The sequence below is a fragment of the Hyla sarda genome, chromosome 2 (assembly GCF_029499605.1).
Source record: "Hyla sarda isolate aHylSar1 chromosome 2, aHylSar1.hap1, whole genome shotgun sequence".
NCBI classification, from domain to species: domain Eukaryota; kingdom Metazoa; phylum Chordata; class Amphibia; order Anura; family Hylidae; genus Hyla; species Hyla sarda.
The window spans coordinates 269,337,347-269,481,525 of record NC_079190.1 but is presented as its reverse complement, the minus strand read 5'-3'; the positions used below and the strand labels follow the sequence as shown (position 1 = coordinate 269,481,525).

Here is a 144,179-nt window from a genome sequence, read left to right as displayed (position 1 = left end):
AAAAAAATATTATTAACATATTGTAGAGAGATACAGGTGGATTATCAAGTAGATGTATGTGGATTAACAAGACTTTAGAATGCACTGAATAGGGATAAGGGACTTCTTATAAAAATGAGAGTATTTTAGTGTACTTATTATCTAACCTAAGAACAGCTGCCATCCTATGTTGGTGCCACAGAATAACGTGTAAAGACCACATACAATTATCACTGTAAATTATACTGTAAAAGGTTAAGGACCACAACCTCCCAGGTCGGTATTTTACTTACACAATTACTGAAAAATATACTCTAATAAAACAAATTAGGAAAATTGTCTAAAGAAAAAAAAAAAACTGGTTAAGGATCAGGATAAAGGGCATTTGTTAACCAAACAGATGTTCACTATTCTTATTCCATCACGGTTTGGTAATGAGGAAGTCAGTTTTAAATGGGCACTGTCAGATACAAAAACTTTTGATATGGTGTAAAGCATGTAAAACCAATAGTTTTTGCATTTGCCTTCATTAGAAAATTTTCAGTATTTCATACTGAAAAAGCCAGTCAAAGAACTGCCCCCCTGCCTGCTTGGACACATACTAGTCCTGCTGTGTCCATGCATCATCACCTATGTCATGGACACATTTCCTTGATTGACAGCTGAGAGTGCAGGGCTCATAGCTGGAGGAAAAATCCTCCCATTGTCAGCCTGTGTCGAGCTACTGTCAGTGAGGACAAGCTGGGAGTTGTAGTTCTGCTAATGCTAGGGTAGATGTGAGCAGACAGCATACTGATGGAGGGGGAGGAAACCTGCACAGTGAGGCCACGCCCCCTCCCTTTGAGAGGAATTCAGACTAGTGAGCTAAATTAAAAGTGTAATAAAAAAAAAGAAATAAAGGTGCTAGACACATAAAAATGTGATGTACATGGTCAGGATTAGGTACTGAGTGATATAAACGTTTGGAATTTTTCTCTTTTGACTCAATTATATATATTTTTTGTTTTATTTCGATTTTTCTTACTATTTTTCTTTTAGCAAAGCTATAGTTACATAGTTAGTATGGTTGAAAAAAGACATAGGTCCATCAAGTCCAATCAGGGAATTGAAGGGAAGGGTGTAAGGGGATAAGGGAAAGGGATGCAGTTTTATAATTCTGCATAAGCATTAATGTTATTTTGTTCCAGGAATGTATCTAACCCTGTTTTAAAGCTGTTAATTGTTCCTGCTGTGACCAGTTCCTGAGGTAGACCGTTCCATAAATTCACAGTCCTCACGGTAAAGAAGGCGTGTCGCCCCTTTAGACTAAACCTTTTCTTCTCCAGACGGAGGGAGTGCCCCCTTGTCCTTTGGGGGGGTTTAACCTGGAACAGTTTTTCTCCATATTTTTTGTATGGGCCATTTATATACTTATATACATTTATCATATCCCCCCTTAAACGTCTCTTCTCAAGACTAAACAATTGTAACTCCTTTAATTGCTCCTCATAGCTAAGATGTTCCATGCCCCATATTAGTTTAGTCGCGCGTCTCTGCACCCTTTCCAGCTCCACAGTGTCCCTTTTATGTACAGGCGACCAAAACTGAACAGCATATTCCAGGTGAGGCCGTACCAATGCTTTATAAAGGGGGACTATTATGTCCCTGCCCCTCGAGTCCATGCCTCTTTTTATACATGACAATATCCTGCCGGCTTTGGAAGCAGCAGCCTGACATTGCATGCTATTCTGTAGTCTGTGATCTACAAGTACACCCAGATCCTTCTCTACCAGTGACTCTGCCACTCTAATCCCCCCTAAGACATACGACGCATGCAGGTTATTAGTACCCAGATGCATAACTTTACATTTATCCACATTGAACTTCATTTGCAAAGTGGATGCTATGGTCCCTAAAAACTGTTTTTTTGCTAAAGAGACATATTTTGACATGTGAAGAGTCCTTTAAACTTCATTTTACATCCATGACACATTACTGAAATGAAATAAAACTGAATGTGAACTAAGGGATGTTTTATTATTGAATTCCATTGTGAAAAAATACAATTATATTTTGGAAAATGTTTTGAGCTGTTTGCTTGTTTAACGTTTAAAAAATGTCCCAAAGACTGTTTGGGAAAAAAGCCATAATGCTTTTTTAGTTAAGGCATGTTAGCTCAATAACATGGCCAGCAAACAGTCAGGAATTAAAAAAACAAGAAAAAAAAATATTGGTCCATAACAATGCTTCCATACGAGTTGTTGATCTGCCACTGCTCTTCAAAAATGTTGGAATGTGGAGTATTTATTTATTTCTTTTCATTTGTGTAAATGCTTTACACAATCATAAAAGGATGAGCAACAAAATAATAATTGCTTTAATTGTCTTTTTCTTTGTTAATGATTCCATAGTTTTTTCCTCTACTTGATCTAGAAAAACATATGTATAATAATATAAATAATTTACTTTCATCTGTGAATGAGGCATGTTCAATGAAACAATTACTTAAAGGGGTACTGCGGTCGAAAACATTTTTTTTTAAAAATCAACTGGTGCCAGAAAGTTAAACAGATTTGTAAATTACTTCTGTTAAAAAATCTTTACCCTTCCAGTACTTTTTAGCAGCTGTATGCTACAGAGGAAATTCTTTTCTTTTTAAATTTCTTTTTTTGTCTTGTCCACAGTGCTCTCTGCTGACACCTGATACCTGTTAGAGGAACTGTCCTGAGCAGCAGAAAACCTATGCTGATGTGGACAGTTCCAGACATGGATAGAGGTGTCAGCAGAGAGCACTGTGGACAAGACAAAAAAGAAATGCTCTTGTGTATGCCTTATGCTTACCTGTTTTGGGTGATGTGGCAGGCATGTGGTGCAGCCATATTGGTTTGCAATTCCATTACTGAAATTAATTCTTAATGCTGCCTACATTTCCCACAAATCCATAAATCCTCTAAAAGGGCGTGGAATTCTATCATTGCTCCTGATTCTTATTTAGGTTGCTGGTTCTGAAGTTCAGCCCGGTAAACTCATTAGACTCAAAAGTGGGTTATGGTCAGTTTACACAATCTGCAGTTTTAATGCCTTCTATTTTTCATAATGTTTTTTATTTTTTTAGGGAAATATTGCCATGAGGCAAAAGTGGGAGCTAGCAGGATTGATCTAATAGGTGATAATGCCATCCTGTAGATCACAGGAAATCAACTGACTCAGGACTGATAATTTCCTCTGACACATTAACCACACCCAGGGCGTACCTGTACACCTGTGGGAATTCCGGTCCCCGCCGCTTCCCGAGCAAGGACCGGGATGCCTGCTGAAATCATTCTGCAGGCAACCCATGACAATGCGACAATGCCTGGGGGGGGGGGGGGGTGAGACCCCATGTCAGCAATTGTCGGTCAATTCAGACCAGCGATCTGCAGCGATTCCGGGTCATACGGGTCTCCGGTGACCCAGAAATTAAGGGGGATTATACAGCAGCTGATAAGTACTGGAAGGATTATGATTTTCTTTATAGAAGTAATTTACAAATCTGTTTAACTTTCTGGCACCAGTTGATAAAAAAAAAAAAAAAAAAAGAATTCCAGTGGAGTACCCTTGCTGCAGTGGTTTTCTATGTATCAGAATGGTAATGACATGACCTTGTTACAGTCATGAAATGCATTGATGCTGCTGTGCTGGAGGAGTAAAGCAAATGGTGCAGTAGGACTAGTATTAGGGTGCGTTCACACGCTATTACTAGTTATGCTACCATTGATTTAAATGGACCCACAGACAGTCTGCAATAGTGTCAGATTTGCAGACTGTCAGCAGACCCATTCAAATGAATGCACCCTTAGTGAGTATTTATAATATGGGGGGAAAAAAACAAAAAACCCGGAGTGCTTATTTAATTAATCTCACATGCTTGAAGATAATTAATTGTAGGTCAGTAAGTATTATGCTTCCTAAACCTCTAATCAAAGCTGAAATACTCTAGCAAAAAATTTGAAGAAATAGCATTTAATTAGATAAACAAATATCCATCATGTATAAGTGCACCTGGTATTCCCCCATGATTTCCAGATACCTTCATTGGCCTATGAACAACTGCTCTATCTTCTGGACTGTTCGTCTGGCATGTAAAATGAAGCAGTCTGGTTTACTGATGGGGGAGATTAACCACGGCCCTGCTACTTTTTGATTGCCAGAATTGTTTATGAAGCTGTTTGTCAAAATAAACTTGAATAACTGCAGGCGAGCAAAATTTTCTCATGTGAACGGTCCTAAAAATTTGTCTGGGAAAAAATAAAAATGTAAAGTTAATTATTCTTATTACAAATAATTAGAAACATAAGAGATCATAGTATATATTTGGATTTTATCAGGGGCGGACACAGACAACAGAGGGCCCCTGTGCAAAGAATATGCCTGCCCCACCCCCCCCCCCCCCCACCCAGGTAATATGTTTGCTAGGTAAGCAGGTAGTACGTTTGCAAGTAGTAAATTAGGTAAGTAGAACTTTCTCTAAGTAGGTAGGCAAGTAGTAAGTTTGCAAGTTATTTAGGCAGGTAGTAAGTTCAGTTGGTAGGAAGGCAAGTAAAAGGTTTGCCGCTAGGTAGGTAGGTTACCGTATATACTCAAGTATAAGCCGACCCGAATATAAGCCGAGGCCCCTAATTTCACCCCAAAATCCCAGGAAAAGTTATTGACTCGAGTATAAGCCTAGGGTGGGAAATACATCATCCCCCCCTGTCATCATCCAGACCCCCGTCATTAACACGCTCATCATCATCACCACCCTGTCATCATCCCCCCTTCATCATCCCCCCTTCATTATCACCGCCTGTCATCATCCCCCCTTCATCATCCCACACCCCCCCTTCATCATCCCCTTGTCATCATCCCCTTGTCATCATCCCACACCCCCCTTCATCATCCCCTTGTCATCATCCCCACCCCCCTTCATCATCCCCTTGTCATCATCCCACACCCCCCCTTCATCATCCCCTTGTCATCATCCCCACCCCCCTTCATCATCCCCTTGTCATCATCCCCACCCCCCTTCATCATCCCCTTGTCATCATCCTCTTGTCATCATCCCACACCCCCCCTTCATCATCCCCCTGTCATCATCCCACACCCCCCCTTCATCATTCCCTTGTCATAATCCCACCCCCCCCCTTCATCATCACCACATGTCATCATCATCACCACTTGTCAATGTCTGATACAGTGGTCTTCAACCTGCGGACCTCCAGATGTTTCAAAACTACAACTCCCAGCAAGGAGTTGGGAGTTGTAGTTTTGAAATCTCTGGAGGTCCGCAGGTTGAAGACCACAGCGGCCTTCGACATCATCCAGCCCCCTCTCACCCCCTTTAGTTCTGTACTCACCTCCGCTCGGCGCTGGTCCGGTGCTGCAGGACTGTCTGGTGGGGAGGTCGTCTGGTAGGAGATTGGTTCCGGGCTGCCATCTTCACCGGGGGGCCTCTTCTCCGCGCTTCGGGTCCGGAATAGAGGCGTTGCCTTGACGATGACGCAGAGGGACATTGGTAATGAACGTACCTCTGCGTTGTCGTCAAGGCAACGTGACTATTCCGGGCCCGAAGCGCGGAGAAGAGGCCCCCCCCCCCGATGAAGATGGCAGCCCGGAACCACTATCCCACCGGACGACCTCACCACCGGACAGTCCTGCAGCACCGGACCAGCGCCGAGTGGAGGTGAGTACTGTACAGAACTAAAGGGGGTGAGAGGGGGCTGGATGATGTCGAAGGCCGCAGTGGTCTTCAACCTGCGGACCTCCAGAGGTTTCAAGACTACAACTCCCAGCAAGCCCGGACAGCCGATGGCTGCCCGGGCTTGCTGGGAGTTGTAGTTTTGAAACCTCTGGAGGTCCGCAGGTTGAAGACCACTGAGGGCGGAGTGTTCACTCGAGTATAAGCATCGTGCTGAAAAACGTGAGAAAAATCGTGCTGAAAAACTCGGCTTGTACTCGAGTATATACGGTATACGTTTGTTAGGTAGGCAGGAAAAGCATTTGCTAGGTAGGTAATATGTTTGGTTGGTAGGTAGGCAGGTATATGTTTGGTTGGTAGGTGGGTGGCCACGTTACATTTGGTAGGTAGGCCCTTAGTCCAGTGTTTTCCAAACAGGCTTTGGCTGTTTGGGCATGCTGGGAGTTGTAGTTTTGCAACAGCTGGAGGCACTCAGGTTGGGAAACACTGGACTAAGGGCCCAACTACCCACCAAAATGCCACCTTCTGCTGCAAAACTCTAACTTCCAGCTTAAGACTGTCCGAGCATGCTGGGAGTTGTAGTTTTGCAACAGATGGAGAGACAATGTTTCGAAAACACTGCTGTAGTTAGTGTTTCCCAACCTGGGGGCCTCCAGCTGTTGCAAAACTACAACTCCCAGCATGCCCGGACAGTCTTAAGCTGGGAGTTAGAGTTTTTCAACAGCTGGAGGCACCCATGTTGGAAAACAATGGACTAAGGACCTACCTACCAAACCTGAGTGTCTCCAGCTGTTGCAGAACTATAACTCCCAGCATGCCTGGACAGCTAAAGACTGTCAGGGGAATGCTGGGAGTTGTAGTTTTGCAACAGCTGGAAGTCCCCAGGTTGGAAAATACTGACTAAGGCAGTGTTTTCAAAACAATGTCTCTCCAGGTGGTCCAAAACTACAACTCCCAGAATTCCCGGACAGTCTCTAGCTGTCAAGGCATGCTGGAAGTTATAGTTTTGCAACAGCTGGAGGCACACTTATTTGTAAACACTGGTGTAACACTGGAGGCACACTGATTTGTAAAACTGGTGCTGAAACAATGATGACACTGAGCGCACCATGATTCACTGACCTGCAGGAAAAGCAGAAGGCGGCGAACAGAGAACGGGACACCAATATTGGAGCAACGGGGGAGCATAGACAGTTGAGTTAGTTTCTTTTGGAATAATTTTCATCCCTGGCACAGTGGATAAAACTAAAATAAAATACTAAAAAAGCCAGCAAGTAGAAGTAAAACGTCCGTCTTTATTCAGGGTTCTTCCTTAAAAGCCTTCACGGTGGCAGACAAACCGTGAACATATCAAAAATATGAAATAGTGCACAAACAGAGGGGGGCCCCAAGCATGGCTGACGCGTTTCTGATCTATCGATCCTTACTCATAGCCTGTAGATCCTCAAATGAGGCACCCTTATATACTCCAGGGCATTTTCCCCATTCCCACAGGAAGGGGAGGGACAGGTCCACATCACATGCGCGTGATTAAAACAAAAACATGGGACCAAACACAGATAAATTATTCGGAGACATATCAGTAATATAATATTAAATCTGTTTTGCTATTTAGACCGTGGGGTTGAATGCAATTAAACAGATAAATCCACATGATTTCCCTATTGTGGAGGGATCGAATATGGTCACCTCCCCTTTTATTTAGCTTCACCTTCTCAATGCCTGAGAACCTGAGGGAAGTGGTGTCTGAATTATGACATATTAGAAAATGTTTAGATATGTTAGAAATGTTCGAGCTTAAAGGGCCAGCAGCATGTCTAATGTGCTCTTGCATGCGTTTTTTAAGGGACCTTTTGGTGGAACCCACATATGTTAAGTGACATTGTGTGCACATGATTTTATATACAACAAAAGTGCTATCACAGTTTATAAAGTTGTGAATGACATGGCATTTGCCATCCACCGTACCTTCTATTTTCTGGCATTTTTCGGTAAAGGGACATACCACACACCGCGATTTACCGCACTTGTGGAAGCCCTTGGTGCTAATTCACTGGGTGGTAACACTAGCCGTGTCCACCATACTGGGAACAAGGAGATTGGATAGAGTAGGTGCCCGCCTCGCTGCAAATCTCACACCTGACTTTATAATCTCCCCTACCATGGGATCTGTTGATAGCAAAGGTAAGTGTTTAATTACAATGCGTTTGATGTCATTAAATTCTGGACTGTACGTGGTGACAAATGTAGGATAATCTTGTGATTCAGTTGGTTGCTTACTTGTAAAAAGGGATTTTCGATCCATAGGATCCACTCTCGACCGAGCTTTTTTCAAGAGCCATCCAGGGTAACCTCGAGCCGCCAGGCGTGTGCATGCTGCATCAGCTTCCCTGCGGTACACCTCGGCGGAAGAACTGTTCCGCTTAATGGCTCTTACTGCTTGTTTGGAATGGCATGAATTCGCCCTTAGGATGGTATTGCCTGATATCTTTTTTCTGTAAGGATCAACCTCAATTTTATTTGTATCAGGGTTGCCACGTAATATGACATCCAAAAAGGGGGTTTCACTTTTACACCATGTGTGGGTAAACGTAAGATTGAACCAATTATTATTGATATATGTCATGAATGCATCAACGGTCAGATGGTCAGACGACCAAATGATGACCACATCGTCTACATACCTCCCATACCATCCGAGGCATATGGAAAATGGATTGTTGTCAGAAAAACTGCTCCTCCCACCAAAAAACAAAAAGGTTAGCCCGAGCTGGTGATGACTTTGCTCCCATTGAAGCACCCGTGCGCTGCAAATAAAAATTGTTACCAAACATAAAATAATTGTGTTTTAACACAAAATCTACCACCTCAATAATGTAATGTCTCAAATCCACAGAATATTTAGAAAATCTCATCAGTATATCCGAGATAGCTGATAATGCCAGGTTTTTCGGAATACTGGAATAGAGCGATTCAATGTCGCAAGTAAGCCACGACAGAGAATCGCTCCATGTGAATTCATCCATGATTTTTAGCAAGTGCTTAGTGTCCTTGATATAACTTGGGCATTGCATAACCAGAGGTTGCAGTACTGAGTCCAACCACTCGCATAGGTGCTCGTTATGGTATCCGATCCCCGCCACGATCGGACGCATCGGCGGCGGGAATAGGTCCTTATGCAGCTTGGGTAGCGAGTGGAAGATAGGAATAATTGGAGCAGGCACAAAAATATAATCCACTTCTTTTTGGGTCAAAATAGATCGGGCTTTCCCCTCTTCCAACAGAGTCAACAGTTCTTTTTTAAAAGGTTCAGTGGGATCCCCACAAAGTTTAAGGTAAATTTTATCATCAGATAGTAGATTTTCATTTAAATTGATATATAGTCCCGTGTCCATACATACTACCGAGCCGCCTTTATCGGCGGATCGGATCATCAAATTTTTGTTTTTCTTTACATTCATTATGGCAGCAGCCTCCTTTTTATTCAAATTAGGACATTACTTTTGATTGCAGATTAATCAAATCTTTCATGATAAGGTCCTGGAACCAATCAAAAATTGCTGGTCTGGTCTGTATGGGGTAAAAATGTTGGTTTTTAGTGGAGAAGGTATGTGCAGTATTCACTTCATCACAAATTGATATCCCACTATTTTCAAGGAGACAGAGATCTCTAAAAGCAATTTGTTCTGCTAACATATGCATTAGTGGTAAATCAGGGTTTATAGAAAGTTGAGGTGGGTCCGATGGTTCATCAGCATTTTCCACAAAAAAATGTTCTTAACTGTTAAAGTTCTCACAAATTTATTTATATCCAAAATTGTCCGATAAACATCAAAATGATGTGTAGGAGAGAAACCCAGTCCTTTCCACAGGACCGAGGTTTCTTCATCTGTAATGATTTGTGCAGAAATGTTGATGACTTGAAAATCCTCTTTTATTACTTTTTCCGTTTGTCCTTGTTACGCTCCGAAGCTCTTCTTCCTATGTGTTCTGCCACCGCGCCTTCCTCGTTTTTTGACTGTCTTCTCGCATTGCGATTCTTGTGAGTGTTCACATATTGTGGTTCTGAGTCCCTGCTAGTGTCCGTGGTATCTGAACAATCTGAATTTTCAGTAAACTCCTGGTCAGAAGAATTAAATTCACATGGAGCGATTCTCTGTCGTGGTTTACTTGCGACATTGAATCGCTCTATTCCAGTATTCCCAAAAACCTGGCATTATCAGCTATCTCGGATATACTCATGAGATTTTCTAAATATTCTGTGGATTTGAGACATTACATTATTGAGGTGGTAGATTTTGTGTTAAAACACAATTATTTTATGTTTGGTAACAATTTTTATTTGCAGCGCACGGGTGCTTCAATGGGAGCAAAGTCATCACCAGCACGGGCTAAGCTTTTTGTTTTTTGGTGGGAGGAGCAGTTAATTCTTTCTGACACCACTCCATTTTCCACATGCCTCGCATGGTATGGGAGGTATGTAGACGATGTGGTCATCATTTGGTCGTCCGACCATCTGACCGTTGATGCATTCATGACATATATCAATAATAATCGGTTCAATCTTAAAGGGGTATTCCAGGCAAAAACTTTTTTATAGATATCGACTGGCTCCAGAAAGTTAAACAGATTTGTAAATTACTTCTATTAAAAAATCTTAACCCTTTCAGTACTTATGAGCTTCTGAAGATAAGGTTGTTATTTGATGACAACTTGCTCTCTGATGACACCTGTCTCGGGAAACGCCCAGTTTAGAAGAGGTTTGCTATGGGGATTTGCTTCTAAACTGGGCGTTGCCCGAGACAGGTGTCATCAGAGAGGACTTAGACAGAAAAAAACAACCTTAATTTCAGAAGGTCATAAGTACTGAAAGGATTAAGATTTTTTAATAGAAGTAATTTACAAATCTGTTTAACTTTCTGGAGCCAGTTGATATATATAAAAAAAGTTTTGGCCTGGAATACCCCTTTAAGTCCCAGGATGCCCTTGGTCCTAGTGGGGTTAAAAGGTCAAAAGATTAAAATATATAAACTAAGAAGACACTGTGAAGTACGGGGATATACTCGGCAGGCCTGGAGAAATATTTTTCTAAAAGATGTTTTTATGTACTTGATGTATTTCTAGGTGTATATTAATATATATATATATATATATATATATATATGTATATATATATATATATATATATATATATATATGTCAAAGAAGAAAGCAGCACTCCTAAAGCGTGAGTAGCGGCCTCCAGCTAGGGTCCGGGTCCAGGATTCTGCATACGTAGTTCCAAGGAAAATGCTGTGGCACTCAAGGTATGGTGAAAAAATTTAAACTATTTATTCATCCCAAATGTGCAAAGAGCAACGATTCAATGGTCTCACACCATCATTATCAAGTGGCTTGATAATGATGGTGTGAGACCATTGAAACGTTGCTCTTTGCACATTTGGGATGAATAAATAGTTTTCATTTTTTCACCATACCTTGAGTGCCACAGCATTTTCCTTGGAACTACGTATGCAGAATCCTGGACACGGACCCTAGCTGGAGGCACCTACTCACGCTTGGAACTATATATATATATATATATACACAAATCAAAAAATATGTTGCAGTCTCTTGTAATACCTTTTTTATTGGACTAACAGGATTTTGTAGAGACAAGCTTTCAGGATTCCTCCCTTTATCAAGTCCAATAGTCAAGGACTAATGATCAAAGGACTTGATAAATTATCAGGGAGGAATCCCGAAAGTTTGTCTCTACAAAATTCTGTTAGTCCAATAAAAAAGGTATTACAATCTGCATCACTGGACTAATATGGCTACTCACATTTACTATACAGATATACACATACCTGAAGATGGTTTAGAACCCTGTGATGTCACACATGCTTGTGATGATGTCACCGTAAGCTGTACAAGGAGGTGCGCGCCGGCTGCAGTCTCTTCAGTGTGTTTTGCATTCACAACCTGTGGTGCAAAGTGTTTGTTAGAGAGTTTCTATTTGCGATAGAGAATTCAAGATTTTGACCGTTCCTTGTCTGAAGAGAGAACCACAAGGTAAGTCTCAGCCTCTTCTATTCATACATACACAGGGCTTTTTGTTTGACAGTTTTTTTTATTGTTGTTGCTTTTTTTTTTAGCAAAAAAACCAAGACATTAATTTCCAAAAGAAATAACAAAAGTTATATTTCTCATAGCATTGTGACAATACTTGACTTAGGCATTAAACATAATAAAACGCACAGATAGTATCATGACCAGAGCTTTTTCTTGCAAAACTGCTAAAATGCAATTATGCCCAAAAAATCCCCCAAGAAAAAGAGTCCTAATTCATGAAGTTCTACAAGATATAAGTCTATGAGAAAGATTTGGTGGTGTAGTAAAAGAATAACAGAAAGATTAGGGCAGAAATATAATATTATATAATAGAATTCTGTGTGTACTAACAATAGAAATACTCCGGGTGCTCCGAAAGGGAAAATTTTCAAATCAACTAGTGGCAGAAAGTCATATAGGGGACGGATAGATCCCAATGAGGTGGGGTAGGTTCATTATTAGCAAATGTATATAGCAGGATAGCCCAATTGTATCTACAGTATGAAGTTCACATGGCCCAGTGACCATATAGCCAAGCCCTTATAATCCGCCATTACTAGGACAGATTCAGGGTTGTCAGATATTACTAGGACCGGACAGGTTTAGGGTTATCAGATATTACTAGGACCGGACAGGTTCAGGGTTATCAGATATTACTAGGACCAGACAGAATCAGGGTTGTCAGATATTACTAGGACCGGACAGGTTCAGGGTTATCAGATATTACTAGGACCGGACAGGTTCAGGGTTATCAGATATTACTAGGACTGGACAGGTTCAGGGTTATCAGATATTACTAGGACCGGACAGGTTCGGGGTATCAGATATTACTAGGACCGGACAGGTTCAGGGTTATCAGATATTACTATGACCGGACAGGTTCAGGGTTATCAGATATTACTAGGACCGGACAGGTTCAGGGTTATCAGATATTACTAGGACCGGACAGGTTCAGGGTTATCAGATATTACTAGGACCGGACAGGTTCAGGGTTATCAGATATTACTAGGACCGGACAGGTTCAGGGTTATCAGATATTACTAGGACCGGACAGGTTCAGGGTTATCAGATATTACTAGGACCGGACAGGTTCAGGGTTATCAGATATTACTAGGACCGGACAGGTTCAGAGTTATCAGACATTGATAACCTCAGGGAAGACGTCTCCATATAAAACACTCATAGAGAAGCGTCTTCTTCTGAGGCTGCGATGGTCTTAGTGTTATCTTGTGGTTCTGTGCTGGACATTTCTGCTCTGTATGAAGGATCTATTGTATAATGACAGGAATGATGACATGTTGTCTAATGTGTTCACTTATCTCTCTCTCTAGTGTTTTCAGGCTCTGACCTGTGACCATGGCCTCTCCACAAGACCCATTGCTGAAGGAGGAGGAAGAAGCAATGGAGGACCATAGTGATATGGATGTAGAAAAGGGCGATATCCCTGAGAGACAGAACCTGCCATCTCTAAGCGTGATGTCCACCGCACGTTCCATCATCACCGTAGTGATCCTCGCCTTTGTTAATTTGCTCATCTATGCAAATCGCTCCAGCGTGGCGGGGGTGCTGCCTTATATACAGAAAGCATATGACACCAATGCTAGTCTGTCCGGCTTATTGAATACATTGTTCATTGGAAGCTACGTGCTGGTCGCACCAATTGCCGGATATTTGGGCGACCACTGTAATAAGAAATATACTGTTTGCGCAGGAGTCATCGTTTGGCTGAGCATGACACTTACCCTGTCATTCATCCCTGACGGGTACTTCCTGCTCTTCCTGCTGACGAGTGGACTGGTTGGAGCCGGAGAGGCGACTTTCTGCACCATCGCCTCCTCCATCATTGCAGACCTTTTTACAAGTGACCAGCGGACCCGCATGCTGAACGTGTTTTACTCCGTCATACCTGTAGGCTGCGGACTAGGATACATCATCGGGCCCAAGGTGACTGATGCAGCAAGGGGCGATTGGCACTGGGCATTTCGGGTCACCCCTGGCCTGGGCCTCATAGCTGTGGCTTTGATGATTTTGGTCACAAAGGAGCTTCCAAGAACGACTACAAACGGGAAGAAGAACAACAAATCCCAGAAGTTTGCCAAATGGGCGACAGATCTGAACAAACTATTTAAAAATCGAAGCTTCATGTTAACCACCATGGGATCGACGGCTGTATCCTTCATAGTGGGAGCCATAGGTGTATGGGGTCCGTCATACCTGACCCACGCACGAACACTCCTACAAGAGAAGGACCCTTGCCGTGCTGAACCGTGTGACTATCACGACATCCTAATATTTGGTGTGGTTACAGTCGTTTCCGGCATTCTGGGAGTTGTAGCAGGGACGGAGATAAGTAAAAGATATCGCAAATCCAACCCACGGGCGGACCCGCTTGTGTGTGGATGCGCGATGATGCTCTCCGCCCCTTTTCTTCTGTTGGCATTGACTTTTGGCAACATCAGCCTCGTTGCCACCAACATCTTCATCTTCATCGGAGAGACGCTTCTGTCAGTAAATTTCACCCTCATATCTGACATTATACTAAAAGTAGTAACTCCGTGGAGGAGATCTTCAGCCCTGGCCGTGCAGATGACAATCTATCACCTCCTAGGTGACGCCGGCAGCCCGTACCTCATCGGCCTGATATCTGACACCTACGAACGAGGATATGCCAAATCCCCTCTTCTGAAATACCGCAGCCTGGAGTATGCCCTCATGACCTGCACCATAATGGCAGTCATCGGAGGGGCCTTCTTCATGGCCACAGCCCTATATATAGAGAGGGACGAAAAAGAAGCAGAGATGGAATCAGAACCTCCGTCATCCTCCTCCTCCCCACTGCTTCCTGCCGATGAGGACCGCGCTTCAGACTGAGGAAAAGTCATTGCTTGCCTTTATCTCGTTTACTTCATTAAAAAAAAATAAAGAAAAAAATAACTGCATTTGTTCTATGTTCCACTTTACCCCTTATTCTCTACCCAGAGGCGGACACGGACAGCAGAGGGCCCTTGTGCAAAGAATGTGCCTGTGCCCCCCCCCTCCAAAACATCAATTGTTCAGCACCCCCCCTCCATGTGTCACTTACTCAGGTGGACCCCCATATGTCACTTGCTGTATAAGTTTCTAATTATTTATTAAGGCCTCCCATATGCCGCAGCTCATTCAAGCCCGCCACATTAGGTAGCATAGATTCCCAACATTAGGTAGCATAGATTCCCCACATTAGGTAGCATAGTTTCCTCACATTAGGTAGCATAGTTTCCCCACATTGGGTAGCATAGATTCCCTACATTAGGGAGCAGTTTCCCCACATTAGGTAGCATAGTTTGCCCACATTAGGTAACATAGTTTCCCCACATTAGGTAGCATAGATTCCTCACATTAGGTAGCCATAGCCCCCCAAACACACAGACAGACACAGACACACACAGAGACACACTTACCTGCCCTGCACAGCGCTTCTCCTCTCCGGCAGCGGCCTGACGAGTGACGTCACTGAGGTCCTCCTGAGCGGGTCTGCAGAAGTACGTCACTAGGCACAAAAAAAAAAAGGTATTATCCCTGTACTGTGACCTCACTGTGTATTATCCCTGTACTGTGACGTCACTGTGTACTATAGCTGTACTATGACATCACTGTGTATATTATCCCTCCCTGTACTGTGACATCACTGTGTGTATTATCTCTGTACTGTGACATCACTGTGTATTATCCCTGTACTGTGACATCGCCTTGTGTATTATCTCTGTACTGTGACATCACTGTGTATTATCCCTGTACTGTGACATCCCTGTGTGTATTATCTCTGTACTGTGACATCACTGTGTATTATTCCTGTACTGTGACATCACTGTGTATTATTCCTGTACTGTGACATCACTGTGTGTATTATCTCTGTACTGTCACATCATTGTGTATTATCCCTGTACTGTGACATCACTGTGTATTATCCCTGTACTGTGATGTCACTGTGTATTATCCCTGTACTATGACATCACTGTGTATATTATCCCTCCCTGTACTGTGACATCACTGTGTGTATTATCTCTGTACTGTGACATCACTGTGTATTATCCCTGTACTGTGACATCACTGTGTGTATTTTCTCTGTACTGGGACATCACTGTGTGTATTATCTCTGTACTGTGGCATCACTGTGTGTATTATCCATGTACTGTGACATCACTGTGTATTATCCCTGTACTGTGACATCACTGTGTATTATCCCTGTACTGTGACATCACTGTGTATATTCTGTGACATCACTGTGTATATTATCCCTGTACTGTGACATCACTGTGTGTATTATCCCTGTACTGTGACATCACTGTGTGTATTATCCCTGTACTGTGACATCACTGTGTATATTATCTCTGAACTATAACATCACTGTGTGTTATCTCTATACTGCAACATCACTGTTGATACTTACACTGCACTGTGACATCACTGTATATATTAAGCCTGTATACCCTAATGCCACTGTACATATTTACCTTGCACTGCGAGTGACAATACAGGGTAAATATGCACAGTGACATCACAGTTCAGAGTTAATATAAACAGTAATGTCTCTGTACAGGGACAATAAACAGTTTTGCTACTACAGGGTTAATAAACGCAGTGTTGTCACAGTAGAGGGTAACTATACAGTGATGTCATTGTACCGGGAAAATATACACAGTGAAGTCAGCATTCAAGAATAATAAACTGTGATGTCACTACAGGGTTGTTATACACAGTGACATCAACAGGATGAAGCACAGTGATGTCACAGTTTATTATGAAGCACAGTGATGTCACAGTTTATTATGAAGCACAGTGATGTCAGTTTATTATGAAGCACAGTGATGTCACAGTTTATTATGAAGCACAGTGATGTCAGTTTATTATGAAGCACAGTGATGTCACAGTTTATTATGAAGCACAGTAATGTCACAGTTTATTATGAAGCCCAGTGATGTCACAGTTTATTATGAAGCCCAGTGATGTCACAGTTTATTATGAAGCACAGTGATGTCACACTTTATTATGAAGCACAGTGATGTCACAGTTTATTATGAAGCACAGTGATGTCCCCGTTTATTATGAAGCACAGTGATGTCACAGTTTACTATGAAGCACAGTGATGTCACAGTTTATTGTGAAGCACAGTAATGTCACAGTTTATTATGAAGCACAGTGATGTCACAGTTTATTATGAAGCACAGTGATGTCACAGTTTATTATGAAGCACAGTGATGTCACAGTTTATGATGAAGCACAGTGATGTCACAGTTTATTATGAAGCACAGTGATGTCACAGTTTATTATGAAGCACAGTGATGTCACAGTTTATTATGAAGCACCGTGATGTCACAGTTTATTATGAAGCACAGTGATGTCACAGTTTATTATGAAGCACAGTGATGTCACAGTTTATTATGAAGCACAGTGATGTCAGTTTATTATGAAGCACAGTGATGTCACAGTTTATTATGAAGCACAGTGATGTCACAGTTTATTATGAAGCACAGTGATGTCACAGTTTATTATGAAGCACAGTGATGTCACAGTTTATTGTGAAGCACAGTGATGTCACAGTTTATTATGAAGCACAGAGATGTCACAGTTTATTATGAAGCACAGTGATGTCACAGTTTATTATGAAGCATAGTGATGACACAGTTTATTATGAAGCACAGTGATGTCACAGTTTATTATGAAGCACAGTGATGTCACAATTTATTATGAAGTACAGTGATGTCACAGTTTATTATGAAGCACAGTGATGTCACAGTTTATTATGAAGCACAGTGATGTCAGTTTATTATGAAGCACAGTGATGTCACAGTTTATTATGAAGCACAGTGATGTCACAGTTTATTATGAAGCACAGTGATGTCACAGTTTATGATGAAGCACAGTGATGTCACAGTTTATGATGAAGCACAGTGATGTCACAGTTTATGAGGAAGCACAGTGATGTCACAACAGTTTATGATGAAGCACAGTGATGTCACAGTTTATGATGAAGCACAGTGATGTCACAGTTTATGAGGAAGCACAGTGATGTCACAACAGTTTATGATGAAGCACAGTGATGTCACAACAGTTTATTATGAAGCACAGTGATGTCACAATTTATTATGAAGTACAGTGATGTCACAGTTTATTATGAAGCACAGTGATGTCACAGTTTATTATGAAGCACAGTGATGTCACAGTTTATTATGAAGCACAGTGATGTCACAGTTTATTATGAAGCACAGTGATGTCACAGTTTATTATTAAGCACAGTGATGCCACAGTTTATTATGAAGCACAGTGATGTCACAGTTTATTGTGAAGCACAGTGATGTCACAGTTTATTGTGAAGCACAGTGATGTCACAGTTTATTATGAAGCACAGTGATGTCACAGTTTATTATGAAGCACAGTGATGTCACAGTTTATTATGAAGCACAGTGATGTCACAGTTTATTATGAAGCACAGTGATGTCAGTTTATTATGAAGCACAGTGATGTCACAGTTTATTATGAAGCACAGTGATGTCACAGTTTATTATGAAGCACAGTGATGTCCCAGTTTATTATGAAGCACAGTGATGTCACAGTTTATTATGAAGCACAGTGATGTCCCAGTTTATTATGAAGCACAGTGATGTCACAGTTTATTATGAAGCACCGTGATGTCACAGTTTATTATGAAGCACAGTGATGTCACAGTTTATTATGAAGCACAGTGATGTCACAGTTTATTATGAAGCACAGTGATGTCACAGTTTATGATGAAGCACAGTGATGTCACAGTTTATGATGAAGCACAGTGATGTCACAGTTTATTATGAAGCACAGTGATGTCACAGTTTATTATGAAGCACAGTGATGTCACAGTTTATTATGAAGCACAGTGATGTCACAGTTTATTATGAAGCACAGTGATGTCACAGTTTATTATGAAGCACAGTGATGTCACAGTTTATTATTAAGCACAGTGATGTCACAGTTTATTATGAAGCACAGTGATGTCACAGTTTATTGTGAAGCACAGTGATGTCACAGTTTATTGTGAAGCACAGTGATGTCACAGTTTATTATGAAGCACAGTGATGTCACAGTTTATTATGAAGCACAGTGATGTCACAGTTTATTATGAAGCACAGTGATGTCACAGTTTATTATGAAGCACAGTGATGTCAGTTTATTATGAAGCACAGTGATGTCACAGTTTATTATGAAGCACAGTGATGTCACAGTTTATTATGAAGCACAGTGATGTCCCAGTTTATTATGAAGCACAGTGATGTCACAGTTTATTATGAAGCACAGTGATGTCCCAGTTTATTATGAAGCACAGTGATGTCACAGTTTATTATGAAGCACCGTGATGTCACAGTTTATTATGAAGCACAGTGATGTCACAGTTTATTATGAAGCACAGTGATGTCACAGTTTATTATGAAGCACAGTGATGTCACAGTTTATGATGAAGCACAGTGATGTCACAGTTTATGATGAAGCACAGTGATGTCACAGTTTATTATGAAGCACAGTGATGTCACAGTTTATTATGAAGCACAGTGATGTCACAGTTTATTATGAAGCACAGTGATGTCACAGTTTATTATGAAGCACAGTGATGTCACAGTTTATTATGAAGCACAGTGATGTCACAGTTTATTGTGAAGCACAGTGATGTCACAGTTTATTGTGAAGCACAGTGATGTCACAGTTTATTATGAAGCACAGTGATGTCACAGTTTATTATGAAGCACAGTGATGTCACAGTTTATTATGAAGCACAGTGATGTCAGTTTATTAAGAAGCACAGTGATGTCACAGTTTATTATGAAGCGCAGTGATGTCACAGTTTATTATGAAGCACAGTGATGTCACAGTTTATTATGAAGCACAGTGATGTCACAGTTTATTATGAAGCACAGTGATGTCCCAGTTTATTATGAAGCACCGTGATGTCACAGTTTATTATGAAGCACAGTGATGTCACAGTTTATTATGAAGCACGGTGATGTCACAGTTTATGATGAAGCACAGTAATGTCACAGTTTATTATTAAGCACAGTGATGTCACAGTTTATTATGAAGCACAGTGATGTCACAGTGTATTATGAAGCACAGTGATGTCACAGTTTATTATGAAGCACAGTGATGTCACAGTTTATTGTGAAGCACAGTGATGTCACAGTTTATTATGAAGCACAGTGATGTCACAGTTTATTATGAAGCACAGTGATGTCACAGTTTATTATGAAGCACAGTGATGTCACAGTTTATTATGAAGCACAGTGATGTCACAGTTTATTATGAAGCACAGTGATGTCACAGTTTATTATGAAGCACAGTGATGTCACAGTTTATTATGAAGCACAGTGATGTCACAGTTTATTATGAAGCACAGTGATGTCACAGTTTATGATGAAGCACGGTGATGTCACAGTTTATTATGAAGCACGGTGATGTCACAGTTTATTATGAAGCACGGTGATGTCACAGTTTATGATGAAGCAAAGTGATGTCACAGTTTATTATGAAGCACAGTGATGTCACAGTTTATTATGAAGCACAGTGATGTCACAGTTTATTATGAAGCACAGTGATGTCACAATTTATTATGAAGCACAGTGATGTCACAGTTTATTATGAAGCACAGTGATGTCACAGTTTATTATGAAGCACAGTGATGTCACAGTTTATTATGAAGCACGGTGATGTCACAGTTTATGATGAAGCACGGTGATGTCACAGTTTATGATGAAGCACGTTGATGTCACAGTTTATTATGAAGCACAGTGATGTCACAGTTTATGATGAAGCACAGTGATGTCACAGTTTATTATGAAGCACAATGATGTCACAGTTTATTATGAAGCACAGTGATGTCACAGTTTATTATGAAGCACAGTGATGTCAGTTTATTATGAAGCACAGTGATGTCACAGTTTATTATGAAGCACAGTGATGTCACAGTTTATTATGAAGCACAGCGATGTCACAGTTTATTATGAAGCACAGCGATGTCACAGTTTATCATGAAGCACAGTGATGTCACAGTTTATTATGAAGCACAGTGATGTCAGTTTATTATGAAGCACAGTGATGTCACAGTTTATTATGAAGCACAGTGATGTCACAGTTTATTATGAAGCACAGTGATGTCACAGTTTATTATGAAGCACAGTGATGTCACAGTTTATTATGAAGCACAGTGATGTCACAGTTTATTATGAAGCACAGTGATGTCACAGTTTATGATGAAGCACGGTGATGTCACAGTTTATTATGAAGCACGGTGATGTCACAGTTTATTATGAAGCACGGTGATGTCACAGTTTATTATGAAGCACAGTGATGTCACAGTTTATGATGAAGCAAAGTGATGTCACAGTTTATTATGAAGCACAGTGATGTCACAGTTTATTATGAAGCACAGTGATGTCACAGTTTATTATGAAGCACAGTGATGTCACAGTTTATTATGAAGCACAGTGATGTCACAGTTTATTATGAAGCACGGTGATGTCACAGTTTATTATGAAGCACGGTGATGTCACAGTTTATGATGAAGCACGGTGATGTCACAGTTTATGATGAAGCACGTTGATGTCACAGTTTATTATGAAGCACAGTGATGTCACAGTTTATTATGAAGCACGGTGATGGCACAGTTTATTATGAAGCACGGTGATGTCACAGTTTATTATGAAGCACAGAGATGTCACAGTTTATTATGAAGCACAGTGATGTCACAGTTTATGATGAAGCACAGTGATGTCACAGTTTATTATGAAGCACAGTGATGTCACAGTTTATTATGAAGCACAGTGATGTCACAGTTTATTATGAAGCACAGTGATGTCAGTTTATTATGAAGCACAGTGATGTCACAGTTTATCATGAAGCACAGTGATGTCACAGTTTATCATGAAGTACAGTGATGTCACAGTTTATTATGAAGCACAGTGATGTCACAGTTTATTATGAAGCACAGTGATGTCACAGTTTATTATGAAGCACAGTGATGTCACAGTTTATTATGAAGCACAGTGATGTCACAGTTTATTATGAAGCACAGTGATGTCACAGAGACTACAGAATGTACAACTGTACGTATGATGAAGATGGCGGGATGCTATCGAAACGTCACACATACATGGGGGAATAAAACACTTTGTTTTTGCACCTTATCTGGGAGTGCCGCTGGATCTTTAGTTTTGTAGATAGATAGATAGATGATAGATAGATAGATAATAGATATGAGATAGATAGATAGATAGATAGATAATATATATGAGATAGATAGATAGATAGATATGAGATAGATAGATAGATCAGTGTATCCCAACCAGGGGGCCTCTAGCTATTCCAAAATGACAACTCCCAGCATGTCTTTGGCTTTATGAGCATACTGGGAGTTGTAGTTTTGCAACAGCTGGAGGCCCCCTGGTTGGGAAACACTGCTCTATCTATCTATCTATCTATCAATCATCTATCTATCCATCTATCTCCTATCTATCTATCTATCTATCTATATCATATCTATCTATCATCTATCTAACTATATCATATCTATCATCTATCTATCATCTATTAATCTATATTTCTATCTGTCTCATATCTATCTATATATCTATATATAATTTATCTATCTATCTCTCATATCTATCTATCTTTCATCTATATCTCATCTATCTGAGATAGATATGAGATAGATAGATAAATAGAAAGATAGATAGATACATAAATAAATGGATATAGATAGATGGATAGATAGATATGAGATAGATAGATATGAGATAGATAGATATGAGATAGATATGAGATAGATATGAGAGATAGATAGATAGATATGAGATAGATAGATAGATAGATAGATATGAGATAGATAGGAGATAGATAGATATGAGATAGAAAGATAGATAGATAGGAGATAGATATGAGATAGATAGATAGATAGATAGATATGAGATGGATATGAGATAGATAGATAGATAGGAGATAGATATGAGATAGATAGATAGATAGATAGATAGATAGGAGATAGATATGAGATAGATAGATAGATAGATAGATAGATAGATATGAGATGGATATGAGATAGATAGATAGATAGATAGATATGAGATAGATAGATAGATATGAGATAGATAGATATGAGATAGATAGATAGATAGATATGAGATGGATATGAGATAGATAGATAGATAGATATGAGATAGATAGATAGATATGAGATAGATAGATATGAGATAGATAAATAGATAGATATGAGATAGATATGAGATAGATAGATATGAGATAGATAGATAGATAGATAGATAGATAGGAGATAGATGGATAGATAGATAATTTAAAAAAAACTCCAGAAGAGCAGCACAACAAAATGAAGAAAACCAATGCAATGGTGCACGCTGGGTGTGGACCTTGGTGAGAGGTTCACTTGTACTAGAAAAAAGCAAGAGACCAGCAGCACACAGAAAAATTACTGCAAAAAAGGTGGAGATTTATTGCATTATCCCAGTGTACAAGCTCCTTGAGAACAGCGACGAGAGGTCTCTGAAACGTCGCTTCTTTTGTACACTGGGATAATGCAATAAATCTCCACCTTTTTTGCACAAATTTTTCTGTGTGCTGCTGGTCTCTTGCTTTTTTTTTTTTTTTTTTTTTTTTTGGGATGGATAGATAATAGATAGATGATTGATATAGATCAGTGTTTCCCAACTAGGGGGGCCTCCAGCTGTTGCAAAACTACAACTCCCAGTATGCTCATAAAGCCAAAGGAATGCTGGGAGTTGTAGTTTTGCAACAGCTGGAGGCCCCCTGGTTGGGAAACTGATCTATCTATCTATATCATATAAATTTATCTATATCATATCCATCTATCTATATCATATCCATCTATTTCCTATCTATCTATCTATCTAATCTATCTATCTATCATCTATCTATCTATCTATCATCTATCTATATCATATCTATGTATCTATCATCTATCTATCGATTTGTCTATATATCATCTCTCTATCTATATATCATCTATTTATCTATCTTTCTATCTATCTCATATCTATATCTATCTATCTATCTATCTATATATATATATATATATATATATATATATTTGTGGTCGTTGCTACATGACTGATGTGCGTACAACCCTAATACTAACCTAACAACCAACTGTAACCAATAACCTAATCGACCTCAACTAAGCAGTCTGAGGTGTGCCATAACTGCGGCGTAAAGAATATGCCTGGAAAAGAGGGCATACCCTGTGGTAAGTGTGATGGAATGAAAAGAAGGGGGGGCGGGTGGGAGCGAAGAACCCACGGCGTCAATGAAGGGGGGAGAGCCGTGGGTTTTATGGTCATCCCGCTCCTCCCACAATTACAGGCCAGCTGCGCAGGCCTTTCCATTTGTGGTCGTTGCTACATGACTGATATGCGTACAACCCTAATACTAACCTAACAACCAACTGTAACCAATAACCTAATCGACCTCAACTAAGCAGTCTGAGGTGTGCCATAACTGCGGCGTAAAGAATATGCCTGGAAAAGAGGGCAAAACCCGGATTTAAACAAACATTTGTTTATTGCAGATTACAACACAAGAGACTGGAATGCGCTAGCCATTTCTTTGCGAGGGTTAGGGAAATACTGCATGTAGCATCCGCATTTCCAACATCCTAATTTCATGATTACGTGGGTCGGGACCCCGTGCTTAGAAGTGGCTGTAGCTGCGCCAATACGGAAGGAGTGACCGGATAATGAAGTCGGGACTCCTCCCAGCGACCTGACCGAAATGCGTAAATGTTTGATGAATTGAGAAGTAGTTAGCGGGTTGGATCTGAAATGGAGTAAAGGGTCGTCAGCTGATAGGTTAACACAGGCATTCAACAATTCACGGAGGATTGTGACAGGACACCATTTGTGCACGGTGGGAAAACCGGACAACCACCGTATGACCCGGAGACGAGGTCTTGGTCTGACTGAGGGACAGCTGGAAATGATCAGAGACATGTGACAGCTGACTGACCTAAGGAAAGGGCGCGTTAATGGTCAGAGTAGTACACTCACCCGGTCTGAGAAACCCATAACAGGCAAGGTACATGGCCGCTTTTAATGTGAGGCTATCACGAATACCCAATGGTGTGGAGTCTAACAAGTCGGACAACTGCCTGAACATGTTGCCTGTGATTGGTTGTCTGACTGGGCTGCGAGGGACTTCCTTCTCAAGGATGCCCTTCAGAGCGGACTTCACTAAGCGAGAAGAGAGTATAGAGTAACTACGGGTATTGGTCAAGGATAGATGGTGTTGGATACCGGCTAGATAACTCTTAATAGTATTGTGGGATAAATGCAGTGTGATATGGCAAAACCCGACATATGCAAATAGGAAGGGAACTGAAATCTTGTCGCCCTCGGCGTGCTTGGATCTGGATTTGGAAATGAGTTCCACGCCGTACCATAAATTTTTTAAGTATTTGCTGACAAGGCATCTGCTGCAATATTCTGGACTCCTTCAACGTGAGCACATGTGAGAGTAAATGTATGTAGTAGGGACAGCCAAACTAACCGTCTAGCCAAGCTCATTTATCTATAACAAAGCTGACCGTCTAACACCAGGACAGAGAGAGAGTATCCGAAGACGTGACGGATGAGAATTGTATACGTGACTGGACCTAGACAAGTATGTGCCCGGTGACAAGAGCGAAACGTTATACAAGTACCTTAACAACCTAGAACACCCTGAAGAGCATCTTTAGGAACGAGACTACACAGAGAAAGGAATGCACCGACAACGCAAGCAATCACAACCTGAAAACGTGTCAGGTTCATGAGGTGATTACTTGGACAACAATAAACAACTCTTTAAACCAGGACAGAGGGAAAGTATCCGAAGACGTGTCGGACGAGAACCGTATGCGTAACCGGGCCTAGACGAGTATGCGCCCGGTGACAAGTGCGAAACGCTAAACGAGTATCATATCAACCTAGAACACCATGAAGTACACTTTTGGACATGACTACACAGAGAAAGGAGCGCATCGACAACGCAAGCAATCACAACCTGAAAGCGTGTCAGGTTCATGAGGTGATTACTTGGACAATAATAATCAACTCTTTAAACCAGGACAGAGGGAAAGTATCTGAAGACGTGTCGGACGAGAATCGTATGCGTAACCGGGCCTAGACGAGTATGCGCCCGGTGACAAGTGCGAAACGTTATACGAGTATCATATCAACCTAGAACACCATGAAGTACATTTTTGGGACATGACTACACAGAGAAAGGAGCGCATCGACAACGCAAGTAATCACAACCTGAAAGCGTGTCAAGTTCATGAGGTGATTACTTTGAGAACAATGTACGACACTTTAAACCAGAACAGAGGGAAAGTATCCGAAGACGTGTCGGACGAGAATCGTATGCGTAACCGGGTCTAGACGAGTATGCGCCCGGTGACAAGTGCGAAACGTTATACGAGTACCAAATCAACCTAGAACACCATGAAGTACATTTTTGGGACATAACTACACAGAGAAAGGAGCGCATCGACAACGCAAGTAATCACAACCTGAAAGCGTGTCAAGTTCATGAGGTGATTACTTTGAGAACAACGTACGACACTTTAAACCAGAACAGAGGGAAAGTATCCGAAGACGTGTCGGACGAGAATTATATGCGTAACTGAGTCTAGATAAGCGTGTGCCCAGTGGTAAGTGCGAAAGTTTATACGAGTACCATGACAACCCAAAACATTGTGAATTCCGTTTTTTGAGAACGTGACTATATCGTAAAAGAGGTGCACCGACGACACAAGTAAACACAACCTGAAGACGTGACAGGTTCATGAGGTGATTACTTGGATAATAAAACAAATCTTATCACCTATGTGTGGCGTTATTGCTGCTCTGAAGGCGTGTCAGTAACAACCGTGCGATGTACTCCCTGCAGGCGTGGCAGGCATGATGGGTATACATCACCTATGTGTGGCGTGTCAGTCATAAGAACTATGCGACGTACCCTTTCTGTAACATGACAGGCTTAACAGGTAAATACCACCTATGCGTAATGTCAGTGTCGTTCAGAAGGCATGTCAGTACCAACGATAATGAGACATACCCCGTCTGCAACGGTTTACTGGGTAAGCCCCGCCTGTGCGTCGTGTAATTGTCGTTCTGAATATGTGTCAGCAGCGACAACTGCTATTTATCACTCTGCCTATATAAAGATGCGTGCAGAACGACTACGTGTGAAACTGTCGTGAACCGCTATGCATGGCTGTACCACCAACTTGATGAACCTATACTCGGGCCAACCATATACGTGTATAGACCACCAGTGAATGCCTGAAGCTAACCACGACCTGATGGCAGAGAATATGCCGGCAAGTAGTAACTATTATAACCACATACCTGCGTACAGGGCCACACCCCATGTGCTGTATGAGCATGTGCGCTGCACTAAACTGCGGGCGTACGAACTTCACAAATAGCGCAAGTGCATGTACAGAACACATGCCACGGGTGCACACGCAGCCTGATTCCCGCGTGCACCCGAGTAATATAACCCTACAAACACGCGTGATACAGGTCCTGCGAGCGGGAGTGCAGCACAAACCTTATTAGCGCATATTGAGTAGTAATCCTACGAGCGTGGATCATGAAATACTATAAACGTGCGTACAGTGTGACTAGTATGAGCGTGTACAAGGTATGAATCCTATGAGTGTGTACAACATGACTGCTACAAGAGTGTGTGTAGTATGAACCCTGCAAGCGAGTACAAGCGTGTATACTACGTAAACCTACGAGCAAGTGTACAGTATGGATGCTACAATGGTATGTACCGCATGAACTTTATGAATTATGCGAGCAAGTGAACCGTATAAATGCTACCGGCGAATGTGCTGGATAATCCTAACGCATGTAAGTAAGAATCCAACAAGCGTGTGTACAGGATATCCTACCAGTGTGTACTGTGTACGGCATGAATCTTATAAGTGTGTACGCAGCATAATGCTACAAGTATGTACAAGCGTGTGTATGAACCCTACGGCATGATTCCTATAAGTGAGAATCGTAGCTCCACAACAGCTGGAGGCACACCGCCCGGAAACACAGAAGTATAAATATAAAAGAAATGAAAAGAAAACTGTGAGGAAGTTAGTTAAGAGACAAAGGTTGGAGGTGAGCGCAGCTGTTGGTGTAGCGTGCCTTAGACTGACCAGATTGGCAGCTGTGGGGGTGAAGCATAGGCCCAAGGGTGGGGCGGAGCGGTGAGTCCGATTGAGTGTAAAGGTGTGTGAGTCTCAGTATACGGGAGACACATATAGATCCTCCCAGCGGCACAGAACTACAAAATGTGATAATGATATACATGTGCAGGAGGCTGTTACATAGAGCGGTAATGTTATACATGTGCAGGAGACTGTTCACAGTGCGGAAATGATAAAATAAGTAGGAGACTGTTCATATAGTGCGGTAATGATATACATGCGCAGGAGGCCTATCACGTAGTGCGGTAATGATATACATGTGCAAGAAGCCTCTCACGTGGTGCGGTAAAGATAAGCATGTGCAGGAGACTGTTCACACAGAGCGGTAATGATATGCATGTGCAGGAGACTGTTCACACAATGCAGCAATCAAATACATGTGCAAGAGGCCTAACACATAATGCGGTAATGAAATGCATGTGCAGGAGACTGTTCTCACAATGCAGTAATCATATACATGCGTAGCAAGCCGTTCACATAGTGCGGTAATGATATGCACGTGCAGGAGGCTATTCACATAACAAAGTAATGGTATACATGCGCAGCAAGTCGTTCACATAGTGCGGTAATGATATGCACGTGCAGGAGACTGTTCAAATGGTGCGGTAATGATATGCACGTGCAGGAGGCTGATCACATAACAAAGTAATGGTATACATGCGCAGCAAGTCGTTCACATAGAGCGGTAATGATATGCATGTGCAGGAGACTGTTCACAGTGCAGTAATGATATGCATGTGCAGGAGACTGTTCACATAGTGCGGTAATGATATGCATGTGCAGGAGACTGTTCACATAGTGCGGTAATGATATGCATGTGCAGGAGACTGTTCACATAGTGCGGTAATGATATACATGTGCAGGAGACTGATCATATAGTGCGGTAATGATATACATGTCCAGGAGACTGTTCACATAGTGCAGTAATGATATGCACGTGCAGGAGACTGATCACATAGTGCGGTAATGATATGCACGTGCAGGAGACTGATCACATAGTGCGGTAATGATATACATGTGCAGGAGACTGATCATATAGTGCAGTAATGATATGCACGTGCAGGAGACTGATCACATAGTGCAGTAATGATATACATGTGCAGGAGACTGATCACATAGTGCGGTAATGATATACATGTGCAGGAGACTGATCACATAGTGCAGTAATGATATACATGTGCAGGAGACTGATCATATAGTGCGGTAATGATATGCACGTGCAGGAGGCTGTTCACATAACAAAGTAATCATCACATAATAAAGCAAGCCATAAGTAAACACAAACATGCGCAGCAAGCCGTTCACCTAGTGCGGTAATGATATGCACGTGCAGGAGGCTGTTCGCATAACAAAGTATCCATATACATGCGCAGCAAGCCGTAAATAAATATATGTAGCCGAAAACCGTATAATGCTACCGGCGAATGCCGAATGCCGACATGTAATACGATAACCTGGGGCCGGGCTGACCAAGGGTTTCCCTGAACACCGGCTCACCTCCGGAGTCCGGGAACCGCCAGCGTTACCCCCGGTCAGCCACGGCCACTTACCCCCACCATGCCGGCTGAAGCGAGGTTCCTGTCAGCTGACTCGTGCAGTCAGCTGACCGGTGGAAACGTGACTCCACTTCCTGCCGACATCACGTGACAACCCTCAAGCGAAGAACCCACGGCGTCAATGAAGGGGGGAGAGCCGTGGGTTTTATGGTCATCCCGCTCCTCCCACAATTACAGGCCAGCTGCGCAGGCCTTTCCATATATATATATATATATATATATATATATATATATATATGTATCTATCTATATATCATCCATCTACCTATCTATCTCTCATATCTATTTATCTATCTATCTCTCATCTATCTTAGTTAGATAGATAGATAGATAGATATGAGATAGATATGAGATAGATAGATATGAGATAGATATGAGATAGATAGATATGAGATAGATAGATATGAGATAGATAGATAGATAGATAGATAGATATGAGATAGATAGATATGAGATAGATAGATATGAGATAGATAGATAGATAGATAGATAGATGGATATGAGATAGATATGAGATAGATAGATATGAGATAGATAGATATGAGATAGATAGATAGATAGATAGATAGATAGATATGAGATAGATAGATAGATATGAGATAGATAGATATGAGATAGATAGATAGATAGATAGATATGAGATAGATAGATAGATAGATATGAGGATAGATAGATAGATATGAGAACAATAGATAGATAGATGCATAAATAGATGGATATAGATAGATGGATGGATGGATGGATAGATATGAGATAGATAGATTGATAGATAGGAGATAGATATATAATAGATTGATAGATAGATGATTGATAGATAGATAGATCAGTGTTTCCCAACCTGGGGGCCATCTTTCTATCTATCTCATATCTATATATATATATATATATATATATATATATATATATATATATATATGTATCTATCTATATATCATCCATCTACCTATCTATCTCTCATATCTATTTATCTATCTATCTCTCATCTATCTTAGTTAGATAGATAGATAGATAGATAGATAGATAGATATGAGATAGATAGATATGAGATAGATAGCTATGAGATAGATAGATAGATATGAGATAGATATGAGATAGATATGAGATAGATAGATATGAGATAGATATGAGATAGATAGATATGAGATAGATAGATAGATAGATAGATAGATATGAGATAGATAGATATGAGATAGATAGATATGAGATAGATAGATAGATATGAGACAGATAGATATGAGATAGATAGATATGAGATAGATAGATAGATAGATAGATAGATGGATATGAGATAGATAGATAGATAGATAGATATGAGATAGATAGATAGATAGATATGAGATAGATAGATAGATAGATATGAGATAGATAGATAGATAGATAGATAGATATGAGATAGATAGATAGATAGATATGAGGATAGATAGATATGAGAAAAATAGATAGATAGATGCATAAATAGATGGATATAGATAGATGGATGGATGGATGGATGGATAGATATGAGATAGATAGATTGATAGATAGGAGATAGATATATAATAGATTGATAGATAGATGATTGATAGATAAATAGATCAGTGTTTCCCAACCTGGGGGCCTCCAGCTGTTGCAAAACTACAACTCCCAGTATGCTCATAAAGCCAAATGAATGCTGGGAGTTGTAGTTTTGCAACAGCTTGAGGCCCCCTGGTTGGGAAACACTGAACTACCTCCCACTGTTTCCTACAACTTTTCCCCTCTCCCCCAAGCAAGTTACTTACTTTAAAAGGGCAGCATCAGCAGTGGGCACTGGGCAGGTAAGTCTTCCATACTGGTGGTGTCCGGGCCTGTATATACACAGCGGGCCTGCTCCACAAGGTCCAGCAGCAGCATACAGGGGGGTGAGAGAGGGGGAGGAGCTTCCTGTCTGCTCTTCCCAGTCTGCATAGCGCGGCCCCTGCGTGGCCCCCTCTGTCCCCCCTAACCCCCCCCCCCCCCCAGAGACGCCACTGGCTGCAGGGGTGGTTGAACGCTGCGTCCATCCGGGTGCTGTCAAACTTGCTGTGGTCGGGGAGTATGCGGCGGTATGTGGCCTAATGCTCGCCTCTGGGGCCAGACCTGGAGAGGGCACCGGGCCCCCTCTCACGCTGGGCCCCTGTTCAGCTGAACCGGCTGCACAGGCGATATGTCCGCCCCGTTTTATATATATATTTTTATATATCTAATAGGAATAGTGTAGTATTATTTTTTTAAACACTTAACCCTTTAAGGACGCAGCCTGTTTTGGCCTTAAAGGAGTACTGCAGTCTTATACACCTATCCTGCAGACAGGAGATAAGTGTCTGATTGCGGGGGGTCTGACCGCTGGGACCCCCATGATCTCCCGTACGGGGACCCAGCATTGCCACGGCTCTGCACGGCTAATGCGCGTGTCCTCGACCTCAAGCCCCCTCTATATAGCTTTATGGGAGAGCCATGGATGCGCGAACGCTGCATCTCCACCTCTCCCATAGAGATACATAGAGAGGGCCTGTTGGCCGCAGCGTTATGCTGCGGCCGACACGCCTCCTGCATGGGAGAGTCGGGTCCTATACAGGAAATTGCGGGTGCCAGTGTTCGGACCCCCCCATGTTAAGACACTTATCCCCCTATTCCCCTATCCTGTGGATATGGGATAAGTGTCTAGGGTTGCAGATCCAGTCAATTTTTTCAAATTTGACCAGTGCCACTTTATGCATTAATAACTCTGAGATGCTTTTGCTTATCAATTTGATTCTGAGACAGTTTTTTCGTGACATATTGTACTTTAAAATAGTGGTAAGTATTTGTCGATACTTGCATAATTTCTTTGTGAAAAAATGCAAAATGTCATGAAAAAATTAAAAAATTAGCATTTTTTTTTAATTTTTAATTCTTTGCCTAAAAGGAAAAGGATCATTCCAAATAAATTACCCCATTTAAAAAAAACTACATCCCTCAAAGTATTTAAAATAAAATTCAGAAAGTTTGTTAACCCTTTAGGTGTTTCAAAGGAATAGCAGCAGTGGGGGTGAAGAGTCAAAATCTCAATTTTTTACACTAACATGTTGTTGTAGCTCCATATTTTCCATTTTTACAAGTGGTAAATGAAGAAAAGGCCCCTCAAGATGTGTAGCCCAATATCTTTCGAGTATGAAAATACCTCATATGTGGACGTAAAGTACTGTGTGGGCGCACAACAAGGCTCAGAAGGGAAGGAGCAACATTGGGCTTTTGGAGAGAGAACTTGTATGAAATACGGTAGTTTTCAGGGGCCATGTTGCATTTACAAAGCCCCCATGGTGTCCAAACAATGGAAACCCCCACATGTCACTACACACCTCTCAAGGAATATAATAAGTGTAATAAGGGGTGCAGTGAGCATACACTCCACAGGTGTTTGATACAAATTTGGAACAGTGGGCCGTGAAAACGAAAAATTAAACTTTTACACTAAAATGCTGGTGTAACCCCAATTTTTAATTTTCTCAAGGGGTAAAAGGAGAAAAAGACACCCCAAATGTGTTACCCATTTTCACCCGAGTATAAAAGTACCCCAGAGATGTAGTGCTGAGAAGGGAGGAAGTGTCATTTGGCTTTTGGAGAGCGTATTTGGCTGAAATAGTTTTTGGGGCCATGTTGCATTTACAAAACCCTCATGGTGCTAGAACAGCAGAAATCCCCCACATGCAACAACATTTTAAACACCCCTCAAGGAATGTAATAATGAGTACAGTGAGCATTTACACCCCACAGGTGTTTGACATAATTTGGGGAAAGTTGGGATTGAAAATGAACTAAAATGCTGGTAAAACCTCAAATTTTTAATTATCGCAATGGGTAAAAGGAGAAAAATCCCCCCCCCCCCAAATGTGTTACCTAATTTCTACCAAGTATAAAATTACCCCATAAGTGCTGTGCAGTACATGGCAGGGCTCAGAAGGGAAGGAGCGCCATTTGGCTTTTGAAGTGAAAATTTGGCTGGTATAATTTTTGGGGGGCATTTCACATTTACAAAGCCCCCTTTTGCCCAGACTATGAAAAACCACCTCATGTGACTCCATTTTGGAAACTAAACCCCACAAAGAATGTAATAAGGGGTGCAGTGATTTAGACCCCACAGGTATTTGATGCAATTTTAGAACAGTGGGCTGTGAAAATGTAAAATTAAATTTTTCATATTCATGACCCACTGTTTCATGCTCTCACTCCTGAGCCATATTGTGTGCCTGCAGATTGCTTTACATCCACACATGGGGTATATTCATACTCTGGAGAAATTGTGTTGCTTATTTTGGGAGGCTTTTTCTCCCTTTACCTGTTGTGAAAACAAAAAATATGGGACAACACCAGTATGTTAGTATAAAAAAAATAATTATTATTTCACCAGTGGTAAAAGGAGAAAAGCCTACAAAAATAAGTGATTTAAAAATAAAAGATAAAAAAGGGACTTAGAGTATGAGGCCCCAATATGTCCTCATCTTGGCTTCATTGATGGGGGTTCATCTATTGGGTCAAACAAAAAAGCATCGGGGTGCTGGGCCACAAACTGTTGGGTGTACAAATTTGTTTGAGCCACCATCAAATTGACAGTCCTCACAGAAAAAAAAAGGAAAGTCTATTTCAGTGAGGACTGTGGGTCAATTTGGATTCCTTGGTGGTCAACAAACCCAGGATTCAGGGGCTCATATTTAGATGGGGTTACCTCTATGGGGGACAGGGGGGATTGTATGGGAGACAGGGTCACTAGCATGGGGGACATCTACTGGCACGGACTGCTAACACCCCACAAAAAAGTGCAAAAAAACACCAAAACTGCACCCCATAAAAAGGCACACCAGTTGTCTGTAAACTTTGGCCATCCAAATGTTGCAAAACTACAACTCCCAGCATGCCCAGATAGCCAATGGAAAAGTTTATTACGACATCTAAACTGTGAAAAAACTACTCCCGGCTAGCTCAGTGGGCTGATTTGGACCACTACGGGGAAATTACGATGTCCCGATCAGCTTAGAGGACGGCTGGAGGGCCCTTACCTGCCTCCTCACTTTTTGATTAGTGCTCGAAAGCTTCTGTCAACCATGGCAGACTGAAGTAATGTAGCATCTATTAAACTGATCAGTGTTGCTCTGTGGAGTAGCATTGAACAGTATATACAATCAGAAGATTGCATGTAATAGTACCCTATGGAAGCTAAAACATTTGTGAAAAAATATGGGGGGAAAAAAGGTAATAAAAGTTTGAGCCCCCCCCCCCCATTTCCCTTTTTTTTTCAAATAAAATAATGTAAACAAATATAAATATAAACATATTGGGTATCATTGCATGTAAAAATGTCCGATCTATTAAAATATGATGTTAATTAAAATTGTGCATTTTTTTGTTACTTTATATACCATAAAAATGTATAAAAAGTGCTCAAAAAGCCCTTTAGAAACAAAAATGGTACCGATAAAACTACAGATCACAGCACAAAAAACAAGCCCTCATATATCCCCGTATACAGGGAAAAATAGTTAAACGGTTCAAATTGTAAGCAAATTATAAGCATAGAAATTTTCATACAAAAAGTTATATATTTTTTTGAAGTAGTAAAATAAAATAAAACCTACATAAATTGAGTATCCTTGTAATGGACCTACAGAATAAAGATAAGGTGTCATTTTTGCCTAAAATTGCACTGCATAGAAACGGAAGCCCCCAAAATTTACAAAATGGCATCATTCTTAAAATTTTACCCAGCATGTATATTATTTTTGTTTTGTTGTAGATTTTGTTACGAATTCTCCTAAAGCATGGTGTACACATAAGGGGGATTTATTATTATTATTGTGCAATTTGTTTGCTCAAATCCCATCTTGACCTAAGGTCTAAAGGAATATATTGAGTTGCATGCAATTGTTTGGCATTCCGCTTTCTTGTGCTCTGCAAAGAGTCTTATGGTACTCTGTACTCTGATTTTAACTGCACCCAGCAAATGCACACAGTATATAATTTGCTACTCAGTATACCAGAACAGGGAAACTTGTCCTTTATAACGAGAACCCCTGGCCTCTTCTGCCATACACCCATGAAATAACATTTGTAGAGCCTCTTTATTTCCAGCTGTGTGTTGTGCCATCGCTCTTCCATACACTGGTGCTGTCAACTTTCATAAAATAATCCCAGATTAAATGTTTGTGGAATTATAGGCATATTACGCTTTCCTTACAAAACAAACAGCAGGATCCTAGGGCTGTATTAATAAAGTATACTGTATTCAACTTCACTCTAGTGTCAGATCTTCCGGTCCACCCTGGTTCCAATCATTGAGACTGCAGTGCATTAGGGACATCAACAGGTCTGCACATAATTGGCATTAGTAAAAAGAAGCATCAGAGCAGACCGAAGCAGCGGTGTTGGAGTTGGTGGGGTGAGTACAATTTATTTTATTATTTTAGTTTGTATTTTTTCCTAACTTTCATTGAAATTGAATAGCTGATAGTAGTTTATGACAACGGTTCATTTGTGGAAATCTGTTACATTATTCTTTACTAGTGAATATCATTACTGCTATCACTGTAGGGTAAAACAGATATTGCCCAAAAAAAGTGGCCAGCAGATTTTAATCTGAAGATTGGGTATATACATTAAACAGAGTAAATTCAACAATTTTGAGTTGCCTGTGCATCTAGTATGAGTGTATGATGAATGAAACCTATACAGGCATAGGGGAGTGATTGGATGAACATTTACACATTTTTGCACTTATTTTGTGGAAAAAATACCCTCTATGTGTGACAATCAGTAGGCTATAAACTCCCCATAGTCTCATCTAAAGCCATAGAGGTAGAGTAGGAGGATCCCAGATCCACTTCCTCTTCCTGCATGCTTCCGGTATATTCCTCAATGCCCCCACCTTATGGTTCTTATTTCAGACTGCTATAGCTCAGGCTAATTTATGGATAGAGACACATTTCTGGTCTTATTTTAAAGAGACAATTATCTAGCATTAACAAGGACATGTCCTTGGCCAACAGAGGACTGCGGGAAAAGGAGGTCCTTTGGTTGGAACACACTCATGCAGGCTTTACCTCAGAGCAGGTGGGATGACCAGATATGTTATACATATTATAGGGTATAAAAAGGTGCTACATTATAAATACTAGTGTTTTATTCATAGCAATAGGAATCACACTTAACCTGTCCTGCTTTCTCATGACTGCAAAAGATGATCTTACAGACCGAACACATGTTGGACCACTTTGCCTCTACTTTCCAACAAAAAGAATACGCTTTTAATTGAAAGAACATATTTTAAATTCTGTTCTTTAAAGGCTGTAGGCACGAGAAAGAAAATCTAATTGAAAGAGTGATTCTACCTTGAAATAAAAGAGAGATTATTTGTATATGCTCAGTCTACAGTGATGGAAGAACAGCTGTATTCTTGTTTAAAAATCTTGCATGTCTTTTTGGCAATATATTGTTGGAATGTCAAAGTACATTTGTAGCCTATTAAAATAGTAGAAATAACAAACCCTAAAATGTCCCCATCTTCTAGGGAGGAGGGCTATCTGCACAGATGGTTAAAATTCAAAGCAGAAGGATCACCTCCCTCCACAGGAATCCGCTACATGTTCATTTCAAAGGAAGACAAGCGGCCCATCCTCGATTTCATGCCAAGTAACTCAAACCTTGATAACCGCTCCTTAGGTCAGTAGATCAAATGTTTAGAAAGTAGTATACTAGACTTATTAGTCTAATTCCATCTATTTGATATATGTTGTTCCTATTACAAATTCTACTATTGTAAGTGCAGGACAAGTGCATAAATGTTTGCCATTCACGGGAGACAAAAGCTTGTTGAAATGGCCAGTTTACAGCAACCCGCTGATGGCCGATGAAAGGAAAAATTATGAGTGACGCGTTTCTCATAGCCAAAAGCTGATTATAGTGTGAAGAAGTTGGGATTGGTGCTGGTGGAACATTACACATGTTGAAAGATTTGTGATGTGTATTTGTATGTACATCTATGTATATTCCTATAAATGTACAAATTAAACAAAAGTGTATAAAATTTTTTTTTATTATTGTAAAGAACCATACAGTCCAATAAAATTTGCCAAAACAGTTCTAGTATGAATACAATTTCAAACTATATAAACGTTATTTAAAAGTTAAAATGTTTTTTGTGTTTTTTGCTAACCTTGTACACATTTTCAAACAGACCTAAAAAACATTAAAGGGGTATTCCAGGAATTTTTTCTATTTTTCATGCTACAGGGGCTGTAAAGTTAGTGTATTTAATAATATAGTGTCTGTACCTGTGTGTAACGGCTTTCTCACAATTCTTCTGTGATTTTCACCCCAATATTTATTTTAACTGCATACAAAATTACTGTTGTCTCAGATTTTTCCCAGGTTGCAATGCGGCCGAGACCTGTCTCACTAGTCAGCTGATGACAGGGAGCCTGTCTGCTTCAGTGGGTGGAGGGATCGCTTGGTGGGAGAGAGATCAATCTGCAACTAATGCAACAGCTGTAGGCACCCTTATTGAAATCCACAGGTCTTTTGAATGGATGTAGCTCATTTATGTTTCAATGGGTGGGGTGGCTGATGTGTGGAAGGGAGGAAAATGGAATTATGGGATTTGTAGTAAAAAAAAGAAAAGTCAAACAGAAAATTTCAGTTCACAAAAAGCTATCCACAGTATTATGGTAATCTCACAACATAGCCATTTAGCCCCAAGACAAGCGCAGATCCTTCCTAAGCATGTCCATTACTGCCTGCCAGGTACGCACTAAAATCACCTTATGGTGGATAACCCCTTTAACTACTAGGGCTGTATTTTCCATTAGGCACCTGTTGGCCTGGGCCTAGGGCAGCAGTGTTGATGAAGACAGACTTCAGTGAGTAAAAAATGGCAATGATAAAAGGAAACATACTTTTGAAGCAGCTACTGCCTGCCTGGCCTGGAGAAAAAAAAAATATTTTCCCTGTTTGGTTGAATCTACATGGGTCAGAACGGCTGTGAATTATACCTGCAACCAGAGCATGTCCATTATGTTGTGGATTTGTGGTTGATTTATGTTCTGTTTATAGGGGTGATATCCTTGGTGAATCTGCAAAAAAAAACACAGTTTGTGTATGTATTTGGACAGGTCTGCATGGAAATGTCCAACTATTGAGGACTCAACCTAATAAGGTGTATTCAGACCAAGTGTTTAGAGCAGCACAAATTATAGAAACAGCCTTTTAAAGGGGTACTCTGGTGGAAAACTTATTTTTTTTTTTTTTTAATTAGGTGATGCCATGAAAGTTAAACAGATTTGTAAATTACTTCTATTAAAAAATCTTAATCCTTCCAGTACTTATTAGCGGCTGTATATTACAGAGGAAATTCTTTTCTTTGTGGATTTATTTTCTGTCACGACCACAGTGTTCTCTGCTGGCATCTCTGTCCATGTCAGAAACTGTCAAGAGCAGGAGAAAATCCCCATAGCAAACATAGGCAGCACGATAGGTTTGCTATGGGGATTTGCTCCTACTCTGGACATTTCCTAAAATGGAAGGTGTTAGCAGAGAAAAAAAAAGAGTTTTCCACCGGAGTACCCCTTTAACTATTATTTACATAGTTAGTATGGTTGAAAAAAGACATACGTCCATCAAGTATGCTAAAAAGACAAATTCTTTTTAGCATACATAAAAATATAGAATATGTCAGATCATAAGAACCGTTCAGCCCATCTAGTCTGCCCAATATTCTAAATACTATCAATTGTCCCTAGCCTTATATGAAGGATAGCCATATACTTAAAAAGGTACTCCAGGGGAAAATATTGTTTTTAAAATCAACTGGTCCCGGAAAGTTAAACAGATTTGTGAATAACTTCTATTTAAAAATCTTAATCCGTCCAGTACTTATCAGCTGCTTTATACTACAGAGGAAGTTCTTTTATTTTAATTTCCTTTCTGTCTGACCACAGTGCTCTCTGCTGACAACTCTGTCAATTTTGGGAACTGTCCAGAGTAGGAGCAAATCCCCATAGCAAACCTCTCCTGCTCTGGACAGTTCCTGACATGAACAGAGGTGTCAGCAGAGAGCACTGTGGTCAGACAGAAAAGAACAACAAAAGAACTCAACTTCCTCTGTAGCATACAGCAGCTGATAAGTACTGGAAGGATTCTATAAATAGACCTCTTGTCATGTCATGACATTGACAGATGTAGACCCCACTTATAAGTTGAAGTAGATAAAAGATTAAGTAGTCCAGCACAGCAGCTCTCAGAAGGAAGTCTCACTTAATTTACTCAACACGTAGTCACATAATACACATCAGCAGAGTGACATGCTTCGATTGAAAACTCAATCTTAGTCATACCTTAGTATGAGTATACTCCATTGACTACAACCCTCAAAGATCAAATATTGCAGTTTATTGATAAGTCTTCTATGTGGAACAGTGTCAAAAGCCTTACTTAAATCTAGATAAGCGATGTCTACTGCACCTCCGCCATCTATTATTGTATTATTTATTATTTTAGTCGCCCATTTTAGTAGTTGTGAATAAGACTTTATTTAGAGGTCTAAATAAGTTTGTGGGGTTAAGGTTTGAATTTATTTTGGGATCCATTCTGAGATATGAATTTATTTTGGTTTTTGAGCTGAACAAGTGAGAAGCACATGGGCTTTGTATAAGAAAGCTGTAGACCATGTTTAGAGATAGGCAACCAAATAATGAATAGAATGGGTGGAAATTCAGAACATTAAGGGGATTATCCATAAATAGAAAAACAGAGCTAATTTCTTTCAGAAAATGCTGCCCGTCTGTCTCCAGGTTGGGTGTGGTTCTGCAGCTCAGTTCCATTAAAGGACAACTGCAGCGGCATTACACTTATCCCCTATCCACAGGATAGGGGATAAGTGTTTGATCGCGGGGGGGGGGGGGGGGGGGGGTCCGACCACTGGGACCCCCGCCCCGATCTCCCTAACGGGGCACCGCCATAAGCGTTCATGGTGAGCGTTAAGGCGCGTAGCGTCGACCTAGAGGTCGACGGTGACGCCTTGTCTCCTCCCCGTCCCCATACAGTTCTATGGGGGATGCGGGGAGGCACGAATGCTGCCTCCCCGCCTCTCCCATAGAGATGTGTGGAGGAGGCGTGCTGGCTGCAATGTCATGCTGCGGCTGGCACGCCCCCTGCACGGGACAGCCGCGGCCCCGAACAGGAGATCGCCGGGGGCCCCAGCGTTCGGACCCCCCGCGATCAAACACTTATCCCCTATCTTGAGGATAGGGGATAAGTGTGTGTAACGCTGCAGATGTCCTTTAAAGTAAATGGAGCCAAGTTGTAATACTACACCTAACCTAGAGACAGAAGGGTAGCTGTTTTTGTATTCCTGGATAACACCCTTAACTTGAATCTATTAGCTCTAGATTATGCTTGGAGCTGAAATGTCAGAGACGCTGTGTGAGATGAATGCACACCTTCACTGGCTTAAAGGGGTACTCTGGTAGAAAACTTTTTTTTTTTTTTTTAAATCTTAATCCTTCCAGTACTTATTAGTGGCTGTATACTACAGAGGAAATTCTTTTCTTTATTGATTTATTTTCTGACACGAACACAGTGATCTCTGCTGACACCCCTGTTCATGTCGGGAACTGTCCAGAGTAGGAGCAAATCCCCATAGAATACCAATCCTGTTCTGGACAGTTCCTGACATGAACAGAGGTGCCAGCAGAGAGCAATGTGGTTGTGACAGAAAATAAATCCAAAAAGAAAATAATTTCCTCTGTAGTATACAGCCACCAATGAGCGCTGGAAGGATTAAGATTTTTAAATAGAAGTAATTTACAAATCTATTTAACTTTCTGGCATCAGTTGATTAAAAAAATAAATAAATAAATAAAAGTTTTCCCCGGTATACCCCTTTAACTCATTGACATACCTAGCTCTTCTTTCTTTACTCCAGCTGATTTAAGTAGAATTAATAGGGAGCTATTATTATGTACCTGTGTGTCACGATGCCGGCTGGCAGGAGGTGGATCCTCTGTGCCAGAGAGGGATTGGCGTGGACCGTGCTAGTGGACCGGTTCTAAGTCACTACTGGTTTTCACCAGAGCCCGCCGCAAAGCGGGATGGTCTTGCTGCGGCGGTAGTGACCAGGTCGTATCCACTAGCAACGGCTCAACCTCTCTGGCTGCTGAAGATAGGCGCGGTACAAGGGAGTAGACAGAAGCAAGGTCGGACGTAGCAGAAGGTCGGGGCAGGCAGCAAGGATCGTAGTCAGGGGCAACGGCAGGAGGTCTGGAACACAGGCTAGGAACACACAAGGGAACGCTTTCACTGGCACAATGGCAACAAGATCCGGCGAGGGAGTGCAGGGGAAGTGAGGTATAAATAGGGAGTGCACAGGTGAACACACTAATTAGAACCACTGCGCCAATCAGCGGCGCAGTGGCCCTTTAAATTGCAGAGACCCGGCGCGCGCGCGCCCTAGGGAGCGGGGCCGCGCGCGCCGGGACAGGACAGACGGAGAGCGAGTCAGGTACGGAAGCCGGGGTGCGCATCGCGAGCGGGCGCCACCCGCATCGCGAATCGCATCCCGGCTGGAGACGGTATCGCAGCGCACCGGGTCAGTGGATCTGACCGGAGCGCTGCAGTAGCGAGAGTGAAGCGAGCGCTCCGGGGAGGAGCGGGGACCCGGAGCGCTCGGTGTAACAGTACCCCCCCCCCCTGGGTCTCCCCCTCTTCTTAGAACCTGAGAACCTGAGGAGCAGACTTTTGTCTAGGATATTGTCCTCAGGTTCCCAGGATCTCTCTTCAGAACCACAACCCTCCCAATCGACCAGAAAAAAAGTTTTCCCTCTGACCTTCTTGGAGGCTAGTATCTCTTTTACGGAGAAGATGTCCGAGGAGCCGGAAACAGGAGTGGGAGAAACAAGTTTGGGAGAGAAACGGTTGATGATGAGTGGTTTAAGAAGAGAAACGTGAAAGGCATTAGGAATACGAAGAGAAGGAGGAAGAAGAAGTTTGTAAGAGACAGGATTAATCTGGCACAAAATTTTGAAAGGACCAAGATAGCGTGGTCCCAATTTGTAGCTAGGGACACGGAAGCGGACATATTTAGCGGAGAGCCATACCTTGTCTCCAGGAGAAAAAATGGGAGGAGCTCTTCTTTTCCGATCAGCAAACTTCTTCATGCGTGATGAAGCCTGTAAAAGAGAATTTTGGGTCTCTTTCCATATGGTGGAAAGATCACGAGATATTTCATCCACAGCGGGCAAACCAGAGGGCAAGGGAGTAGGGAGGGGGGGAAGAGGGTGACGGCCGTACACCACGAAAAATGGGGATTTGGAGGAAGATTCAGAGACTCTGAAGTTATACGAGAATTCGGCCCATGGTAGAAGATCTGCCCAGTCATCCTGGCGGGAGGAAACAAAATGGCGTAAATAATCACCCAGGACCTGGTTAATTCTTTCCACTTGCCCATTGGATTGAGGATGATATGCAGAGGAAAAGTTTAATTTAATCTTGAGTTGTTTACAGAGAGCCCTCCAGAATTTTGACACGAATTGGACGCCTCTATCCGAGACGATCTGCGTGGGCAACCCGTGAAGACGAAAAATGTGTACAAAAAATTGTTTTGCCAACTGAGGCGCTGAAGGAAGACCAGGAAGAGGGATGAAATGTGCCATCTTGGAGAATCGATCAACGACCACCCAAACAACAGTGTTGCCACGGGATGGGGGTAAGTCTGTAATAAAGTCCATACCAATCAGAGACCAAGGCTGTTCGGGGACAGGCAGAGGATGAAGAAGGCCAGCGGGCTTCTGGCGAGGAGTCTTATCCCGGGCACAGACAGTGCAGGCTCGCACAAAATCCACAACATCCATCTCCAGAGTCGGCCACCAATAGAAACGAGAGATGAGTTGCACGGATTTCTTGATACCCGCATGACCTGCGAGATGGGAGGAGTGACCCCATTTGAGGATTCCGAGGCGTTGGCGTGGAGAAACGAAGGTCTTCCCTGGAGGAGTTTGCCTGATGGAGGCTGGAGAAGTGGAGATCAGGCAGTCAGGGGGAATGATGTGTTGCGGAGAGAGCTCTACTTCCGAGGCATCCGAGGAACGAGAGAGAGCATCGGCCCTAATGTTCTTATCGGCAGGCCGAAAGTGAATTTCAAAATTAAATCGGGCAAAGAACAGAGACCACCTGGCCTGGCGAGGATTCAGCCGTTGGGCAGACTGGAGATAGGAGAGGTTCTTGTGATCGGTGTAAATAATAACTGGAAATCTTGATCCCTCCAACAGATGCCTCCATTCCTCAAGTGCTAATTTAATGGCTAGAAGCTCTCGGTCCCCGATGGAGTAGTTCCTCTCAGCCGGAGAGAAGGTCCTAGAAAAAAAACCACAAGTAACAGCATGCCCGGAAGAATTTTTTTGTAGAAGGACCGCTCCAGCTCCTACAGAGGAGGCATCAACCTCCAATAGGAAGGGTTTAGATGGGTCAGGTCTGGAGAGCACGGGAGCCGAAGAAAAGGCAGACTTGAGCTGTTTAAAGGCATCTTCCGCTTGAGGAGGCCATGACTTAGGATTGGCATTCTTTTTGGTTAAAGCCACGATAGGAGCCACAATGGTGGAAAAATGTGGAATAAATTGTCTGTAATAATTGGCGAACCCCAAAAAACGTTGGATAGCACGGAGTCCGGAGGGGCGTGGCCAATCTAAGACGGCAGAGAGTTTGTCTGGATCCATTTGTAGTCCCTGGCCAGAGACCAAGTATCCTAGGAAAGGAAGAGATTGACATTCAAACAGACATTTCTCCTTTTTGGCATAAAGTTGATTGTCACGAAGTCTCTGAAGAACCATGCGGACATGCTGGCGGTGTTCTTCTAGGTTGGCAGAAAAAATCAGGATATCGTCCAGATATACAACAACACAGGAATATAAGAGATCACGAAAAATTTCATTAACAAAGTCTTGGAAGACGGCAGGGGCGTTGCACAGGCCAAAGGGCATGACCAGATACTCAAAGTGTCCATCTCTAGTGTTAAATGCCGTTTTCCATTCATCCCCCTCTCTGATGCGGATGAGATTATAGGCACCTCTTAAGTCCAGTTTGGTAAAGATGTGGGCACCTTGGAGGCGATCAAAGAGTTCAGAGATGAGAGGTAGGGGGTAGCGGCTTTTTACAGTGATTTTATTAAGACCGCGGTAGTCAATGCAAGGACGTAGAGAGCCATCTTTTTTGGACACAAAGAAAAATCCGGCTCCGGCAGGAGAGGAAGATTTGCGGATAAAGCCCTTCTTTAAATTTTCCTGGATATACTCAGACATAGCAAGAGTCTCTGGGACAGAGAGAGGATAAATTCTGCCCCGGGGTGGAGTAGTGCCCGGGAGGAGGTCAATGGGACAGTCATAAGGCCTGTGAGGAGGTAAAGTCTCAGCTTGTTTTTTGCAAAAAAACATCCGCAAAGTCCATATAGGCCTTAGGGAGACCGGTTACAGGGGGAACCACAGGGTCACGGCAAGGAGTACTGGGAACCGGTTTAAGGCAGTCCTTGGAACAAGAGGGACCCCAACTCTTGATCTCCCCAGTGGACCAATCCAGGGTTGGGGAGTGGTGTTGAAGCCAGGGTAGTCCAAGGAGAATTTCGGAAGTGCAATTGGGGAGGACCAAAAACTCAATTTTCTCATGATGAGGTCCGATGCACATTAGGAGGGGCTCCGTGCGGAAACGTATGGTACAGTCCAATCTTTCATTGTTAACACAATTGATGTAGAGGGGTCTGGCGAGACTGGTCAGCGGGATGTTGAACCTGTTGATGAGAGAGGCCAAAATAAAATTTCCTGCAGATCCGGAATCCAAGAAGGCCATAGTAGAGAAGGAGAAGGTAGAGGCAGATACCCGCACAGGCACAGTAAGACGCGGAGAAGCAGAGTTGACATCAAGGACTGTCTCACCTTTGTGCGGAGTCAGCGTACGTCTTTCCAGGCGGGGAGGACGGATAGGACAATCCTTCAGGAAGTGTTCGGTACCGGCACAGTACAGGCAGAGATTCTCCATGCGGCGTCGTGTCCTCTCTTGAGGTGTCAGGCGAGGCCGGTCGACCTGCATAGCCTCCACGGCGGGAGGCACAGGAACGGATTGCAGGGGACCAGAGGAGAGAGGAGCCGGGGAGAAAAAACGCCTCGTGCGAACAAAGTCCATATCCTGGCGGAGCTCCTGACACCTTTCGGAAAAACGCATGTCAATGCGAGTGGCTAGATGAATGAGTTCATGTAGGTTAGCAGGGATTTCTCGTGCGGCCAGAACATCTTTAATGTTGCTGGATAGGCCTTTTTTAAAGGTCGCGCAGAGGGCCTCATTATTCCAGGATAGTTCTGAAGCAAGAGTACGGAATTGTACGGCGTACTCGCCAACGGAAGAATTACCCTGGACCAGGTTCAACAGGGCAGTCTCAGCAGAAGAGGCTCGGGCAGGTTCCTCAAAGACACTTCGAATTTCCGAGAAGAAGGAGTGTACAGAGGCAGTGACGGGGTCATTGCGGTCCCAGAGCGGTGTAGCCCATGACAGAGCTTTTCCAGACAGAAGGCTGACTACGAAAGCCACCTTAGACCTTTCAGTAGGAAACTGGTCCGACATCATCTCCAAGTGCAGGGAACATTGAGAAAGAAAGCCACGGCAAAATTTAGAGTCCCCATCAAATTTATCCGGCAAGGATAGTCGTAGGCCTGAAGCGGCCACTCGCTGCGGAGGAGGTGCAGGAGCTGGCGGAGGAGATGGTTGCTGAAGCTGAGGTAGTAGCTGCTGTAGCATCACGGTCAGTTGAGACAGCTGGTGGCCTTGTTGCGCTATCTGTTGTGACTGCTGGGCGACCACCGTGGTGAGGTCGGCGACAACTGGCAGAGGAACTTCAGCGGGATCCATGGCCGGATCTACTGTCACGATGCCGGCTGGCAGGAGGTGGATCCTCTGTGCCAGAGAGGGATTGGCGTGGACCGTGCTAGTGGACCGGTTCTAAGTCACTACTGGTTTTCACCAGAGCCCGCCGCAAAGCGGGATGGTCTTGCTGCGGCGGTAGTGACCAGGTCGTATCCACTAGCAACGGCTCAACCTCTCTGGCTGCTGAAGATAGGCGCGGTACAAGGGAGTAGACAGAAGCAAGGTCGGACGTAGCAGAAGGTCGGGGCAGGCAGCAAGGATCGTAGTCAGGGGCAACGGCAGGAGGTCTGGAACACAGGCTAGGAACACACAAGGGAACGCTTTCACTGGCACAATGGCAACAAGATCCGGCGAGGGAGTGCAGGGGAAGTGAGGTATAAATAGGGAGTGCACAGGTGAACACACTAATTAGAACCACTGCGCCAATCAGCGGCGCAGTGGCCCTTTAAATCGCAGAGACCCGGCGCGCGCGCGCCCTAGGGAGCGGGGCCGCGCGCGCCGGGACAGGACAGACGGAGAGCGAGTCAGGTACGGAAGCCGGGGTGCGCATCGCGAGCGGGCGCCACCCGCATCGCGAATCGCATCCCGGCTGGAGACGGTATCGCAGCTCACCGGGTCAGTGGATCTGACCGGAGCGCTGCAGTAGCGAGAGTGAAGCGAGCGCTCCGGGGAGGAGCGGGGACCCGGAGCGCTCGGTGTAACACTGTGTAGTCCCCTGCTGCAGTCATCACTATTTTCTAAATTAAAATACTAAATGCATACACATGTTTTTGGGCTATTGGTGAAGTACAGATTAAGTCCTTACATGATAAGATGCAAATTGAATGAATAAATAAATAAATAAGTAACATTTTGATGCCCTCACAATTCTTTTTGGATGAGCATGTGCAGTATATCTGTATAACCAATATATATTGAAGAAGTAAGAAAGCATGGTACACAGTAATGGGGTTATGATCTGATATACAGAAAGACAGTGATGACAAATATACAATAATCTTTTTGAACATTGTATGGGTATATAGTAGGGAACATTACAAAATGTTCTTGGGTAACGATGAATAAATGTATGTAAAATTCATTCAAAATGTGTAATATTTTAAAAGGAACCAAATTTCTGTACTCGATAAAATATGTTTCACTTATCTCTTAAGGGGACATGTGGTCAGTTTGAAGTCTGAGTTTTTATAGGTTTGGGTTCCCCCCAATTGTAACAATATTTTTACTTTCTTACAAACCTTATTGCAACTGTAACACTCACGTTTCAGAAGACAGGAACTCCGGTGAATGCTCCAGGGAGTGGAGTCTAAGGTGCCGCTGGTTTCCACCAGAGCCCGCTGCAAAGCAGGATGGACTTGCTGCTGCAGGTGGCACCCAGGTCACTACCCCTGGCATGACTTGACCACACAATCGGCTGAGGAGATGCGAGGCACAGGAGGGATAAGGCAACTCGTAGTCTGGATAGCAGGAGGTCAGTAGGCAGGCGGCAGAGGAGCAAGGTCAAGTCACAAGAGCAAGAGATCTGATACACGGCAAGGCAATACAGGGGAACACTTTCTCAAAGGCACAAGGCAATAAAGATCCAGCAGGGAACTGAGGAGGGTGGAGGAATTTCTAAATGAGCCACAGGTGGATTACACTAATGAGCGTACTGGCCCTTTAAATCTGAAAGCTCTGGCGCGCCTGCACCCTAGGGGACGGGGACAAGCGCGCCGGAGCAGAGAGGCAGAGGTGGAGGCAGGAGAAACACCCGGAGAGTGATGGACTGGGGCTCACATGCGGTTGCGTCCTGCGATGCTTGTCCCAGCCCCGTCGGCAGCAGAAGGTAAAGGGACCATATGTGTGTGGCCGGAGCGCATACCGTAACACCAACCAATGCCCACAAAATTATAATTATTATTTTTTTAATCTATTATCTAATCTAACCACAGATCCTCTTTAAGAAAAAAAATGCAATAAACTGGCCTTTGTAATTTCATTTCTATTTACACAACTATAATTTCTTTTCATCAGACTGTTTTTGTATTTCTATGGTTATGTTATTATGTTGCACACATAGAACATGCCTGGTGTCAAAATTTTTTTGCAATGTAAATTTTTTGTGCTTTCCAATTCCCAGTTTTCAGACATCGCATTAAGTTATACGAAAAGCCTCTTAGCTTTCAGCAACTTGGAAAATGTGTGACTAAGAGACAAAGTAGCAACATGCAAGACTCAACTTGCTTCAAAAAGATACACGAGTCTCAATGAAAAGAGATACTGTTTGGATTGGCAGGCAAGTCTGCCTTCTCTGTCTTCATGTTTATTGATATTCTGTGCAGCATTTGGATATTTTCAGTGAGAACAAGGCTTTTCAGCAGTGGATCATCCTGAAATGACAGACTCAGGGAGACCCAAAGTTGAAGACAAAGCAATAAAACTTAATCATGTCACGTTTAATAAGCCAGAGGGAATGAGAGTTACATGGATATGTGTTTCCACACTGAAGAATTTACTGCTTAAAAAACCAAGTATATCCTTCAAAGTGTAAATCATCATAACTAGAACCCAGGGAACCATATTTTTTGTACAGTGATGCTAGCTTCTATGTTTGTGGGACTTTAGGAATGTCTTCTCTTTGACCTTCAGGAAGTTCTTTTTCTGTAGGTCTATATTCACACGTCAGAATGTCTGCACAGAAAATCTCCGGAGTCCGCAGAAAGAATAGAAAGATTCATTCTTTCTGCGAAGACAGATATCAGAATTTCCGTTCCAGAAACATCTAGTGCGGAAATTCTGCCATGTGCACAGTGCAGCAGAATCCCATTGAATACAATGGGACACTGCTGCTGCAGAATCTCCGGCAGAATTTCAATGCGGAATTCCACACCAAAATTCCGGACATGTGAACATGGCCTAATACTGAAATGGTTGAAGAGAAGAGAGTTGAGTAAAGTCATGGCCAACAGCGATAAAGCGATGAAAAGGCGATTTTATCAGCTAAGTAAAGAGGTGGACACAGAGATCTGAGGGATCCTGTGCAAAAACTATGCCAACTTGAACGCCAACAAAGCCACCTAAAACTATTACTTTTATGCTCATAAATACATTTATGCCTGCAGCAACCAATAAAAAGCTTGTTTTTATTTTTCAAAATTGATTGCTATTGCAATATTGTGGTAAAAACACCCCCACTAATATTGTAAGTGTAAGTTTATTATAATCGAATATTAACCTCTTAAGGACACAGGGCACAGTATCCATACGCCCGTGGGAAAACCGGTCCCCACCGCTAGCCGGTTGGGGACCGGAGCCGCAGCAGGCACCCCGGCACATTGCCCAGGGGGGTCCTGAGACCCCCCCCCCCCCCATGTCGGCGATCGGAGAATATTGCATGTAAATTCAGACATGCAATTTTCTCCAATTCCAGGCTGATCGGGTCTCTGGTGACCCGATCACCCGGAAAATAAGGCTGATCGGAGTTGTCAGCAACAGCCCCGATCAGCCTAAGGGATAGGAGTGAGGTCGCAGAGCTGCGATCTCCTCCTATCCCCTGCCATTAGTCAGAACGGAGTTCTGACCAATGGCAGCGCAGGACAGGGGGTTGCCATGGCAACCCCCGTTCTGCCCGCCCCAAGAAGATGGAGGCCGTACCTGCAGGAGAAGATGCCTGGGGACCTGGAGAAGATGCCTGGAGCCTGCTGGATCAGGTAGGGAATCGACAGTGGGGGGGAATTGAAAGTGAAAGTAAAACGATCTTTACTGTGGCAACCACTAGGAAGGCCAAACTGCAACTCCCAGCATGACCAGACAGCCAAAGACTATCTGGGCAGCCAAAGGCTGTCTGGGCATGCTGGGAGTTGTAATTTTGCAACATCTGGAGGGTCACAGTTTGGAGACCACTGTTACAGTGTTGCCCAAACTGTAGCCCTCCAGATGTTGCCAAACTACAACTCTCAGCATGCCTTGACTGCCCAGGCATGCTGGGAGTTGTAGTTCTGTAACATCTGTCCCTTCAGATTTAGCAATTTTCATAACATTTTTGAAAATTGCTGCTCTACTTTGAAGCCCTCTAATTTTTTCAAAAAGCAAAAATATGTCTATTTTATGATGCCAACATAAAGTGGACATATTGTATTTGTGAAGAAAAATGTAATTTATTGTGAATATCCATTTTCCTTACAAGTAGAGAGCTTCAAAGTTAGAAAAATGCAAAATTTTCAACATTTTCATGAAATTTGGGGATTTTTCACCAAAAAAGGATGCAAGTAACGCCGAAAATTTACCACCAAAATAAAGTAGAATATGTCACGAACAAACAATCTCAGAAACAGAATATTCGGTAAAAGCGCTTTCGCGTTATTAATTCGTAAAGTGACGGTGGTCAGAATTGCGAAAAAGGGCTCAGTCCTTAAGGTGAAAAAGGGCTGCGTCCTTAAGGGGTTAAACAGAAACACATTATGCAACCCAAATTTATTGAAATTTAGTACATGTTTTCACATAAGGTGATCATTCTGCCTATACTCTCCAGAATCCATATCCACCACAAATCTCAAACTTCATGTCACTAAACATACTGGAAGCTGAATAAAGACAGGCTGAAGAGCTGGTTTGTTGACGCCTGGCTAAGTATAACAATGAAGGCCATTGGCATCGAAGCTCCTGAGTCCCACATGTCCCACATTTCATTTCTAATGCTTATATTATCTTATGTGGCCTTCAGGCATCCTCAGGCTCCATGGTCAGGGTGTGACTGTTCCCTCTGCTTCCAATAAAGCTTCATCTTTGCGTGAATGCATTTAAGTGAGCGATAGTACCCGGCATTGGTAAAGGTAATTGAGAATGGAAAAATAAAATAACACGTGAAGAGTTTGATTGGTTAAAAATGAGTAAATGAACATCTGAATGCTGGAAGAAGAAATAGTGGGTGAATGTGCCTGAGCAGGCTAGTGAGTCAGAACACTAATATATACACCAATAAGCAGTGGGGTAACAATAAATGTAGGGGCCCCCCTGCAAGACCTACTGAGGAGGCCCCTAAGCTCCTCCCCCACAAGGAATTCCACATCCATGCCATTGTACCCCACCTATGCCAAATTGCTCCACCCATACTGATATGCACCACCATAGGCATTTCTATGGACGTATGAAGAGCATTTGTAATACTTACATTTGTTTTTGTAAATTTGTCACTGTAGTGTACAATATATAGCGCAGATAAAATAAGACAATTATCTGTTTTACAACATACAGTAAGTAAATAAATAAGTGAGGACTGCCACATACTGCACCCTCTAGATAAAATAATACAGCCATACTGCACCCTCTGAATATAATACTGCAAGAGACTGCACCCTCTGAATATAATACTGCAAGAGACTGCACCCTCTGAATATAATACTGCAAACTACTGCACCCTCTGAATATAATACTGCAAGATACTGCACCCTCTGAATATAATACTGCAAACTACTGCACCCTCTGAATATAATACTGCAAGAGACTGCACCCTCTCAATATAATACTGCAAACTACTGCACCCTCTGAATATAATACTGCAAGATACTGCACCCTCTGAATATAATACTAAAAGAGACTGCACCCTCTCAATATAATACTGCAAACTACTGCACTCTCTGAATATAATACTGCAAGATACTACACCCTGTGACTATAATACTGCAAGATACTGCACCTTCTGAATATAATACTGCAAGATACTACACCCTCTGAGTATAATACTGCAAGATACTACACCCTCTGACTATAATACTGCAAGATACTGCACCTTTTGAATATAATACTGCAAGAGACTGCACCCTCTGACTATAATACTGCAAGATACTGCACCTTCTGAATATAATACTGCAAGATACTACACCCTCTGACTATAAAACTGCAAGATACTGCACCTTCTGAATATAATACTGCAAGATACTACACCCTCTGAATATAATACTGCAAGATACTACACCCTCTGACTATAATACTGCAAGATACTGCACCTTCTGAATATAATACTGCAAGAGACTGCACCCTCTGAATATAATACTGCAAAATACTGCACCCTCAAAATATAATACTGCAAGATACTGCACCCTCTAAATATAATACTGCCACACACTGCACCCTCTGAACATAATACTGCCATACACTGAACCCTCTGAATATAATATGGCCAAACACTGTAGCCTCTGAATATAATAAAACCACACACTGTGGCCTCAGAATATAATATTACTATACACTGTGCACTTTAAATATAATACTACCACCCACTGCTAACTCTACATATAAAACTAACACACATTGGAACTCTGTCTTCATGTCGTGGGGGTTCGGTAAGCTCCTTTAAGCTACCGCAGATTTTTACTTTCACTTTAGACGCCGTGATCAGCAAATGATCAAGGTTTCTGAAGGGTTAAACGACAGGCAGCGGTGGGATCACCTCTCCTCTGAAGCTAGCACAGCTCTTGCGCTCGCTTTGAAGCCACCTAAGACGTCGGGGCATGCGTTCTTATGTACCAGGGAACGAGGGCGTACCTGTACTCCTGCGTCCTTAAGAGGTTAACACACACACATTAACCCCTTTCATATTAAACGTTTAAATCCCCCCCCCTTTCCCAAATTCCATATAAAAAATATGTAAACATAATAAAAATAAACATATTTAGTATCACGGTGTACGTAATTGTCTGCTCTATTAAAACATATCATTATTAGAGATGTCGCGAATTGTTCGCCGGCGAACAGTTCCCGGCGAATTTTGCATGTTTGCGTTCGCATTGCCGGGCGAACATATGTGAAGTTCAGTCTGCCGTCTATACTTTAACATTGCAGTAAACTTTGACCCTGTGAGTCAGAGTCAGCAGACACATTACAGCCACTCAGCATCAGTCCCTCCCTTCCAGACCCTCCTACCTTCTGCACGGACGCCATTTCAGCCTCATTCAGCATGCTGCAGGCTTAGGAAGTGGAGGGTTAGAGAAGCTGCTCCTGAAGTATAGGGAAAAGCGATAGCTAGGTTGCTGCTAGGTGGTGTATTCAGGGTCCAGTTTACTCCTAAAGCACTAGTGTAACATCTGCTTTAAGGACAGCACCCAAAAAAGCCCTTTTTAGGGCTGAAAGATATCAGTCCTGGTTGGGAGGGAACCGCTGGTTAAAAGGGGTACTCCAGAATCAAACTTAAGTTCCTTCAAACAACTAACTACTACAGTATTAAAAGGGCTGAAAGATATCAGTCTGTTAGTCTTGCAACAGCTGGAGGCACCCTGGTTGGGAGGGAACCGCTGGTTAAAAGGGGTACTCCAGAATCAAACTTAAGTTCCTTCAAGCGACTAAATACTACAGTATTCAAAGGGCTGAAAGATATCAGTCCGTGTGTTTTGCAACAGCTGTAGGTACCCTGGTTGGGGACCACTGCATAAAAGGGGAACTCCGCTGGCAAGTTTTTTTCCTCATTGTCACACTAGTGCAAATCACATTAGGTGTGACAGTTGCGCAAATTAAAAAAAAATACCTTTTTTGGCTGTTAAATAAAATCAGCCGTCACTGTTAGTTCACGTCACAGTTGCCATTTTTCTTGCATGCAGGGCAAATTGTGTCACCCTAGTGCAAATCACATTAGTTATGACACTTGTGTAAATTTAACCAAAAAAATTACAGGCAGAGGAAGGCCACCCTGCAGGGGCCGTCGAGGTGCTGGGATTCCCTTTGGCCCTAGAATGGCCAGTGTTCAGAGGCCACTTACCCTGAACCCCCAAAGTTCTGAGGACTTAGTTGACTGGCTATCACAAGACACCCAATCTACTACTAAAGCTTCCGCTCGGAACCTTGACGCACCGTCCTTCTCCTCCTCTAGCTTAGCTTCGGGCACCTCTCATGCTACCACTTGCCCGCCTGCCGCCACCACCAACACTAGCACCACAACAGCTTTACTTGATCCGTCAGAGGAGTTATTTACACATCAGTTTGAAGACATGAGTGATGCACAACCATTATTGCCAGAGGATGTAGTTAACAGGGATATGTCTCAGTCAGGCAGCATTACACACATGGACGTACGGTGTGATGATGATGTTGTACCCGCTGCTGCTTCCTTTCTTGAGGTGTCAGATAGCGGTGAAGGTGTGGATGATGTCGATGTGTCCGTGGATGCCACGTGGGTGCCCTCTAGAAGAGAAGAAGAGGGGGAAAGTTCAGATGGGGAGTCAGAGAGGAGGAGGAGACGAGTTGGAAGCAGGGGGAGGTCATTGCAAGGAGCTAGTGGCACAGACAGACAGCATGCATCGGCACCCGGGGTCAGCCAGACGGGACGCCAATCAACGCATGCTGTTGCCACCACCAGAATGCCGTCATCGCAGTGTGGCATTTTTTTTGTGTGTCTACCTCTGACAACAGCGAGGCCATTTGCAACCTGTGCCAGAAGAAATTGAGTCGTGGGCACAACTGGCACAACTGGCACAACTGCTTTGCGAAGGCACATGATGTCACATCACAAACGCCTATGGGATCAACACGTCAGTACAAGCAGCACACAAAGTCAAAGCCGCCATCCTCCTCCTGGTCCAGCATCTTTAGCCAGGTCAACCACTGCTGCCCTCCTTGCCCCCTCTCAACCATCCGCCTCTCCGTCTCTCGCCTTGAGCAGTTCCTGCTCATCTGCCCACAGTCAGGTGTCTGTCAAGGAGATGTTTGAGCGCAAGAAGACAATGTCTCAAAGTCACCCCCTAGCCCGGCGTCTGAAAGCTGGCTTGTCGGAACTGCTAGCCCGCCAGCTTTTACCATAGAAGCTGGTGGAGTCTGAGGCCTTTAAAAAATGTTTAGCCATTGGGACACCGCAGTGGAAGGTACCCAAACAAAATTTTTTTGCACAAAAGGCAATCCCCAACCTTTACTCCATTGTGCAAAAGGAAATTATGGCATGTCTGGCACACAGTGTAGGGGCAAGGGTCCATCTGACCACTGATACCTGGTCTGCAAAGCATGGTTATGGCAGGTATATCACCTACACTGCTCATTGGGTAAACCTGGTGACGGCTGCCAAGCATGGAATGCGTGGCTCTGCAGAGGAGTTGGTGACACCGCCACGACTTGCAGGCAGACCTGCTGCCACCTCCTCTACTCCTCCTACTCCATCCTCTTCCATAGCATCCTCGGCCGAGTCCTCTTCCACTGCTATGTCTTGCTCCACATCACCGGCACCCCCCCAGCTCCCCAGGTGCTATTCCACATCCTGGATACGGCAGTGTCACGCCATCTTGGGGTTTACTTGCCTCAAAGCGGAGAGTCACACCGCACCAGCGCTCCTGTCGGCCCTGAATGCACAGGCGGACCAGTGGCTGACTCCGCACCAACTGGAGATCGGCAAGGTGGTTTGTGACAATGGAACAAATTTGTTGGCAGCATTGAGGTTGGGCAAGTTGACACGTGCCGTGCATGGCACATGTGTCTAATCTGATTGTACAACACTTTGTGCTCAAGTACCCAGGCTTACAGGATGTCCAAAGCACTCCAGGAAGGTGTGTGGCCATTTCAGGTGTTCCTACACGGCCATGGCGCACTTGTCAGATATCCAGCGGCGAAACAACATGCCAGTGAGGCGCTTGATTTGCGACAGCCCGACACGTTGGAATTCAACACTCCTAATGTCCGACCGCCTGCTCCAACAAGAAAAAGCCGTCAACAAATATTTGTATGACCGGGGTGCTAGGACATCATCTGCGGAGCTGGGAATTTTTTTGCCACGTTACTGGAGGCTCATGCGCAATGCCTGTAGGCTCATGCGTCCTTTTGAGGAGGTGACAAACCTGGTCAGTAGCACCGAAGGCACCATCAGCGACATCATACCGCATGCCCTGCGAAGAGTGCTGGATCAGGCAGTAGATGAGCGTGAAGAGGAAGAGTTGTGGACACCATCACCACCAGAAACAGCCTTATCAGCATTGCTTGCTGGACCTGTGGCAACGCTGGAAGAGGATTGTGAGGAAGAGGAGTCAGAGGAGGAATGTGGCTGTTACGCCTAGCGCTCCGGGTCCCCGCTCCTCCCCGGAGCGCTCACGGCGTCTTTCTCCCTGCAGCTCCCCGGTCAGTCCCGCTGACCGGGAGCGCTGCTCTGTCATGGCCGTTGGGGATGCGATTCGCACAGCGGGACGCGCCCGCTCGCGAATCGCATCCCAGGTCACTTACCCGTTCCCGTCCCCTGCTGTCATGTGCTGGCGCGCGCGGCTCCGCTCTCTAGGGCGCGCGCGCGCCAGCTCCCTGAGACTTAAAGGGCCAGTGCACCAATGATTGGTGCCTGGCCCAATTAGCTTAATTGGCTCCCACCTGGTCCCTGACTATATCTAACCTCCTCCCTTGCACTTCCTTGCCGGATCTTGTTGCCCTTGTGCCTAGTGAAAGCGTTTTGTGTGTTTAAAACCCTGTGTACCAGAACTTCTGCTATCTCCCCTGACTACGAACCTTGCCGCCTGCCCCCGACCTTCTGCTACGTCCGACTTTGCTTCTGCCTACTCCCTTGTACCTCGCCTATCTTCAGCAGCCAGAGAGGTGAGCCGTTGCTAGTGGATACGACCTGGTCACTACCGCCGCAGCAAGACCATCCCGCTTTGCGGCGGGCTCTGGTGAAAACCAGTAGTGTCTTAGAACCGGTCCACTAGCACGGTCCTCGCTATCCCTCTCTGGCACAGAGGATCCACCTCCTGCCAGCCGGCATCGTGACAGTAGATCCGGCCATGGATCCCGCTGAGGTTCCTCTGCCAGTTGTCGCTGACCTCCCTACGCTGGTCGCCCAGCAAGCTCGTCAGATCGCCCAGCAGTCGCAACAGATAGCGCAACAAGATCACCAGCTGTCGTACTTGACCACCATGACACAGCAACTCCAGTCACAACTACAGCAAGTACAGTCGCAGCTACAGCAGCAACAACCATCTCCTCCGCCAGCTCCAGCACCCCTTCCGCGGCGAGTGGCCGCTCCTAGCCTCCGCCTGTCCTTGCCGGACAAATTTAATGGGGACTCTAAGTTTTGCCGTGGCTTTCTTTCGCAATGTTCCTTGCACTTAGAGATGATGTCGGATCAGTTTCCTACTGAAAGGTCTAAGGTGGCTTTCGTAGTCAGCCTTCTGTCTGGAAAAGCCCTGTCATGGGCCACACCGCTCTGGGACCGCGATGACCCCGTCACTGCCTCTGTACACTCCTTCTTCTCGGAAATTCGAAGTGTCTTTGAGGAACCTGCCCGAGCCTCTTCTGCTGAGACTGCCCTGCTGAACCTGGTCCAGGGTAATTCCTCCGTTGGCGAGTACGCCATACTATTCCGTACTCTTGCTTCTGAACTATCCTGGAATAATGAGGCTCTCTGCGCGACCTTTAAAAAAGGCCTATCCAGCAACATTAAAGATGTTCTGGCCGCACGAGAGACTCCTGCTAACCTGCATGAACTCATTCATCTAGCCACTCGCATTGACATGCGTTTTTCTGAGAGGCATCAAGAGCTCCGCCAGGAAAAAGACTTAGATCTCTGGACACCTCTCCCACAGTCTCCACTGCAATCTGCGCCTAGGCCTCCCGCCGAGGAGGCCATGCAAGTGGATCGGTCTCGCCTGACCCTGGAAGAGAGGAATCGCCGTAAGGAAGAGAATCTTTGTCTGTACTGTGCCAGTACTGAACATTTTTTGGTGGATTGCCCAATCCGTCCTCCACGTCTGGGAAACGCACGCTCGCACTCAGCTCTCGTGGGTGTGGCGTCTCTTGATGCCAAGTCGGCTTCTCCACGTCTCACGGTACCTGTTCGGATTTCCACTTCAGCCAGCTCTCCCCTCTCAGCCGTGGCCTGCCTGGACTCTGGAGCTTCTGGGAATTTTATTCGGGAGTCCTTTGTGAATAAATTCCGCATTCCGGTGACCCGTCTTGTCAAGCCACTCCACATTTCCGCGGTCAACGGAGCCAGGTTGGATTGCACCGTGCGTTACCGCACGGAGCCCCTCCTAATGTGCATCGGACCTCATCACGAGGAGATTGTATTTTTTGTCCTTCCTAATTGCTCTTCTGAAGTTCTCCTTGGACTACCCTGGCTTCAACACCATTCCCCAACCCTGGATTGGTCCACTGGGGAGATCAAGAGTTGGGGTCCCTCTTGTTCCAAGGACTGCCTTCAACCGGTTCCCAGTACTCCCTGCCGTGACCCTGTGGTTCCTCCTGTATCCGGTCCCCCTAAGGTCATTAAGGACTCTGCCTGCCACAGGAAATGCCCCTCCCCCCCTCCCAGTTCCATCAGGCAAGCTTCTGTGTCCCCTCATGGCCCTCGTCCTGGTGTCACACTGCCCCGTGCCAGGTCTCGCCCTCTGCCCTCTCTCCCCATTCCTACTCCTGCGGTTCTGCCTGCCGTTGAGGAATCCCTCCATCCTTTCCCGGTGTCCTCATCCCAGGGGAGGCAGTTACCCGATAAAGAGAAGGGGAGACCTAAGGGGGGGGGGTACTGTTACGCCTAGCGCTCCGGGTCCCCGCTCCTCCCCGGAGCGCTCACGGCGTCTTTCTCCCTGCAGCTCCCCGGTCAGTCCCGCTGACCGGGAGCGCTGCTCTGTCATGGCCGTTGGGGATGCGATTCGCACAGCGGGACGCGCCCGCTCGCGAATCGCATCCCAGGTCACTTACCCGTTCCCGTCCCCTGCTGTCATGTGCTGGCGCGCGCGGCTCCGCTCTCTAGGGCGCGCGCGCGCCAGCTCCCTGAGACTTAAAGGGCCAGTGCACCAATGATTGGTGCCTGGCCCAATTAGCTTAATTGGCTCCCACCTGGTCCCTGACTATATCTAACCTCCTCCCTTGCACTTCCTTGCCGGATCTTGTTGCCCTTGTGCCTAGTGAAAGCGTTTTGTGTGTTTAAAACCCTGTGTACCAGAACTTCTGCTATCTCCCCTGACTACGAACCTTGCCGCCTGCCCCCGACCTTCTGCTACGTCCGACTTTGCTTCTGCCTACTCCCTTGTACCTCGCCTATCTTCAGCAGCCAGAGAGGTGAGCCGTTGCTAGTGGATACGACCTGGTCACTACCGCCGCAGCAAGACCATCCCGCTTTGCGGCGGGCTCTGGTGAAAACCAGTAGTGTCTTAGAACCGGTCCACTAGCACGGTCCTCGCTATCCCTCTCTGGCACAGAGGATCCACCTCCTGCCAGCCGGCATCGTGACAGTGGCTTTGAAGAGGAGGAGGAAGACCAACCACAGCAGGCATCCCAGGGTGCTCCTTGTCACCTATCTGGTTCCCGTGGTGTTGTACGTGGATGGGGGGAAGAAGATTATACCTTCCCTGACATCACTGAGGACGAGGAACATGAGTAGCTTCCCTGACATCACTGACATCACTGAGGATGAGGGACATGAGTAGCTTGGCATCCGTCCTTGTGCAAATGGGGTCTTTCATGCTGTCGTGCCTGTTGAAGGACCCTCGTATAAAAAGGTTGAAGGAGAACGACCTGTACTGGGTGTCCACGCTACTAGACCCCCGTTATAAACATAAAGTGCCTGACATGTTACCGCATTACAGCATGGCGGAAAGGATTCAGCAGGTCCAAAATAAATTAAGAAGTATGCTGTACACAGCGTATATGGGTCATGTCACAGCACAACAGGGAGCTAACAGGGGAAGAGGTGAAAGTAATCCTCCTCCTCCTCCCACGAACACGCCGGCAAGGACAGGAAGCTGTAAAGACATGCTGTTGATGGAGGACATGCAGAGCTTTTTAAGTCCTATGCATCGCCACAGCCCTTCGGGGTCCACCATCAGAGAACGACTTGACCGACAGGTAGCAGACTACCTGGCCTTAACCACAGATATCGACACTCTGAGGAGCGATGAACCCCTTGACTACTGGGTGTGCCGGCTTGACCTGTGGCCTGAGCTATTCCAATTTGCGCTCTAACTTCTGGCCTGTCCCGCTTCAAGTGTCCTTTCAGAAAGGACCTTCAGTGCAGCAGGAGGTATTATCACTGAGAAGAGGAGTCGCCTTGGTCAAAAAAGTCTGGATTACCTCACCTTTATTAAGATGAATGAGGGATGGATCCCGAAGGGACTGACACTGGGCGATACATTTGATTGAACAAGGCCTGCTCAGATGACCTGCCTTGGTCTAAAAATGGTCCACACGCTGCTGTATTTAAACTCTGAATGCCGGATGACTCGCGTGACTTATCCGCCACCAACTAGGGTTCACGCCTGGCAAAACAAAACAGCAGCGGCTGCGACAATACCAAATTCTTCAGGCATGTGTACATGCCTATTTTTCAGGTACTCTCTGCTGACATCTCTGTCCATTTTTGAAACCGTGGATATTAGATGTATGCTAAGGGTAGCATGGTGGCTCAGAGGTTAGCACTGCTGCCTTGCAGCGCTGGGGCCTTGTGTTCAAATCCCACTATGTGCTGCCTCAAGGGGGGCTCTAACTATGTGCTGCCTAATATGGGGGAATCTTATGTGCTGCCTAAAGGGGATCTCCAACCAGGGCCGGACTGGCTTGGCGGGATACCGGGAAAATTCCCGGTGGGCCGCTCACCCTGGGGCCGGCAATGGCTGGCCAATTACTCAGGCACCATCAGACTGACCCGTTTTTATATATTCAGCACGGTTTTGGCGCAGTGCGGTCGGGCTGCGGCGGCCGCCCATGCACACTACACTACACTAGGATACAAGGGCCTGATACTAGTATCAGGCCCTTGCATGCAGAGCAGCAGCGGCCGCAAAGTGAAGAAGCTATAAGCTCCGCCTCCCGGCCCCGTCAGTGTCACTCACCCTCCTCGTCGCTGTCGTCATGACGTCATCTGCTCAGAGGAGGTCGCGCGGCGCAGGACATCATCACGCTGCCCACGCTGGGAACGCAGACGTCACGTTACTGGGCAGGCTCAGGCGCAGTCTCGGAAAGAACGGCATGTGATGATTAAGGAAAGTTACTAGTCCCTTTTTTTATTTTACAAATACTCTGTTTGTGGACCTATCTGCGGCTGCCTAATGTAGGGGGGAAGTATCTGCCTCAGCCAGTTACTGTGGAATCTGGCCCTTTCTCTATCTGCCTAATATGGGGCGGGTATCTGCCTCTGGACCACCTACGTGCCCAATGTGGGAAAGGGGGGGGTAGTAGAGTGTGTCTGCCTGTGTCTGTGGACCTATCTGCCTAAGGGGGGGGTGTAGAGTGTATCTGCCTGTGGCTGTGGACCTATCTGCCTAAGGGGGGGGGGGTAGTAGAGTGTATCTGCCTGTGGCTGTGGACCTGCCCAAGGGGGTATCTGCCTGTCTACCTATCTGCCTAATCTAAAGGGGGCTTCCTTTCTGCCTAATCTAAAGACTGCCTAATGCCTGCCTAACATATCTGCCCAACAAGTCTGTCTGTCTACCTAATCTAAGGGGGGGCTGCCTGTCTACCTCTCTGACTAATCTAGAGGGGGGGGGGCGCTACCTGTCCACCTATGTGCCTAATCTAAAGGGGGGAGCCTGCCTTCCTGCCAACCGACCTATCTGCCTAATCTAAAGGCGGGGGGAGCATGCCTGCCTGCCGTCCATCCTATCTGTCTAGGATCTCAGCTGGAGATCTACCAAATGTGGAGGGAAAGGGGAAAGACCTAATATTGGGGGGAATTACCAAGCTAATATGGTAGGAGGGAGCTAGTATGGGAGCATTGAGGGGGACTGACTGCCATATGGAGGAACAGAGGGGGCCTAACTGCCACATGAGGACATAAAAGGGACCTAGCTACTATATAGGAGCACAGAAAGAACCAAATAACGATATAGGAGCATAGAGGGGCCCTAATACTAAATAGAGCACAGAGTTGGGCTTTACAATTTGGGAGCACAGATTGGGCCTTACTGCTATATGGGGGCGCTATTACTATGTAAGTTGCCCAATATTGATGGGAAGTTTGCATATAGTTAATAATGGTGCTGGAGCAAGGAGCCTAAAATGTTTGTTTTGCAGATTCTGTGAAGACAAGTCTTGACCGGGAGAGGTCTTATGACAGTACAGATGGAGAAGAATAAAGATGAACACAGAAGACTTCAGCTGTGATTTACTTGGAGAAGACGTCAGCTGGGATTCACTTGGAGAAGGCGTCAGCTGTGATTCTCTGGATGTAACTGTAAGCATTTATGTGGTGTGTACCTCCTGTGTAGTGTTGGTGTCTACCTGTATTGGGCACTGTAGCAAGGGAATCTTGGTCTTAGCCTAGTGGATTTTATTCAGTAGCAGTGTGGGCATATTGGTCATTCTGTGGTTATGATGTGGCAGTATATATCGTTCTTGGTATACAGGATTTGGTTAGTAACAGTAGGATGGTAATAATATTCCTAATATTCCTCCTTGTATACTGGTATTATTGTTAATATTGGTATCAGTATACAGGAATTGGCCAGTACCAGTATGATGGTAATATGTATAGTAATAATATTCCTCCTTGTATACTGGTATTATTGGTAATATTGGTCTCAGTATACAGGATTTGGTCAATAACAGTATAATGGTAATATTATTCCTCCTTGTATACTGATATTATTGGTAATATTGGTCAGTATACAGGATTTGGTCAGTAACAGAATAGTGGTAATATGTATTGTGATAATATTTTCCCTTTTTCTACTGGTCACATTGCTATCATTGGATTTCTACATGCAATGCTTCAGTTCCTCTATTGAACCTTTTTCAAGCATTGCCACCATTTTTCACTGTAATGGACTGCTGCACCACCATTTAACTTCTTTTTATGTGATTCGATCTTGGATGCTTTCACTATTTCATTGAAACATATGGTGAAGTGGTGCTGTATTCTATAGGTGACAATGTTTAGAGATATATGAGAGAGAGAAAGAGAGAAGGAATCACTGCAGAACATCTGTGCTTCATGCAAAAACAGAAAGTGGGTTTTATTCCAACATGTGTAGAGTTACAGGCAAAGTTTCTGCTGGCTCACACAGACATTGGGGGTGATTTATCAAAACCTGTCCTGAAGAAAAGTTGCCCATAGCAACCAATCAGATCGCTTCTTTCATTTTTAAAAGGGCCTGTGCAAAATAAAAGAAGCAATCTGATTTCTAAAAGTAGTCTAATCACCATAGCAATAAATGCTCTACCCTTGATGATTGATCCATGTTTTCAACTTTTTTTGCTCTTTATATATGTCTTATCTATTAATAAGGCACTCTTCAAATATGCTTTAAAATGCATGATTTTACCTTTTATGAACAAGAAAATTATGACATGCTGGTATAATGAGGCAACACTATGGGGCTGGTATGACATTTTTTCCAGGGCTGGTTTTAACACCCAGTCCGGCCCTGGCTCCAACTATGTGCTGCCTTACATGGGGGAATCTATGTGATGCCTAAAGGGGGGATCTAACTATGTGCTGCCTAAAGGGAGGCTCTAACTATGTGTTGCCTAATATGGGGGAATCTATGTGCTGTCTAAAGGGGGAATCTAACTATGTGATGCCTAAAGGGGACTAAAGCACGTTATTCCAAACCATTTAGGAATGTTAGGGAATTTATGCCCTTTATAGATTAAAACCAGACTCTGCATCAACAATGTAATTTTCCATGGCAGTTTTGCCATGGATCCCACTCCGGCACGCCACAGTCCAGGTGTTAGTCCCCTTGAAACAACTTTTAAATCACTATTGTGGCCAGAAAGAGTCCCTGTTGGTTTTAAAATTCGCCTGCCCATTGAAGTCAATAGTGGTTCGCCCGGTTCGCGAACTTTTGCGGACGTTCGCGGTTCGCGAACCGAAAATGTTATGTTCGCAACATCACTAATCATTATTCATCCCATACGGTGACCGGCATAAACATTAAAAAATACCAAACCCCAGAATTGCATATATTAATCACATCATATTTTTGTTTACATTATTTTATTTGAAAAATGAGAAAAGGGGAGAGATTCAAACTTTAATTCGGGAAGGGGCTTATTTAAATTTATTAACTTTTTAAAATATATTTTATTTACAATTTTTTTAGTCCCAAGAGGAGACATGTGGTCTTTTGATTGTAAACATTGAGCAATGCTGCTATAACACAGTATTGATCAGTGTTATTGGTGGCACTCTGCTTCTTCAGTTCCTGTGGCGCAGCTTCTCCAAATTAAACTACAACTCCCAGCATGTTGCACTATATAGTAGTATAGGTTATGGTTCAACATGCTGGGAGTTGTACTTTTGGGCTTGCTGCCGAGCCATAGGCTGTGTCAGGGAATGCTGAGAGTTGCATTTACTGACTACAATGCCCAGCATGCCCTGATACAGCTTATGGCTCTGCATCTGACTAAAAACTACAAATCCAAGCATGTTGCACCATGTTAAACTACTATATAGTGCAACATGCTGGGAGTTGTAGTTTAGAGTCAGCTGCAGAGCCATAGACGGTGTCAAAGAATGCTTGGAGTTGTAGTTACTAACTACAACACCCAGTGTTCCCTGATACAACCTATGGCTATGCTGGTGACCCAAAACTACAACTCATGCTGCACTAACCTGTAATTTAAACATTTACAGCAGGTCTGGCTGACATTTCTCCTTATAAAGCCTCCGCACCAACGCCTTCTTTCCTGGTAACAGATGTGCCTGTGCGCGGCGTGCCGTCTGTTACCAGCATACCCTGCGTTCTTAAAGGGTCCCAGATAGACACCAGCTAGGGGTTGCTGTTGTTGCCAGCCTGCTGGTAGTGGCCAGTGTTGCCCTTGTGGGCTGTACCTAAAAAAAGACAGTTGGCAGCAGCGGGGACCACAGGGGCTGCGGAGGCCTCCGCTATGCCACTGAATACAGGTATAAATACTGTATGAACACTACACTGTAATGTACAAACTATACAATGAGTCCAATGAGGCTACGTAGTCGCTCATCATAGTTGCCAACATTTGAAAGTATTTACTAGGGACACTTCAGCTTAGCCTGGTTTGTAGAGATTATTAATACAGGTTCTAGCATAAAACGTGCGTGATCACCCCTTGCCTCTATGGCATACAATCGGGGGCACACTAATTCCTGCGTAGACACAGGAGAACTCATAATAACATGTACACAAAGAGAAAATCGAGTTCAAACAACTCCTTAATTAAAATCATGATTTTATTAATACAATTTAAAAAACAATGTAAACAGACGCCAATAATTGAAAATGGGATTAAGGTTAGATTCCAGTACAAAAAAATAGGGCTACTGCCAGCTGCAATGGGCTAACATATAATATGGTGTAACAAATAATTAATATAGTATCTCAGTCTCTAAGAGAACTGCACTGCACATAAATTATTACTACTAAAGTGCTCTATATACGGTATTTATAATATACACTGACCACAATTGTGGGTATAATAGAATATAAATTAGTGCAAACAAGTGCTAAAATAAGTTGCAACTCACATGTGCATATACATACAAAGATAAAATATTGCGCAACAATAGTGTGATAATATAATAGTAGCACAAGCGCCTATCTATGGATCCATGCAGACTACAGAGAGACACAGAGACTGGTAAAGTAAAGTGCATATAGTAAACTTACCCATATTAAGCTGCAGAGCCCTGACCCCTATGATCGTTTCGGTTTTGATAAAGGGAAACCGAAACCTCTTGATAAAGGGAAACCGAAACGATCATAGGGGTCAGGGCTCTGCAGCTTAATATGGGTAAGCTTACTATATGCACTTTACTTTACCAGTCTCTGTGTCTCTCTGCAGTCTGCATGGATCCATAGATAGGCGCTTTTGCTACTATTATATTATCACACTATTGTTGCGCAATATTATATCTTTGTATGTATATGCACATTTGGGTTGCAACTTATTTTAGCACTTGTTTGCACTAATTTATATTCTATTATACCCACAATTGTGGTCAGTGTATATTATAAATACCGTATATAGAGCACTTTAGTAGTAATAATTGATATGCAGTGCAGTTCTCTTAGAGACTGAGATACTATATTAATTATTTGTTACACCATATTATATGTTAGCCCATTGCAGCTGGCAGTAGCCCTATTTTTTTGTACTGGAATCTAACCTTAATCCCATTTTCAATTATTGGCGTCTGTTTACATTGTTTTTTAAATTGTATTAATAAAATCATGATTTTAATTAAGGAGTTGTTTGAACTCGATTTTCTCTTTGTGTACTTTGTAGAGATGTAATTTGCCATCTGCTAAGGTTTGCCAAAATATATTTTTTCCCCCTGAATATTCGTTGTCTAGCATAGTGAGAAACAGTATAGAGCAGGCATGCACAACTTTGCAGAAGCGGGGATGCCAAAATATAAAGTGTCTGCACTCCACTTTGTGTGCACTGTGTGTGGATTAACTTCTTGACTACACTCACTTTGCACTGCATGTATGGCTGAACTTACTTTGATACACACATTATACATACAATCATTATACACACATCATACATACACACATCATACCTCTATAACACACAGGGTTGGTACAGGGATTTTTGCCACCCTAGGCAAAAGCTAATTTTGCCACCCCCTTGACTTTGCCCATTGGCTCCACCTTTTGGTTTTACAATCTTTTTATTGGGTTTTCAAAACATAAACATAAAAGACATTTATAACATAGCGTTAAACAATCTTGACATCTCTTACATGGGGGGATCCATCACATAATACAATATAAATGCATATTACAAGGATATTATTGCAAGATTATGCATATGCGATGATCAACCCTTCAATAGTAAGTTATGTAGAACAACAAGGAACTATTTAGTCCAAGGTAGGACTAGAGTAATGATGGAAACATAGTAAACAAAACAAATAAAGATAAAATAACACGCCCGACCTTTCAACTGGGGTGACATAACACACTGTAACAAACCTCCTCCGCATGTAATCTCTTGTTACTGGGGTGATGCACTGTAACTAAACTCCTCCTCAAGTAATCTCCTTACTACTGCGGTTATACACTTTAGCAAAACCTCTCCTTATGTAATCTCCTTACTACTGCGGTTATACACTTTAACAAAACCTCTCCTTATGTAATCTCCTTTCTACTGGAGTGACACACTGTAACAAACCTCCTCCTCATGTGATCTCCTTTCTACTGGAGTGACACACTGTAACAAACCCCCGCCTCATATAATCACCTTACAACTGGAGTGACACACTGTAACAAACCTCCTCCTCATGTAATTACCTTACTATTGGGGTGACACACTGTAACAAACCTCCTCCTTATGTAATCCCCTTACTGCTGGGGTGACACACTGTAACAAACCTCCTCATCACATAATCTCTTTACTACTGAGGTGACACACTGTAACAAACCTCCTCCTCATGTAATCTACTTACTGCTGGGGTCACACACTGTAACAAACCTCCTCCTCATGTAATTTCCTTACTACTGGGGTGACACACTGTAACAAACCTCCTCCTCATGTAACCTCCTTACTACTGGGGTGACACACTGTAACAAACCCCCTCCTCACGTAATCTCCTTACTACTGGGGTGACACACTGTAACAACCCTCATCCTCATGTAATCTCCTTACTACTGGGGTGACACACTGTAACAAACCTCCTCCTCATGTAATCTCTTTAGAGGATCTTCTGGTAAGGAAAGGTGCCAGATGCAACCGGCACTCTTGTGAAGTGCATGCCCCAATGAATCAGACCATCAAACCCCAACGAATCAGACCATCAAACCCCAATGAATCAGATTATCAAGTGTTTTGCCAGTACAAGAGGAATGTTTTAATGTTATGGCTAATTGGTGTTGTGAGCAGTGACCGGAATAATGGTCAATATTTATTTCCCCAAGGTATCTGTCATATGTAGCTACTAGTTTTCAGGAAGCACAACGTTTATCCAGGGCAAGCTGGGTGAGATATGGGGAATTCCTAGCAGTCCATAGCTGTCCATAAAGTCTGTTTCCAGTCTGTATTTTTATGAAATGAAAGCCTTTGAACCCCTTTTTCACATTTTGTTAGGATTAGACCTTGTGCTAAAATCAAACAAATTCTAGTTCAAACTGTACATAATGCCCCACAATGAAAATGTGAAAACAGAAGTTAACAATTTTTGCAGATGTATTAAAAAGGAAAAACTAAAATTTGGGATCTCCCATTTCTCCTTATCATCTTTAACCCTTTAAGGACTGAGCATTTTTCCATTTATGCACTTTTGTTTTTCCTCCTTACATTTTAAAAATCCTAACCCTTTCAATTTTGCACCTACAGGCCCATATGATGGTTAGTTTTTTGCGCCACCAATTCTACTTTGTAATGACATCAATCATTTTACCCAAAACCCCCCAAAAATATTAGTGGGACAAAATTGAGAAAAAAAACCCCGCCATTTTGTAAATTTTGGAGGCCTCCGTTTCTATGCAGTGCGTTGTTCGGTAAAAATGACACCTTATCTTTATTCTGTAGGTCCATATGATTAAAATGATACCCCACTTATATAGGTTTGATTTTGTTTTACTTCTGGTAAGAATCATAACTACATGCACAAAAAAATAATACGTTTAAAAATGTCCTCTTCTGGACATGAGGGCGGTATGAGGGCTCATTTTTTGTGCCGTGACCTGAAGTTTTTATCGGTACCATTTTTGTTTTGATCTGACTTTTTGATCGCTTTTTCAAAAATTTTTATGGTATAAAAAGTGACCAAAAATACGCTATTTTGGATTTTCTTTTCAAACTTTATTTAGCATGGTTTATAATATAACAAAATCATACAAAGGGACATAGCAATGCCCGAACATCAAACAATCACACAGACAAAACAACGAAGTACACTAAAAGGGAAAACTAACACAGGTATGCAAATGTATCAATTATTGAAGTACAAGAATTATCGGTCAACACAAGGGTCAAAATATAAAATAGGGAGCAAATGAGAGAAGATGATGATCCAATCATTAATACTTGGACTCTTAGCAAAATCAGTAGGAAATCCTAAAGACATCTAGACTCAAAGGAGGACACCTGTTGTCAACCATTTGTACCACGTATGTATGAAGCCCTTCTCTTTACCAATACGTAATACCAATACGTCCATTGGACATGAGAAGTTCACCTTAGCGATTAACATCGTCATGTCCAGAATATCCTGCGACTTCCATAAAGATGCAATCAATTTGCGGGCAGCCTTGAGGTCATGAAAAGCAATGGTTCTACAATCCACAGGTAAGTTCTGTAAATGCAGAGAGAGCAGGACCATGCGTGGACCCCAGGGTAAATCATAGTTCAGAATTTTGGCAAGCAGGTTAAAAACCGTAATCCAAAACGGAGCCAGTGCACTGCAAGTCCATCAAATATGATGGAAGGTCCCCACTTGGTTGTCACACCTCCAACACATAGAATTAGATTGAGGATAAAGTTTGGACAGGCGGTCAGGTGTGTAATACCACCGGTAGAGGAGTTTGCGAGATGATTCCAAATGGTTGGTACATTTAGAGAGTTGGAAGGGTAAGCTGTATAGAGAAGACCATTGGTCATCACGTATTGGAACGCCCAAATCTTTCTCCTAGTTCATTTTAGCGGATAAACAGAAGGAATAAATAATTGGAAAAGATGATAGGAGACTGAAATTCCCCCCTTTACTCCAGCCTGAGTAGTAAAATAAGAGGTATACAGTGGGTTACTCCCCATGGAAGGCCAGGATTGGGACGAGAGAAAGTGTCAGAAAGTTGCAAAAATTTATAAAAATAATTCACTGGGAGTTGAAATTTTGCTCTAATAGCTTCAAAAGACAGCAATGTACCCCCATCACTAATATCTCCCAGACAAGCGATACATAGATCCTGCCAGTTAGAGAGGTTAACATGAGGTAGTAGGAAGTTCAGAATGGAGAGGAGAGTGGAGGGGAAAGAAATAGGAGAAAGAAGGTTAGTAGAAATGGCAAAAAGCCACACCTCAAGGCTAGCAGAGATAGTGGGGCTGAAAGTAGGAGCTATCTTCCATAGTAAATGCTGTAGAGAAGGAACCCCTGCAATAGCCGCTTCCATGGGCATCCATCTAGCATCAGACTTATTCCTCCACCACTGCTTACGGCCAACTTGGTGTGCAGCCCTATAATAATTAAGTAGGTCTGGGCAACCTAAACCACCTAACTTGGCTGGTAAAAATTATATCCTAGATGACACTCTTGCCTTCCCTGCCTGCCAAATGAAACGCATGAGTTGCAATTGGAGCCTTTTTAATAGACACCAGGGGTATCTTAACTGTACGTGAGTCCATCAGTGAACCACTTAAAAGAATAAGGGAAGCGTTGAGATTATAGAAGCTAGCAGCACCAAAGAGGTTAAGCTGAAGATGGAACCAAGGAGGTCAATGCAATCAGAACGTTGTCGTCTTCTCCACCCACCACTACCCCTTTAACATTAGGATCACACCTGAGATGTTCTGCAAAGGGTTCCATGACAGGGGTTAACAGGATGGGAGAAAGAGGACAACCCTGTCACTTCCCATTAGTTATAGAAAAGGGGGAAGACAGAGCGCCGGATGTGAAAACTTTAGCGGACGGGGAGGAATAAAGTACCATTAAGGCTATAATAACTGGGGGGGGGGTGTGTGTGACAAATTTAGAGAGAACTGCGCGTAAATATCCCCAGTGCACCCGGTCAAACGCCTTCTCTGCATCCAATGACAGGAGCAGAGAAGGCGCCCAACCCTGGCACACAGCCGCAAGGATGTTAAGAAATCGCCCTTGACAAATCTGACTTTATCAACATGGATCAATGATGGGAGAATTTCAGTAATACGAGTGGCCTATAATTTAGAATAGAGGGCGAAAATTAGGGGGTTCAGTCGGTTGTTTCCCAGGCTAAGGAAGTGTAACTTTACATGTGATTTCATTAAAAAGCTTTGCAAGGTGAGGAGCTAAAAGGTCCGCATGAAGTTTATACAATTCGTTAACTAACCATCAGGGCCCGGAGACTTGGCTCCTTTCAACACTCTGATTGCATCAAGCACCTCCAAGGAGGACGCAATAGCCTCTGGAGATAGAAAAGGAAGCGAGACAGAAGAAAGGAAGTCAGAAATAGAAAGAGAGGTAGGAATAGAGGAAGAGTCTGCAGAGGAGAGATTATACAAAGTCGCATAATATGCCGCAAAAGCATTGGCTATAGCTTGCGTGTCAAAGGCTTTGAATCCATCTGGCAGAGAACGATAAGGTATGCGACTTTTTGCCGCTCTAACTTTAACTTGTCTCGCTAGGAGTTTCTCAGGCTTGTTGACATACCAGTACGAATCTAACATAAGGCACCGGAGAGCAAGATCATATTTATAAATATTTAAGGAGTGTAACACTGCAGTCAGAGCAGAAATATATGACACAATTTCAGGAGAGTAGAAAGCCTAGTTTTGTCTGTATAGGGCAGCAAGATCCATTTGTAATGAGACGTTTCTCCCTCTGTTTGCCATGGTGGGCCAGCTGACCTATGAGAACTCCACGTATGGTGGCCTTAAATGGACACCACAACAACGGTTCGCTAGCCACGTACCCCTTATTTAAATCAAAAAAATGATGACATGGCATCCTGCAATTTGAGTTTATATGTTGGGTGTTGTAGAACATAAGGACTGGCACGCCACAAAGGTGGACCTCGATGTAGAAAGCCTCTCCTCGATATGGATGATAATGGGGGTGTGATCCGACCAGGTGATGGTGTGAATCTGGGACACAGAGACTAAATCTAACAGGGGATTACTAACTAAAAAAAAAATTTCTAGTATAGACGTTATGGGGGTGGGAAAAGAACAAAAAATCTTGTTCACTAGGATGTTGGATTCTCCAAACATCAAAAAGTTCCCTGTGAAAGACTGTGATGGAAATAGGTGTGGGTTCTGAACAGTGTGATTGCGAAGTTGCATCCACAGAGTAGAGTTAAAGTCGCCCACCACGAGAAGGTGAGCAGCTGGTGTGGATCTCGCTACCCTAGACAGAACGTGTTTAAGAAAAGCATGGCAAAATAAATGGGACATTTTTATGACCAAACGGACGGAATCTAATTCCGACAGGTGTGTCTCTTGCAGACACATAATGTGAGCTCCCAAGTGCTTGACTTCAGCCCAGACTAGCGAACACTTCTAGGGGGATTTTAGACCCCTAACATTTAGTGAGGCAATGAGCAGATGTAGACGTAGAGGAAAACAACGGTATCAACATGACTCTAAAATCAAAGCATCAGCCCGACATTTCTATTACAGACCCATGACCAACTTAGGGGGTGTGCAGACAAATACATAGAAAAACATAAGCATAAAGAGACATCAACAGGACAAACAATAGAACAATGTAAGAGAATCAGCATCATGGTTACCCAGGGAGGGAGCCACCGTCGGGGAGATACGGAAATAAAGAAGACTATATCATAACATGTGCCTATCCGGCAGATTACAAACTACATCGCTAAAGAGAATAGACATTAAGCAGACTTTCGTTTCCCATTCTGTACCACAGTCCAGTCAGTAGACAATTTCCGTGGAGGGTGAGGGGGGAACTCAGGCTCCACCAGACGTGGGGAGGGATAAATGCCAGGTATGGCAGAGTGCCAGTAGGTCCTCCGAGGATGCTGCAACATGTTTAGACCCACCATATGTCGCAATTATATTGGTGGGAAATCCCCACTTGTAGGGAGTTCCATCGGCCCTGAGGGTGCTGGTGCCTTTAGAGAACTCTTGGTGGCGGGCCATCATTGTCACAGAGAGGTCAGAGAAGATGGACAGATGAGCAAACCGATCAGGAAGAGTGGAAGACTGTCGAGCAGTAGAGACAATCTTCTCCTTTGTATGATAGAAATGTACTCTCATGATAACATCCCATGGAGAAGAGTCTGGGACCGATTTTGGTGGATGGTGCACTAGGTCCAGCAGGAGATGCTGCGTGGAGGCAGAAGGTAGCAAGGCAGCAAAATAGTCCATCACGAAGTCCTGCAGATCTTCAGTTTTATCATCTTCAGGGATTCCATGGACCTGGAGGTTATTCCTCCAGGAACGATCCTCCATGTCAGCAAGTTTAGCCTTAAGGGTAGCTATCTCATCTTCCATGGAGTTAACACTATCAACCACCGTGTTATGGGCAGAAGTCAGTTCCCCCATTTTGTTTTCAATATGGGTAGTACGGACTCCGAGGGTATGCAGCTCCTGTTGGATGCTGGAAACTACAGACCTGATCTCCTTTTGGATGGTGGAAGTAAGCTCTGCCGCCACAGCCAGTATGGCGACCTCCGTGAGAGCAGGAGAAGATCCAGCCGGTAAACTTGCTGGAGCCGAGATGGGCCGCTGGGATGGTGAAGAGTGGTAATCCACAGGGGAGACCAGAGGGTAGTGCAGAGGAGAACCCGCAATCGGGGAGCCTGCTGAGCTCGGAAATGAGGCACCTCGTTGGGAGAGAGCGCCAAGAGAAGCAGGTGAGTTGCTAGGAGCCTGAGACTCTTCTGTGCCAGCAGCTGGCAGGCCACCAGCACCATCTTGAGAATCTGCGGCCGGGAAGAACTGCGTGAGCTTAAGCGGGCTCTTCTTCCCCTTTTTGGTTCTAGCCATGGCTCATCAAAGGCAGGAAGAACTGATAGCACTGGGGATAGAAAGTAGGGTATAAAAAAGCCAGTGTGTGCCGCTGTAAAGCCAGAGACGGACAGAGCACACAGATTATGCTCCCTCCGCCATGTGCGTCCAGGCCAGGCCCCCCCCATTGGAATATTTTTTACGTATATGCCACTGACCGTGCGGTTTAATTAGTAATATATTTCTATAGTTCTAACATTTACGCATGTGACAATACTGCATATGTTTATATTAATTTTTATTTACATAGTTTCTTTTTTAAATTGGAAGAGGGGGTGATTCAAACTTTTATTAAGGAAGGGGCTAAATCACATTTATGAACTCTTTTTTTTACACTTATTTTTTGCAATGTTATAGCCCCCATAGGGGACTATAACATGCATTACACTGATTGCCAGCTCTGATCAATGCTAAGCCATGGCATTGCATTGATCAGTCTTATCGGCGCTCCACTGCTCCTGCCTGCGCTCCAACCCTCCTCCTGTAGTAACAGCTGATTGGGACACGGCAGTTTCACCGCAGTGGTCCTAATCAGCCTGACTGAGCTGCTGGGAATGCTTTTTTTTTTTAACTTTAGACGTGACAATCAACTTTGATTGCCACGTCTAAAGTGTTAATACCGGGCATCACCGCAATCGGTGATGTCCGATATTAGCCACGGTTCCCAGCTATCGTTAGCCGCCGGGACCAACCCACTATGTTATATCGTGGTAGCGGGCATAGGGCGTACAGGTACGCCCTGCGTGCTTAGGAAGTTAAGATATTTTTACACCTTGGTTGGCGTCACCTGTGGTAAATTCAGTTAGACATGAATTAGAAAGACACAGCTCTGTCTATATAAGGCCATAGCTGACAATGCTGGTGACATAACTGGTTTCTGTGACTGAGGACCTCTAATATTGGAAGTCAGAGTATTTTTAGATGAGTTAAGAGTAAGCTACACTGACAAATATGTGATTGGTCCCAGACTACAGGACTAAGGATAGTGTTAATATAGTTAGAAATAATGAAACATTAATATTGGATGTGTTGGAAGAATTTTTGGCCTATGTCCCATTATACGGACAATTATACATTTTATTATAGAAGATACACCTAATATTTAGAATTTAGGGATGAGGGTGCCCTTAGTTAGGGTTATATATTGGTAGAGGGACTGACTGTGTAAATGACCATTATGGCAGAAACCTGAGAGGCTGAAATCTTTTCACCAGGTGGCACCCCAGTAGATCTAGAAAAAGCAAGAAAACAGTATATTTTATTGAGTCTATTTTTAAATTTCTCTTTATTTGTGTCATGTTTCAATAATACTCTTAATGGGAATGTATCTGCATGTCACTACTACTATAGTTGAGTTTTGAGTTGGGTTTTAAAATAGATTATTAAAAATTATTATGTGTTTTAGTCAGTATTTTTCAGTCATAGTGTCAATGGATTTTAGAGCAAAATCCAAGCCACGAGATAGAAAAAACTGCATGCAGAGCTCAGAGAAAGGATTGCATGGAGGCACAGATCTAGATCAAGATCTAGAAGAGTATGAAAACAAGAAATCAATATCCACCATAATTGTTAAATGGAAGACGTTTGGAACATTTAGAACTCTTAAAACTAAGTAATGGGGGTGAGAAGGCCCTGTGGAAAATAGATGATGAAGAACTCATAGGTCACTCTGGCTGAGTTTTAAGGATCATTGGAGAAACTTTCCGAAGGCCAACCATTATACAACAGCACTTTACCAATCTGGTCTTGACTCATGGAAGCCTGCCTGGAGTTTGCAAAAAAGCACATAAAGAACTCTCAAACAGTGAGAGAGAAGATTCTCTGGTCTGATGGAACAAGATTGAACTTGCTGGCCTCAGTTCAAAGTGTCATGTCTGGAGGAAACCAAGCACTGCTCATCATTTGCCCAATACCATCCCTACAGTGAAGCATGGTGGTGGCAGAATTATACTGTGGGGGTGTTTTCAGTGGCTGGGACAGATAGACTGGTCACTGTTAAAGGAAAGCTGTAAGGAAAAAAGTACAGAGATAATCTTAATAAAAACCTCATCCATCCTCTAGACTTGAGACTGGGCCAAAGATTTACCTTCCAACAAGACAATGACCCTAAGCACAAAGCAAAGAAAACATTGGAGTGAACTTAGGAAATCTTTATGAATGTCCTTGAATGGCCCAGCCAGAGCCCTGACTTGAACCTGGTCGAATATCACTAAAGAGACCCGAAAATGGCTTCCACCGAAAGTCCCCATCCAACCAGACAGAGCTTATGAGGATTTGCAGAGAAAAAAATGTGAGTACTGAGTAAAGGGTCTGAATACTTATGTCCAGGCAATATTTTCGTTTTTCCTTTTCAACAAATTAGCAACAAATTTTTACTTTCACATTGTGTTGTTATTATGGAGTATTAAGTGTAGATTGATGGGGGAAAGTGTTATCATTTATTTATTTTTTTAGCACAAGGCAGCAACATGACAAAATGTGAAAAAAGTGAAAGAGTCGGAAAAATTTCCAAATGCATTGTATTTCTCAAATAGCTTGAGCCACATGAATGAGCCATGATTGGTTGTTAAGTGACAATCAGATAGTTTAAGTAAATCTGGGCCACTGTTCTCCAGTATTTAAGCTTTACAACACTAAATACCGTATATGCCGGCGTATAAGACGACTGGGCGTATAAGACGACCCCCAACTTTTACAGTTAAAATATAGAGTTTGGGATATACTTGCCGTATAAGACTACCCCTCCTACCGCGATGTACAGTACCTTGTAGTTCCCCCCCATATTAAGTAGACAGTATAGTTCCCCCACATTAGGTAGGTAGCATGTTCCCCCAGAATAGTAGGCAGCTCTCCCACATTAGGTCAGCAGTTCCCACACATTAGGTCAGAAGTTCCCACACATTAGGTCAGCAGTTCCCCCACAATAGTAGGCAGCTCCCCCACATTAGGTCGGCAGCTCCCCCCCCACAATAGTAGGCAGCTCCCCCCCACACAATAGTAGGCAGCTCCCCCCCACACAATAGTAGGCAGCTCCCCCCCCCACAATAGTAGGCAGCTCCCCCCCCCACAATAGTAGGCAACTCCCCCCCCCCACAATAGTAGGCAGCTCCCCCCACAGACATACAACTTCCAGCCATATAGAGTGTATGGCTGGAGGCTGTATGTCTGTGTACTGCCCCCCACAGTGTTCCGGTCACCGCTCCTCCGGAGGAGACACTGGTGATCGAAACGCTGTAGATGATGCGCCGCCGGTCACTCACCAGGCCCCGGCCAGCTCTCGTCCTCCTGCGCCTCTATGGTAGTACGCATGGGACGTCACTGACGTCAGGTGCGTACAACCATAGAGAGGTGGAGAAGCGCAGAAGGACCGGAGGAGGACGCGTGGTGGTCGGGGAATGGTTAGTGACCCGCTGACATCCTTATGTTCCGAAAAGATTTTTCGGGACACAGGGATGTCCGGCATAGGAATACTTATGATTATCTTCCCGGCTCCTGTGTGCGGCTGCAGGCGGGGGCCGGCCAGAGCATGTAAAAACAAATTCATGTATACTAAAAACCAGGGTGCCTCCAGCTGTTGTGAAACTACAACTACCAGCATGCCTGGACAGCCTTTGCCGGTCCGGACATGCTGGGAGTTGTAGTTTCACAACAGCTGGAGGCACCCTGGTTTTTAAGTATACTGTACAGTTATTAGTTTGTACATGCTCTGGCCAGCCCCCGCCTGCAGCCGCTCACAGGAACCGGGAAGATAATCATAAGTATTCCTATGCCGGACCCCAATACCCGGCATATAAGACGACCCCCGACTTTTCAGAAGAAAATTTGGGTTAAAAAGTCGTCTTATACGCCGGGATATACGGTACCTATGATTTAAGCTTACAAAAGGTAGAAATAACAGAAAGACAATGCACATTTTATAGTGCTTTTTGAAAGAAATTCTTTAGTCCACGGTGATGTCCCCACCTTTAATGTTTGTACAAACTTGACCTAGGCATGTTTAGTTTATGAAAAGTGACACTATTTATTTTCCAAGTGACAGCCACTATGCTCCAGTCACAGTTATGTCCATGGTTCGGCTACATACAGCCACAGGGTATGTTCACATGTTCAGATTTGCTGCAGGTCTGTTGCAGAAAATGTGTAGCGTTTCTCCCCCAAAATATATCAATTTAAAATCAGTTGGCGAAAATCTGCAGCAAATTCAGTGTGTGAATGTACCCATATTACCTATTCAAATACAATATTTATCTACAGCTAGCTATAGGTAGCTAACCCCAAGGATGCATTTTAGAGAACTTCTAATGATATTTCCTGTCCTGGTTTGGAATCAAAAAACTCAACTCATATGTACATTCTACCTGTATCATACTAATTTTAACAGCAGCAAATGTATGTATACTGTGACATTTATGTACATCATGATTTCAATTATTAGAATTATAAGTCCCTAATATTTAAAGAGTACCTGTCATCAACTAAACTTTCCCTGATCCCCCTCCCCATCTGTCCCTTACTCTAACTATGCCTATCCCTGTGTTTATTGAGGTTTAAAACGCTGTGGAAATACCTTTTTTTATCCCTCTTCATTAGCTCAGGAGCACTGTCTTTCTGAGGGGTGGAAGGAGGCGGGTCCCGGCAGGCATGAGGTTACATGAAGCCTGGCCGGGACTCTGCTTCTGCCAGTCTTCCTGTATTCTGCTCTCCCATTGCAGCAGTGTTTCCCAACCAGGGTACCTCCAGCTGTTGCAAAACTACAACTCCCAGCATGCCTAGACAGTCAACAGCTGTCCGGGCATGCTGGGAGTTTTAGTTTTGCAACAGCTGGAGGCACCCTGGTTGGGAAACACTGCTCTGCAGTGTGCATACAGACTAAGTACAGGGGAGGGACGGCAGCCTCTGCCTCTCTCTCCTGTGTCTCTCTGCACTAAAAAGTCAATGCTGAGAACCAGGGGCGGTGGGAGCAATTACAGAGGCAGTAATGAAGATGAATGTTGGGGAGGGGGGGCCCCCCGGGCCTCTATTACTGCCTCTGTAATTGCTCCCACCGCCCCTGGTTCTCAGCATTCAGCATTGACTTTTTAGTGCACAGAGCAGGGAGCGCAGTGAGATAATACAATGTATAAGATAACGTGTGATGAGGGGCAGGGAGAACACAGAGCAGGGGGAGGGGGAGGTGACTGGCCTCTGTTATATGAGAGGCATGTGCAGGCTTGTAGCTCACAGTGCTGCTCCAGGCTGGGAGCGAGTCCTGAGCTGAGAGTACTGAACTTCCTGTGGAAGGACCAGCGCCCTTTCAGTATTAGTCCTAAAAGCTGTACACTTACTATGAAACGCATAGGAAGCTGCCTGCAGACCAGGCATAGAAGAGAGACCCCTAGTGGCCAAAAGTATAAAATGAAAAAACTGGTATAAATATTAATATTTTTTAATGAAGATATATTACAATATGTCTTCATTAATGATTATGAACAACATATTAAAAGTTTTTGTTGATGACAGGTGCTCTTTAATCTTCAGAAATCTCCTTGCCTTATTCTTGATCTGATTTACCCATTGACATGCTTCAGGATTCTGTATACTCTGTAATTTAATAGACAGCATTTATTTCCCACATTTCTTTTTGTTTTAACACTGGTGAGAACAAAGAAAGGATTATGCAAACATAGACACGCCATCAAAGGGGAGCCGTTTGACTGCACATGAGAAGTTTTGTACAGTATAAGTGACCTCTATTTTATCATTACACTGTAGTGACATGGTAAATAAATAGGTTTCATGAACTAGAAACTCTCTTAGTCACTCTTTTAAATACAATAGTTCTTTTTGAAATGGTACTGAGATTTTCTCATCTGTGGGATTCTCATAGGAAACATTATTATAAACATTCGCACTTAAAATGGAACGTACCCCCGGGCTGAACAGACAGACAGCTCAAGCTCCAAAAAGTTAATCAAGCAGCAAAAATGACATTTGCTATGTATTTAGAATTAACATTGACTGCACATTCATTTATTTACCTTTAGACTTTTCAATACATCAGTGTGACGCACTCAGTTGCACCCCTAAATTGAACATATTAGGCTGTAGCAGGTTTTAAGGTTTTAGGTACTATTCACATTTGTATACAACAAGAGTCTGAACTGATTCGGCACTAACAGGACTAAGGCTGCGATGTCAGTATTATGGAGCTATAGTGGAGTGCATGTGTAACCCCGTATGTGTGCAAATATAGGAGGTGCAAAGTCTGTATATAGAACAATGAATATAGTATCGAGGAAAAGAGACTGCACTCACCAATGGCAACTGAGCTTTATTGCGACATCACAGGTAGCAGAAACAGGTGGATGGAGGGTGGCGGGGGACGTACACCAGGACAGGCGCCTGTCCTGGTTTACGTCCCCCGCCTCCCTCCATCCACCGGTGAGTGCAGTCTCTTTTCCTCGATACTATATTCACTATTCACATTTGAACAGGTAACTGGTATGTAACACCTGTGTGGACCCGCTGTGTTACCTTACCTCGGGAATGGAGTCTTAGTATCCTCTAGGTCCTTGCCCTTTTATCCCACTCCAGGATACAGAAGCTGGACTTATGCTGCCAGAGGATACCAGGTCGATGCCATAGAGGATACCATGGTCTCAGTATAGGTAACGGCTGGCCAGGCAAACCAGACAGCCTTGATGACAGGCGCCAGGGAAACAGGCAGAGGTGAAGTTGGTCTAACAGCTTAGCAGCCTCATGGTAATATCAGGAGCGACAGCACAGTCCGGTGAAGATTAAACTGTCAGTAGCAGAAAGCAGCTCTTGTAGGTGGCACTGGTATGCAGCAGGACATTTAGCCCAGTGACGGTTAAGAATCCTTTAGGTGAAGATGTAGCAGAGGTGAAGATATTCTGATTGCAGCAGGGTGAATGACAGGGTAGAAACAGTCTCAGGTTGAATATTGACAGTACGATTCATGCATAGGAGGGTCAGCTTGGTACACAAGGGTCAGGCAGATGCAATGTCAGGTAAATAGACACAGATACATAGTCAGATACAGGATAGAAAATTAGGAACTACACACCTTTGTTATGGCAGAACCACAATATTGCTCAGACACAGGTAAGACTTAATTAGGTAATGCCAGACAGGGATAGGTGAAGGCCCTTTAAGTTGCCGCCAGTGCACAGATACCCCCTATGGGCTCGAGCAGAACATAAAGTGGTTTTCAGAATTTAGATGTAAACTGTACTCCTCGGGCTGATACAGTATGTGGAGGCAGCCCATGAAGATGGAAAATGCATTCCATGAGCAGATAAGCAAGGCAAGTAGCAAAGGTCAGCCCAAAAAAGAATGTGTCATTGAAGGGATCCACCATGACCCAGACTACAGAACAACCAGTAGAAGGGGGAAGATTTGTTATGAAGTCATAGCAAAATGTTGCCAGGGCATTGGAATTGCCTGGAATTGGTAGAGGCTGCGAAAGCTCTGCAGTTTTGCCTCTGGAATTCAGAGCCAGTCAAAAAATAAGACGAGTCAAAGAAGAATCTTATATTTCTCTGATAGAGTAAAGTAAAACCTGTTTCATGTACTGGAGAGAGTTGCCACCCACAAATGACATTAGTGAAACAGTTGTCTTCATTCTTTGGAGGAGAGCTTTTTTTATTATTCAAAGTAAAAAGTGATATTTCTTCAAAAGACTACATCTAGAGGAAGACCACCTTTGAGACTTTTAGGCTACGTTCCCATGTCCAGCATCAAGACACAATGGACGTTGGATGCCATACAACTGATGACAACTGATGCACGTTGTTATTGGTTATGGCATCAGTTGTATTGAGATCTAGGCTGAGTCAACCTATGCCGGATGCCAGACATATGTGAACCCAGCCTTGATTTTATGCAGCTGATCAGGCATGGTTTAACACAAAACTGGAGTTATTTATACAAAGTGGGACTTCACAGACCTACGCAGTCTTAAAAACTTGCAATTTGTTATAATCTTTTTAGGTGACCATTAAAATGTATAAACTCCTGAGGACTCTGAGGATTTTTTTTTTGATTAATTATATCTACTGGCTAACAAAGCATAAGGACAATTTTTCTTTCATAAGTACAATTTTATATATAATATATTATAAACAACAGGAAAAGTTGTATTTTGCACCTAAATTTCAAATTTTGTTGCTATGTTCTGCAAAAGAATATACTGTCTGCTGTAGTTACTGCCACATAGGAAGTCAGCCTAAGGAAATAGAGAATATAACTTCAATAAAAAATAGTTTATGCAAAGTGCTGGTTATGCCAACAAAATCAAGTCACAAACAAGTGAGTTTACTGACTCTTACTACTTGTGAATGTCAAGCATTTACTTTTGTATTCCTAGATGCCATGTATTTCCTACATGTAGGGTTACAATGCATTTTTCTGCTCGATATTAGCAATGAGCAGAAAAATTGTTGAGGCACTTTGCTAAAATAAAAAATCAAATCCCCCCATCATCTGCAAACAATAGCCCATGATGAGAAAGTGAAAACATTTTTGCTAATATGTCAAAAAGAAAAATATTTTTTTCCATGGACATAAGTATTAAGATGCTTTGCTCCAACGATCCTGTGCATAGATGGAAGAATCTTGTCCTCAGTAAAAGTTACATGAAAGCCCACCTGGAGTTTGCCAAAAAGAATCTAATGGACTCTAAGACTATGAGAAACCACATTCACTGTTCTGATGAAACTGAGAGTGAGCTTTTTGGCCTCAATTCAAAGCATTATGTTACAAGGAATCCACACACAAAAGATGTAAGGGATCAGCAACTCATACAGAAAAACCGTATTGCTACAATATGTTAATATAAAGACACAATATATATTTATATTGAATGTAAATGCCACAGACTACAGAAAAGCTACAATCACTCAAAAATAGGGGCTAACTACAATAAGAGTGGGCACACCCCAGGGCTCAAGTCCTGGAGGAACGCATGGGAATGGAGTTCCTGCACTTTTCCCATAGCAGGAACTGTTCCCATTAGCAGTAGTCCTGTAGGACCAGCCTTTGAATGGAAATCTTGGGATCCCACACTTTTTTTTCCCCAGGACTTGACCACTGGCACACCCTCTGAGGTACAATGACCATGCAATAATAAATCACGCAGCATGAGTGTCATGTAGAATAATGTATATCAGAACAATAAATGACTGGCCATTATATGCAAAAATAAAGTGCAGAAAGATCACATTGTTCAATATAATAGTAGCAAAGTAACATAATTTGTAAGGTTGAAAAAAGACAAGAGTCCATCGAGTTCAACTTAAAACACTACTGTGTTGATCCAGAGGAAGGCCAAAAACCCCCATGAGACTGATGCCAATTTCCCCATGACAGAGGAAAAAATTCCTTCCCGACCCCAATATGGCAATCTGGATCAATGTTCTATCTCCATAAATCTAGTATCCATAACCTCTTATGTTATCACTCTCTAGAAAAACATCCAGGCCCTCCTTTAGACGTGGAGGATGCCCCCTTGTCATGGTTACAGGCCTAGGTATAAAAATAACACTAGAAAGATCTCTGTACTGTGCATTCATACATTTGTACATTGTAATTAATATTTCTACATACAGCTGAGTGATCGCTTTAGTAATATTTATATAACTGTGTTATATTTGTTATGTATTGTTCCTTGGCCACGTGGTTTTCTTTGGCCAATCTTTCCTTTGTTGTAAATTTCTCAAAAAAAGAAATCCAATAAAAATTATTTCAACCATACATTTGTACATTGTCATCAGATGACCCCTAAGACGTTGTCACGATGCCGGCTGGCAGGTAGTGGATCCTCTGTGCCAGAGAGGGATTGGCGTGGACCGTGCTAGAGGATCGGTTCTAAGTCACTACTGGTTTTCACCAGAGCCCGCCGCAAAGCGGGATGGTCTTGCTGCGGCGGTAGTGACCAGGTCGTATCCCCTAGCAACGGCTCAACCTCTCTGGCTGCTGAAGATAGGCGCGGTACAAGGGAGTAGACAGAAGCAAGGTCGGACGTAGCAGAAGGTCGGGGCAGGCAGCAAGGATCGTAGTCAGGGGCAACGGCAGGAGGTCTGGAACACAGGCTAGGAACACACAAGGAAACGCTTTCACTGGCACTAAGGCAACAAGATCCGGCGAGGGAGTGAAGGGGAAGTGAGGTGATATAGGGAAGTGCACAGGTGTAAAGACTAATTGGAACCACTGCGCCAATCAGCGGCGCAGTGGCCCTTTAAATCGCAAAGACCCGGCGCGCGCGCGCCCTAGGGAGCGGGGCCGCGCGCGCCGGGACAGAACTGACGGAGAGCGAGTCAGGTACGGGAGCCGGGGTGCGCATCGCGAGCGGGCGCTACCCGCATCGCGAATCGCATCCCGGCCAGAGGCGGTATCGCAGCGCCCCGGGTCCGTGGAACCGACCGGAGCGCTGCAGTGAGAGGAGTGTAGCGAGCGCTCCGGGGAGGAGCGGGGACCCGGAGCGCTCGGCGTAACAGTACCCCCCCCCCTTGGGTCTCCCCCTCTTCTTGGAGCCTGAGAACCTGAGGACCAGACTTTTGTCCAGGATATTGTCCTCAGGTTCCCAGGACCTCTCTTCTGGACCACAACCCTCCCAATCCACTAAAAAGAAGGTTTTCCCTCTGACCTTTTTAGATGCTAAAATTTCTTTGACGGAGAAGATGTCCGAGGAGCCGGAGACAGGAGTGGGGGGAACAGATTTGGGAGAGAAACGGTTAATGATAAGTGGTTTAAGAAGAGAAACATGAAAGGCATTAGGAATACGAAGAGAAGGAGGAAGAAGAAGTTTGTAAGAGACAGGATTAATCTGGCGCAAAATCTTGAAAGGACCAAGATAGCGTGGTCCCAACTTATAGCTAGGGACACGGAAGCGGACATATTTGGCGGAGAGCCATACCTTGTCTCCAGGGGAAAAAATGGGAGGAGCTCTTCTTTTCTTATCCGCGAATCTCTTCATGCGTGAAGAAGCCTGTAAGAGAGAATTTTGGGTCTCTCTCCATATAATGGAAAGGTCACGAGAAATTTCATCCACAGCGGGCAGACCAGAGGGCAAGGGGGTAGGGAGGGGGGGAAGAGGGTGACGGCCGTACACCACGAAAAACGGGGATTTGGAGGAAGATTCAGAGATTCTGAAATTATACGAGAATTCGGCCCAAGGTAGAAGATCTGCCCAGTCATCCTGGCGGGAGGAAACAAAATGTCGTAAATAGTCACCCAAGATCTGGTTAATTCTTTCTACTTGTCCATTGGATTGAGGATGGTATGCAGAAGAAAAATTTAATTTAATCTTGAGTTGTTTACAGAGAGCCCTCCAGAATTTAGACACAAATTGGACGCCTCTATCCGAGACGATCTGCGTAGGCAACCCGTGAAGACGAAAAATGTGTACAAAAAATTGTTTAGCCAACTGAGGCGCTGAAGGAAGACCAGGAAGAGGGATGAAATGTGCCATTTTGGAGAATCGATCAACGACCACCCAAATAACAGTGTTGCCATGGGATGGGGGTAAGTCAGTAATAAAATCCATACCAATCAGAGACCAAGGTTGTTCGGGGACAGGCAGAGGAAGAAGAAAACCAGCGGGCTTCTGGCGAGGAGTCTTATCCCGGGCACAGATAGTGCAGGCTCGCACAAAGTCCACCACATCAGTCTCTAGAGTCGGCCACCAATAGAAGCGAGAGATGAGTTGCACAGATTTCTTGATGCCCGCATGACCTGCGAGATGGGAGGAGTGACCCCATTTGAGGATTCCGAGGCGTTGGCGTGGAGAAACAAAGGTCTTTCCTGGAGGAGTTTGCCTGATGGAGGCTAGAGAAGTGGAAATCAGGCAGTCAGGAGGAATGATGTGTTGAGGAGAGAGTTCAATTTCAGAAGCATCTGAGGAACGAGAGAGAGCATCGGCCCTAATGTTCTTATCAGCAGGCCGAAAGTGAATTTCAAAATTAAATCGGGCAAAGAACAGAGACCACCTGGCCTGACGAGGATTCAGCCGTTGGGCAGACTGGAGGTAGGAGAGGTTCTTGTGATCGGTGTAAATAATAACTGGGAATCTTGATCCCTCCAGCAGATGCCTCCATTCCTCAAGTGCTAATTTAATGGCTAGAAGCTCTCGATCCCCGATGGAGTAGTTCCTCTCCGCCGGAGAGAAGGTCCTAGAAAAAAAACCACAAGTAACAGCATGCCCGGAAGAGTTTTTTTGCAGAAGGACAGCTCCAGCTCCCACTGAGGAGGCATCAACCTCCAATAGGAAGGGTTTAGATGGGTCAGGTCTGGAGAGCACGGGAGCCGAAGAGAAGGCAGACTTGAGTCGTTTAAAGGCGTCTTCCGCTTGAGGAGGCCAAGACTTGGGATCGGCATTTTTTTTGGTTAAAGCCACAATAGGAGCCACAATGGTAGAAAAATGTGGAATAAATTGCCTGTAATAATTGGCGAACCCCAAAAAACGTTGGATGGCACGGAGTCCGGAGGGGCGTGGCCAATCTAAGACGGCAGAGAGTTTATCTGGGTCCATTTGTAGTCCCTGGCCAGAGACCAAGTATCCTAGAAAAGGAAGAGATTGGCATTCAAACAGACATTTCTCAATTTTAGCATAGAGTTGATTGTCACGAAGTCTCTGAAGAACCATACGGACATGCTGGCGGTGTTCTTCTAGATTGGCCGAAAAAATTAGGATATCATCAAGATATACAACAACACAGGAGTATAACAGATCACGAAAAATTTCATTAACAAAGTCTTGGAAGACAGCAGGGGCGTTGCACAGGCCAAAGGGCATGACCAGATACTCAAAGTGTCCATCTCTGGTGTTAAATGCTGTTTTCCACTCATCCCCCTCTCTGATGCGGATGAGGTTATAGGCGCCTCTTAAGTCCAATTTAGTAAAGATGTGGGCACCTTGGAGGCGATCAAAGAGTTCAGAGATGAGGGGTAAGGGGTAGCGGTTCTTAACCGTGATTTTATTAAGTCCGCGGTAGTCAATGCAAGGACGTAGAGAGCCATCTTTTTTGGACACAAAGAAAAATCCGGCTCCGGCAGGAGAGGAGGATTTACGGATAAAGCCCTTTTTTAGATTCTCCTGGACGTATTCAGACATGGCAAGAGTCTCTGGGGCAGAGAGAGGATAAATTCTGCCCCGGGGTGGAGTAGTGCCCGGGAGGAGGTCGATAGGACAATCATAAGGCCTGTGAGGAGGTAGAGTCTCCGCTTGTTTTTTGCAGAAAACATCCGCGAAGTCCATATAGGCCTTAGGGAGACCGGTTACTGGAGAAAGCACAGAGTCACGGCAAGGGTTACTGGGAACCGGTTTTAGACAGTCCTTGGAACAAGAGGGCCCCCAACTCTTGATCTCCCCAGTGGACCAATCCAGGGTTGGGGAATGAAGTTGAAGCCAGGGAAGTCCAAGGAGAATTTCCGAGGTGCAATTGGGGAGGACCAAAAGTTCAATCCTCTCGTGATGAGATCCGATGCTCATTAGAAGGGGCTCCGTGCGGAAACGTATGGAACAGTCCAATCTTTCATTGTTTATACAATTGATGTAAAGGGGTCTGGTGAGACTGGTCACTGGGATGTTGAACCTGTTGACGAGAGAGGCCAAAATAAAATTTCCTGCAGATCCAGAGTCCAAGAAGGCCACAGAAGAGAAGGAGAAGGCAGAGGCAGACATCCGCACAGGCACAGTAAGACGTGGAGAAGCAGAGTAGACATCAAGGATTGTCTCACCTTTGTGCGGAGTCAGCGTACGTCTTTCCAGGCGGGGAGGGCGGATAGGACAATCCCTCAGGAAGTGTTCGGTACTAGCACAGTACAGGCAGAGGTTCTCCATGCGGCGTCGTGTCCTCTCTTGAGATGTCAGGCGAGACCGGTCGACCTGCATAGCCTCCACGGCGGGAGGTACAGGAACAGATTGCAGGGAACCAGAAGAGAGAGGAGCCGAGGAGAAGAAACGCCTCGTGCGAACAGAGTCCATATCTTGGCGGAGCTCCTGACGCCTTTCGGAAAAACGCATGTCAATGCGAGTGGCTAAGTGAATAAGTTCATGAAGATTAGCAGGCATTTCTCGTGCGGCCAGAACATCTTTAATGTTGCTGGATAGGCCTTTTTTAAAGGTCGCGCAGAGGGCCTCATTGTTCCAGGATAATTCAGAAGCAAGAGTACGGAATTGTACGGCATACTCGCCAACGGAAGAATTACCCTGGACCAGGTTCAACAGGGCAGTCTCAGCAGAAGAGGCTCGGGCAGGTTCCTCAAAGACACTTCGAATTTCCGAGAAGAAGGAGTGTACAGAGGCAGTGACGGGGTCATTGCGGTCCCAGAGTGGTGTGGCCCAAGCCAGGGCTTTTCCAGACAGCAGGCTGACTACGAAAGCCACCTTAGACCTTTCAGTGGGGAACTGGTCCGACATCATCTCCAAGTGTAATGAACATTGGGAAAGGAAGCCACGGCAAAACTTAGAGTCCCCATCAAATTTATCCGGCAAGGATAGTCGTAGTCCAGAAGCGGCCACTCGCTGCGGAGGCGGTGCAGGAGCTGGCGGAGGAGATGATTGCTGGAGCTGTGGTAGTAACTGTTGTAGCATAACAGTCAGTTGAGACAGCTGTTGGCCTTGTTGCGCTATCTGTTGTGACTGCTGGGCGACCACCGTGGTGAGGTCAGCGACAACTGGCAGAGGAACTTCAGCGGGATCCATGGCCGGATCTACTGTCACGATGCCGGCTGGCAGGTAGTGGATCCTCTGTGCCAGAGAGGGATTGGCGTGGACCGTGCTAGAGGATCGGTTCTAAGTCACTACTGGTTTTCACCAGAGCCCGCCGCAAAGCGGGATGGTCTTGCTGCGGCGGTAGTGACCAGGTCGTATCCCCTAGCAACGGCTCAACCTCTCTGGCTGCTGAAGATAGGCGCGGTACAAGGGAGTAGACAGAAGCAAGGTCGGACGTAGCAGAAGGTCGGGGCAGGCAGCAAGGATCGTAGTCAGGGGCAACGGCAGGAGGTCTGGAACACAGGCTAGGAACACACAAGGAAACGCTTTCACTGGCACTAAGGCAACAAGATCCGGCGAGGGAGTGAAGGGGAAGTGAGGTGATATAGGGAAGTGCACAGGTGTAAAGACTAATTGGAACCACTGCGCCAATCAGCGGCGCAGTGGCCCTTTAAATCGCAAAGACCCGGCGCGCGCGCGCCCTAGGGAGCGGGGCCGCGCGCGCCGGGACAGAACTGACGGAGAGCGAGTCAGGTACGGGAGCCGGGGTGCGCATCGCGAGCGGGCGCTACCCGCATCGCGAATCGCATCCCGGCCAGAGGCGGTATCGCAGCGCCCCGGGTCCGTGGAACCGACCGGAGCGCTGCAGTGAGAGGAGTGTAGCGAGCGCTCCGGGGAGGAGCGGGGACCCGGAGCGCTCGGCGTAACAGACGTCTTTTCTCTAAACTAAATAACCCCAAGCTTGATAACCTGTCTTGGTCCTGTAATCTTCCCATACCATTAATTATCCTTCCCGCCCTCCTCTATGCCCTCTCCAGTTTGGCCATGTCCTTTTTATATACAGGTGCCCAGAAATTGGACACAATACTCCATGTGGTCTTACTAGTGATTTATACAGCAGCAAAACTATATTCTTGTCACATGCCTCTATGCCTCTCTTGATACATCTCATGACTTTGTTAGCCTTGGCAGCCGCTGCCTGGCACTGATCACTAAAGTCAAGTTTACTGTCCACCAGTACCCCAAGTCTTTTTCAGTAGATGTTTGACCTAATGTCTTATTATTTTGCACATAATTGTACATTTTGCTTTTACGGCCCAAGTGCATAACCTTACATTTATCCCCATTAAACTTAATTTGCCATGTCTGTGCCCAAGCCTTCAGCTTCCCCAGATCCCTCTGTAATACTATATTATAATCCTCTGTGGTAATCACACTACCCAGTTTGGTATCATATGCAAATATAGAAATTCTAATTTGTAATACCTCTACAAGGTCATTAACCTCTTAAGGACTCAGGGCGTACCTGTACGCCCTGAGCCCAGTCCCGGTGTGAAAAACGGGGTCACACCATGACCCTGCATTACACCGGGTCGATCCCGACTGCTAACGATAGCCGGGATCCTGGGCTAACAGCGTGCGGCACCGATCGTTGTGCCGTGCGCTGTTAACCCTTCAGACGCGGCGATCAAAGTTGACTGCCGTGTCTGAAAACGAAGGTAAACACTTCCCGGCAGCTCAGTCGGGCTGATCGGGACATCGCAATAAAATCACAATGTTCCAATCAGCTGGGACACAGGCGGAGGTCTCCTTACCTGTCTCCGCGGCATCTGATCGTCGATTGATTGCTCCAAGCCTGAGCTACAGGCTTGAGCAATCAAGCCCCTATCTGACTGATCCGTGCAAAGCTATGGCTTTGCAGGGATCAGCATAGGAGATCAGTGTGTGCAGTGTTATAGCTCCCTATGGGAGCTATAGCACTGCAAAAAAAAGTGAAAAAAAAAGTTAACAAAGGTCATTTAACCCCTTCCCTAATAAAAGTTTAATCACCCCCCTTTTCCCATAAAAAAAAACAGTGTAAATAAAAATTAACATATGTGGTATCGCCGCGTGTGTAAATGTCCGAACTATAAAATGATAACATTAATTAAACCGTACGGTCAATCGCGTACGTACCAAAAAATTCCAAAGTCCAAAACAGCGCATTTTAGGTCACTTTTTATATCATAAAAAATTAATAAAAAGCGATAAACAAGTCCGATCAACACAAAAATGGTACAGATAAAAACTTCAGAACACGGCGCAAAAAATGAGCCCTCATACTGGACCATACGCAGAAAAATAAAAAAGTTACAGGGGTCAGAAGATGACAATTTTAAACGTATAAATTTTCCTGCATGTAGTTATGATTTTTTTCAGAAGTGCGACAAAATAAAACCTGCAGAATAATAATAATGGACCTACAGAATAAAGATAAGGTATAATTTTGACCAAAAAATGCACTGCGTAGAAACGGAAGCCCCCAAAAGGTACAAAATGTATTTTTTTCTTCAATTTTGTCGCACAATGATTTTTTTTTCTGTTTCGCCATGGATTTTTTTGTAAAATGACTAATGTCACTGCAAAGTAGAATTGGTGGCGCAAAAAATAAGCCATATGGATTTTTAGGTGCAAAATTTAAAGCGTTATGATTTTTAGAAGGTGATGAGGAAAAAATTTAAATGCAAAAACGGAAAAACGCTGAGTCCTCAAGGGGTTAATAAACATATTGAAAAGAAGTGGACCCAGTACTGACCCCTGTGGTACCCCACTTGTAACTGTCACCCAACCAGAGTAAGTTCCATTGATACTTACCTTCTGCTTCTTGTCAATGAGCCAGTTGCTTAACCATTTACATATGTCCTCTCCCAGTCCCAGCATCCTTATTTTATGTACTAACCTTTTGTGCGGCACAGTATCAAATGCCTTAGAAAAGTCCAGATATACAACATCCACAGCTTCACCCCGTTCCAATCTATAACTGACCTCCTCATAGAAGCTGCTCAGATTAGTGCGACAGGCCCGATCGCACATAAACCCATGTTGATGCAGTGTTAGAATGTTATTTTCATTAAGATATTCCAGAATAGCATCTTTCAGAAAAACCTAAAAAATCTTACCTACTAAACTTACAGGCCTATTGTTCTTAGGAACTCTTTTTGACCCCTTTTTGAATATTGGCTCCACATTTGCTAAGCGCCAGTCCTGTGGAACAATCCCTGTCATTATATAATATGTTATCCAGGAACAAACATTTTATATATCAACTGGCTCCAGAAAGTTAAACAGGTTTGTGAATTACTTCTATTAAAAAATCTTAATCCTTTCAGTACTTATGAGCTGCTGAAGTTGAGTTGTTGCTGTCTAAGTGCTCGCTGATGACACCGGTCTCGGGAACTGTCCAGAGTAGAAGCAAATCCCCATAGCAAACCTCTTCTACTCTGTGCAGTTCCTGAGAAAAGCAGAGATGTCAGCAGAGAGCAGTGTTGCCAGACAGAAAAGAACAACTCAACTTCAGCAGCTGATAATTATAGGAAGGATTAAGATTTTTTAATAGAAGTAATTCACAAATCTGTTTAACTTTCTGGAGCCAGTTGATATAAAAAAAAAAGTTTTTTTCTGGAATACCCCTTTAACCCCTTAACGACCAACCATCGGGTCGGTCCCGGCATGTATCTGATGCCGGGACTTGGGACTACTAGCGCGCGGCAGTGATCGTGGTGCCGTGCGCTATTAACTAAAGTGCAAAAACGGAAAAACCCGTGGTCCTTAAGGGGTTAATCTTTAATATAAGCAATAAGGGTCTGTCTAGCATGGTATTTAATTCTTGAAAAACCCTGGGATGGATGCCACCTTGGCCTGGTAATTTGTGTGTTTTTATGTTACTAAGGCGGCACTGTAGCTTTTCTTGGTTTAAACAGGTGAGATTTGCAGAGAATCTCCCGTTATCTGACATTGGATTTTCCTTTGTAAATAAAGTAGGGAAGTAATTTAGTAGATTGGCCTTTTCCTCATCCTCCTCCACCATTACTCCCAGTATCTTAACTATAGAGGTCGCAAGGGTCGCAATCGCGACCGGGCCCCCCTGCCACTACACTACACCATCTGCTGCTACGGCAGCAGGTCGGACCCTCAGGCCCTCACTTTTTATAAAAAATTTTATGGTATCTGAAGTGACCAAAAATGCACAATGTTGGACTTTGGTATTTTATTTACACACGCGGCAGTACCAAATAATATTATTTTTATTTATTTATAAATTAAAAAAAAATATGGGAAAAGAGGAGATTCAAACTTTTATTAGGGAGGGGTTAATTCACTTTTATTTTTTTACTTTTTTTTTTTTTTTAGCCCCTATACGGGGCTATAACATGCAATCTCTTGGTTGCGTACACTGATCAATGCTATACCATGGGGTGCAGGGGGAGGGAGCTGAGGAGACCAAGATGAGGTGTGGGGGCAGGGTGATGTGGAGACCGAGGATAAGAGGGGGGTTTGTATGTATGTATGGTGCGTATATATGTGTGTATGGTGTGTGTATATGTATGATAAATGTGTATGATAGATCACACATCTGTCGTACATGCATCTATCATATTTCCATCTGTCATATATATACATACATACACTGTACATTAATGTGGAGGGATGGGGGACCTGGAGGTGATGTGGTATGGGTTGATTTAGGGCAGCAAAAACCTAAATATACCACTGATGGGTTGGGGAATATTGTTTTAGATTTGTGTTCTCCAATCTGTTGCACAACTACAACTCCTATCATGTTCCTACAGCCTTCTGGAGCAGGACTATGGGGTCTGGGAAGGGGGACAGAAGGGCCTGGAGAGGACTTAGGGGTCTGGGGAGGAAGGGAGAGGAGCCTGGAGAGGACTTAGGGGTCTAGGGCAGAAGAGCCTGGAGAGCACTTAGGAATCTGGGGGGGGGGGGGGGGGGGGGCAGGGGTGCCAGTAGAAGACTTAAGGATCTGGGTGGCAGAGGTGCCAGGAGAGGACTTAGGGGTCTGGGGCAGTGGAATAGAGGAGCCTGGAGGAGAAGGACACAGAGGTCTGGGGAAGGGTGGTGCAGGGGTGAGATTCAGCTAAAGAAGCAATGTGTGGCAGAATTATATTCAGTGGGTACAGTGTGTGGCAGTATTATATTCAGGGTACAGTATTTGGCAGGGTTATAATGATTATTATCTTCACAGAGGATGAAGATCTTCTGTCAAAGTAAAGTACCAATGAAGTCTGGGTGTCATTATCTACAGAGAAGATGTAGCTGGAAGAAGTCACGATGGTTTGGACCAGATGTGGAAGAAAAAGACAACAGAGAAGACATCACTTAGGTCACTGATATCATTGTGTGTTCTCCTGACTGTCCCATCAGAGCTGTAGTCACTTGTAAGTTCTGCAGTGATAATTGGTGACAATGTACCCCCATCTGTGGCCCTCCAGCTGTTGCAAAACTACAACTGCCATAATGCCCGAGATTCTCCAGACATGAGAGGAGCTGTAGTAGCTTTGCAAAAGCTGGAGAGCCGCTTGGGGGCCCCAAGGCAATTTTTCGCACCGAGGCCCTGTGGTTCCTGGCTACGCCCCTGATTACTCCCATATTTTTTCTTTAGGAGTCCACATTTTCAGCTTTAAATGTATTATTATTTATGTAGGTAGAGACCACAGCCGCATGTATAAGTATCCTTACAGTGTGGGGAAAAAATATGTAACGTATTGCCTACTATAGAGATATCTATGTATATGTACCTACATACAGCATACTGTATATATATATATATATATATATATTTATATATATATATATATATATATATATATATATATATATATATATATAATAAAATGAATCTAAAAAGGAGGAAGAGGACATCAAGAAGGCGGCATTCCCGGGACACAATGTGTAAATAACAATTACAGCATAATACAAAACTGGGTAGGCAAATAAAAAATCTATGCAAATCTACGATGAATATAATTGGTAGGCTATACTGGTGGGCGATTAAAGTGCAAGCACTTAGTAAGTATATAGCATAACCATAGACCATAATAATGAATATGACAGAAGATTTCTCTCCTCTTTTCCGGGAACTCCGGGCCCTTATGGTAAAATGGTGTTCCCAATATATTTTGTTTTTTGGGCGTATATTGGTGGTTAAGATTCCTATCCTCCCTAAATTACTTTATTTTTTCGAGATGTTGCCGGTTCATGTCCCGCTTTCTGCATTGCTTCCGATGTCTGTCATGATGGCAGCCCGATCTATGGGAGGGTTGTCCATCCCGGAAGTGGTTAAATATTATTGGGCTGCTCATTTATGCCACCTGGTGGCGTTGTCTACGTATGACGCTTATAGTCGATGTATAGAGCTGGAGAAGCGGTGGTTGGCTCCAGTTCACCCGAATGCTCTTCTTTAGAGTGTCCCCTCCTTTCCCATCTCACAGAGTTCTCTAGTAGGTCTGATGTCCTTCTCAGGCTATGTGTGGGGATATTGCTCTCGAAAGTTTAAGCTGGCTTCCTTTTCTTCTCCCTTGAGGTCTTTCTTTATCCCACTGACTTCCCATCTGGCCTGTCCTCTGGTATGGTTCTGGAGTGGGATTTCCAGGGTTTATTTTGTTGGGCAGATGTGGTGGACCCCATTTCTCGCTCTCTCTTGTCTTTTGACGAGCTGGTGTCTCGCAAGGCTCTCCCCTTCTCTGAGCGGTTCCACTACCTGCAGCTTAGACATTTCCTGTTTTCTACGTTGCATTCGCTGGTAGTCTCCCAGCCTACAAGTTTTGAAAGATTGTGTCAAAGTTGACCCCAGACAAGGGGACTTCTTTCTCATATTTACTCTGTTCTTCTCAGCCCCCCTGATGGCGATCCGCCATCGCACCACTATATGTGCCATTGGGAGGAGGCGTATCATTTGCACCGCCTATGAGGAGACGTGGGGATATTGTGTTGCTGTCTTTATATTTGTTCTTATTATAAAAATTTTCTATAAAAATCACAGTTAAAAAAGAATTGTTTTTGTATTCAGTTTGTCTATAGAGATGTGGGATAGAAGTAAAAATTTGCGCAGGAATTGCAGGACAGATGCTTTGAAAATATGGAATGTATATGTACCTACATACAGCATACTGTATATATATATATATATTTATATATATATATATATATATATATATATATATGTATATATATAATAAAATGAATCTAAAAAGGAGGAAGAGGACATCAAGAAGGCGGCATTCCCGGGACACAATGTGTAAATAACAATTACAGCATAATACAAAACTGGGTAGGCAAATAAAAAATCTATGCAAATCTACGATGAATATAATTGGTAGGCTATACTGGTGGGCGATTAAAGTGCAAGCACTTAGTAAGTATATAGCATAACCATAGACCATAATAATGAATATGACAGAAGATTTCTCTCCTCTTTTCCGGGAACTCCGGGCCCTTATGGTAAAATGGTGTTCCCAATATATTTTGTTTTTTGGGCGTATATTGGTGGTTAAGATTCCTATCCTCCCTAAATTACTTTATTTTTTCGAGATGTTGCCGGTTCATGTCCCGCTTTCTGCATTGCTTCCGATGTCTGTCATGATGGCAGCCCGATCTATGGGAGGGTTGTCCATCCCGGAAGTGGTTAAATATTATTGGGCTGCTCATTTATGCCACCTGGTGGCGTTGTCTACGTATGACGCTTATAGTCGATGTATAGAGCTGGAGAAGCGGTGGTTGGCTCCAGTTCACCCGAATGCTCTTCTTTAGAGTGTCCCCTCCTTTCCCATCTCACAGAGTTCTCTAGTAGGTCTGATGTCCTTCTCAGGCTATGTGTGGGGATATTGCTCTCGAAAGTTTAAGCTGGCTTCCTTTTCTTCTCCCTTGAGGTCTTTCTTTATCCCACTGACTTCCCATCTGGCCTGTCCTCTGGTATGGTTCTGGAGTGGGATTTCCAGGGTTTATTTTGTTGGGCAGATGTGGTGGACCCCATTTCTCGCTCTCTCTTGTCTTTTGACGAGCTGGTGTCTCGCAAGGCTCTCCCCTTCTCTGAGCGGTTCCACTACCTGCAGCTTAGACATTTCCTGTTTTCTACGTTGCATTCGCTGGTAGTCTCCCAGCCTACAAGTTTTGAAAGATTGTGTCAAAGTTGACCCCAGACAAGGGGACTTCTTTCTCATATTTACTCTGTTCTTCTCAGCCCCCCTGATGGCGATCCGCCATCGCACCACTATATGTGCCATTGGGAGGAGGCGTATCATTTGCACCGCCTATGAGGAGACGTGGGGATATTGTGTTGCTGTCTTTATATTTGTTCTTATTATAAAAATTTTCTATAAAAATCACAGTTAAAAAAGAATTGTTTTTGTATTCAGTTTGTCTATAGAGATGTGGGATAGAAGTAAAAATTTGCGCAGGAATTGCAGGACAGATGCTTTGAAAATATGGAATTTTGTTAGGTGTTTAGTTATATGTTTATATTTTTTCTTCTCACCCATATGTAGATGGAATTTTTGATGTAATTGATCAAATGACGAGATAGTACCATCATATTGTATATCAGACACATTCTTGATACTTTTATTAACCCAAGTCTCAATATTCCTAATGCCTGTGAATGGACCATGTGACTGCAAAGGGATTTCTTCTGTTATTTTGGTTACCCCTGGAGCCAGGTGAGATTGGTAAACTCCAGATTTCCATAGCAGCTTTAATCATGGAGATAGATTTGGAGGTGAGCGATCTATATCTCTTTGCATTCAGTATTATTTGTTTCCAATCTTCTATTTTGTTTAACCCCTTAAGGACTCAGCCCATTTTGGCCTTAAGGACTTTTTTCCTCCTCGCCTTCTAAAAATCATAACTCTTTTATATTTTAATCCACAGACTAGTATGAGGGCTTGTTTTTTGCGCGACCAGTTGTCCTTTGTAATGACATAACTCATTATATCATAAAATGTATAGCGCAACCAAAAAACACTATTTTTGTTGGGAAATTAAAAAGAAAAAAGCAATTTTGCTAATTTTGGAAGCTTTCGTTTTCACGCCGTACAATTTACGGTAAAAATGACATGTGTTCTTTATTCTGAGAGTCAATACGATTAAAATGATACCCATTATTACATACTTTTATATTATTGTTGTGCTTAAAAAAAATCACAAACTTTTAAACCAAATTAGTACGTTTATAATCCCTTTATTTTGATGACCTATAACTTTTTTATTTTTCCGTATAAGCGGCGGTGTGAGGGCTCATTTTTTGCGCCATGATCTGTAATTTTTTTTGATACCACATTTGCATATAAAAAACTTTTAATACATTTTTTATAATTTATTTTTTAATAAAATGTATTAAAAAGTAGCAATTTTGGACTTTTTTTTTTTTACGTTCACGCCGTTCACCCTACGGGATCATTAACATTTTATTTTAATAGTTCGGACATTTACACACGCGGCGATACCAAATATGTCTATAAAATTTATTTTTTACGCTTTTTGGGGGTAAAATAGGAAAAAATGGATGTTTTACTTTTTTATTGGGGGAGGGGATTTTTCACTTTTTTTTTACTTTTACTTTTACATTTTTTTTAAATTTTTTTTTACACTTGAATAGTCCCCATAGGGGACTATTCATAGCAATACCATGATTGCTAATACTGATCTGTTCTATGTATAGGACATAGAACAGATCAGTGTTATTGGCTATCTTCTGTTCTGGTCTGCTCGATCTCAGACCAGAGCAGAAGACGCCGGGAGCCGGAAGCAGGAAGGTGAGGGGACCTCCGTGAGGCGTTCTGAATGATCGGATCCCCGCAGCAGTGCTGCGGGTGATCCGATCGTTCATTTAAATCGCGCACTGCCGCAGATGCCGGGATCTGTATTGATCCCGGCACCTGAGGGGTTAATGGCGGACGCCCGTGAGATCGCGGGTGTCGGCCATTGCCGGCGGGTCCCTGGCTGTGATCAGCAGCCAGGATCAGCCGCGCATGACACAGGCATCGCTCCGATGCCCACGGTTATGCTTAGGACGTAAATGTACGTCCTGGTGCGTTAAGTACCACCGCACCAGGACGTACATTTACGTCCTGCGTCCTTAAGGGGTTAAACATCCCGCCAATAAGACCCATGTTTTCCTAAATTCTGTGGGTTTGAACTATTGAAGAGATTGTCTAAAGATAGAGGATCTATAGTAGGCCATTAGGTTAGGGAGGTTAATTCCTTCATGAGTATAATTTTTTGTTAATACCATAGAGCACACTCTAGGTCTGGCCCTTTTCCAGACAAAATTTTTCATTTGTGTAATGAATTTTGTTATGTAGCTCATGGGAATAAGTATAGGATTTTAGGTAGTATGAAAACCCTGTAAATAGTTACGCTTTGGAACCATCCCCATCCTTGTGATGAGTACTCGTCTAAATCCTTTTGTATGTTGTTCAGCAAGGTTGGAAAGTTGTGTTTGGCTTTGTTTGTGAGGTCATTAGTTATTTGGACACCTAAATATGTGATTGAGGAATTTTCCCAATGAAAGGGGAATTAATCTTGTAGTTCAGTAGCTAATCTGGGCGGCATGGTTATTTTCAATATATGAGATTTAGTTGTATTCACTTTGTAATATTATATGTCGCTAAATGTAGTCAACTCTTTTTGTACTTTGTACTTCTATCAGGGATGTTTTCGGTTTAGTTAATTATAAAAGCACTTCATCAGCAAATAAGCTTACATTTTCTTCACCTTCTGGGTGAGATAAGCCTTTTATTTTCTCATTTAACCTAATTTTGACTATGAGGGGTTCTATAGCCAATACGAATAACAGGGGAGTTAATGGACACCTCTGTCTCATTCCATTTGTAATTTTAAATGAATCAGATTATAGCCCGTTCACATACACCCTAGCTGAGGACAATTTGTATAGGGAGAAGATTGATGAAATGAAAGAAGGGGGAAAGCCAAATGCAATCATAGTTTCTCTTACATATGTCCAGTGGATGTCCAAAGGCCTTCTCTGCATCCAGAGAGAAGAGCAGCGGAGGCCCTTTTCGTCTCCTTGCCCATTCAGTCAAATTGTGGACTTTTCTGGTGTCATCATAAGCTTGTCTTCCCACCGTGAAACCTACTTGATTAATATGTATTAATTTAGGTAGCATGGTTTTCCTTAGGGATGAGCAAATCGAATCTGATGAATCCGAATTAGTTACGAATTTCAGGAAAAATTTGATTTGTTTTCTTTCAGAGAGAGCGTTTCATTGCAGGGAGAGATAGAGCAATGTGTGTGTTGCACAGAAAAACAGCTTGACAGCAGCAATTCAGCACAAGCTCAAATCACTGCAGAAAAGCACTGACAGGGAAGGGAGAGAGAGAGAGAGAGAGAGAGAGAGAGGGACCATACTGCTGCAGTGGGGTTTACAGCAACTCTAAAGCTTATAGGGGCCAGTTAGGCTGAGCACTCAAAGCCATTTTCACCTGTTATTAGTGCATAATAATACTGTACTGGGCTCTACTACACAGCGATTCTGTTCTGCTGCAATGGGGTGTACAACAACCCTTAAGCTTATAGGGGCAAGTTAAGCTAAGCACTGAAAGTCATTGTCACCCCCGCGATCTGACATCTTTTATCCTATCCTTTGGATAGCGGATAAGATGCTGGGGGCGGAGTACTCCTTTAAGCTTATAGGGCACGTTAGGCTAAGCACTAAAAGCCATTGTCACCTGCTATTAGTGCCTAATAACACTGTACTGGGCTCTGCTACACAGCGATTCTGTAGTGCTTCAGTTAGGTGTTCGACAACTCTAAAGCTAACAGGGGCCAGTAAGGGTGAGCAAAAAAACCATAGTCATCTGATTACAGTGCCTAATACAGGTTGCAAAGCAGAGCTTATTGTCCTCTCATAAGTATAACCTGTGAGTACATAGGTGGTGTATGTTTTTTTTAAACAATTAATTTTAGCCTACTTACTGTAAGAGGCCAGCCAAAGCTACACACTTGTTTTTGTAGCCTAATACAGTTTTAAGCGGAGCGTATTGTCCACCTCTCATAAGTGTAAATTGTAAGTACATCTACGTGGTCTAAGTTTTTTTTTCCTGTAAAAGTAATTTGGGCCTAGTTACTGTAAAAGGCCATCCAAAGCTACCCACTTGTTTCTGTAGACTAATACAGTTTTAAGCAAAGTGGAGCGCAAAGTCCTCTTCTCATCAGTGAAAACTATACGTACACCTACGTTGTGTCCTTTATATATTTTGCTGTTAAACTAATTTGGGCTTAGTTACTGTGAAAGGCTAGCCAAAGCTACACACTTGTTTCTAGTCTAACACAGTTTTAAGCGTAGTGGAGCGCATAGTCCTCTTCTCATCATTGTAAACTGTACGTTCACCTTCATAGTGTCCTTTAATTATTTTTCTGTAAAAAAAATTTGGGCCTAGTTACTGTGAAAGGCTAGCCAAAGCTACACACTTGTTTTTGTAGCCTTCTACAGTTTGTAGTGGAGCGCATAGTCATCCTCTCACAGTTTAAACTGTACGTACACCTACGTTGTGTCCTTTATGTATTTTTCTGTTAAACTAATTTGGGCCTAGTTACTGTGAAAGGCCAGCAAAAGCTACACACTTGTTTCTAGTCTAACACAGTTTTAAGTGTAGTGGAGCACATTGTCCTCTTCTCATCAGTGTAAACTGTACCTACACCTACGTAGTGTCCTTTATAAATTTTCCTGTTAAACTAATTTGGGCCTAGTTACTGTGAAAGGCCAGCTAAAGCTACTCACTTGTTTCTGTAGTCTAACTCAGTTTTAAGGGTAGGGTAGCGTATTGTCCTCCTCTCATAAGTGTAGCATATACCCACTCAGCTGGTGTATAAGTATGTCAGGCAGAGAAGTGCCAGGACGTGCACAGAGGAGTGGCAGAGGCCTAAATTCATCAGGTACAGGCAGAGGTCGCAGCAGAGTTGGGGTGAATGGCAGCAGTGAGAGGCCTGAGCTCCCGTATCAGCTAGTGGTCGTGTCTCAACCAGCAACCCATCTGCCGTCATTGATTGGTTATCTTGGTCATCCACTTCATCACAAGTGACATCTGACACCCCCAGTCAACAGTCAGTGGGTTCCTCAGACACAACCCTCAGTTGGCATGGCCTGGGAGCAGTCCCTGTCATCCCATTGCCTCTGTCCTATGCTGTTCCCTCCCCCACAGAAGTATCGTATGCTGTAGGTTCAGCTCCACTATTTAGTGAGGACAATCTACTAGAGGACAGTCAGCCACTACTGCCCAGCCAAGAAGTGGAGGAGAAATCCTCCGCTAGGCGGGCAAGTAATGATGAGAAGATGTCGTGGGAGTAGTGATGGCGTGGGAGGTGGTGTTGCGAGCATTCAGACTCCTGAAGCAGACACCGTTGAGGAACCTTAGGAGGACATAAGTGACGTGCAGACACAACTCAATGATGATGAAGCCGATCGCACTTGGGAGCAGGGCTTCATCATCATCAGCAGAAGAGGGTTGCAGGTTACCCGTGAGGAAGCAGTTGAGCAAACAAAGTGGTAGCATGGTTGGCAGTCAGCATGGTGGCAGAAGTGGAAATTCTGGAGCCAAACATGCCCAGGGTGGACCACCTACTTTGCGGCAGCCTACCTTTCGGGGAGGTAGTGGAATAGGGGACCCTGGAACTGGCGGCAGTAGCGGTCAATCAGTGCGGATTGTTGGAGGGAAAATCAGCTACTCGGCGGTGTGGCAATTTATCATCAAGCATCCGGAGGATGTTACCCTGGCCACATGCAAGATGTGTCGGCAGAAGGTGAAGATGCAGGGTCCCAATGTTGGCCCCACGGCGCTGTGTCAACATATGCAGCGTCACCATAAAGCGGCCTGGGAGAACCATGGCTCCGATGCGGTGGTCCAGCCTTCTGCATCACTCAGTGGTACAACGCTCCCTGTTTCAGCCAGCCAAGGCTCCACCACCTCAGCCGAAGGGAGCTCTCTGTCATACACATCTTCTGTCGCTCCAGATGCTCCTGCTCCTCCTACTTCGAGTCAGTCATTCCACCAGCAATCCATCAGCGAAGCCATGTCCAAGAGACAACAGTATGCACCCACTCATATAACGGTGCAGAAGCTGAATGTGCTCCTGTTTAAGTTGCTGGTGCTGCAGTCCCTCCCTTTTCAAGTGGTGGACTCTGCGCCTTTCAGAGAACTGATGGCTTATGCCAAGCCAAGGTGGAGAGTCCCAAGCCATCATTTCTTTGCGAAAAAGGCAGTACCAACCATGCACAATTTTGTGGAACAGAAGGTTGGCCAGTCCTTGAGCCTGTTGGTTTGTACCAAAGTGCATGACAGCGCTGACGTGTGGAGCTGTAACTAAGGTCAAGGACAATATACATCCTTTACGGCCCACTGGATGAATGCAGTCCCTGCACAGCCACAACAACAACTTGGACAGGTCACCCCGCGTCCACCTCCATGCTCTCAGACCGTTGATCCTGTGACAGCCTCCTCATCCTCCACCCTGTCCTCAGCCTCCACTGCAAGGGCAAGTCTCAGTGCCCCTCCAGCATACCATGTGTGCAGGGCATGGCGGTGTCACACTGTTATTCACATGGTTAGCCTTGGCTAACGGAGTCACACAGGGGAGGAACTGCTAAAAGTCATTCATCCAGAAATCGAATCATGGCTTACTCCACGAAAACAGGAAATAGGAACCATTATGACCGACAACGGGAAGAACATCTTGTCTGTGCTGCATCAAGGAAGCCTGAGCCATGCGCCCTGCATGGCATATGTGTTTAATCTGGTTGTCAAGTGGTTCCTGAAGTGTCCCCCCATCTGCAAGACATCCTAACAATGGGAAGGAAACTTTTCATGCACTTCAGTAACTCGTACACCGCAAAGCACACCCGCCTCGAGCTGCAGTGTCAGAACGGCATCCCCCAACATAGTCTAATCTGCAACGTTTCCACCCATTGGAATTCCACCCTTCATATGTAAGACCGACTATACGAACAGAGAAAAGCCATCACCGATTTCATGATGATCCAAGCGGATAGGGGAATCCCCTGTGTAGCTTCAATGTCAACCAGTGACAGCTTATGCGTGACATATGCCGTTTGCTCATGCCCTTTGACAAAGCTACATTATGAGTCAGTCGCCAGGATTTCGGGATGAATAATGTAATTCCGCTGCTTCATTTCCTACAACACGTGTTGGAAACGATGGCTTGTCAGGGCACTGGAGACGTGGCGCCTACATCTCACGGCTACATGAGCCCTGTGGGGGCTGAACTGGAGGAGGAGGGGCACACTGGAGCACAGTTTAGATTTAGCGAGATGCGCAGCTTTTCTAGTCATCTGACAGGAGAGGAGGAACAGGAGCAGCTAGAGGAGCTAGAGGGTTATGAAGAAGGCGAGACAGAGGACCCAGACACACCGCGGCAGTATGCAGTGGAGATGGAGGCAGGGAGTCCCTCCGAGTCACTTGCACAAATGGCACAATGCATGCTCACTTGCTTGCATACCGACCGCCAAATTGTCACCATTCGACAGCGGGATGACATCTGGCTCTCCATCTTATTGGATCCTTGCTACCGACACAAAATGGGGGCTTTTACTACACCCACTGAGAGGGAGGACAAAGTGACCTACTAGAGACATCCTACGTAGTCAGTTGGCCGATGCCTATCTGAGCCATCATCTATCCTCTCGCAGGTCTGACTCAGGGGGCCCTCTGCGCTCACCTTCCACTGCCATGGCTGCTGGGGAGGGGTGGGGTGGCAGAAGCAATACCAGCTCCATCAGCAGCAGCCTGAGTCTACAGTCGCTGATGAGTAGCTTTCTTCACCCGCATAGTGAAGCGACTCATCATCAGCAGGTAGACTTGGAGCAGGACCTGAACCAGCTGGTGGTGGCATACCTTGACATGACCCTGCCAACAAACTTTGAAGATTTGCTGGACTTCTGGGCAGCCAAACTTGATTTGTGGCTGCAACTAGCAGACTTTGCCCTGAAAAAGCTGTCTTGCCCGGCCAGTAATGTGCCATCAGAGTGTGTGTTTATTGTGGCGGGGGCCATAATAACCCCAAGGAGAACTCGTCTGTCCACGAAAAATGTGGAGAGACTGACCTTTGTCAAGATGAATCAGGCATGGATCAGCCAGGATTTTCACCCACCAATGCCTGATGCATCAGAGTACATTGACCATGGTGCCACACCAACACTTGACAAATATGGATAGTGCTAAACATTTTTAAGGTGCTGCTCCCCAGTTACAGAAATTCCTCCGCATCAGACCACAAGTAAGTATTGAGGATATGCATTAGCTAAAAAAAAATTTCCTTAGGATAAATATATGGACCCAATTTTTTTTTTTACCCGATAACGACCACGGACGAGTATAGACGTCCAGGTTGGCAGCCATTCCGGCACCTGGACGTCTATACTCGTCCATGATTCTATACTCGTCCATGCTACCCAGTGCACCCACGAGATCGCGGCGGGGACTCGGCTGTAACACACAGCCGAGACCCTGCAGGACTGCCGGAAACAAAGTAAACTTCAGTTCCGGCAGTTTAACCCTTACAGCCGCGGTCGTAAGTGACCGCTGGCTGTAAGTGTTGTGACAGAGGGAGCTCCCTCTGTCATCCCTGCAGCACCCCGCAGCGCGATCGTGGGGTGCTGTGTGTAATCCCCGGCGGGCGGGGACCTGTGTTACTGCCGGGACAGAAGAAAACTTCGGTCCCGGCAGTTTAACCCTTACAGCCGCGGTCGGAAGCGACCGCGAGCTGTAAGGAGTTTTGACTGAGGGAGGGGGGTCCCTCTGTCTCTCTCCTGTAGCTCCCCGCAACTATTGCGGGGTGCTGCTGCTTACCTGGGCAGCCGGGGGTCTTTACTAGGACCCCTAGTTCTGTCCCGGTTATTGCCTGTGAGGACGTGCCTGATATGCTGCCTGCTAGTGTAAAACTAGCAGGCAGCATATATCTGCAATGCTTTGGAATACTAAGTAATACTAAGTAAAAAAAAGTTAAAAATATATAAAATAAATAAAAGTGTAACAACAGTAAGTATAAAAAAAGTGTAAAAAAAAAGTGTAAAAAAATTTAATAAAAATACATTTATTAAATAAATATAATGAAAAATAATAATGTATGTGTAGGATCACACGGCGCACATCCACAGCATATTACGTGCTGCGGATGCCCGCCAACAGTCACAATAATGAGCTCCCTGCTGCGGCTGGGTAGCTTTGTGTGTTCACTAATAGCGTCGGATTTCCCGCCAGAAGTCATGAGCGGACACACTGAGCTACCCAGCCACAGCAGTGATCTCACTCTTGTGACTGCTGGGGGGCATCTGCGGTGTGAAATATGCTGCGGATGCGCTCTATGTGACCCTACACTGTGTCTCATTCATACTGCGTTTCCGCAGTGTTAGAGGTATCCGTCAGCATCATGTCAAAAAGAGTGATGCTGATGTATACTGTAGCAGTTCCATTCATTTCTGAATGAGACGGTACAATATACATTGGCATTCCTTTTTTGACATGACAACAAACACCGATACTGCAGAAACGCAGTATGAATGGGGACTATTCATATAATGATGCCCTGAAAGCCAATGGGGGCTCCTCTCTTTTGGGTTTCTACCACGCGGCCAAGGGACCAAATATGGCCTAAACGGGGGTATTTCCAAACACGGGCCGAGCAGCTTAATAAAATATAGGGTGCATTTCTTGCAATATCAGAAGTGATGTACAAAAAATATGCCCCACAAAGGATGCATTTGTGAAAAATTGCTAATTTAGAATTTTTAACACTGACTTTGTAATAATTCCTGCCAAAAAAACTATGGTGTTAAAATATTCACTGTACCCCCTAGCGAATACCTTGAGGGGTCTAGTTTTTAAAATGGGGTCATTTGGGGGGGGGGGTGCTCCTATGTTCTACCACCTTCAAATTTCTGCAAACCTTGCATAGCACATTAAAAAAAAATTTACTTTTCAAATTTTCAAAATTTTCAAAATTTCAAGTTAAATTGTTAGGCTTCTAATTAATTTAAAATGTTAATTAAAAACAAAAAAATGCTGTCAAAATAAAGTAGACATCTGAAAGTATAAGTTTCATAAACTATTTGGTCAAGAAGTATAAATATATGCAACCTATTAGTGTTAAAATAGCAAAAAATCGTAATTTTAAAAATAAATGTCATGATTTTTGCATTGTAAAAAAAAAACTACAAATGATATCGGCTTACTTTTACTATGTACATGAAGGACAACTTGTGACAAAAAAACAATGTCAGAATTATCGTGATTGGCAAAGCATTACCAGAGTTATTCTCTAATAAAGACAGACATCCCCGATGTGAAAAAACAGGCCTGGCCTTTCAGGGGCGTACAGGTTTATTTGTATTGGTCCTTAAGGGATTAATCTAACAAAAGAAAAGGTGTGCAAAAAGCACCATGTGTCACCTACACCACCAGGTATTGATGCGATGCAAGGACCTCTAAAAGGTGGAAGGGAACAATGAATGGTCCATTGTAACCTGTGGGGATAAAAACTTCCCCTTTAAGGCCCTACTCTGGCACTATTAATTCCCTTCTTGGCAAGTGTTACTTGCCCTAAAAAGGGTGCCATTTAACAGGGTTTTTAGAGGTCTTTGCATCACATCAATACTTGGTGGTGTAGTTGGCTATGGTGTTATTAGCACACCTTTCCTTTTGTTAGATTTCAAAAACATTTCGGGTCCATATATTTTATCCTAAGAATAATATTAAAAGTTAAGTTTTATATAATGCATTTCCTCAATATTGACTTGTGCACACCAACACTTTGACAAAATACACTGTTTTCTTTTGCCTACCTGCCTCAGCTACTATTCTGATCCTGCCACCCGCCTGATGCCTCACATCAGATGCCAAGTTCTCCTTCTTTCACCCACCTTTGTAACCGGGTACCGGGTACTGGTATTACCACCGACCACTCCACTCTGTCACCGGGTCACTTTCAGGACTCCTGATGCTGTTGATGCCACCTCCAGGCTGTGTCATTCTGCCTTCATATGTTCTCCTCATGCTGATACCACCTCATGGCTGTGTCATTCTGCCACCATATGTTCTCCTCATGCTGATGCATCCTCCAGATTGTCTCTGTAACACTCACGTTTCAGAAGACTGAAACACTGAAGATAGTGGATCCGCTGGTAGATGACACGGACCGTACCAGGGAGCAGAGTCTAAGGTGCCGCCGGTTTTCACCAGAACCCGCTGTAAAGCGGGATGGACTTGCTGCGGCAGGTGGCACCCAGGTCACTGCCCCTGGCATGGCTCGACCACACAGGCGGCTGAGGAGATTCGAGGCACAGGTCAGATAAGGCAACTCGTGGTCAGGATAGCAGAAGGTCAGGGCTGGCAGCACAGTAGCGTAATCAGGAATGTAGCAAGTGGTCAGTAGGCAGGTGGCAAAGGAGCAAGGTCAGGTCATGGAGCAAAGGGTATGATGCACGGCAAGACAACTCTCAGGAACGCTTTATCTCAGGCACTAGGGCAACAAAGATCCAGCAAGAAAGTGTGGGAAGTGAAAGAACTCATCAATGAGCCACAGATGTTACTTCACTAATGTGCGCACTGGCCCTTTAAATCTTAAAGCTCCGGCGCGCGCGCAAGCCCTAGGGGACAGGGACATGCGTGCTGGATCATAGAAGCTGGGGCAGGAGAAGCACCAGGTGAGTGACGGGCTGGGATTGCCATGCGGAGGCATCCCCTCATGCGAATCCCAGCCCTGCCGGCAGCAGCAGGTAACAGGACCATGCGCTCATGGCGAGCGTGTGTGGCCAGAGCGCATAACGTAACAGTAACCCCCCTTTGATCTCCCTCTACTTTTACGATTCAGAAAACTCCTGAGAAGGTCACGGTCCAGGATTTTCTTCTCAGGCTCCGAAGATCTCTCCTCAGGACCGTAAACCTCCTAGTCGACCAGAAAAGATTGTTTACCTCTCATGGTTTTAGTGGCAAGTACCTCTTTAACTTTGTAGACATCAGAAGAGACAGGACAGGTGTGGGGACAAGATTCTTTTGAGAAAACCGGTTTATGACAAGAGGCTTGAGGAGAGAGACGTGGAAGGAAATAGTAATATGTAACATAGCAGGTAGACGGAATTTATAGGAGACAGTATGAATTTTTTGTAGAATCTGGAAGGGACCAAGTTAGCGAGGACCAAGCTTGTAACAGGGTATCTTGAAGCGGATGTACTTAGATGAAACCCACACCATGTCACCAGGAGGTCTTCTACTCTTATTAGCTTGTGCCTTCATGCGTGAAGAAGCCAGTGATAACGACTGTCGGGTCTGTTGCCAGATGAGGGAGAAGTCACGGACCAGCTCATCAACAGAAGGCACACCGGAGGAAACTGGGAGAGGAGAACGGAGATGGAGTCTGTAGACAACGAAAAAGGGAAAAGACCTCGTGGACTTGGAATCTTTATGATTATATGAGAATTCAGCCCAGGGGAGAAGGTCGACCCAGTCATCTTGGCAAGCTGAAACAAAATGTCGAAGATAAGTCTCAAGAATTTGATTAACCCTCTCCACCTGACCATTGTACTGAGGGTGGTAGGCCAAGGAGAAGTCCAGATTGATGTCCAGACGGTTACAAAGGGCTCGCCAGAACTTAGAGACAAACTGCACACCACGATCCGAAACAATATGCTTAGGAAGACCATGTAAACGAAAGACATGCAACAAGAAGTACTTCGCCAGCAGTAGGGCAGAAGGAAGACCTGGTAGAGTAATAAAATGAGCCATCTTGAAAAAACTATCTACAACGACCCAAATGACAGTGTTATTATGAGATGGTGGCAAATCGGTGATGAAATCCATGGAATGGGTAAAGGCTGTAAGAGTCCTACAGGTCTCTGTTGAGGAGTTTTGTCACGGGCACAAGTTTCACAGGAACGAACAAAATCAGAAACATCCCGTTCAGGATGGCACCATCAGCAGTGCCGGAAGATTATAAGTAGAGTCTTGCATATTTCAGGATGACCTGCTGTCAAGGAAGAATGACCCCATTTCAGTACCTTGCGTCTCAATCTGGCAGGCACAAAGGATTATCCCAGAGGAACTTGCTGAATTTCGGCAGGAGCGGCAGGAATCAAACAGTCAGGAGGAATAATATGCCTAGGAGTCCAAACCAATGACATCAGACGACCTGGAAAGAGCATCTGCCCTGATGTTCTTATCTGCTTGACAGAAGTGGATGAAAAAGTTGAACCTAGAAAAGAATAGTGACCACCTTGCCTGGCGGGGGTTAAAACGCTGAGCAGACTGAAGGTATAGAAGATTCTTATGGTCGGAGTAGATTCTGACTGGATGAGAAGAACCTTCCAAGGCTAGCTTGATAGCGAGGAGTTCACGATCTCCAATAGAGTAATTCCTCTCAGCAGGAGAGAATGTCTTGGAGAAGAACCAACAAGTTACAGTCTTGCCCTTGGTGTTTTTCTGTGTAAAAACGGCTCCAATAGATGAGGCATCAACCTCCAAAGCAAAGGGCCTCTCCGGATCTGGTTTTGTAAGCACAGAAATAGAGGCAAACGCAGACTTTAAACGGAAGAAGGCCTCTTCAGCCTCCTGAGGCCAAAACTTAGGATTAGATGCCTTCTTAGTGAGAGCCACAAATGGAGCAACCAAGAATGAAAAATGTGGGATAAATTGACGATAATAGTTAGCGAATCCCAGAAAGTGTTGAATAGCACGTAGGCCCAAAGGATGAGGCCAATCCAATACTGCAGACAATTAATCTGGATCCATCTGTAGGTCCCGATGAGAGACAATGTAGCCAATAGTGTTGCTCGCGAATATTCGCAATTCGAATTTTATTCGCGAATATCGCATATTCGCGAATTCGCGAATATTCGCGAATATAGCGCTATATATTCGTAATTACGAATATTCGTATTTTTTTTTTTTTTTCACAGTACACATCACAGTGATCACCCCTCTCTGCTTCCAGCTAATGTGGTGTAAGAAGGCTCTAATACTACTGTGTGAGACCAGTGTGCGAATTTTCGGATATTGCGAAAATTTGCATATGCTAATTTTCGCATATGCGAATGTTCGCTTATGCTAATTTCTGTATATGCGAATTTTCGTATATGTTAATTTTCGTACACGCGAATATTCGCATATGCGAAAATAAAACGAGAATATAACGACTATGCGAATATTCGCGAATATGACGAATATTCGTCCATATATTCGCGAATATTCGCGAATTCGAATATGGCCTATGCCGCTCAACACTAGTAGCCAAGAAACGGAAGACTAGACTTCTCGAACAGGCACTTCTCCAGTTTGGAGTAGAGCTGATTCTTCTGTAGTCCCTGAAGAACCAGACGAACATGAGTACGATGTTCCTCTAAGTTTGAAGAGAAGATCAGGATGTCATCTAGGTATACGACAACACAGGTGTAGAGAAGATCATGAAAGATATCATTGACAAACAAACTCTTGAAAAACGTCTGGAGCATTGCAGAGACCAAAAGGCATTACGAGATATTCAAAATGTCCGTCACGAGTATTGAAGGCCGTTTTCCATTCATCTCCCTTGCGGATACCAATGAGGTTATACGTTCCACGTAAGTCCAAGTTGAAGAAAACCTTGGCACCACGTAGACAGTCAAAAAGTTCTGAGATAAGAGGTAGTGGTTAACAGTGCTTGACTGTGATTTTGTTAAGTCCCCTGTAGTTAATGCATGGACGGAGTGAGCCATCCTTCTTCCCTACAAAGAAGAAACCAGCTCCAGCAGGAGAAGAGGACTTACGGATAAATCCCCTTTGGAGATTCTCTGGCTTTGTTCTCAGGAACCGATAGAGGGTATATCCTTCTACAAGGAGGAGTGGTACCAGGCAGAAGATCAATAGGGCAATCGTAAGGACGATGTGGAGGCAGAGACTCAACCTGTTTCTTGCAGACTACGTCAGAGAAATCTTGGTAAGGTGGCGGCAGGCCAGATATAGGAGGAAGACGAGAAACAACTTTAGGTTGAACTGGTTGGAGGCAAAGATTTTGACAGGATTATCCCAGGCGAATTGTTTCTCCAGTTCTCCAATCCATTTGCGGAGAATGGCGCTGCAGCCAAGGAAGGCCAATAAGAATCTCAGAAGTACAGTGTGGCAGAACATAGAATTCAATCTTTTTTTTATGCAATACACCCACTTGCATGATGAGAGATTCTGTACAGAAGTGAACCATACAGTCTAGATTTTGTCCATTAACAGAGGAGATGAACAAGGGCTTGGCAAGCCAAGTGACGGGAAGATGAAACTTGTGGACCAAAGAAGCATCTATAAAGTCATCTGCTGATCCAGAATCCAAAAATGCTGTAGCACTGAAGGAAGACTTGGCTGAAGTGAAGACTTGTACAGAAATAGTTAAGCATGGAGAGGTAGTATTCACACCCAGGGACACCTCTCCCATGTACCCTATGTGGGGGCATTTCCCGACGCTGTGGGCGAACTGTACAGTTCTTGAGGAAGTGCTCCGGGCTAGCACAATACAAGCACAAATTCTCACTGCGTTGTCGTCACCTCTTCTGTTGCGTAAGATGACAACGATCCACTTACATATCCTCTTCAGCAAGATGCGCAGAAAATTGCAGAGGTGGACGTTGAAACACAGGTGCAGGGCAAGGATATCTCTGTGTTCGGGCTGGTTCCCTCACTAAGCGTAGTTCCTCCTGTCTCTCAGCAAAACGCACATCAATGGCCCAGTGAATAAGTTCAGTCAAAGAAGATGAAGGATCATGTCCTGTGAGGGCATCTTTAATCCTGCTTTACAGTCCTTTTTTGAATGTGGCACACAAGGCCTCATCATTCCATGCAAGTTCTGGGGCTAGAGAGCGTAATTGAACCGCATAGTCACCAACGGAAGAATTCCCTTGACAGAGGTTCAGTAAAAACGTCTCAGCAGAAGAGGCACCTGCTGATTCCTCAAAGACATTGCGAAATTCTGCCGAGAAAGCCGACAAATTGGAGGATACTGGATAAAGGGGTGTAGCCAATTTCAGGGCTTTTCCGGACCAAAGGCCATCTTCGCACATTCCATAGTAAGCTGTTCAGACATGAGCTCCAAGTGCATGGAGCACTAAGTGACGAAGCCTCTGCATAACCTGGAATCACCATCATATTTAGAAGTTAAAGGCAGACGTAGCTGGGAGCCAGAAGACACTGCAGGAACTGGTGGTGGGAGTGGGCCAGGTTGCGGTACCTGCTGCTGTTGTTGATGCAAGGCCAATAGCTGTTGCATCATAGCAGACAGTTGGGTAAGTTGCTGCGCCTGTCGCGCCAATTGCTGAGACTGACGTACCACAATGGAGGGAAGATCCACGACTTCAGGCAGGGATTCGGCAGGATCCATGGCCGGATCTTACTGTAACACTCATGTTTCAGTAGACTGTAACACTGAAGATAGTAGATCCGCTGGACCTGTGTGGTAGATGACTCGGACCTTACAAGGGAGCGGAGTCTAAGGTGCTGCTGGTTTTCACCAGAGCCCGCCGCGGGATAGACTTGCTGCGGCAGGCGGCAACCAGGTCACTACCCCTGGCACGGCGCAACCACAGAGGCAGCTGAGGAGATTCGAGGCACAGGTGGGATAAGGCAACTCGTGGTCAGGATAGCAGAAGGTCAGGGCTGGCAGTCCAGTAGCATAGTTAGGAACGTAGAAAGTGGTCAGTCGGCAGGCAGCAAAGGAGCAAGGTCAGGTCATAGAGCAAAGGGTATGATACACGGCAAGGCAACTCTCAGGAACGCTATCTCTCAGGCACTAGGGCAACAAAGATCCGGCAGGGAAGTGTGGGAGATGGAGGAATGTATCAATGAGCCACAGGTGTTACTTCACTAATGGGTGCACTGGCCCTTTAAATCTTAAAGCTCTGGCGCATGCGCCCTAGGGGACGGAGACACGCGCCGCAGCAAAGGCGGAGGCAAGAGAAGCACCAAGTGAGTGATGGGCTGGGATTCGCATGCAGGCGCATCCCGCGATGCGAATCCCAGCCCCGCCGGCAGCAGCAGGGAACAGGACCATGCTCTCACGGCCAGCGTGTGCGACCGGAGCGCATAACGTAACAGTCTCATTCTGCCATCATATGTTCTCCTCATGCTGAAGCCACCTCCAGGCTGTCTCATTCTGCCATTATATGTTCTCTTCATGCTGATGCCACCTCCAGGCTCTGTCAATCTTTCACCATATGTTTTCCTCCTGCTGATGCTACCTCCAGGCTGTCTCATTCCACCGCCATATGTTCTCCTCATGCTGATGCCACCTCCAGGCTGTCTCATTCTGCCACCATATGTTCTCCTCATGCTGATGCCACCTCCAGGCTGTCTCATTCTGCCACCATATGTTCTCCTCATGCTGATTCCACCTCCAGGCTGTCTCATTCTGCCACCATATGTTCTCCTCATGCTGATGCCACCTCCAGGCTGTATCATTCTGCCACTATATGGTCTCCTCAGGCTGCCGCCACCTCCACGCTGTGTCATTTAGCCACTGTATGGTCTCCTCATGCTTCTGCCACCCCCATGTTGTGTATTTCAGCCACTATACGGTCTCTTCAAGAAATTGCGGTTTTCTTTTCAATTTCCCCACACATATAGTATTTTTTTGGTTGACCCATACATTTTATGGAAAAAAGAGTGATGTCATTACAAAGGACCAATAGTCGCTCAAACAACAAGCCCTCATATTTGTGTGTGGATAGAAATATAACAGAGTTATGATTTTTAGAAGGCGAGGAGGAAAAAATGTTAAAATAAAACTTGCTGAGTCCTTAGGCCAAAATGGTCTCAGTCCTTTGGGGGATTAAAGACATTTTCAATTTATAATTGAAGAAGAGTTAGGACAAGGCAAATTGTTCTACGCCCCTATTGAGGCTCTCCGTAGCCAAGAAATAGCTTTTTTTAGGCTGTGTCATTCTGCCATCATATGTTCTCCTCATGCTGATGCCAGCTCCAGGCTGTCTCATTCAGCCACCACATGTTCTCCTCATGCTGATGCCACCTCCAGGCTGTCTCATTCTGCCACCATATGTTCTCCGCATGCTGATGCCACCTCCAGGATGTGACATTCTGCCACCATATGTTCTCCTCATGCTAATGCCACCTCCAGGCTGTCTCATTCTTCCACCATATGTTCTCCTCATGCTGATGCCACCTCCAGGCTGTATCATTCTGCCACCATATGTTCTCCTCATGGTGCCGCCACCTCCACGCTGTGTCATTCAGCCACTATATGGTCTCCTCATGCTTCAGTCAACTCCAGGCTGTGTGATTCAGCCACTATATGATTTCCTCATTCTGCCGCCACCTCCACACTGTGTCATTCAGTCACTATATGGTCTCCTCATGCTGCCGCCTCCTCCACACTGTCATTCAGCTACTATATGGTCTTCTCAAGCTTCTGCCACCTCCACATTGTGGCATTCAGCCACTATATGGTCTCCTCATGCTGCAGCCACCTCCAGGCTGTGTCATTCAGCCACTATATGTTCTCCTCATGCTGCCGTCACCTCCAGGCTGTGCCATACAGCCACTATATGGTCTCCTAATGCTGCCACCACCTCCACGCTGTGTCATTCAACCACTATGTGGTCTTCTCATACTGCCGCCACCTCCAGGCTGTGTCATTCAGCCACTAAATGGTCTCCTCATGCTTCCACTACCTCCAAGCTGTGGTATTCATCCTCTATATAACCTGCTCATGCTGCCGCCACCTCCACTCTGTGTCATTCAGCCACTATATGGTCTCCTCAAAAATTTGCAAAATTGCGGTTTTCTTTTCAATTTCCCCACACATATAGTATTTTTTTTGGTTGCGCCATACATTTTATGGAAAAATTAGTGATGTCATTACAAGGGACCACTAGTTTCATATTCGTCCACTAGTTGCCCCCATATTCGTCTATTGATAAAAATATAACAGAGTTATGATTTTTAGAAGGCGAGGAGGAAAAATCATAAAAATAAAATTTGCTGAGTCCTTAGGCCAAAATGGTCTGAGTCTTTAAGGGTTTAAAGACATTTTCGATTAATAATTGATGAAAAGTGACTTGTAAAATTTTAAATAAAATTTTATAGAATTTAAATAAATAATTTCAATACATAAAAGCCAGAGAAGAAGTCCAGAATGGAAAGTAATTCTTGTCACTACATTCTCATGGCATGAAGGACATTTCCAAAACAATCTGCATATCATACTGAATAACAGTATTATTTCACTAACACAGCAAACTCCCTATGCGTGTTAGGACAAGGCAAAGTGTTCTACACCCCTATTGAGGCTCTCTGTAGCCTAGAAATAACAGTTTTTAATTGCAATTCCCCGTGAACAACTCCGGACCGAACCGATTTTTTCGGAAAATTCGGCGAATCGGCTGAATCAAACTTTTCCAAAAATTTCTCATCTTTAGTTTTAATTCTATTTGCAACTATTTTCGCATATATATTGATGTTCAGATTTAACAAACAAATGGGCCTTAGATTAGCCGGTTCATCTAGTATTTTCCCTGGTTTGGGTAGGGTAGGCTTTTAACATATCTGGGGAGCAGTAGCCTTTAGTTTTGTCATGGTTAAAAGCTTTTGTTAAATGGGGCGCTATCAATTCCGTGTATGCTTTAAAATAGTCTGCTGTAAATCCATCTGGACCAGAGGATTTTTTAAATTTGAAAATTTTTATGGCACAAGATACTTCAGATTCCGTTATGGGTCAGTTTAGTTTTGCTGATGTTGACTCATCAATTTTTGGCAGGTTACAGGTGTTTAGATAAGATTTAATCTCTGCTAAAAGAGGTTGCTTGGTATTTATATCGTCGTTTAGGTCCTTTACCACAGAAGTCTGCTATTTTATTTGCTATTTCTTTAGGATGATAGGTGAGCATTCCTGTTGCCATATCTTTTAAATGATGTATTTTGTTTTTCGTTCATGTGCCTTTCCCTCTATTTGTTATGAGTGTGGTTGGCTTGTTAAGTTGTGTATAAAAGTAAGCCTTCATTTTGTTGTATTGTTTGTCAAAATCTTTGGACATTAACGTGAGCAATCTAAGTCTACTTTCCTTTAATTTTTGAAAGGATGGCAGGGATTAATTTTTTTTTGTGTTCTTTCTTTAATTCTTGAATCTGATGTAATGTGTCTGTTAGATTCTTTTTTGTTTTTCTATTGTGTCTTGCTGATTGTTGGATCAGGAGACCAGGTATTGCAACCTTATGGGCTGCCCAAATGGTGATGGGCTGCCTGAATGGAGATTGCGATCAAAATATTCTTTAACCCCTTAAGGACTCAGCCCATTTTGGCCTTAAGGACTCAGACAATTAAATTTTTACGTTTTCATTTTTTCCTCCTTGCCTTCTAAAAATCATAACTCTTTTATATTTTCATCCACAGACTAGTATGAGGGCTTGTTTTTTGTGCAACCAGTTGTCCTTTGTAATGACATCACTCATTATATCATAAAATGTATGGCGCAACCAAAAAACACTATTTTTGTGGGGAAATTAAAACGAAAAACGCAATTTTGCTAATTTTGGAAGGTTTCGTTTTCACGCCGTACAATTTATGGTAAAAATGACATGTGTTCTTTATTGTGAGGGTCAATACGATTAAAATGATACCCATTATTACATACTTTTATATTATTGTTGCGCTTAAAAAAAATCACAAACTTTTTAACCAAATTAGTACGTTTATAATCCCTTTATTTTGATGACCTATAACTTTTTTATTTTTCCTTATAAGCGGCGGTATGGGGGCTCATTTTTTGCGCCATGATCTGCACTTTTTTTATACCACATTTGCATATAAAAAACTTTGAATACATTTTTTATAATTTTTTTTAATAAAATATATTAAAAAAGTAGGAATTTTGGACTTTTTTTTTTTTTTTCGTTCACGCCGTTAACCGTACGGGATCATTAACATTTTATTTTAATAGTTCGGACATTTACGCACGCGGCGATACCAAATATGTCTATAAAAAAAAAATTTTACGCTTTTTGGGGGTAAAATAGGAAAAAACGCACGTTTTACTTTTTTATTGGGGGAGGGGATTTTTCACTTTTTTTTTACTTTTACTTTTACATTTTTTTTAAATTTTTTTTACACTTCAATAGTCCCCATAGGGGACTATTCATAGCAATACCATGATTGCTAATACTGATCTGTTCTATGTATAGGACATAGAACAGATCAGTGTTTTCGGTGATCTTCTGCTCTGGTCTGCTCGATCACAGACCAGAGCAGAAGACGCCGGGAGCCGCACGGAGGAAGGAGAGGGGACCTCCGTGCGGCGTTATGAATGATCGGATCCCCGCAGCAGCGCTGCGGGCGATCCGATCATTCATTCAAATCGCGCACTGCCGCAGATGCCGGGATCTGTATTGATCCCGGCACCTGAGGGGTTAATGGCGGACGCCCGCGAGATCGCGGGCATCGGCCATTGCCGGCGGGTCCCTGGCTGCGATCAGCAGCCGGGATCAGCCGCGCATGACACGGGCATCGCTCCGATGCCCACGGTTATGCTTAGGACGTAAATGTACGCCCTGGTGCGTTAAGTACCAACGCACCAGGACGTACATTTACGTCCTGCGTCCTTAAGGGGTTAATACCTTGATTAATTTTTTTATTTACTTCTGGTATCTACATGATAAATGAGTTAAAAAGCCAATCATATGAGCTGGCGGGATAATCTGGAGTAGCAAATTTTTGGTTGCTATGGGCAACTTTGCCTCTCCACAGGTTTTGATAAATCTCCCCCCAATGACCCTAAGCACACAGGCAAGACCTCACAGAAGTAGCATGAGGACAACTCTGTAAATGTCCTTGAGTAGCCCAACCAAAGCCTTTAGCCTAATCGAACATCTCTGGAGAGACCTGATTATTGCTGCTCACAGAAGGTCTTCATCCAACCTGACACAGCTTGAAAAGATTTGTAGAGAAGAATGGCAGAAAATTCCCAATTCCAGGAGTGCAGCCCTTGTGGCATCATACCCAAAAATACTAAAGGATGTAATCACTGCCAAAGGTGCTTTAACTAAGTACTGAATAAAAAGTCTGAATACTCATTTTACTTTTTCCTTTACAATAAATTAGGGAAGATTTCTAACATTCTGATAGTTCTGGTATTGAGTATGATGGGGGAGAATTGATTGAAATGTGAAAAGAATTGAAAAGGTCTGAAAACTTTTAGAATACATTGTATAATTGGTATAATCATTATCCCCTTATTGTACTGACCCCCCAAAAAAGTAAAACTTACCATGATTTCTTTCATGAATCAAGGAAAAGGAAAAAATTGGAAGCTTGATATCGCGCTGCTGTAAAGATGATGAAGATATGTTCAGGTAGGTTTAACCATTTATTGGTACACACACAACGCATTTCAGGGAATTAATATCCCTTTAATCAGGCGTGATATCCAGTATAGAAACATACATAGTATTTAACAAGTAGTTGAATGACGTATACAGGAAATTACGTATTCCACAAAAAATGACGTTTTCCACACAAAAATATAATAATGATGCTTTCAACTAAATACTCAAAAAACATAATAATTGAACGAGTGAGCACAACGGCAATGCAAGTACAGAAAAGGTATGAAAATCAATGCAATAGCATCATCACACACATTTAAAATTATTTAAGATTAAGAATCCATCAATACTAATAATATCATCAATAATAAAAATAAATGTATAAGCATATATATGTGTGCGCATATATACAACATATATATATAAAAATATACAACACATATATAAAAAATATATAGTATATAAATATATTTAAAAAATTACATAAAAGTGCCATTTAGTCTGTCCTCTCTATGCATTCCTTTAAACCTTCAGGCCACATCGTGTTCAATCTAAAAATCCAGTACGACTCCCTATTAATAAATTGCTGGTATCGGTTGGGGCAATTTTCATTTATGGATTCCACTACACACACCGACAATTGCTCACTATCGCAACCATGCGAAAGGGCAATATGATGGGAAACACTCTTTTTCATGAATTTGTTGGCAATATTAGACCGGTGTTTGTTCATTCTTGAAAGTAAATTTTGTACAGTACGGCCAATGTATCCCGCATTGACATGTTAATAAGTAAATGACAAAGGAGGAACCGCAGTTATTATATTCCCCAATCTTAAATCTTTCACCAGTAGAACCAGAACATATACAGTCAGTGCCGGATTTCGGGATCCACTTACAACAGAGACTAGAGTTCCCGCATTTAAAGTGCCCAATAATTTATGTGGTCCTAATAGAGAATTTGTTTTCAATCTACTTTGCACTAGATGGTTGCGAAGCGTTTTTGCCCTACGAAAAGTTAAGGTAGGCCGTTTGGGGAGAACTTTTTTAAGGATAGGATCTGCAAGTAGGATTGGCCAGTGTTCATTTAGAATCTTGCGTATTTTCACCGGGACATTATTATAAGTAGTAATGAAGTTGTATTTCCATGTATTATTGCTGTCATAAGGGTTAGTGGTACTGGCATTTTTCTGTATAAATTTATTTTTATGAGGTTTTGAGACTAAATCCATTTGCTTGGAAAGACCAGCTTTCATGTATGCTGTAATCAGGATTTTTTTCGGATACCCTTTTTCCAAAAAACGATCCTGGAGGATCTTGGATTGTTCTATAAAATCATAGTCATCACTACAATTTTCACGTCAACTTTTACATATGTGTTGTATATTTTTATATATGTGTTGTATATATGCGCACACATATATATGCTTATCCATTTATTTTTATTATTGATGATGTTATTAATATTGATGGATTCATAATCTTAAATAATTTTAAATGTGTGTGATGATGCTATTGCATTGATTTCCATACCTTTTCTGTACTTGCATTGCTGTTGTGCTCACTCTTTCAATTATTATGTTTTTTGAGTATTTTGTGGAAAGCGTCATTATTATATTTTTGTGTGGAAAACGTCATTTTTTCTGGAATACGTCATTTCCTGTATACGTCATTCAACTACTTGTTAAATACCGTGTATGTTTCTATACTGGATATCACGCCGGATGAAAGAGATATTAATTCCCTGAAATGCGTTGTGTGTGTACCTGAACATATCTTCATCATCTTTACAGCAGCGCGATATCAAGCTTCCAATTTTTTCCTTGTCCTTGATTCCTGTTGTGCACACCGGTGATCCAGCGTGGGAAGCCGCTGCAGCTGTTCAATCATTCATTCATTCTGTGATTTGTCAGTGTTGTGCCTGCAGACCGCACAACCATACCAGGTGAGCACGGTCCATACTGGCTGCTATCTGACACTGTATTTTGAGAACCTTCACATGGAAGCGCTCCTGTTCTTTTTTCTTCTTTTTTATGATTTCTTTCATGGCACAGTGAGAATTGGAAATTTGAATGTTTAACATTTCTTTGTAGGTGACATACATCTGAAGAAGCAATCTTACGCTTAGTAGACCACGATATTCCCGAGCATCCACTCACATTCTGTCTATACTGACCACAGTAAGAAAGCGGCTGCTCAAGACAATCATGAATATTTAAGAGATGCCAAGCCCACCTATGGGAGTCCCATGTCTATCCTGAGAAAGAAGACTCCCACAGGCTGCTTGTGGCAGTCAGAATTGGTAAAAAAAAAACTGAAAAAAGTCAAACAGACTGTTTTACGCAGCTTACATATCTCCCATAGATGTAAATAGGAATTGCAGAACCAGCATACAAGATGTTTATGGCATATGCTGTGGGTGTTACATATATGTTTCTTTCTAAGGGTGAAAGAAAAAGGTGTAATGTTTTACTCAGGGTTCCTCTCACCAGGCTTATGCTGCCCTTGGATAGGAAAACATAAATCTGGTGACAGATTCCATTTAAATGAATGGATTTCATGTATCCAAAAATTGGGCCCTTAAATTATTTTGTAGAAATTCCTACAAGAAAACAAGCCCTTATATGGCTATGTGAATGGAAACATTTATGTGTAGGTCAACAAGGCCTAAAATAGGAGGTCAGTTAAGGGTTAAATAAATAGGCTACCAATAGCATTGTCAAATATTTACTTTTTTTTTTTTTTTTTTAATAAAAGCAGATTTGATTCACCAACAAAAGTTACTTCTTATTAAATTCTATTTAGCGTTATATGCCTTCTGGGGGTTAACAGTTCACTTCCTGCAAAGCATGGCTAGTGCTTTACTAGGCCTCTCCAGTCTGTAAGAACAAAACTACAAATTACAGAGACATTTGTAAGCTATTACTGCTTGGATTTTATGAAAGGATGACTTCAAGGCAAAAGACAATAGATTTTTTAAATGACAGATGTAGCTATTGAAAAGAGAATTAAAATAGTTTGCAATTGTTTAATTATACATGGGATGAGTTTAACAGAGTATTGTTTGTCCTAGACCATACGGTACTGTATCGGTTAGACTTGTATTCTGCTGATACTGTAATTTACATTTCATTCATTCATTATTATGTGACATTTTTAATTTGTTTCCCCACTTAACACTGGTGCACACCAGGTGACCTTCCGACATGTTTAATAGGTGCCTTTCCTAGGTCTGGTTATTTATGTAGTGGTGTAAATAGTGTGAAGAATAGTTAATAGCTTGATACGGATTAATAGTTAATAGCTTGATACCATTAATGTGCAACTTCTTGTTAGTATGGCTTTGGTTTTAGAGAATATATCTGCACAAAAGGCACTTTATTAAATAAGACTGTTTGTTATAAAGGATTGGTGTATTAAAAACAGCATGTTCTGCCAAATGCAATGTAAAAATACAGCTGTGGATGTTTTCAGACATTGCCCACAGATGTCACAATGCTTTTATAAGCTTAAAGGTCACATGACCTTTCAATACATTGCACTCAGACCACAACCCCATCCAAGATAAGAGGCTGCTATCCCTTACATGTTCATAGATCCTTTGTTTTATTTAGACATTATAGAGGAGACTTATTAAGTTGTTGCACAGACTCCCACTTTGCACAAACAATTTTTGCACAATTTTGCCACCCTGAGTTGGCGCAGGGTATGGTAAATCCCCCCTATGTTATTATTATTTACATATTTATTTATATAGCACCCTTTGTTCCAGGGAACATTTGATAAGGGTTAAAGTTTATAACACAAATGCAGGAACAATGAATGTGACACAGACTAAATTGCACGCTGATACAGAGGGGGAGGACACGCTACCTGTAAGGGCTTACTATATGTTTTGTGAAACACAAATTTATCACATATTTTATCATGATGCCTGTTAGCACACTAAAATTACATCTGGGCAGTCTCCAATGTGATAACATAATACCGTTTTGCCAAAAGAATGGCTTCAAGCGCCTGAACACTGAAGAGAAATCTGTGCTATAGTCCCCCATCTAACTCACACCACTTATAATACTGCTGGGTGCTGTCCTTTTGCGTGTTAGAGGAACAATTTGGCCTTCCTTGATACTAGGGTCAAAGTGCAACCACAACCCTGGCACCATCTATAATTATGTCATTGCATTTTGCTTCATCGATCCGAAAAAACTTCATTTATTTCAACAAATTTAAAGGGAATCTGTTACACTGAAACTGCAGTCCAATTTGAAGGCATCATGGTATAGAGCAGGTTTTGTGGAAAAAGATGTCATTTATTTATGTAATTCTCTGCTGATTCTGGGCTAAAAAGTCATGTGGGCGGTTCTACTCTGTGATGGACAGCTGTGTTTGTATAAGTGTGAATGTAGAGAGCTGCCAATAGCTAATTAGCCGCCCACATGACTACTTAGCCCAGACTGAGCAGCGACATGTATCTTTTAAGTACTGTAGTTGTATTAACATTTCATCTATTTAAAGATCAGTTCTAACTAATCTGATAAATCAATATGTTGCATGACCATAAAACAATTGTCTTAACTTCTTAAGGAGAAAGGCAATTTCTGTGTTTTCAATTTTTTTCCTCCTCGCCTTTAAGAGCCATAACTTTTATTTTTCCATCCACAGAACCATATGAGGACTTGTTCTTCATGCAACTAATTGTATTTTGTAATGACACCTTTCATTGTATCATAAAATATATGGCAAAAGCCAAAAATTATTACTTGCCAGAATTTTTTTCTTGTTTAATCTGCATACAGCCATAATATTTTTAACATATGCTAATAAATATCCATTGCATTTTTTTTTTCAATTCCCACAGAACCCCTTTAATGTTCTAACTTGGCTTGACCTAACTTGGCGAGAAAAATTAGGCCTGTCTTCATGTCTGTATATAACAAGCCAATAGCAGGCCAATAATGAATATAATTCATCATCATTATGATTTGCTTATAGGGATTCTCTCATTAGTTTCATGCCTCCCAAACCACAGTCAACATGGAACAAGAACAGGCTTCTTTATTGTAACTCCGGCAGTTGGTAGCTCCCAGCATGCAGCGCGTCCTTACCTTTGCCTGCAGACTCCGGACTTCCTCGTCTGCAATGACGCAGGTGGCGACAGTTTCTGGCACACCCTGTAGGGTCACTTTAAAGGATTTGCGTGTATCCCTGATTTCTGTACTCCTCCATTCCCTGCCAGGCACCCCCTATATCGCAACACTCTTCTCTTTCTGTGGTGCCTGAGCAATACTGTGTATCTTTTATTGTGTATTATATTTCCAAACACAGACACATATGAGGGCTTGTTTTTTGCATCACCAATTTTACTTTGTAATGACATCACTTATTTTACCATAAAATGTATGGCACAACCCAAAAAAATATTATTTATGTGGGAAAATTGAAAAGAAAACCGCAATTTAGCAAATTTTGGAAGGTTTTGTTTTCACACTGTACACTTTATGGTAAAAATGACATGTTCTCTTTATTCTGTGGGTCAATACAATTGATACCCATGTTTTATGCCTTTTTATAAGGCTAGGTTCACACTTCGGAATCTCCGGCAGAAAATTTCCACCCGGAAATTCCGAGTGCGGCCAGTGCTGACTGAATCAGTCGGCACTAGGACCACGCGAACACTGCATTCAGAAAGTGTGTTAACCCTTTAGGTGTTTCACAGGAATAGCAGCAAGGTAAAGGAGAAAATTCTAAATCTTCATTTTTTACACTCGCATGTTCTTGTAGACCAAGTTTTTGAAATTTTACAAGGGGTAAAAGGAGAAAAAGCCCCGCAAAATTTGTAACCCAATTTCTCTCGAGTAAGGAAATACCTCATATGTGTATGTCAAGTGCTCTGTGGGTGCACTAGAAGGCTCAGAAGGGAAGGAGCGACAATGGGATTTTGGAGAGTGAGTTATTCTGAAATGGTTTTTAGGGGGTATGTCACATTTAGGAAGCCCCTATGGTGCCAGAACAGCAGAAAACCCCCCACATGGCATACTGTTTTGGAAACTACACCCCCCAAGGAACGTAACAAGGGGTCCGCTGAGCCTTAACACCCCACAGGTGTTTAATGACTTTTCATTAAAGTCGGATGTGTAAATTAATTTATACATTTTTCCACAAAAATGCTAGTTTTCCCCCAATTTTTTTTTATATTTACAAGGGGTTATAGAAGAAATGCCCCCCAAAATTTGTAACCCCCATCTCTTTTGAGTATGGAAATACCCCATGTGTGGACACCAAGTGCTCTGCTGGTGCACTAAAATGCTCAGAAGAGAAGAAGTCACATTTGGCTTTTGGAAAGCAAATTTTGCTGAAATTGTTTTTGGGGAGCATGTTGCATTTAGGAAGCCCCTATGGTGCCAGAACAGCAAAAAAAAAAAAAAAAAAAAAAAAAACACATGGTATACTATTTTGGAAACTACACCCCTCAAGGAACGTAACAAGGCATACAGTGAGCCTTAACACCCCACAGGTGCTTGACAAATTTCTGCTCAAGTTGGAGGTAAAAATGAAAAATTAGATTTTTTTCACTAAAATGCTAGTGTTACCCCAAATTTTTCATTTTCAGAAGGGGTAATTGTAGAAAAAACCTCCCAAAATTTGTAACCCCATTTCTTCTGAGTTTGGAAATACCTCATATGTGGATGTAAAGTGTTCTGCAGGTGAACTACAATGCTCAGAAGAGGAGGAGCGCCATTGGGCTTTTGGTGAGAGAATTTGGTTGGAATAGAAGTGGGAGGCTATGTGTGTGTTTACAAAGCCCCCATGGTGCCAGAACAGTGGACCCCCCACATGTGGCCCCATTTTGGAAACTACACCCCTCACAGAATTTAATAAGGGGTGCAGTGAACATTTACACCCCATTGGCGTTTGACAGATCTTTGGAACAGTGGGCTGTGCAAATGAAAAATAAAATTTTTCATTTTCACAGACCACTGTTCCAAAAATCTGTCAGACACCTGTGGGGCGTAAATGCTGACTGTACCCCGATTGACCCGGAATAGCTGCAAATCGCCGGTCTGAATTGACGCTCAATTTGGGGGGACCTCAGGACCCACCTGGGCGATATGCCGGAATGTCTGCTAAACTATATCAGCAGGCATTACGGTCCGGTCCCTGCCTGGCAAGCGGCAGGGGCCGGAAGAATGCAGGGCGTACCCATATGCCCTGAGTCCTTAAGGACTCGGAATCGGGGGCATATGGATATGCCCTGCATCCTTAAGGGGTTAAAGTGGATTTTCTGTTCACAAATTCCGGTTCACAAATTCCAAATTGTGAATTTGTTAACGGAAACCCATTGAAGGCGCGACAATGGGATTTTGGAGAGTGAATTATGCTGAAATGGTTTTGGGGAGGCATGTCGCATTTAGGAAGCCCCTGTGGTGCCATAAGAGCAAAAAAAAACACATGGCATATTATTGTTCAGCTATTAGCCACGGGTCCCGGCCGTTGTTAGAAGCCAGGCCCAACCCACTATGATGCGGGGCCATGCCGTGGCCCCTGTGTTATAGTAAGGGAGAGGACTCAGGACGTACCGGTACGTCCTTGGCCCTTAAGGGGTTAAAGGAAAACAGTCATTCTGTTCACCCACACTAAACCTAATACACTGGGTTAAAGTGTGGGTGAACAGGAGACCGATGAGGGGCCACTGACTCCTTTACGTACCTCTTTACGAGATCTGCTTCCATCTTCCTTGAATTGCGTGCTGGAGGCTGAGCCCGCCAGCTCAATTTGAATATTAATTGTCGCGGGTCATGTTAGTGCTGCGCCAAGTGAGCGCTCAGGTGACCCGCAAGAGAGAATATTTTAAATGAGCCGGTGGGCCTGCCTCCAGCGCACAATTCATGGATGATGGAATCAGATCTCCGGAGTGAAGTTACCTTTAGGAATCAGTGACCCCTTATCGGTCTTCTATATTATACTTCAGAGCTGCACTCACTATTCTGCTGGTTGGATCACTGTGTACATACATTACATTACTTATCCTGTACTGATATATCCTGTAGATATTTTATTTAAAAATATAAAACATTACAATAATTATAAAAAAACACACCATAACAACAATATAAACAACATATAATATATACAAGTAATGAGTCCATATGAGTCCTTAAATGTCCATCAAAGTATTTCCTGGTCCAGCCACATCCTTACCAAACACATCACTATGATAACAACCCCACAAATGTAAACTACTAAACAATACTTAATAATAATAATAATAATAATAATAACAAATAATAATCATAATAATTATAATCTTAATACTAGTGATTAAACTTAAAACCCCTGGCCCGGTTGCATTTTTCTCACCCAAAATAAATAAATAATACATTTGTGTCACAAACCACTAAACACCACAAATAGAAAATACTAATTTTTTTTTTTTGGTCTTGAGTTGGTCCCGCATCCCATGCCCCCAGTACATGATAACAGATGTCCATATGTCCATTGTATATATATATATATATATATATATATATATATATATATATATATATATATATATATATAGAGTCCCATAGAAACCCCCTCCCCCCTTTTTCCCACCACCCAACCTAAACTAAACCCCAACACAATGTGATAAACCAACCCCTAGAAAAAAATATTATGCTAAAATACAAACTCTAAATATATAAACACTAAGGCTAAGTTTCCACTTGTTTTTTTTTTTTTTCTGGCAGTTTTTGGAAATCTGCCACTGCAGTTTTTGGAAAACTGCCACTGCAGTTTTTGGAAAACTGCCACTGCAGTTTTTGGAAAACTGCCACTGCAGTTTTTTGAGCCAAAGTCCGAAGTGGATCCAAAAGGGATCCGGAGCTGAACACACTTTTCTGCTGGTGGGGTCACTGTGTACATACACTACATTACTTATCCTGTACTGATCCTGAGTTATATCCTGTAAATCTTTTATTAGAAAAATATAAATCATAACAAAACATAAACCAGCACAACTTTGCCATAACGGAAAACAACAACATGAAATAACATAAACCCAAACTTTACATTTAAATAAAAGAACAAAAATCCTGCCTAACCGGCCAGCCCAGCTTTCCTACTAGAACTAGAAATATTACAACTACACCTTTCATATTTCACATTTCACTTTAACTCAAACACACAACAAGCACTCACACTGCACACCATGTTTTTTTTTAAATAATAATATTAATAATAATAATAATAACACTATACCACACACATCCACACATATATATCAATATATTATTACAACTACATTTAATCAAGAAACCAACAAAGAAAATTAAAACTACAACTCAAAATACCCAAACTCGGGAAAATATCACAGAAAACACAATACACACATGCATACACACATCTTTACTACATATATAAACCAAAGAAAATAAATCCACAACGGGATACTAAAGAAACATTACTACAAAAACAAAACTGGTTCGACTGCCATGTCTATCTCTACTGTAAATACTATATACTAAAAAAAAAAATAATAATAATAATATAACATATATTATACATACTATATACATAACTAACTATATACAATACCATATACAATACTATACACAAACTATATACACCTATAATACACCTATAAATAAACAGAAAACACACCTACAAATAGAAAAGAACATTCTACACTAAACTGACGCTTCACCCACACCACCCGCCCTCTTGTACATGGGTCAGAGTTTTTTCCATACAGTTCATAGTCCTCAATGTCCAGTCCACAACTGACCCATGCCAGGTCCACCAAAAGAAAAGACCACCACCACCCACAAATATACCCTCCCAACCTTGAACTCCTCCCAACCAACTTAACCATTACCAGCTTAAACATACATAAGCAAACAATACAACACACTTTAGGCCCAAGTTTGGTGCCTGTAAGCCCTTCATAACCTTAACATCTGAAAACAAAACAAAAAGCTATGGTGCACATGCATCAGCCCCCCACCAGGAAGAAGGATGGCAATCCTGATAAAATGAAATTTAAATTCCTCTCCCTATCAACCTCTAACCCTATCACTATCCCTTCATGAAACTGACCCTATACTCACCCTAAGATAAATACACTATCCCTGGCCAAAATAAGGTACTTCACCTTAAGGGCCTAGTACCTAGGGCACATCAAAAGAAAAACCTCTCCATAGGAGAGAAGCCCTACTGGTACCAAGACTGCCATACTCCAAAGACCTGATCTTCCCAAGGTCACCGGTGATATTCCTACAGACCTCCACCTCGGAGAGGATTTTCTGTTGGGTCGACACTAAACACCGTGCACTCCACGTGTAGTACCTAACCACTAAACTAACTAAGAATAAAGTGCCCCGGTCTCGGCCACCCAGGGACCTGAATGCCCCATAAGCCCACTCCGGATAGGTAAGGCCGGCAAGTTGACTCCAGCCGATGGAAGCGCCCACCCGGTTGTAAACCCCTATATTAAAGGGACAATGAAGCAGGAAGTGGTCCATGCTTTCCAGCGTGTCCCCGCACTCTTCTCGGGGACATCCCCGGTCATCAGAGTTCCTACACTTCAGGTTGTCCCTTACATATAGCTTCCCCTGAAAGCAGCGCCAGGCCAAGTCCCAAAACTTCTGGGGGATCCTTTTCATGTTCAAAAGATACAACCCCACCCTCAGATCCCGACCTGGGCAGTCCCTGAGAGCCAGAGGCTTCTGGAAGTGGGTCAACAGAACCCATTTGTCAAGGAACTGCCTTGACTGGGTCCTGATCTCCCACACTCCCAGACCCCACCGACCTATCGCCTTCAGAGTCGGGGTAGCGTGAGTCGGAAGATGCCCATGGGGCGTACGGAGGTCCTTCACTTGCCCTCCTGTCTCCCATTCCTGGAAGAATGGCCGAAACCATTCCCTGCAGGAGAGTACCCACGGAGCCCTCTCTGACCAGAGGTTTGCGACGTTAGCTTTCAAGAAGGTGTTTGTAAAGAATACCACAGGGTTTACCATAGATAAACCCCTTAGCCTCCTTGTGCGGTATGTAACCTCCCTCTTGACTAGGTTCATCCTGTTCCCCCATAACAGTTGGAAAAACAGGCTGTAGATCCTAGTGTAGTAAGCCTCTGGCAAGATACATACGCTGCCCAGATAGATAAACAAGGGGAGCAGGTACGATTTGATCAGGTGTACCCTTTCCCTGAGGGTCATAGACCAACCCTTCCACTAATCCACCTTATGAGTGGCATCCTGTAGCTTACCGTCCCAGTTTTTGGTGGGATAATCATCCTGGCCGAATGTGATGTCCAGAACTTTTGCTGAGTCTTGGGGCCCTGGGAGGGTTTCCGGGAGATCAAACGTGGGATCTCCCCCTCCCAGCCAGACACTTATCCCGGTTGATCTTAGACCTGGATGCCTCTGAGTAGCTTTCCACCTTCGACATCACCACATCGACCTCCTCTCTCGAGGACACGAAAATGGTGACATCATCAGCGTACGCTACCACTCATTGAGCAACGTCCAGCTCCGCCAGACTCATCCTGACTTCCGCCAACGGCCCACAATCTACCCTCCGGACGAAGGGATCAATTGTGAACACGTATAAAAGCGGGCTCAAAGGACAACCCTGACGGACTCCGGACCCCACCTCAAAAGAGCAGCCAGACCACCCGTTCACCAGCGGGAAACTCTATGCCCCTGCATACAAGGTCTTAAGCCAATTAATAAAAGCACACGGTAAGCCATATCTCAGAAGGACGGACCAGAGGTACTCGTGGTTCACCCGATCAAATGCTTTGGCCTGATCCAGGGACAGCAAGTACCCCTTCCAGAGACCTGCACCACTCCGCTCCACTGCCTCCCGGACATCGAGAACAGCACTTAAGGTGCTGCGGCCTGGAACCGAGCAATGCTGGACCCCCGAAAGGAGCCGGGGTGCAAACTTCACCAGCCGATTAAACAGTATCTTGGCCAGAAGCTTCCTGTCCGTATTGAGAAGAGCTATGGGCCTCCAATTCTCAATACAGCTGGGATCTTTACCCTATGAGAGAAGAATCAGGGCAGACCTCCTCATTAACTTCGGCAGAGTGCCCGAGGAGAGACACTCATTGAATACCTCAGTCAAGAGGGGAGCTAAAGACTCCTTAAAGGTCCTGTACCACTCGGATGTTAAGCCATCCGGACCTGGCGACTTCTTAGGGGCAAGCCCCTCAATCGCCAGTCTCACTTCCTCTTCCCTTATTTCTTCTGCCAAAACATCAAGTCTACCCCTGGCTCAGGAATGGTTTCAGCCAGGAAAGCCGACATCCTGTCTCGATCTAGATCCTTCCTTCCCAAGAGGTGTGAGTAGAAGGATCTGGCGACCTCCAAGATCCCTGATCTGGACCGATTCAGAGATCCCGTACTATCAATCAGTCCTGAAATGACTTTACTACTCACTGATATCTTACAGTTTCTGTATGGGTCGGGCGAGCGGTACTTCCCGAAATCCCTCTCAAAAACCAAAGATGCGTGCCTATCGTACTGACACCTCATCAGCAAGGATTTCACTCTGGAGATATCCTCTCGGCTACCTCCAGTCGAGACGAGAAGCTTGAGTTTCCTCCTCAGACCCTGATACAAGCGATACCTGCTCAGGGACCTGAGGCTCGAGAGCTGGCGGAAGAACCCCGCAACCCGCTTCTTGAATATCTCCCACCACTCTGACTTACTACTACATAGACCCAGTAAAGGTACCTGACTCTGAAGAAAATCCTCAAAGGACTGTCTTACCTCTGCTTCCTCCAGGAGGGACGAATTCAGCTTCCAGTAACCTTTACCCATCCGGGGGGTCTCTGAAACATTCAGGGAAAACAAAATCATACAGTGATCGGAGAATTCCACCTCAACCATGGACACTGCGGAAGAGATGGCTTCCTCCTTTAAATAAAACCTATCTATCCTAGACCTGCAGCTACCTCGATGATAGGGGAAACCCACGTGGCCTGAGGGGCTCCGGATGTGGGCATCCTCTAGGCGAGCTTCCCTAACTATACTATTGAGAGCTAAGCTATCATAAGCCAACTGATCATTGGAACCTCTCCTATCTTGGGATCTCGTGACAGTATTGAAATCCCCTCCAAAGATCACCTGTCGGCTTGTAAAAAGAAAGGGCTTAATCCTCATAAAGATATCTTTTCGTCCCCACTTGGTTTGTGGGGCATAGATGTTAATAAGCCGAAGCTCTTGACCCTTCATGAGGACAACTAAGATCAGGCACCTCCCCATTTCTAACTCAATAACCCGTCTGCATTCAACAGGAGCGGTAAAAAGGACTGCCACCCCACTATACCGCTCAGTCGCAAGAGACCAGTGGAGGGGCCACGCCTCCACTCTCTCCTGGCTTTTACCAGGGAGGCTAGATCTGACAACCTGGTCTCCTGTAAAAGGAAAATGTCGGCTTCAACACGGCCGAGAAAATCAAAGGCTGCAAATCTAGCCATATCAGACTTCATGCTGGCACAGTTAATAGATGCCAGCGTCAATGGGGTGAGTGCCGACATCATGGGTGATTGAGTTAGATGGCCCTAACCCCCTCATTTCTGTTGTTTCTTTACCCCCTCATCCCCGGAAGAGGAGGCTTCTTTCTCTTTAAACCTTTTTTTGGACTCAGACTGGTCCATTTTTAAATCCCCATCTCTGCCTGAATCTGGTTTGGCCCCATCCCCTGAGGAAATTGCCCCATGAGGACAGGGCCCAGTTCCCCCTGGAGGTTCCCCCACTTCAGGCACCCCATCCTCGACCCCCCCCCCCTCCAAGGAGGGGAAGGAGATGTCTTCAAGGACAGAGTACCGGTTAGACAGATCAATCAGAGGGGGGCCGGTAAGCTTCCATAGCACGGGGACTAGAGGGCTCTGACCTCTTCTTTCTCCCTTTACTGCCCTTCTTTTTTGGCCTCTCTTCACCCTCCTCATCCACACTTTCACAGTGGGAGGAATCGAAAAGATCGGCCTTGCTGCCCTCTTCTCTACAGATTCTCCCCATTTCCTCATCCAGCACATTCTCCTCCAGGGCCTCAGCAGTTTCGGAACCATCCACTGGAGCAGGGCCAGAAGCTACCCCTGCCACATGGGAACTCTCCAGTTCCCTGCTCCTTCTCCGATTAGCCTCCCGCCTCAGCTTGGCGGGACTTTTCCTCTTCACTCACCCTGTTGCACCTTCACTCGCACTCGTGCCCTCCCCAGCTGAGGCAACATTACTGCTCTCCCCAGCCAAGGTGACCGTCGCACGGGCAAAGGCGCTAGGACAATGGCTGAAAGGGTGTCCTAAGACACCACACAGATGACACCTGATCTGCCTACAGGATGCGGCAAGATGACCTACCCCACCACACAGAGCACAGACCTGCACAGTACAGGCTGCGCTAAAGTGAGTGGGGTTGCTGCACCTGTGACAGACCTTGCTGCTGGTTGCTGCCCCTGGTAGAAAACTTGGATTCTGTCTCTCCCAAGAAAAGCAGCTGATGGGATGTGGGCAACAGTGCTCCCCGCATGCTTCAGTTTGACGGTAAACGTCCAGGCCCCAGACCAGATCCCATGTTCGTCATAGTTCTTTTTTGGCATGTCCGTCACATCACCATATCGGCTGAGCCAGGTCATGATGTCATAGCAAGAGAGTGACTCGTTACGTGTCAAAACAGTCACTTTCTTGGCCAAATTCTGATTGGATATCGCCTTTACGGCGAAATCCCGCCAGCCGGGCTCGGAGCTCAACCACCTTACCCCGTGGCGGACACGCATCTTCGCCCCTCCACACTAAACGGACCACATAACTACGGCCACTTTCCTGCCCGAATGTCGGGAGGGATCAGACCACCTCCCCGTTATGTTCTCAGAATCCGCCTAAGCCATGTCTTTCTATCCAAAAAGACAGGTCAACCTCACCCCTCCCCTCTACCTGGATTGACCTGTCTCCCCTACGTAGAGCCTCCAGGAGGCGCTGTTGCAAGTGACCTCCAGAGCCAGACGGAGATGGGGATCCCTCTGATCCCCCGGCAGTGACGCAGGCATAGCTTCTGGGAGAAGCAGCCACTACCGGGGGGCAGTCGAACCAGAACCTGATCCAGACCCCAAACCAACACCCTTATTCTTAACAGAGGTGTCAGCCACCAAACCTCTCTCTGGCATTTCACTACCACCCCTCTCTTGCACTCCACTTGCACCCCTCTCTTGCACTCCACTTGCACCCCTCTCTTGCACTCCACTTGCACCCTTCTCTTGCACCTCACTTGCACCCCTCTCTTGCACCTCACTTGCACCCCTCTCTTGCACCCCTCTCTTGCACTCCACTTGCACCCCTCTCTTGCACCCCACAAGTTCCCCCCTCATCCACACTGCTACCACAACTCCTCCCATGCACACTACCATAACTCACATTCGGCACATTACCATTTTTATTCACTTTCTCTCTCTCACTTTCACTCTTGCCTACACTCTCCCTTGATGTATTAGAGGCCGGGCTGGCTTGGTCTATTGCTCCGTGTACAAGGGTTGCTGGCTTAAGGATCAGTGCCGCACAGCTCCTCCGTTCAGTCTTCTGGGGCACGGACACAGGCTCCGCCCCCTCGCACAGCGCCATAGATTTTGGCGGGAGCTGTCCCACCGGATGCACTCCCGCCTCGCTTACTGCAGCTGATGGGCGCAGAACCTCCCCCTTCACAGGGGAGAGTCCTGACGCACCAGAACTGGTACCAACTGTGTTACCTAGGGGACCGCCCCCTGAACCAACAAGGTCTGGCACCCTGACACTCCCCCCCCCCCCCACAGGGGAGTGCCCAGCAGTGCCAGGACCTATACTGCCAGCTTCAATCGGGGGACCGCCCCCAAATGGGTAAATCTGCCGCTATTTTCTGGTGCCTGGACACCCTCACAGGAGGGTGCCCTTTTTTTCTATAGCACCCGCGGCCATTTTGGGTGCACTACTGTATCCCCCATGCTGGCCCCGTTCCACTACAGAAAAGGGGTCTGGCAGATTGGGGGACCCAGCACCGACTTTCAGCCGACTTTTCAGCCGACCCAGGTTGCTGGAAGGGAGAAAAGACAAACTTCACTGCCTGTGTCTTCTTCCTCTTCTTACCCTTCGCTTTTTTCTTCTCCTCTGGGCCCAAATCATCCCCGAAAGAAAATTTTTCTAGACGAGTGGGGGACTCCTGCATAACAATCGCCCGCAGGAGACCCCCATCTGCCAAGCCGCTGCAATCACTACAGTCACTGCCATCATCATCCTCACTGGAGGGAGGTAAGGCCACCTGAGCCGGGTTTATATAGTCTGCACTCAGGGTAAGTGGGGGGTCAGGGGTAACAGTGGTGGTGGTACAAACAGAACCCGTGTCCATATCCCCCTCACTCACATCCCCCTCCTCACCTTCCTCCATCTCCTCCTCCTCACTCTCATCTTGGTGTCAATCTTTTTCTGAACCTCTGGAGACCCACTTTTTGGGGAACCTCTCTTCATTTAGAATCTTCTCACTGAAGAAGCCGGCTCCAGCCACAATGTCTGATCTCATCTGAACCAGATCCTCCAACTCTTTCTTTAGTGCTCTCACCTTTGCAGTGAACGCTGCTCTCTTGCCCTTGGCTGCTGTATCCGCCTGGTAACTTGTGAACTTGATATCTTCGCTTAGGCCACAAAGCTGTTTCCCAAGTTGCTCATATTGGGCCATCTTTGCCTGGATTCTTGAACCAAAAGTCGCCAGGGATTCCCTTGGCCCCTTGACCCCCCATTGCTGGGGTTCTGAGGAGCCCGAGGTAGAAGCCTTCACTCCACTCTTCTGCCTGGATGTGCTTCTTTTCCTTGAGGAGCTTTTGCTGGAAGCTTTGCAGCTCCCAGCAGGGGGCGGGGGAGGGAGCCCCACATGTCTATGGGCCCTAGTGGATCGTCTCACCCCATCCTGGCTACTGGCCGTCACATTTTCCTTTGCACCCCCAGCTGGCCAGGTACGGGGAGTGCAAAATGAAGCCTCCTGGGGCTCCATAGCAGGAAAAAACTCTAGCCAGGTGTCTGCCACACACCTGGGGAGGGCGGATGATGCTTCACTGGAAGACTTTGGAAGTAACAGGAGCTCAGACACACCCAACCTCTCTCCAGAGCTGTACTCACTATTCTGCTGGTGAGGTCACTGTGTACATACATTACATTACTTATCCTGTACTGATCCTGAGTTAGATCCTGTATTATACTCCAGAGTTGTACTTACTATTCTGATGGTGGGGTCACTGTGTACATACATTACATTACTTATCCTGTACTGATTCTGAGTTAGATCCTGTAGATCTTTTATTAAAATTTCAAACATAACAATAAAAAAAATTACAAAACATAAACATATCATATCCGACAGAACATATCAATATAATGATCATAAAACCAACACAATAGCATAAAATACAACACCGGTCCACCCCACACTCATTCCTGCACACAAACAAATATATACAATATTTACAAAAGACAGATTCCTATAATACCCATAATACCCATACCATACTAATAAACTATATACACTAATATACACTAATGCTAAATGTGAATTTCCTGGCCCAGTTGCAATACCAAAAACCCAATACCAGTAATATACCAAAAAGAATAACAACAACAACAATAATAATATATACAAAATAATAAAAACCAACACAAACAAAATAACACCACTTTTTTTTTTATTTTTTTTTTATTTATTTATTTATTTTTTTGGCCCTGAGCTGGTCCCGCATCCCATGCCCCCAGTACATGTTACCAGACGTCCATGAACCAGTCCAGGATTTTCTGTATATATAAAAGTCCCATACAAACCCCCTCCCCCCTTTTTAACCCACCACCCAACCTAAACTAAACCCAAACCACAGGTGGCATCACACAATATATACAATATATACATTACATAAAATATACACAGACTAACAATATATACAATACATAAGTATACAAATAGACTACAAAAATAAATACAATAACAAATACATATAACACTATAAGCCAAACAACAAACCCCTAAAGCTCAAGTTCAGTGCCTGCAAGCCCTATATTACCATAAACCAACTGCTCAAAACAAAAAGACTAATGTGCCAGCATCAGCCCACCACCAGGGGGGGACAACAGGCTAAGGCACTTTAAAGGCAGAACCCCTCCATAGACGAGAGGCCCTGCCAGCACCCAGCCTCTCGTACTCCAGAGAACGCACCTTCACCAGGTCACCGAGAATGTTCCTAACCACCACATCCACAGGGAGGATTTTACGCTGCGTCGACACTAAACACCGTGCGTTCCACGTGTAGTACCTAACCACTGAGCTGACTAGGAATAAAGTGCACCGGTCCCAGCCTCCAAGGTTTCTGAATGCCCCATAGGCCCATTCCGCATAGGAGAGACTGGCCAGCCGAGGCCAACCAATGGAAGCGCCCACCCTGGTGTAAACCTCTGTGTTAAAGGGACAATGAAGCAGAAAATGCTCCATGCTTTCCAGCATGCCTCCACACTCTTCGCGGGGACATCCCCGGTCATCAGAGCTCCTGCACTTCAGATTGTCCCTCACACACAGTTTCCCATGGAAGCAGCGCCAAGTCAAGTCCCAAAACTTCAAGGGGATCCTGATAGAATTCAAAAGCTCTAAACCCACCTCCAGATCCCGACTTGGGCAGTCCTTGAGCGCCAATGGCCTCTGGAAATGGGAAGACAGGACCCTCTTGTCAAGGAATTTCCTCGACAGAGTCCTAATCTCCCACATCCCCAGACCCCACCGACGAATAACCTTCAGAACCGGGGTAGCATAAGCCGGGAGATGCCCGTGTGGTGTGCGAAGATCCTTCACTTGCCCTCCTGTCTCCCATTCCTGGAAGAAAGGCTGAAACCATCCCCTACAGGAGGATACCCACGGAGGAGCCCTCTCTGACCAGAGGTTTGCTATATTGGTCTTAAGAAAGGTATTCACTAGGAATACCACGGGGTTGACCATACACAACCCCCCTAGTCTCCTTGTACGGTAAGTAACCTCCCTCTTCACTAGGTTCAGTCTGTTCCCCCATAACATCTGGAAGAACACACTGTAGACCCGGGTCCAAAGAGGTTCTGGCAACATGCATACACTGCCCAGGTATATCAGTAAAGGGAGCAGGAATGTTTTGATCAGGTTAACCCTTTCCCGGAGGGTCAAAGACCAACCCTTCCACTGATCCACCTTCTGAGCGGCGATCTTAAGCCTGCTGTCCCAGTTTTGTTTGGGGTAATCCCCTTGGCCAAATTCGATGCCGAGAACTTTTGCAGATTCCTGGGGCCCTGGAAGGGCGTCCGGGAGATCAAAACTAGGATCTCCCCCTCCCAGCCAGAGACTCTCGCACTTATCCCGGTTGATCTTGGACCCGGATGCCTCCGAGTAGCGGTCCACCTCTGACATCACCCATCTGCCCTCCTCTTGTGAGGAGACAAACACGGTGATATCATCAGCGTACGCTACCGCCCTCAGAGCCGAATCCGGCACCGCCAGGTCCATTCTCACCCCCGCCAACGGTCCACAATCAATCCTTCTAAGGAAAGGATCGATTGCAAACACGTACAGCAAAGGGCTCAAAGGACAACCCTGACGGACACCAGACCCAACCTCAAAAGAGCGGCCAATCCAACCATTCACAAGCGGGAAACTCTCTGCCATTACATACAAGGTCTTAAGCCAATCAACAAACCCCCCCGGCAGGCCATATCTCAGAAGGACAGACCAGAGGTACTCATGGTTAACCCGATCAAACGCTTTTGCCTGATCCAAGGACAGCAAGTACCCCTTCCAGTGGCCAGCCCTACCCTGCTCCACAGCCTCTCGGACACTGAGCACAGCACTAAATGTGCTGCGGCCCGGAACAGAGCAATGCTGAGCCCCCGAAAGGAGCCGGGGTGCAAACTCCACCAGTCGGTTAAACAGCACTTTTGCCAGAATCTTTCTGTCCGCATTGAGAAGTGCTATGGGACGCCAATTCTCAATGTGGGACGGGTCTTTACCCTTTGACAGGATGATCAGCGCTGACCTCCTCATTGACTTTGGCAAAGTGCCCGAGGATAGACACTCATTAAAAACCGCAGTCAAGAGGGGAACCAAAGGGTCCTTAAAGGTCTTATAGAACTCAGATGTTAAGCCATCCGGACCGGGTGACTTCTTGAGGGCAAGCCCATCAATAGCCATCCTGACTTCCTCTTCCCGGATCATCTCTGTCAAAACGTCAAGAGAGGGGTCTACTCCTGGTTCAGGGATGGTTTCAGCCAAGAAAGCTGATACCTTATCTCGATATAGATCCTTCCTTCCCAAGAGGTGCGAGTAGAAGGATCTGACGACCTCCAGGATCCCTGATCTGGACCTCTTCAAGGATCCCGTACTATCAATCAGTCCTGAGACCACTTTACTACTCACTGACATCTTGCAGTTTCTGTAAGGGTCGGGCGAGCGGTACTTCCCGTAATCCCTCTCAAAAACCAAAGATGCGTGCCTATCGTACTGGCACTTCATCAACAAGGACTTCACTCTGGAGATATCCTCTCGGCTACCTCCAGTCGAGACAAGGTTCTCAAGTTTCTTCCTCAGGCCCTGGTACAAGCGGTACCTGTTTAGGCTTCTGAGGCCCGAGAGCTGGCGGAAGAATCTCGCAACCCTTTCCTTGAAGATCTCCCACCACTCTGACTTACTGTTACAAAGGCCCAGCAATGGTACCTGGCTCTGAAGAAAATCCTCAAAGGACTGTCTTATCTCCGCTTCTTCCAAGAGAGACGAATTCAGCTTCCAATAGCCTCTGCCCATCCGGGGGGTCTCTGTGACATTCAGAGAAAACAAAATTAAACAGTGATCGGAGAACTCCACCTCAACAACAGATACTGCTGAAGAGACGGCTTCCTCCTTTAAATAAAACCTGTCTATCCTAGACCTACAACTACCCCTATGATAGGTGAATCCCGCGTGGCCTGGGGTGTGCCGGATGTGGACATCCACCAGGCGAGCCTCACTCGCTATGCTATTAAGGGCGACGCTATCATAAGTCAGCTTGTCTCTGGAACCTCCCCTATCTTGGGGCCTCGTGACAGCATTGAAGTCCCCTCCAAAGACCACCTGCCGACTTGTAAAAAGATAGGGCTTGATCCTCATAAAGAGGCACTTCCGGTCCCACTTAGACTGTGGGCCGTAGATGTTAATAAGGCGAAGTTCTTGTCCCCTCATGAGGACATCTAAGATCAGGCACCTCCCCATTTCTAACTCGATAACCCGTCGGCATTCTACCGCTGCGGTAAAAAGGACCGCCACTCCGCTATACGGCTCGGCCCCAAGAGACCAGTAGGAGGGCCCATTCCTCCACTCTCTTTTAGCCTTGTAGATAGATGACATATCTGTAAGCCTGGTCTCCTGCAAAAATAAAATATCAACATTAATATGGGCAAAAAAATCATAGGCAGCAAAACGAGCTGTATCTGACTTAATGCTGGCGACATTAATGGACGCCAGCGTCAACGGAGAGGGTGCCGCCATCAAGGGTGATTGAGTTAAACAGCTTTCTTTTTCCCACTCCCCTTCTCACCCTCCACATCAGAAGAACTCTTCACCCTCTTTAGAGAAATGGAAGTGTCCATCTCACCAGACGTCGTTTTACTTTCCTCGTCTCCGGATTCTAGGCCAGTCCCTTCCCCCGAGGACATAACCTCCCCAGGGGAAGAGGACTCGGCGCCCCCTGGAAGCCCCTCTGCCACCTCCCCCTCATCCTCCCCTTCCGAAGAAGAGAATGAGATGTCCCTGAGGGGTCGGAATCGATTGGAAAGGCCAACCAGAGGGGAGTCAGTTTTGCCTTCCTTTGGCACCTGGACCAGGGTGGGAGAAGATCTTAAATCTCCCTTTTTTTTTTTACTTGTACCCCGCTTTCGTGTCTCCTTCTGCCATCCCACATCATCCTCCTCCACGCTATCTGAGGAGATGGCACCTTCCTCATTCTGGATCCTCCTGACCTCCTCATTCAGCTCGCCATCCCTCAGGGTCTCAGCAGCAAGGTTGGCCTCTGGGACAGAATGAGAGGTCGTCCCAGTAACCCGGGCTTTCCCCATCACCCTATCCCTTTGGCGTTTATCAAGACGTCTTAGTTGGGCTGGTGTCTTTCTCTTGCTGTTCCTCACTGACCCCTCAGTTCCTCCACCCCTGCTAGTCCCCTCCCCAGCAGATTCCGGCTTGTGATCTTCACCCGCTGGGGACAAGACTGCATTAGCGAAAGAACGAGGACAACGACTGAATGGGTGACCTAAGTCACCACACAGGTGACACCTAATCTCCGCACAAGATGCGGCAAGATGGCCTACACCCCCACACAAGGCACATTTCTGCACCGTACAGTTTGCACTGAAGTGTGTGGGGTCACCACATCTGTGACAGAGCTTCGGCTGACCCCGGTAGAAAATCTGGATACGATCCCTGCCGAGAAAGGCAGAGGATGGAATATGGGTAACTGTATTTCCTGAACGTTTAAGTTTTACCAGAAACGTCCAGGCTCCTGACCAGATGCCAAACTCGTCCCTGTTCTTCTGCGGGACCCCCATTACCTCGCAATACCGTCCTAACCAGGTGATGATGTCAACACAAGAGAGTGATTCGTTACGGGTCAAAACGGTCACTCTCTTGATTTCGTTTTGACGAGACAATGCCTGTACGGCAAAGTCTCGCCAGCCGGGCTCATTCTTTACCAATTCATAATTCGACCAGAAAAGCTCAAGCCCCTCTGGCCGAACAAAACTGATATCGAATTCAGGAGCACCGTAGGGATGTATCAAGGCAAAGATATCAACTGCCTTGAAGCCCATCTTTAGCAAGAGCTCAACCACTTTGGTCCTTGAAAGACACATATCTTCGCCCTGCCACCGAAGACGGACCACATTCCTACGGTTACTACCTGTTGGGAGGGACCACACAGTATCGCCCCCTCTTTCCTCTCGGAAGGCAGAGAGACCGTGTCTCTCTATCCAGAAGGACAGATCAACTGCTCTACCCTCTACATTAATCGACCTTTCCCCCTTTTTCAGAGCCTCCAGGAGACGTCGCTGCAATAAACCGTCCCTAGAGTCAGGAGACGAGGAAAGTATTCTACTTCCCCCAGCAGTGACATTGGCATAACTCCTATGATCTGTCACCACTGGGGGGGGCAACCGGACCAGACCCTACACCTACACCACTTCTAATGACAACATCCCCACCACCCCCAATAACAACATTAGCACTTCCCCCAACAACATTGTTTCCAATAACATCATCTGTAGTCCCATCACCACCCCTAATTTCAGCAACAGCAAAATCACCTTCTCCAATAATATTAACCTCCATCCGCTCCCCAGTCATACACCCCGTACCCCCATTTACCTTCTCATTCACACTGGCTGGACCAGAAACAGATAATCCGGCCTCAGCATCACGGGGCACTAGGGCTGGGACAACCTCCGCTGGCCCTTTAAGGGACCGGGCAGCATGCTTGCCCGGTCTAGAGGTGGCCCCAGCCCTGTTCTTATTAGTGCCCTCCGCCTCATCAGCATCATCTCCAGTCTTTTCATGGCGCCGCTGATCAATGGGATCAGCGGCACCAATACAAAACAAACGTTTTTCTTCACTTTTGGGAGTGTCCGTTATGCCCTTTGCTACCTCCGGCACTGAGTCACCCCCCTCTCCCACAGGGGAGCGAACTACAGCACCGGAGTCTGCCTCTCTGCCCACCGCTGGGCCGCCCTCACTGTACGGCCTTTCGGCCGATGCCTTCTCTGCTCCATCCCTGCTACTGCAAACAGGCATGGAGCTCTGCGCCCTTTTAGTATCTGTACTCTCCCCGCACCTTTGCACCGAGTCCACCACAGAACACGGGCTGGGCTGGGTAACGGGGCTTGCACAATGAGCTGACCCTGCGGCCGACTCAGGGTATACAGGGAGGGGGGTGTAGATGTAACTCACCACTTCTTGCTGCTTTGGCTTGGTCTTCTTTTTCTTCTTACCCCCAGGTGCCTCATTTGGGAGCTCATCTCCAAACATCAGGTTCTGAGGACACACTGGGGATTCCAGCATGTGGATTTGGGCCATTAGCGCCCCTCCCTGGTAGCTGCTGTCACTGTCCTCCCCTGAGTCGGCAGGTGATACTGCTGGTTGCTGTGCAGGGGGCCCACTGTACGGGGCCTGCTGCTGTTGCCGCAGGCCACCAGGTGGATCTGGCTGTTGTTCTTCCTCCATCTCCTCCACATCATCCACCTGGCTCTCAGGTTGCAGCCCCATCAACCTTTTATTTTTATCTTCTTCTTTCACCCTGAAGCGCTCCTCATTTTCCAGTTTCTCTTTAAATGGACCACTCTTCTCCAATAATTCGGCTCTCCTCTCCTCCAAAACTTGTATTTCAGACATTAGTGTCTTTATCTGCCCCTGGATCTCCGTCTTTTTCTTTTTTGGAGTTACCTTAGCCCTGGCACGGGCACAGCGCAGTTCCTCTCGGAGCCTCCTGATGGTCTTACAGGCGTCTTCATACTCACGGAGGTGACTTTTTACCCGGGAGGTATAGGTGGAAATAGACTCCCGGGTCCTCAGCACTCCCCAGCCTTCCTCACTGAGGTCGGCTTCACCTCCGTGAGCACTCTGCCTTCTTCCTGATGAACCCAGCTTTCCGCTGGAAGCACCCAGCTTTCCCGAGGTGGATCCAGCCTTGGAGCTTCTCGCCTCTGTGGGGGGAGTTGGAGCAGCATTGCTGCGACTCCTGGTGGAACGCCTCACCCCCAAATCCTCCGATGTACAGGCCGCTTGCTGGCTTCTACTGCTCCCCTGCGGCCTATTCCGAGGAGCAGAAGCCTGGGCCTCGCCTCCCTCACTCATGCCTGGAAACCCACTCCCTCCCTGGGGAGGAGGAAGCAGGCCCCAGGTGGAACAGATGGTAATTCCCTGGAGCTCAGGAGACACAGCAGACACACACAGCACAGCTGAAGCACGACCACACCCGCAACTAATTGGTCAGCACTCCAGAGCTGTACTCACTACTCTGCTGGAGGGGTCACTGTGTACATATATGACTAATCCTGTACTGATCCTGAGTTATATCCTAATAATCAATAGTACTGTATCTGGTACAATCAATTAGTATCCCCTATCAGTACTGCACCATGTAGATGCAGGTCTTAAAGGGATATTCCGCCCCTAGACATCTTATCCCCTATCCAAAGGATAGGGGATAAGATGTCAGATCGCCGCGGTCCCGCTGCTGGGGACCCCTGGGATCCCCGCTGCG

At 44.3% G+C, this 144,179-nt stretch overlaps 1 protein-coding gene across 1 annotated transcript; it reads left to right on the top strand.

Moving 5' to 3' along the window:
* Positions 1–11,624: 11,624 nt before the first annotated feature.
* Positions 11,625–14,663, top strand: LOC130357860 (protein spinster homolog 1-like). The gene is made up of 2 exons (XM_056560598.1): positions 11,625–11,728; positions 13,099–14,663. The coding sequence occupies exon 2, from the start codon at positions 13,124–13,126 to the stop codon at positions 14,636–14,638; it is 1,515 nt and encodes a 504-aa protein (XP_056416573.1). The 5' UTR covers positions 11,625–11,728; positions 13,099–13,123; the 3' UTR covers positions 14,639–14,663.
* Positions 14,664–144,179: the final 129,516 nt, after the last annotated feature.

Bases quoted from the DNA above. Each gene is read 5' to 3' on its own strand.
- LOC130357860 (XM_056560598.1), top strand. From the start codon at position 13,124: ATGGCCTCTCCACAAGACCCATTGCTGAAGGAGGAGGAAGAAGCAATG.